Here is a 144,179-nt window from a genome sequence, read left to right on the forward strand (position 1 = left end):
CCAAAAAGCCAAGAGCCAACTTCTATTGTTTACAGATTAAGTCAGTAGACAATGGTAGAGGGTCAAGCCAATGCTGCTCTCTGATTGGTCAATTTCCCGATGATGCCATTGGAGTGGATGTAGTTTCTTTTGCAACCTAACTAAAATGGCTGTAGCACCTTTTGAAACCGAACTGAATGTAATTTTTAAACACTTTCTGGTTGGAAATTCAGCTTTTCGTTTAGTATAGGTGTAAAAAGGTCCTAAAATGAGTACATCAAGACACAAAAAGTGGATTTTGATGGAAAATGGATGTAGTACCTTTTGCAACTGAGCTCTTCATTTATTAGGAATTCATTCATTTAAGTTTTCTTCAGCACCAATGTGTGCTATTTATCAGATTCTTTATTGCTAAACCCCGTGAATAACGTAGATAGATATAAATTTAGCGAAACAGAAAGCTGGTGAAAACTGCCTTACTAATAGCGGCGAGCAAGTGGAGAAAAAAAAGAGTGAAAAAAGCTGGCTGAGTTGTCTATCATAGCAGAATCTTCATCAAAACATTATAATACTGAAAAGTTAGTTTGTATATTTCCTTCCAGTGACCAGTATCACAACATTATCAAACTTTGATGATGCTACAAAACCATTACATACCTCATTATTTGTAGAGAGAGATGAAGAAACAAATGTCTTGCAGTTGCATGTTCATGAATGACTTTTGTTTTCTGCTGCAGGAAATTCAAAATGAGAAGACAGCAAAGGGCTACGTTGAGGCACGTGATGGCTATGGTGAACAGTTCTATGTCAGGTGGCGAGAGGGTGATGTCAACATTACCCAGTTTGTAAACAAGGAGAGAGCGGATGATGCAGTGAGTGTTTTATGCTTCAAATAAATGATTGGCTGCTTTCTACTTTATGTTTGTTTATACTTATTTATTGAAACATTTGAGGAAGATAGATTTTCAGTAACACCATGTGTACGTAGTTTTTAAGAGGACTGTTGAGTGGCGAAAGAAGACTCTAGAAAAAGAATAGTTGAGGAGGAAAACAACATAGGGAGAGTGTACGGAAGGCTGATAATGACATTCAAGGGCAGCGGTAAGCTGGAAGTTGAGGTTGCACGAATGTAATGGAGACGGGAGAATAGGAGACAGGGACACTACGTTGTATCTGCAAGAATAAAGGGAGAATCAGGTAAAGAATTTGGAGGTCAGTGGGAGGATAAAAGGTGAACCAGAGAAGATGTAGGACAGAGGGAAGAAGAAGGCTAGAAAGTCATGAAACAAGAAAAAGAAGAGAAAATAATGTAAAATTCGAAAAAGGAGCACGCGAGCACTTCGGTTGGATTTTCTTCCGATAAACATCAGTTTATTGAGGGACTACATACAAATGATTTATATCATTGCAAACCCCTCTTCATCATTTTTATTATAGCGCATACTTTTAAACAAGGAAAATAACATTAGTGTGACATTTACTCTCAATTGAGGCATCACACAGAATACTCCAGCTTTTATATCGTTGAGTAGGATCCTCCGAGGTTTCAGGATATGTGCTTGAAATAGCTTTGCAATAGGTTTGAGTGTGTAATTTCGTATAATACAACTTGTAAGGTTTTCACAAATTACTCGTTCTTGTGTCAAATTACAAAAGCATGAATAGTGCAAGGATATGTATAAATATTTTGTTGCAAGTGGAAACTGGAGAAAACACCGTCGAGCACTTTAATACGGACAGTCACAAAGATGACATTACTCTTCCCTTGAATCTTTTCAAACATACTTAAAGTAACTACAAGAAAGCACTGAATAAAGAATTCCTACTTTACTCAATCATCATACAAACCCCAAATAGTATTCTGAATAAAACAGTTGAGCTGGGGTTACCTGCTGGTTACTCACTTCACACAACTGAAATGAAATAACACATTCTTATCGTAACTTGTATCTCCAGAAGAAATTGTGTTTATTAAATACATGTCTCTTTACTGATTATTATTTAAATGTAAGACATCAAATTAGTATCTTCCTAAGTTAATCCGCACGAAAACACCCACTTTTAATGCAGTTGGATGAGATGGCATATGGGATATTGTGATCATGCCAATCTTATTATATCATTCTCTCATCTTTCCTACTGTCATGAAAACTTAAAATGCGATTAAAGTGTTTATGGACACCATTCTTTTTTATTCCCTCGGAAAGTGGCTGACCTGCAGAATCAGAACGTTAGTATATTGTTAATCTATAACAGCAACATTAATAGGGTGAAATTAAATGCTTTCCTGTGCTGTCTGCTGTACACACACTTTAATAAAAAAAAATCCGGGTCAGAACTGACCCGCAACTGGGTCCGTTAGGGTCACACACCGTTTCGGGTCAAAAATGACTTGGAATTTGGTCATGAAGACCCCAAATGGGATCACCCTGACCCAATTCATGACTCTGAATGACCACATTCCTAGTCAGTTCTAACATCTGACGATGTGTGACCCCAACAAACCTAGTTCCGGGTCATTCTGGCCCGGATATTTAAAGAATGCAAAATATTAATAAAGATACTCTCTGTGACATACGGAATAGGGCTGAACCTATGTAATATATCTTTATTTGTATCGCAGGCAAACATGGAAGAACTTGTTGTTATACACCCTGCTACTTACTTCGTTCAAAATTTCATGGCGTGTATTATAGTGAATCTAGATCTTAAAGGAACTGTGCAATGCCAATGCATATTTTCTTATATTGATCCAAGATACCGTAATTTTCACTTGTGTTGCTAAATTGATATCGAGATTCATGTCTCACGTTCCTCCGAAACCAAGATTCTGGCAATGACATCATTTTTTTGCCGTCATTGCTGAAGTGCGAATACGATTAACAAAACATTCTGATGCGCCTTTGCCTATACTGCATATAACTTGCACGTGTTACTGATAACATCATGAAAACACACACACACACACACACACACACACACATCGGAGGGAAACGTGTTATGCTAAGTCCAAGAGATGGTGCGTTTAAATATCTTTTATCAATCATATTGTTACATGTCCTGTCATTGACAGTTGATGGCAGTGGAAGGTTCTTTGTTGTTGTTGGCGTAAATGACACATAATATGAAAAAATAAAATGCACATAAGTATTTAGATACACTTGATGATTACCTGATGATCAGGATTTTTTCAATTCAAGTCATCAAAATTTCTATGCATTTTTATTATAATCGCTACTCATAGACTTTTTTGCATGGATGTGTCCAACCTGTGTGTGGTCTGTAGAATAGTTCATGTATGTTTGCTGCTACTGTAAAATCTAACTGCTTACACGTTTCTGTTTTGTTTGAACACGCAGACAATGAGCATTCGCTCATTCTACTGGCTGAACAGACATGAAATCACTTTCTTCACTGAACCTCAGGAAGTGTCCGTAAAGAACATAGCAGTTGCATTTGATGTGAAACAATGCATTCAAAAAACAATCCGATTCCTGGTGAAGTTTACTGGTAAGTCATTGCTTGTACTCCTGGTATGAGAATTAAGTTTGCATAGGTAATGTGAAATTAAACATGTTTATTCAACAGAGATCTAAGGAACATTTTGCAAGCAGAAGGCTCTGTAATGACTTTATTCACTCTTCTTGCTTGATGTAAATATGTGATAAATGAAAAATTATAAACCTTCTTTCCGAGTCTAGAGATTATTCTCACAAATGATCTCATGAAGAATCTGTTGTTGTGTGTAATGCAGGGTTCCTTCCTAATTAAGATTCTTAATAAAAATCATTAAATCAATGTCTCCCAAATGTCATTCAAGCAATTGGAGACCTGAATAGAAGAACACCCCAAGTCCAATTTTTGGCCAAATTCAGTTTGACATGGGAAATTGTAGCTAATGCATGGACTCATCTTGTGTATAAATGATAAATCCTAATTCCCCCCGGAAGTGCCTGAAATGAATGAGTTAAATCTTATATGAATGTAAGAATGAAGGACTTGGGTCATTCTTTCATTCATGTTATAGCACCCTTTCTCATCCTTCTGTCATCTCTATAGCAGAATATCATGTACGTTTATGATTCAAAGAACGACCCAAGTCCATATGATTCGAGGAATGACCAAGTCCATCAGACAGAATGGCCTCTTCACAAAATGTAAATGTTAATTGGCATTATAATGCATTTTCTAATTTGTGTATGCAATGCTGCCTTCCCATCACAGTTAAACAGAATATTCTTGGACAAATAAAAAAGATATGAAGTTTATTTTCAAGTTTACTCGAAACGGTCTTTCATGGACTTGGGTAGTTATTATATTTAGATACTAAATTTCATGCTATCATGCCTTTGGTCCTATATCTGTATCAAAATAATAAAACATCACTATCATATCTTCCGAATATACATCGGCACCAGATACAACGTCAGATATCAGCACACATTACTGATTTGCACACACGCCCAGGTTCTGTATAGCAAGCCAAATCATTGCCACTACGTTATTACAAAGAATGAAAGGGTTTCACTGTAATTATTTTAATACATCAGTTCAGTCGTGATCATACTTAAAACACAGAAAAGGTGTATACTCAATGTAGCCCACATGCACAAATGAAATTTGCTTCATGTAAAGTCAAACAGTACAAGATACAAATACAAATGTCCACATATTCCACTCGTCTTTTCTTTCTTTCAGGTCTATGCAGGAACTTTTTTGCTGAGCATTGAACACTTTCTTATATGGATTTTGTGCAATGGCCATTTTCATTGTTATTACCATCACTCACTGCTAAGTTTATTACATAATGCTCATATGTGATTGAAATTCCCTACTTGGTGCTCATCAGAAGCCGTATGGACACTCCGGATCGGGAGGGGGATGGGTTGGGTTGGGTTATATTGTATTGAACTTTTACAGTTTGCAATCAGTGAGATCAGTGCGTTGAAAGCAAAAGTATTGATTTCAGACAAACTGTAGTGTTTTCTATATTTATTTCATCAGAGGGAAATGCAGAGCATACAGAAGCAAACAGTGCCAGAAGTAGCAGTGGAAGAAGGTAAATAAATATAATTATATCTAGGATTTCTGTCTTTAACTTCGGTTTTCATTCAATTGACAATAAGGCAAAGCCTGATTTTGTTTAATATCAAGAGCATTGTAAATCGCAGGGGTGATAAAATAGACAGAATTTCTTTTCTTATATTTATATTTCTATATTCAATTCAGGAATTGACAAATTTATGAGACAAATCCAAGAACTGAATATCATTTTCAATTTTCTTAATTTAAAATAACGTTTCACATTTCTACCAATTTTGTTGAAATTGCCTCTTAAAGTCCCATTTGAATTTGGATTTGACGTAAGATTCTTCAATTTCTCTATTATTATTTTTTTTTTGCCTTTATCTTTGGGAAATACAAAATCAATATAGAGATCCTAGGTTTACTCTCGAAGTTAATTCAGCTTTCAAATTGTGTAAAGTTGTTTTTGTTCTCATCGTTATATAGAAATGTACTTACGCATGAATGACAACTTGTCAATTTTGGCAATATTTCCTTTCATACATTGAAAAATAAGAACAAATGTGTTCACTCATTGTAAAGTTTCCCTTTGTATTGACCTACCAGGTCGATAGCCAATTAAATTAACTTTAACATAGTTTTTTTTTTAATTCAACCACATATCTTATGAGAGATATGCACTACAAAAGTGTGTTTGGTAGGGTTTTTTTGCTCAGTGTATATATGTATGACTTTCATTAAAAAAAAACCAAATAAAATCAAGTGGAGCTGAACTGAAAAGGGTACTGGAGGCATTATGGTTTGGGGTTTGCGTCTTGCTATCATGAAACTTGTCAATATATGATGATTGGAAATGAAGTGGAAATGTGCTCATTTGACTTTGGACCTGTAAGATAATGTCATTGAACAGGTTCGAACATTTGTAATTATCGGCATGAACATGATAATGGTACAGTCAAACCTGTCTTAGCGGTGACCTGTCTACATGGGACACCTGCCTTGGTACGACCACTAAGAACAAATCTGTCTAAAGAAAAAAAAAACATGTTAAAGAACCTGTCTATAACCGCCTGTCTATGACGGACCATGTTTTCTGTCTCCCTTGGGTGGCTGCTGTATACATATGCTTATCTAAATAGGTAAAAAATGAAGTTCAAAGTTCACTGTACTTTGCGTAAAATCTAGGAAATTTATTTCCTCCAGTAAATGGTGAAATGTGATCTGAGACCATTGTTAATGTTATTCGGTGCATTTTTCGAGGTAATTTATGTTCATGCTTGATGCCAAAAACTGATTTCAGGTGTCACAAGGCATCAAATAGCGAACTTCAGCAGCTGTCGTCCTTGATACCAACAGACCAGTACTATAATTTTTCCGGCCGACTAAACATTGATTTTGATATGGCTGACAAGGCTCTTCACAAGAGGAATGGGGACTTTAACGTGGCTATGCGACAATGTCTACAGTACTGGAAGAATGACACCGGTGGTAACTTTGATGACCTTAGGGTGGCCCTAGAGGACTGCGGGCTTGGAGGATTGGAGGAAAGATTGAACTGAAATCATGCAAAGGTGTGATCCAAATGTTTCTGCACAATTCGATCAGGTTGTTAGCCATTTTTCAGAGCTTGGACAGTTTGTAAGTCATCGTCATAATCCTATTGCTCTCAATGTGTAAGCTCAGCAGATTCCCTTTTGTATAAATCTCCACAAAGATGTTTGATCTAATTCCTGCAATCAGTTTGTGTTACTCAGGTTTGTAAAAAGAGCATCAGAGCAGATTTGAACTCCTCAGCAGGACGTGTACTACAATAACTGCATATTTTTATTCTTCCACAACATGAAGTAGCCTGGTACGCATAAACATTTCCCTCTTTATTTTTATCTCGGAGCTGTCACCTTCAGTCCACTCAGAACACCTTTTGATCCCCTGTTAAAAAAAAACAAAAAAACGGGGGTTGTGGATATATTTGAATTACTTAAGCATTCCATCAGTATATTCATGTAAGTTGAATATGCTACGTGATCTGGAAGAGTATTGTCAAAATACAAAACACATTCAATCTGTAAAGCCAAGGTATTACAAATCGATAACGTTTTGAAAGCATTTGGAAACATCTTATTTATGTTGGAACACGTGTTAAATGAACAACACCTGCTAGATATTATGCTATCTCTCGGTTCTTTTAGCAATCTCATTGTGAACATTATTATCATCAATTGTAAGTTCAGTAAAGACCTTTTTTTAAAGGGGTTCTACTTGATTTAATCATATATGAATTATGTATTTAATGTGCTTCATAGATTGTTTGGACATCTACGTGTGCTACGTATCAATGTTGATGTTAACACAGAAGTGTACTGTTAAATCACCATTATACATTTAAATCTTCTTGTACATAATTTGTTATGTTGTAATAAGTAAAAAAAAAAACTCAGGCTCAAACTCAGATTGTGAGGCATCAAAGAGAAACCTACCAGTTATTTGGAATTTATAATTATATTGCTTCCACGTTTCTGTCGTAGAACTTATATTCATGTTAGAATGAACATGCCGAAATGCGAACGCAACATATTACTTACCTGCATTAACAGTCATGTTATGTACACTGTCTTCACATACCTTTCAGATGCTTCTGATGTGCGCATAATGTAGTTCTTTTGAAATAAATCCATCGTTTCTGAATGATTATTTACACTGTATATAATGAGATATATCTCCTAAACATATTTTCACTTTGAAGGTGTTCGTACTTTGTTTATTAAAGATGATGACTTCAAGTTCGCCTTTCAGCAGGTCTCCATGATGTGTCTGGCCTATGTAAATCTTTGAATGCTTATACATGGATGTTTATACGTGCATATTTGTACATTCCCTATGCTATTGATGCTGCTGAAATTGCATGTAAAATATTGACTCATTAATCTTTTTGCGACATAATGTATGTAATATACAGGGCTTTAAGTTTTGCAGTTAGAATATAAGTACATGCTGTTTTATGTTCAAAGGGAAATATATGCTCTAACATATTACTATCATTTTCCATTGATATCAGTTTACAGAAAATGATGAGTTTAAGTTGTCATATCTATGCTATTAAGTCGTTATTGAATACAATTGTTTTCGACTCTCGTGTATTGTTTTCGAATATATGGTATGCGTAAGGATTTGTATTTTCTATGAATTACACGAAGTGGTGAAATGATATTTTTTGCAGTTTGTTATTAATGTTATATATTTCTTCAACTCACCAACGGTACATTTTGTTAAATGATGACTTTTATATACTTACAATACAAGATTCTTTCAATTTGCTGTCAATACAGTACTGCTAAAATCTCCATTGCCATCTTATAATTTTTACTGCTATTATTGTGTGTACATGTTTGAATTTTAATCTACATGTAAATACATTGTTAAATCTATGAAACTTTCCAGCATTATGACTTGTATATCTATCAAGTTCTTTCAGTTTGTTGCAAATACAGCTGTTTCTGAAAAAAAAAAAATAAATCTAACGCTGTGAGAACATTATTTCTGTTGCAAAGTTGCTGTCATTAACTTTTTGCATTCACTTCACAAATTGAGATTGTGATCTCTCCTTTCTGATGCTAGATGGATAGTCTTCCTTAACCATTTCTTGTCCATTCATTCATCAGTCCACCATAATATATCTTTTTTTCCAAAATTTCTGCTTGTCAAATACCTCAGAGAGTCGGAAAGAATTAGCCAGATTTTGGTAAATACATAAAATATGGCAGGGTAGTTATTTTTCATTACATGTATTACATTTTGCATATGGAAAATACTCTATGGAGGTGTTGGAGGCCAGGGATCGGAATCAGACTTCTTTGCTAATCGTCACTTCTTTGTATAATTCCGAGAATATTTTGTTAGATCGGATGCTGTTTATTAGACTTACTATCGTGGTCACATTCACGCCGTATAGTTTTATAAGATTTGCAGTCAAATCCTTCGATTGTTCGCAAAGTGTTATCAGCCAAACAATTTGTCTTTTTTCACCTGAAACACATTTTTTTCTTTTCAACTTCTTTTCGTACCTCGCAAAAGCACGTAGGTCGTAAATCAGACTGGAATGATAAGAAAATATGGATGTAAAGTTTTGTTGCGTGTCTTCCTGTTGAATGCAACTATGAAGATCTGAATTAACCCTCTGTGCGCCACCTTCATTTTCTCTCCGTAGGGTTCTAAATGAAATTTAAGCATATTTGACCCATTGTCAAAGAAAGAGTTAAACGAGGAGCACCTGAAGATAATATGATCTTTTAACGTCACAAATTACAGATACACTGACCAACATGAACAGTTTTGTGTTTGTGTGTGTGTGTGTTTGATAAAGGATCTGCATGATTATGTATTTTTGCGAGAATATGTGTTAAAAAAGTGGATTTCGTTTCCTTGGTTTCAAGAGTTACAATGAAAGTTTGACATTAGTTTGCACAATGTTGGTGTTACTGCATTTTGTCCTTACATAGTGAAAGATTGACATTATGTTGAACAATGTTTATGTTTGTGTATAATGCAGGTTGTCTTTGTATGATGCTTTGTTTTTGTTTCTGTAAACGTTTCTGTTGCTCTGACATGAAATTAAACGAAATTCGAATTAAGAATAATCAAACAAAAGAAAAATGTATACAGCCGCTTGTATAAACCACATTTATATTGCATGTCCAAGTGATTTCAGTTAATCAATACTCCTAGTTTTAAAATAACACACAGTTTCCAAAATATAATTTTGGTATTGAATGTTTATTCTATTTATTTCAAAATTATGACAGTATTTTACCTCAAAGAAAGTAATGCAGAAAATAAAAACACACAAAAATTGAAATTGATATGGATACTTTAAAGAATAAACTGCAGCCATATGCAAAACATCAACAAACATTAAAGTGAAAGCTGACGACATTCTAAGCAAGTTAAACTTTAGGCTTCTTTAGCTGCATGCATGATTCCAGAAAGCTGAATCCTTACAAAGTGTTTGGAGTTAAAATCCAATAGATAACTTACCGCTGACTTAGATGTGCCGATTCAATGGATGGAAACAAACAAAATCGTTCGATGTATATAGTCATATGTGAGAAAACTTCCTCTCCATGCGCTTACAATAGATTGCACTACGATGTAAGGAAACTCAATTTGTTGTTATACTGGTAGTTGAATTACACAATCCAGGTACCAAACTAAAAGTGGCTATTGTAAGAGAATACGAATACCACTTTTCTTTTTGGTTCCTGTAGTGAAAAACGTTCTAATGTTCATCTTTCTCAGTTATTGTTACAATGACTTGCACAAGAAAATATCCACTGCATTGACGATACCAGTTGTTATGATAATAATAATAATAATAATAATGATGATAATATAAAATATTTATTTAGCGCTTAATACAACATGTTTCTAAGCGCTTTACAATGCTAAGCAACCAAACATACAAATCAGCTTAGAATAACATAATTTACTACAAATGCATACAGGGGCTACATAATCATTAATTCTGCTGTTGTTATGTGGTTGCCATCAAGAAGATCATAACTTATAAACAAAAGTTATCATACCCGCAGCTTGTATACCCCACTTCGTAATTCTGTCGGGAATGGAGTAGCCTCTTACCAGGGGTTATACCTTACCTGTAACAGTGTTTATACAAATTCATTTGGGGTTTGGCATAAAACTGTTGCTGTAATAAATGCTGAATTTCTGTTCAAGCTCAATGCTCGAAATTGCAGTGAATGTTTGCACGAAGCGCTCGAAAGTCAATCGAAATTCCGGGCAAAACTTAGACGTGATTTCGTGGAATTAAGGTTATGCTTTATTAGAATTCAAAAATATTTCACTATAACAACAAACGAAGTATTTTAAAGTCAAAACTGATTAAGTCTGAAATTGGCTAGGTCAAAAAGAGAAATTCTATCCAGATATAAACATGCTATAATCATACTTTTGAAAGTTAAAATTCAAAGCAATATTTCTCCTTTTTTGTGAGTTTTTTCAGTGTCATGATTATCTTCTCCGTTTTTTCTTTACTCATAAAGCATGTATAGGCCTATGTCAAACTTTTGCATTGAAACCCAACAGAAACATTAAAATCAAGCATCCGGAACTTGCTACTTTGGCATACTCAGAACATGTTGTTATTAAGTGCAGCGAATTATGGTTGTATCAACGATTAACCCTAGTTGGTGTTATCATGGTGCTTAGAATATCCCATTTCACACACAAAGAAGGGAGGTCAATGCACTGAACAGACCCACACATCAGAACCCGTTTTATCAAAATGACATTCCTACATTTCCATCTTTACTGCTGGTCTTGAGATTTTAACATTTTACAGTCTAGTCTTGATGAGGTAACACAAATTAATTTTCCTATAACGGTCTTTACCATTACCGTGAAAAACATCAACAGATTGAAACAGCAACTTTCTAGTTAAAATGACTGCTGAGCAACAGTATGAAACTACTTGGTCAGTGGGCTGTCGATTTTAGTTTATCAAAGCAGACAGCGAGAAAACATGAACATTGCACGATATGAAAGTGTAAATGGCAAACAATGTGGTACGAGTTGTTTATTACATGCTCCAATCATGAAAGGAGTTTTGCTTTCTAACGATGAATAGATAAGATGACAAACACATCATATCACATCAAAGCTAATAATAGATGTCTTGTAATAGAGACTTCAACTGCTATGTCAAAGTGATGTGCGTGCTATTGATAACGATTGACAGATCAAGAGGGTTAAGTATTGAAGCAGGAGTGAAGTACTTTAACTTGTTTTTCAAGGCATCAAACGACGTCTGTGTGTAAAAGCTACAAATATAGACTTAGGGGCATGAGCGTGAGCTGGTCTATATAGGCACAACTTTGACAACGTTACAGTTTGAATTACAATGGGATTCTTTAAGAAGCATGTCAATATGCTACTTTAAGAACAGTGCCTTTGGCTATGGGTGACAAAGCTGATTTTTATCTCGCATTGAATTCCGTCATGGTTTTGATCTTTACAAGTACTCCTGTTGAACATTGCATATTTGACCACTATCTATTATTACTCCAAGAAACTTGATATCCTCGTTCAGCAGAGCGATTGAAATTCCTACAATGTGAGAAATAATCATGGTAAGACATAGTGTGCTGGACAAGCATACAATGTACTATAGAAATTTGAGAGTTCACTTTACCGCAGGTATCGGTTTCGAAGTATGTGGGAAAGAACAGAGTCTTTCTATAGAACAAGGACACTACTAAGGCTGACTGTAACTGACTGGCATTTTCTGCAGGTTTGGTTTAGGTATATTATGCCTCCTCTTCTCACGCTATCGTCTAGGAAGTATAATGACCCTTCACTTGCATTTTGAGATATTTATTGATCTTGACCACGACTGACGGACAAAAGATTGATCTTTCCCCTTTTGTGCACACAAAACATGCATCCTAATTCGTTTCTATCCATTAGAACACACACACATACACACACACACAAACAAACAAACAAACGATCCTAACACAGGCACAGAAATTTCCATGCAAACCATATAGCAAGTAGACAGCACACAAAGTAGGTTCACATAAAGCAGACAAATTAGCTCAAACACAATTATGAATCCATACTAACACACATAATCTAGTATTGTTTCAAAAGCTTTTGAATTCCCTATTATATTATTCTTACATTTTCAGGGAGGTTATTGAATATCCACTGGAATAAATACACCCAAATTTCATAAAACTTGTTCTAGGTTTTTAAAGTGTGATGACACTACGTGAATTGCTTAGATATTATCTTTGTCTTTTATTAACTATTTTTGACAAATAATGGAGGCAATAACTGATGGAGTATTTAAAAAATGAATATTGGGCATTTCGCAACGGTTACTAATCGCTTCAATCCCAGATAATTCATATCACGCTCGACTTCCGAAACAATTATCTACTGGCAAAATGGTGCGTAGAGTCTTTTTCTACAAAACACTTAATTGACTAATTAGATTTTTACAGGCAGTCCTCCACACAATTGAACGATAATCCAAATGGGGCTTAATTAAACCCTTTGTATAAAATAAGGACGGCGTCTTGCGGCATACATGGCCTTATTCTCTTGAAGCAGTACACCGCAGAAGAGAATTTGGCTTTTACATTGGCAATGTGATTGTTCTATGTGAGAGTGTCGTTTAGGATCACACCTAAATACTTGCAGGAGTTTCTTTGTTGTACGCAAAAATCATTAACCATAACATTAATGTTATCAAAGAGCTGTGTGTTTTGTTTTTGGGGTTTTTTTGCGCATAGGTGTGACAATAATGTATCCACACTTTTCCCGCTTAGCAGAGGTCGATTGTACCTGAGCCAGTTCGTAATCGCCGTTAAATCCTGATTTAAACTCTTTTCTAAAAGTCATAAGGATTGTTTGATGCATAGTAAAGGCAAGTGTCGTCAGCGTATAGGAATAGAGCGTAATGTTGTACAACGTCCAAAATGTCATCCTGTTACCACAAACAGAAGAGGCCCGAGGATACTTCCCTGGAGAACGCCACACGTAACGTGACGTTGTTCAGACGTAGGAAGAGTGAAAATCTTCACTCTTGAAGGAGTGAATAACAGAAAAGAGTGAATTTCGAGTGAAATTGGAGTGAATTTTGAGTGAAAATTTTCACCTTCACTAATTTTGGAGTGCCCTAAGGGATCACTCGAAGATTTTGGAGTGATCCCTAACACTCTCAGCCCTAGACCAGACCACAAGACAAGGGGAGGGCAGAAGTATGCTATATAAAAATTATCACATATTATGCAGAAATATGTCGCATTACAACATATCTAACAAACGTCAGTGATATTTAATTCAGGTACATGTGCTTCATCGATTATGGAAACATGAAGAGTTTGTTTGCAAAAACCGACAAGTCCATTTTTGAAGATTTTGAAAAACCGTCTCTGTCATAAAGTACAAAATAATACCTTTTAAATGATATATTGGTCACTACATATGAAGGTACATTTTTGAAGTTATGGTCAAAAAAAGCAAAAATGTTCTTATTATTCTCTTTATTTTTCTTGACCTTTAATCGCAAATATCTCCATTTGGCAAATATGGACTTATCGGTTTTTGCAAAGTCTTCACATCTTCCCCTGATAATTAACATGTTCCAAAGGGGCTGGCTATAGAACTTGACTTTCAGGTGCCGCACCCAATACTTGCCCGAATATCAAAAGCAAACACATGTTGAAAGAAAGAAAAAACCTCAACTAAGCATATTTTTGTTGTTTTTCATCAACTGAATTTCACTGGGTAATAAAACGGGGTCGTCCCATTAGACCGACACCCACGAGTAATGGCCTACGAGTTCGACATTGAAAATTGGCCCATAGGACATACAGCCCACGAGTTCGATGTTGGATAGATGGACACAGAATTATTCGGACATTCAGCCAATGTTATAAAGTTATTGGATCTCATCTGATAATCTACCTTTGTGATTTGTGGGTTTGATGCCTACAACCCTAAAAAGGTAAATATAAAGATAATTTCACGAAATTATACTTTTTCAAAAAGTGAATATTTCCTCGACTCGTCACTGATGTATGATAAGGGTAATATTATTCCTCCTTGCCTTATGGAAGAGGGAAGTCAAGTATTCTTTTATCATCCAAGAAAAGTGAAAATACCTTTGATTTTTTTATATTTTCTTCATATCGTTGTACACATATGACATCACAAGCTGTAGTAGTTTTCCCATCCAGCAGTGACTAAGCAGGAAAAAAATAACTTTTAAACGGATTGTCAGACTTTCCGCAACTCTTGCTGATGTGTTCTATTCTCTCTTAACAATTGAAAAAAAAGAAGAAAAAAAGTATTTTGAAGAAACAGAAACAAATACAATTTGAATTGAACAGTAATTTCATTGACAAAGACTGGAAGCAGCCAAAAACAGGAGTAGTCTTTTCATGGTTTCCCAACATGATAATATTTTGAGAAAGTTGTTTATGTGGACGACAAAAAGGCTTTGGAATTTGGTTTGTTGCACTACTATTTTGTTTATTTTTCTTTCAGTCCGAAGATTGTACACCTTGTAGTGCTTGCTGCAGGTCACATAATATGATGGTACCCACATTTGTAACACTGCCCTCGTGACGTCAGTATTCTAAGATAATTTGCAATTTTTGTGTATGTTTGTACCAGTTGCCTTGTTCATATCATTTATAGCCATGGTGAATATAACATGGTATAATACACAAACAATTGGGTTCCATCGCTCTTTCAGCATATCGATACCGCATTTGTTAAAATCAAGTAAGAATTAATATGTACATTATCTCAAAAAGGAACTTACGCCAAAAAAGTAAAGAAAAAGCAGCAAACTGCCTTTCATGTTGTCAAAAAGTTAAAAGTACTATATCAATTCAATTGAATACAATCAGATGTCATTTTCATGATCAAGATAACATAATACAAAATGTGCACAGTTTTAAGGAAAGTTTCAATATGCTAAAACAAACAATCTATGAAAAAGAAATATTGGTAAATTTTTAAGTTTGAAATCTGATAATTACTACTTTGTCGTAACAATTCATACACCCCGAAATGATATTAAGTCGTTATACTACTTACGTACAAAGCATCTAGATATCTATTAAATCAAATATAAAATTCACCTTATAATCAAGTTATGCACAACATCAAGTGCATATGGCAGATGGAATTTCCCTCTGCAGTCGGTAATATTGGGGTCTGCACCGTGATGAAGAAAGTAGAGGATAAGGGCTTTCTCAGGTGGAACATTGCCATCAAAGGAATCATGAATGATCTGCGTTTGATAAAGAGAAATACATTGTATATGCATAAGGGATTCGTCATGAGAAGTTACAAGGTATAGTGGGTCCATAGTTTTGGTTTAGGTGAGGATTCAGCTTTTTACTGTTACCAAAATACTTGTAGTTTATGAAATGATTAAAATCATACAATTCTAGAGGAATTCAAAGTCTACTTGATGAAAATCATTTTTGAAATGGCTCATGTATCCTAAAGCAAATTAAAACAACGAGGGTTCAAAAGTTAATTAGCAAGACATTGATTTTTTAAAGCGAGCTATCTAAAGCCAGAGAAGAACTCTGAGAGGGCAGACCTCTGCCAAGTAATAAATTCCCACCAAATGGCCTTGCTCTTCCATAGAGAACAGTAAATTCCATCATACGTATATGGATGCTCTAATCCACAATATACATTACAAGCCTCTTGTTATTTCATCAATCCTCAACTTTCCAGGGTCATGTTATATATAGATATACATAATTCATAATGTATGAACTGGTTTTATCTGTCACAATGTTTTCTTCGAATTTTCTTCAGTGCCCATACTTTGGATGACATAAGATAAATTAAAGCAAATGTCAATGTGTATGTCGTTGAGCTCATATACCTGCCAAAATATTGAAATTTTTTTATTAAATCCACGAAAGTTTCTGGGTCACTACCAAAGGTTCATCATCTGTTCCTTGAATCTGTCATTCTCAACCTTTCCTGCAAGTTTCCTCCAAATCTGTTTACGGCTTATTTTGAACACGGACAACAACCAAAAAAAAAACAAACAAACAAAAAAACAAGCGGTAATGAAAAGATAACCTCCTCCCTTGGAGGAGGTAGCAAAAAAACCCTGAAATGTTGTTTGATAAATTTGTCATCAAATTATGATTATTTTGTCATTGAATGGGTAACTATGGAAATAGGACTAAAGAATCGTGCTCTTCGAGCAGTCATGGGAGTGAATTTGGTATTTTTCGTCTGCGACATTACATAATAAGTTGATTGATAAACATGAAATTCGAAGGTTTTCTGTACACAATGGTTAAAAAAGATGTACCTTATGTTATAGGGCCTATTTTTTTTCTTTCAATGCAGGAACAATATATAATGTTGTTCAGATATCAAATCTCAATTCCCAGAATTCCACACAAGGTTATATATAACTAGGGGCAGGAATTGAGAATTGGTCAATAAATGAGGTAAAAGGGTTTGGGTGGGAAAAAAACTTAGATAATAGTTTGATTTAGATAGCTATTAATGATTGATTATATAAATGCATGGAACAGGGGTGATTATTCTCCACTAACTGATTTCAGTCTACATCCTGTAATTTCGTTTGTTAGATTTGTTTGCGTTATTTTTTCTTCTTATTCTTTCTTCTCTTTTGTAACAAGCTAACATATGAAATATATAATATAGGAATTAAGCTTCATGCATGTACCACAGATCTACTATGTTTCACTTTTTTGTTTTGTTATGTAACTAATTTGTGTTATAAGCTTGTGATTTTTAGAATTTCCGGACAGACCGAAATACAGCCATCTGGTTGAGCCCAGTACCGTGACGAAATAGAATGAAATCGAAGGAAATAAAAATAAACGATGAAATATCAGCAAAACACATCAATAAGTTCTGAAGATAATCTGGCCATCCATTTACAAGTAAAAATGTCTTTCATTGAGTTTTTGCGCTGCCATCGTTGAGAAGACTACAGCAGTTCGTGACGTCACCACTGGACAATGATGTAAATCACTGCTCAATGATCAATAATCAAATCACCAAAATGTTCTACTTTTGCTTTAAAAAAGAAATGATTTTTTTTCGGAATTCTTGCAAATCAATCTGAAAAATCTTAAACTTTGCTTAACAAGGGGACCCATTGGGTCAAGTGATCGTCATCACCTGCCTAATATTAGTCTTGAGATAGTTTTGTTTGAAAAAAAAAAAATCAGATTAATTGTAGAAAGTCAACTGTACATTGTACACAAAAAATAGGATATACTTGTATACATTATGTATATACGAATAGACTGACTACACTTAACTGTGACTATACTGCTTTAAAATGTACAGCGGATACCTTTGTTATCGAAAGTGAGCATTCAACTTGTCATTTGTCATCTTTACAGAGTCTGACATCTGTGTGAAGACACGTCGGTCAACACCGTGATCCACAAGAGCCTCTATCACAGATGAGTGGCCATGCCATGTGACAAGGTGCAATGGCGCGAAACCTGTCCAATTAGTGCTGTTAATCAGTTCAACAGCATAGAAAAATTGGGGAAAAATAGTCAACTCTATACCAAAGACAAAGCATCACACTAATACCTGCATACATTCATTACATCCCTGAAGAAATGAGTATTGCATTGATAATACATTGAATACCACATACCATTACTTCGAAGAAATGGCTCGAGGTTCTGGAACAGCATTGACAACACTCTAAATGGTGCTTAATAATGATAATTGTGAATTTATATTGCGCAGTTTCTATGAAGCATGATTATATACTCAACTGCGCATAACAATAAGGTATAATCAAAGAAAGAAAGTCAGCTTCATAAAGAAGTAACACAATCTGATTCTTAACTGGAAGTCATTAAATATAAAGAGAAGTACAATTAAGGGACTGATAACTGCATTATTACATTCCATAAAAGGTATCTGATATCTGGAGACCATGTAGGTGACGTACTAATCTGTGACTATGGAAAACTTTCATAAAATATATGTTTTAAGGAGATTTTTTAAACTGTTGATTGATGATGTATGTTTGAATTTGACTTTTCCTTCCTTTAAATCAAAGAAATAAATCTTTCAGTAATCCCCACAAAAACGAACGAATTATCTTTTTTGTGATCTCATATAAATGAATTAACGAATGAATAAATGTTTTTTTTTTAATAAGAGTAAGGCTTTCACTATTTGGCAATTCTTTAAATTGAACTTCAAGTTTCTACCCATGCCTTGGCGATCTCTCCTGAAAACTGAATTGAAGACCACTCGCTTTAGTTTCTTAATATGCCTATCTTTAGTTTGTTTTCCTGCCTGCTCCATCCCTTCTGCCGTTTTTTGTCCTTGTCATAGTCGTTCCTTTCTGCTTATTTCGCCTGGCGTCATGATACTTAAATTTTTATACATGGAGTTCTTGACGGATCTTGAGATCCCTCTTTTCCTAGAGCAATCAAAAACTGCATACAGCGCTGTAGGAGATTTGTGATACCTACCCTCGCACCGTTAGTGACCGGAAAGATGACAACACCTAGATGTCCATGCTCAGCTGCCCTATTAGGGGTGTCGTGCCTTCTATTGAGTCAGTGACATCAGCATCTTTGCTGAGGAGATGTCTCACAATGCGAACTTGGCCTTCTGCAGTTGCAACACCTAAGGCTGTATCTATGGAAATGTCAAGACGAACACTTGACTCCATGAGAATTGAAACAACCGGAAGATTTCCTCCTTGGATTGCAATATGTAAAGGCCTTTGACCTTTCCGATTGGTTGCATTCACATTTGCATCTTTGTTCACAACAGCTGTGACTATTTGGAGGTTCCCTGCTCTCACCGCTATGTACAAAGGTGTTCCTTCATTCATCACTGGAACATAAGCATCCGCACCATTGTCGAGAAGACATTTGAACAACTCCAAATCACCTCTCCGAATAGCAATATGTAGCGGTGTCACGCCACTTTCATTAGCTTCATTTATATTTGCTCCTCTTTGTATCAAATAGCATGACGCCTGTAAGTGGTCTTCTTGAAACGCCATATGTAGAGGATTGAATCCCTCTTCAGTCCTTTTATTTACACTGGAGTCATTCTCAGTGAGACACCTGAGTACCTCTAAATTCTATTTCCGTGAAATAATGCATATTGAACAGGATAGATACTATCGTCATCACTCGTGCTGCAGTCAGCACTATTGTCAGCAAGACAGGAAACGATTTCAACATCATCATTTCTACAAGCTAAGTGCATGGGTGCGATACCAGCAGAATTGACACAATTAACATCAGCTCTCTCTTTGATAAGTTAATCAATAACATCGTAATTCCTATTGTGGATAGCCAACTCAAGACACGTAACGCCATCTTTTTTTGTCAGTGCTGACATTTGAACTGTTGAGGACCAAATATTTCACCATTTCAAGATGCCCATTAATTGCTGTAATGTGTGAAGGGGTTAATCCCTTTTCCTCTTGGACATTTACTTTTGCTTTTGCATCTAGAAGAAGATATATACATATTTCATGGTAGTTCCAAAAGCATAGCAACATGTAGAGGTGTGCGACTTTTAGTATCAGCTGTATGCACATCAGCTCCTTGCTCAACAAGATACGTTGCCTCTTCCAGATGTCCATTTTCACATGCATAGTGTAAAGGAGCCTTCCCAAAATTATCAGCAGAATTCACATTACCTCCATGTTCAAAAAGATACTTTGCAACCTCAAGTTGTCCATTTTGAGATGCAAATTGTAAAGGAATGTTTCAATCTTTTGTAACAGAATTCACTTCAGTTCCTTGTTTAACTAGATATCCCGGTGTCCATTTTCACATGAGTATAGTAAAGGAGACTTCCCACATTTTTCCTCAGACTTCATAATAGCTCCTTGTTCAACAAGATACTTTGCCACTCTAAAGTGTTCATTTAGACATGAATGATGTAAAGGAGTTTTCTCAAGGTTGGCGGCAAAATTTACATCACCTCCTAGTTCAACAAGATACGTTGAATGTATACTTCAAGGTGTCCATTGTCACTGTAAGATACATGCCAAGATGAGAAGACCGTAACTTTCTTAAGGAATAGCATTTATGTCAGCTCCTTGTCCAGTTAGATACATTGCAATTTCAAAATGTCCATTCTGCCATGCACAGTGTAAAGGACTGGTGCCATTTTTGACAGAATTCACATTAGTCCCATGGTGGACCAAATACTTAGCAACTTCAAGGTGTCCATTAATACATGCACTTGCTAAAGGAGTGATACCATATTTGTCCGCGGAATTAACATCAGCTCCTTGTTCAATAAGATACTTCGTCACGTCTAGGTGTCCATATTCACATGCGTAATGAAAAGGAGTTTTCTCCAATTTGTCGGTAAAATTCACTTCGGCTCCTTGTTCTACAAGGTACTTTGCCACTTCAAGGTGTTCATTCCTACATGCATTTGCTAAAGGGGTGATCTCCAATTTGTCGGAAGAATTCACCTCAGCTCCTTGTTCAAGTAGATACTTCGTCACTTCAAGGTGTCCATTCTCACATGCATTTGCCAGTGGAGTTCTCTCCAATTTGTCGGAAGAATTCACCTCAGCTCCTTGTTCAATTAGATACTTCGTCACTTCAAGGTATCCATTCTCACATGCATTTGCTAAAGGAGTGATCTCCAATTTGTCGGAAGAATTCACCTCAGCTCCTTGTTCAATTAGATACTTCGTCACTTCAAGGTATCCATTGTCACAAGCAAATTGTAATGGAGTGTTTCCATTTTTCGAGGCAGAATTAACTTCTGTTCCTTGTTCAACGAAATATTTTGCCACTTCAAGGTGTCCATTCCTACATGCATAATGAAAAGGAGTTCTCTTCAATTTGTCGGCAAAATTCACTTCAGCTCCTTGTTCTACTAGGTACTTTGCTACTTCAAGGTGTCCACCCCAACATGCATTTGCTAAAGGAGTGAACTCGAATATGTCGGAAGAATTCACCTCAGCTCCTTGTTCAACTAGATACCTCGTCACTTCAAGGTGTCCATTCTCACATGCATTTGCTAAAGGAGTGATCTCAAATTTGTTGGAAGAATTCACCTCAGCTCCTTGTTCAACGAGATACTTCGTCACTTCAAGGTGTCCATTCTCACATGCATTTGCTAAAGCAGTGATCTCAAATTTGTTGGAAGAATTCACCTCAGCTCCTTGTTCAACGAGATACTTCGTCACTTCAAGGTGTCCATTCCCACATGCATTTGCTAAAGGAGTGATTCCAGATATGTTGGAAGAATTCACCTCAGCTCCGTGTTCAATTAGATACTTCGTCACTTCAAGGTGTCCATTCTCACATGCATAATAAAAAGGAGTGTTCCAAAATATGTCGGAAGAATTCACCTCAGCTCCTTGATCAATTAGATACTTCGTCACTTCAAGGTGTCCATTCTTACATGCATTTGCTAAAGAAGTGATCTCAAATATGTCGGAAGAATTCACCTCAGATCCGTGTTCAAGTAGATACTTTGTCACTTCAAGGTGTCCATTTCCACATGCATTTGCTAAAGGAGTGATCTCCAATTTGTTGGAAGAATTCACCTCAGCTCCTTGTTCAACTAGATACTTCGTCATGTCAAGGTGTCCATTCCTACATGCATTTGCTAAAGGAGTGATCTCAGATATGTCGGCAGAATTCACTTCAGCTCCTTGTTCAACCAGATACTTTGCCACTTCAAGGTGTCCATTCTTAGATGCAAATTGCAAAGGATTGTCTCCTTCTTTTGTGGCACAGTTCAGATCACCTCCTTGTTCAACAAGATACTTTGCCACCTCAGGGTGTCCATAGTAGCATGCAATTTGTAGGGGAGTGTGTCCTTCCTTGTCGACAGAATTCATGTCTGCCCCGTGGTCATGAAGTATTTTGACAACACAGAGGTGCCCAAACTGACAAGCAATGTGCAATGCCTCTGAGTCATTGCTGTTTTCATGATTGATAGCAGATCCATGATCAACGAAGAAGGAAACAACATCCGGGTGTCCTTTCCAAGATGCCAAATGGAGGGCAGTATGATTGTATCTATCAACAGCATTTACATCAGCTCCTTGTTCAGTAAGATACTTTGCCATTTTAACATATCCATTTTGACACGCAAAATGCAAAGGAGTGTTACCATTTATGTCGGCATAATTCACTTCAGCTCCTTGTTCAACTAGATACTTTGCCACTTCGAGGTGTCCATTTTCACATGCGTATTGTAAAGGAGATTCCCCGAATTTACACTGAGCATTCACATCAACTCCTTGTTCAACAAGATACTTTGCCACTTCCAGGTGTCCCTCCTGACATGCAATTAGTAGGGGAGTATGTCCTTCCTTGTCGACAGAATTCATGTCTGCTTTGTGGTCATGAAATATTTTGACAACACCGAGGTGCCCATACTTACAAGCAATGTGCAGAGGTTGTGAGACATTGCTTTTATCATGACTGATAACAGATCCATGATCAACGAGGAAGGAAACAACATTTGGGTGTCCTTTCCAAGATGCCAAATGGAGGGCAGTGCGATTGTATTTATCAACAGCATTTACATCAGCTCCTTGTTCAGTAAGATACTTTGCCAATTCCAAATGGCCGTTTTGACATGCAATATGGACCGGAGTGTCTCCAAAATTGTCGACACAATTCATGCCTGATCCATGATTTAGAAGTATTTTAGCAACTTCGAGATGTCCGTTGTAACTTGCAAAAAGCAGAGGATCCACAGTATTGATGTTTGAATCCTTTACATCAACTCCGTTATCCAAAAGAAAGGACACAACATCTGTGTGTCCTTTGAAGGATGCCAGGATGAGGGGACTCCTACACTTTTCATCAGTAGCACTGACATCAGCTTCTTGTTCAATAAGATACTTTGCCATTTTAACATATCCATTTTCACAAGCAACATGTAAAGGAGTGTAACCATCTTTGTCGGCAGAATTTACTTCAGCTCCTTGTTCAACTAGATACTTTGCCACTTCGAGGTGTCCATTTTCACATGCGTATTGTAAAGGAGATTCCCCGAATTTACACTGAGCATTCACATCAACTCCTTGTTCAACAAGATACTTTGCCACTTCCAGGTGTCCCTCCTGACATGCAATTAGTAGGGGAGTATGTCCTTCCTTGTCGACAGAATTCATGTCTGCTTTGTGGTCATGAAATATTTTGACAACACCGAGGTGCCCATACTTACAAGCAATGTGCAGAGGTTGTGAGACATTGCTTTTATCATGACTGATAACAGATCCATGATCAACGAGGAAGGAAACAACATTTGGGTGTCCTTTCCAAGATGCCAAATGGAGGGCAGTGCGATTGTATTTATCAACAGCATTTACATCAGCTCCTTGTTCAGTAAGATACTTTGCCAATTCCAAATGGCCGTTTTGACATGCAATATGGACCGGAGTGTCTCCAAAATTGTCGACACAATTCATGCCTGATCCATGATTTAGAAGTATTTTAGCAACTTCGAGATGTCCGTTGTAACTTGCAAAAAGCAGAGGATCCACGGTATTGATGTTTGAATCCTTTACATCAACTCCGTGATCCAAAAGAAAGGACACAACATCTGTGTGTCCTTTAAAGGATGCCAGGATGAGGGGACTCCTACACTTTTCATCAGTAGCACTGACATCAGCTTCTTGTTCAATAAGATACTTTTCCATTTTAACATATCCATTTTCACAAGCAACATGTAAAGGAGTGTTACCATCTTTGTCGGCAGAATTTACTTCAGCTCCTTGTTCAACTAGATACTTTGCCACTTCGAGGTGTCCATTTTCACATGCGTATTGCAAAGGTGATTCTCCTAATTCAGTCTCAGCATACACATTAGCTCCTTGTTGAACAAGATATTTTGTCACTTCCAGGTGTCCAAAGCGACTCGCACAGTGAATTGGAGTGTAACTATATTTGTCGACAGAATTTACCCCCGCTCCTTGTTCAACGAGTTTTTTCACGACAACGATATTTCCTTCTTGACAGGCAGCATGTAGGGGTTTTAAGACGTTAATATCAACTGGACTGATATCAGCTCCATTATGCAAAAGGAATGACACAATATCTTCACTTCCTTTCAAACATGCTTGGATTAAGGGACTGAAAGTGTTTTCATCAGCAGCATTTACGTCAGCTCCTTGTTCAACAAGATATTTTACCACTTCGAGGTGTCCATTCTTAGATGCAAATTGCAAAGGAGTGTTTCCTTCTTTTGTGGCAGAATTCACATCAGCTCCTCGTTCAACAAGATATTTTACCACTTCGCGGTGTCCATTCTTAGATGCAAATTGCAAAGGAGTGTTTCCTTCTTTTGTGGCAGAATTCACATCAGCTCCTCGTTCAACAAGATATTTTGCCACTTCCAGGTGTCCAAAGCGACACGCACAGTGAATTGGAGTGTCGCTATATTTGTCAACAGAATTTACCCCTGCTCCTTGTTTAACGAGTATTTTCACAACAACGATATTTCCTTCTTGACAGGCAGCATGTAGGGGTTTTAAGACGTTGATATTAACTGGACTGATATCAGCTCTGTTATGCAAAAGGAATGACACAATATCGTTACTTCCTTTCAAACATGCTTGGATTAGGGGACTGGAAGTGTTTTCATCAGCAGCATTTACGTCAGCTCCTTGTTCAACAAGATAATTTGTCATTTCAAGATATCCAAATGCAGATGCAAATTGCAAAGGAGTGTTTCCTTCTTTAGTGGCAGAATTCACATCAGATCCTCGTTCAACAAGATATTTTGCCACTTCGAGGTGTCCATTATTAGATGCAAAATGCAAGGGAGTCTTTCCTTCTTTTGTGGCAGAATTCACATCAGCTCCTCGTTCAACAAGATATTTTACCACTTCGAGGAGTCCATTCTTAGATGCAAAGTGCAAAGGAGTGTTTCCTTCTTTTGTGGCAGAATTCACATCAGCTCCTCGTTCAACAAGATATTTTGCCACTTCGAGGTGTCCATTCTTAGATGCAAAGTGCAAAGGAGTGTTTCCTTCTTTTGTGGCAGAATTTACATCAGCTCCTTGTTCAACAAGATATTTTACCACTTCGAGGTGTCCATTCTTTGATGCAAATTGCAAAGGAGTTTCTCCTTCTTTTGTGGCACAGGTCAGATCACCTCCTTGTTCAACAAGATACTTTGCCACCTCAGGGTGTCCATAGTAGCATGCAATTTGTAGGGGAGTGTGTCCTTCCTTGTCGACAGAATTCATGTCTGCTCCGTGGTCATGAAGTATTTTGACAACACCGAGGTGGCCATACTGACAAGCAATGTGCAGAGGTTGTGAGACATTGCTTTTTTCATGATTGATAACAGATCCATGATCAACGAGAAAAGAAACAACATCCGGATGTCCTTTCCAAGATGCCAAATGGAGGGCAGTGCGATTGTATCTATCAACAGCATTTACATCGGCTCCTTGTTCAGTAAGATACTTTGCCATTTCCAGATGTCCGTGTTGACATGCGTATTGTAAAGGAGTGTTTCCATCTTTCGTGGCAAAATTCACTTCTGCTCCATGTTCTACCAGATGTATTGCCACGCCAGTCTGTTTACTTTCACATGCACATCGTAAAGGAGTGGTTCCAATGTTGTCGATTGAATTCACATTAGCTCCTTGTTCAAGGAGAAACTTTGTCACTTTAAGATGTCCATTTTTGCAGGCATAATGTAACGGAGTCTTACCATCTTTGGTGGCGGAATTGACATCAGCCCCACGGTCAACGAGGTCCTTTGCTATTTCAGTTTGTCCATATTGACCTGAATAATGTAAAGAAGTATTCCCAAATTCGTCGCAAGAATTGACATCTGCTTTATGGTCAACCAGAAACTTCCAGAATTCCGGATATTCGTTTTGGCATGGACTATGTAATACCGTCATACCTTGTCTGTAAGACATCACATTTGCTCCATGGTGAACGAGTATATTGGTTGCACTGAGATGTTCATCACAACATGTAGCGTGTGATTGATTGCAGTCATTGTTGCCCCCAGCACAGAGATCGTCTCCATAATCTTCAAGATAAGAAACATCTGATGATCTTTGTTCAACAGGGTCGTGCGTATCGTCACGACAACGCCGACGGCATATCTTTGAGGAACAGTTGTTTTCCATAATTGTATTCGAGCCTATTAAGACAGAATCACGCAAAGTTGATCAACCTATGTGCGGATGAACTGATCAATTTTGCTAAGTAGAGCCGATTTAATCGAGTGCCTTGACAGCGAAATCACAGTGGACGTTGAAATGCGGCAGTTTTAAGGTGATGACATTCAGATTCAATGGAGTAGGTAGCCTACGGACAGTACTAATTAAGGCGTTGTTGTACGTACACTCGCAGTACGACATATTGAAAACTTTCGCCCTAATTCACGCAGAAAATCCGAGGTAGCAGACGCTGGCGAAAGTGAGTGCGTGTGGGGCGCGTGGCTAGTCGACACGTTAATGGGGGTGGCCTGCAGCACCGTGCGTGGAGGGACATCATGTTCACATAATTTCACGCGTAGTGTGTTGTGTGTGTAGGCGACAGAAATTGGGTTAAATCTACAGTTGATAAAAATGATATAGTCTATAGCCTTATCATTCCTTTACAACATTATTTCAGTTGATTACATCTGTACAATACGTGTATATAAGCGCCCGATTGCAGACAGCTGGTGGCAAGCGACCGTTGCAACTACTTACATTATTACCACCTCCGACGGAAATGCACCAGTCCGACTAGAGCCATCATCGAAAAATGAGACGGAATATGGAATAAATTTGGTTGTTTTTTGCTCCCAAACTTAACATTTATGTTGTTAATGAGGCTGCTATGTATGTAGATAATGTCTCACATACAACTGTATCTGGATATTGCGTTGAAAATGATATTTGGCGAGAAATAAAAGCTTGAAATCATAGGAATTCACACTGCTGACGACGGCAGACAGTGAAGGTCAACGTCTCACATTTTCCTTGGTAGTCTCGTTACGTGGTAGTGTCGTATGGATTGTACACGTTCCCTATGACAGCAATTGTGACTGGGTAGTCTAGCTTTACTGCAAATTTGCGTCAGGACTGCTCAACCAATGAACAAGATTCTTATATCACAAAAATGGGCAGAATCTCTACTTTCTGAAACCGTGCGCCCCAAGTTTGTGCGACCTTTCGTTCTCGAGATATCCCGTCTGGAAGAATTGCAAGACGGCAAAATATGTTCAAATTCGTCAAATTTGCACTGTTCGCCATAGACAATTCTACTCATAAGGTACTTTTCTGATCAAATTTGCGTCACTGCTACAAATGTTACAATAATGATATATACACATAGATAATCCCTAAAGTGTCTACTTTCAGAATCCGGGCGCCCCAAGTTTGCTTCTTAAATAGTTTAAAAGTTATGGCAGATTTTGTGGGAAAATGCGTCGATTTTTGACCCGTTTTACGTGTTGTAGCGTTCGCGCGGAAGCGCGGCTTCGCAGATGACCGAAAGTTTTCAATATGTGTTACTTGTCAAATGCAGGCAGAATTTTATAAACAAAACGCCAACGCTGCTGAACATGGAAACTGCTCGAGGATCTTGTCTGTCTCTTGCGGCCTTTACTTCAGTGCACTGCCAAAGTATGCAGCACAGGCCAGAAAATAGATACCACAACCCTGAAACAGAACGGAACAATAATCCTTGCCATGCCATTGGTTGACTGCTCATGACATGACATTTGAACAGCAAATTACCAATGCATGAGCATGTAATTGTGTTGCGAAGTTTTGGACGGTCGCCAAAAAGATTATACTTACACAATTCTGTAAGCTCGTCATTTACCGTGTAGTTTGGCATTCACAATGCCGCAAGATTTGTGTGTGTGTGTGTGTGTGTGTGTGTGTGTTTGCTTTTATCTTTTGATACTGAGGCATTTAGGGACCTCCTAATGGCGTTAAAATTTTGTGAGTTTTTAACCTACTGTTAGTGACGTATTAATGACGTAAAATTTTCAATGTATTTTGACGTCATATTAATGACGTATTAATGACTTAAGATCTAAGTTGCTTCGCGACGTGTTCAGCAAGTTATGAAAACGACATATTAATTACGTTGAATTTATTTTGTTTTGCAACGAATTCCTGACGTTATATGAACGATGTATATGTTTTAGGTGAAATTTTACTTTTGCGACGTATCTATGACGTCATATAAAAGACATAAAATTTAAGTCAGTTTTACTAGCATTCTTCACGTCATATTAACGACGTATAACTGACAAGTAGAAAATTTCGTTGCTTTGCAAAGTATAATCTGTGACGATATATTAGCGATCAATTGATAACGTAAAGTTTACGTCGATTTGCCACATACTTGTGACGTAAAAAGCGTGTAAACAACATGTTTGTGACGTTCTGATGTGATATTTTGTCTTTTAAACTAATATTCTAAACGTCATAAAACTGTCCTTGTATGACCACACAGACGTCAGACAGACGTCACAAATATGACGTCTTTTTGACGCCTTCCATTTGAGCAAAGATACATTTTAAGATAAAGTCTAAGACGTCTAAATGACGTCCATTATCTTTGCTTACTTACGACGTAAAGACGACATATTACGTCGCCTTTCTAATGTCTAAATATGACGTCATTTTACGTCTTCCATTTGAGCTAAGCCACGTATTTTTTGCCGACAGCTTACGACAGAGCTGACGTGAAATAGACGTCATTCTGACGTGTCTCTGCTATCAGGGATCACAAGTCATCATGTATACACAATTCAGACAATCACTCAACATGAAAACGACGAAAGAACCAACGCGTATACAACCTTCAATGTATTCAGACTTCAAAATGATCATGGCTGCGTGACAGACGACGATTTCTTCAAACAGTGTCTTTCGTTTCTGCGAGACTTGTTCTTTACGTAGGCCTACTAAAGCCACTAGAAGGAGACTGGTTCAAATCCTGGCAAAATCATGGACCACGTCGATCCCCGTTTACCATATTTTCCACCACAACAGTACTTTTAAACCGTTTTCAGAAGTGTCTCGTACCACATGCCGCAAGCAACTTCCCATTAAGGGAAGACACTGGAAAAGATAGAGAGTCGGGAGGGGGAGCTGCTGTAAATGGCTCAAGGCGTGTAGAATAAAACTGAATTAAGTAGGCGCCTGAAATTTTGATTCTAGCAGAATCTTTGCTACAGGCCAAACTTTAGCCTAACAAACATGAAAAGCAATCGAGAGCCTATACAGATCAGACATTAATAAACGAACATGCACAGTCCGGGGACGGCCAAGGAGAGCAAAAGAGGTGAGGGCATGTGCTATCAAGAGCAGAGAGCCAATCATGTATATGGCTGGCAGTGGCGTACAGTGGGTCAAGACATAAGTGGGGGGGGGGGGGGGACACCTTGTGGAAAAGTAATTTTGAGGGTGTGTATGCTTCTGCGTGCGTGTGTATATGTGTGTGCGTGTGTATGCGTTCGCTGTCAGTCTGCAAACTTAATTGGGACCACAATACATACGGTATGTGATACATTCCACAGCGCAGTCATTGAGCAACATTGTACGTAAAGTTAGGGGCGGAGCCAGGAATTCCGTAAAGGGGCGCAAAGCAAGGGAGTGGTAGCGACCGAACCCGTGCGAGCGGAGCGAGCCGGGTGGGGGAGGGGGGGGGGGGGGGAGTGGTGAAGGGAGATTATTTATATCTATGTTGGTCATCGTGCGAATTTATTCATACTTTTGGTATATTTTTTAAATGATTTTGTAACTCTGAATAATTCCTGAAGTTGAATGGAAATATTGTTTTACTTTAGGAATGTGAAAAATGAATGCAGTACAATTCTATAAACATTGTTTTTGCACTCATTAGATAAGTGACTGATTGATTGATTGATTGATCGGTTGGTTGATTGATTGATTAATGATGATAATGATGATGATTATAGAAATGTACCTACATAATCCTAATATTAAATGTGGTCACCTTGTGACCACCCACAAATGTGGTTGTGAGGATGCAACGTCAAAATAAAGTCAGAGTGAAGAACAACACAGTGAACACGGGTATTAACAGGGGACAAAGAATGACAGTAGGTAGCGAGTAGGAGGTTGAAAACACATTTTTTTTCTTAAGAAAACAATATGCACCCTATTACAGCATCCCCCCCCCCCTCCCCCGCCAGTTCCGCAGCCTCCGTAAATCAAGGTACTTTGTGGGGCCAGGGAGGTAGAAGAGCACTCTAACCTAGTAGTTAAACAAAACTGACGCAATGTACCATCATAATGTTTCGAATAGTATCGACTTCCTGGAGTAGAAAGACAGTAAAACCCAAGTTGCTTACCTCTAATTCATATTTCATATCTGTAATTCCTTAGACCGATCGCAGAACTTTTGTATCATCTGTAAAAAGCAGAAACGACTCTGAACGAAACGTGAAAAGAATGACATCAATTTTACTCGACAGCATGTATCAACGCATGGATGTAATAACATTCAAACTAGCACAAAAACTCATTACATGAATTTACCTAATCTCGTCATTGATGAAGTTGTGATAAGTCACGTTCCCCCCAGTAATGTGTTTTACTGTATCACATCATGTCAAAGAAAAGCCACTTCGCATACATACAGTAGTTCCTCGGTCAACACAATTTATATCGATTATAGAAACTAATGCCACTTTAATCATTTCATCCCCCTTTAACTTTCATATCAATTTTTCTTGATATTTTGCAGTATAAGCGTCTTTTATTCTGCTCCATTTCTATCGGTATCTTATAACTACAAGCTCTAAACAACTGTAAACAATAAGCAACTCACGCTGATATCCAGTTAAAATTATCAGAAGACAATATCGCGGATCTTGTAACCTCAACATCCTGACCCTTGGTCACATCCTAATATGATGAGGTCATCAAACCTTGTCGTCGGTTGAGAATGATAAGGGCGTTAAGTGACCACAAAACCCATAGTGTTCGAGAAGACTTAAAGCCCTTCTCATTCTCAACAGACGTTGTGACCCTTTTCGGCTGAATAAATCTTCTGGGACCCCGGTCTATGAGTAGGGTTACTCAGACCCTGACTCTTCCATAAAACCTGAAGAGAGGATAGGAATATTGAACTATCTGTACTTCTATCAAAAAAAAAATACAGAAGAATAGTCGGAGAGGTAAAAAAAAAAAAAAAAGATGTGCATGATACAAGAAAGACAGTACAGTGACTTTACAGAACAACAAAGTAAAGGAAGACAGAAGAAAAGAAAAGAAACAATTGAGCTTGTGGCGTTTTCTTTTCCTTAGTGTAGAACTCGTGAGCCTTATCTACCAAGTGTAAAATCTTTGGGCCTATTTTTACTTAGTGTCAAACTCGTTGGCTGTAGGATATTTTATGGAATGTGTCTCTCGTATGAGCCATTTTGCCTATCTGTAGCCAAAAGCGACGACTCCTTTTAGAAGAGATGATCAAAAGACTAGATCGAAGATATCGTCATGTCTGCATGCTGTAGATTATATTAGAACATGACAAGATCTTGGATCTTGCAATGTTTACATCGTGTAGAATAGATGATTATAGACGACAAGATCTAAGAGCTATGCTCGTCATGTCTACATTCTTTGTGTAAAATAGATGACTACCATATATATATATTATGGCAGCGCTGATTTTATACATATCTACTAGTATTCTATACAGTGTTTACTATTTTATCGAACGTACTGTACATCCGTACGGTACGGAGCACGTACACGTTTGCATGTACGTGTGCTACTTACAAGTATGTAGGGTCTATTTACGTTACTTCTGACCAATCCATATTGCCAGCCCAAGAGCGAGCCTTAGCCTCATTTAATAAAAAAGAAATGGAGGGGCAAGCATATCATTTTGCCCACCCCTTCCCCTCCATAATTCCAGAGACAAGAAGATTTTCTTACCTTTTTTTTTTTGGACAGAAAAAAAAAGTTGCCCCCATAAAAATATCGGAGGGGCAAGCATATTATGATTTTGCCCCCCCCCCCCCACACACAATTAATAATTCCCGAAATGAGAAGATTTTCTTGCTTTTCAAAGAAAAAAAAATTGTTGCCCCCATGCATAAAAAAATATTGGAAGGTAAGCGCACCATTTGCCCCACCCCACATAATCATAATTCCCGCGATGAAGAGATTTTCTTGCTTTTTTGTTAGAAATCTGTACAACGGAGGGGGGGGGGGGGGCGCACGGGGGGCGGGGGTACCCCCTCCCCCATCCTCTGGTAAAAAAAAAAAAAAAAACTTACCAAAATAGTAATTCAAGGGTTAGTAAACTGCTTTTGAATGAAAGGGTGATCAAGAAATAAGATATTTTTCTATGATTTCTTTTAACCATAATTGAATAGGTATATGTATTGTGAAACATTGTTCAAAAAGCCCGGAGCCGACAAAAGATTGTGATTCAGCGTGATTCCTGGTTGGCATTCTGCATAATTATAAGCAGGATGTGCACAGTGTGTACTCAGATCAGAACATCCGAACGGCAAAAAGAGTCGCTACAATGTTGCGCAATGTGATGTAGAATTTACACCTTTGTACCTTACGCTTCGCTTCGTGATTTTGCAGTGTTGCTTTACATACTAGTCTATATAAAAATGTCTTGCATTGTCAATGAAAAGACTTGACCTTGGCTAATTCCTAACTTTTCCATGTATATAATACACACACACAATCAAACACGCACATTTATTAGGAGATGCTCTAAAGTGCAGATTTTGGACATCCTTCCCCCGCTTGGTCACTTCGACGCCACCTCGCTGGTCATACCTCCCCCAGTCATGAACATAAACCGACACCCTTGGCTACGAGTGGCGGATCCAGGGGGAGGGGCGCACCGGGCGTTCCTTCCCCCCCCCCCCCCCCCTTAATTTCCAAAGCGAAAAAACATAGCTTCAAACGGCAGTTTTTGGACTGTAAAATATCAAAATTTTCAAGCTCGCTCGTTCCGCTCGCTCGCATTAAAATTCTCCTGATATTGCTGCCAGTAATTGCCAGCAGTTCCGCCCGGTGCGCCCCCTCCCCTTAATTTCGAGAGCATAAAAAGATATAGCTTCAAACGGCAGTTTTTGGACTGTAAAATTTAGTCGTAATGCCATTCTCCTGAAGTTGCTGCCAGTAATTGCCGGCAGTTGCGCCCGGTGCGCCCCCCCCCCCCTTAATTTCCAAAGCGAAAAAAATATAGATACAAACGGCAGTTTGGGGAATGTAAAATGTCACAATTTTCTAGCGCGCTCGCTCCGCTCGCTCGCATTTAAACTCTCCTGATATAATTGCTGCCAGTAATTGCCAGCAGTTGCGCCCGGTGCGCCCCCTTAATTTCGAAAGCAAAAAAGATATAGCTTCAAACGGCAGTTTTTGGACTGTAAAATGTCAAAATTTTCAAGCTCGCTCGCATTTAATCTTTATGCAGTTCTTCTGATGTTACTGCCAGGCAGCAGTTGCGCCCGGTGCGCCCCCCCCCCCCCCCCCCCTTGATTTCCAAAGCGAAAAAAAAAAAATACCTACAAACGGCAGTTTTTTTAACTTTAAAATGTCAAAATTTTCAAGCTCGCTCGCTTCGCTCGCTCGCATTGAATCGTTCTGCAATTCACCTGATGCTGCTGCCAGTAATTGCCAGCAGTTCCGCCCGGTGCACCCCCCCCCCTTAATTTCCAAAGCGAAAAAAAAAAATGGCTAAGAACGGCAGTTCTTGGACTGTAAAATGTAAAATTTTCAAGTTCGCTCGCTCCGCACGCTCACATGTAATTGTTATGCTCACCTGATGTTGCTGCCAGTAATTGCCAGCAGTTGCGCCCGGTGCGCCCCCCCCCCCCCTTAATTTCCAAAGCGAAAAAAAAAATATGGCTACAAACGGCAGTTTTTGGACTGTAAAATGTCAAAATTTTCAAGCTCGCTCGCATGTAATCGTTATGTCATTCTCCTGATATAGTCCAGGCTAGGCTCCATAGAAAGTGCACCTAACCTTGTTTTTTGATATATACAATGTTTTTTGATGGTTTCTTGTCAATTCGATGGTGCTGATTCCAAATCCGATTGATGCCACTCGCGTAACCTTGAGCATTTTCGGCAAAATGCACAAATCCAAAATGGCCGCCAGATATGCTAATTTGGCCATGATAATCCCAGTTATGTCAATTTTATGACCAATTATTCCATCAAAGTTTTTTTTAATTTTTGTTCCTTGAGTACTTCTACTTGCACTTGCAAGAAATTTTTCATTTGAAGAGGTTCATTTAGTATATTAAGCTTATTTTCAATCCAAAATGGCCGCCACTCGTATACTCATGTACTACATGAATGGCAAAAAATACGCATAGAAATAGAAGGCGAATTTTCAGTCACATACCTACGCTTTTATCAAATTTTGCATGTGCCATGCAAATCTGATGAGTGCCACTAGCAAAACAAGCAAACAAACAAGCAAACAAACAGAAAATGTATTGTTTTCAGGCTATTCTTCTTAATACAAATCTTCAAAATGGATGCCACTCATATACCCCTGCACAATATGAACGGCAAAGTGTACATGGAAAAAAACAAAATTTATTTTTTTTTCTGTCACCCGGGTACACTGTTTATCAATTTGTGTGCTGATTATGAATCAGAGGATTGTTACTAAAAAAATAAGCTGTTTTATTCTTTGATGCAAACATCCAGATTTGCTACCTCAATCTGAATTCTTTCCAAGAAATTTGGAAAAACCCACCAAAGCTTGAATTGACGCCAAGATCAAGATCGTCTATCAGGAATTATTAGACATGAACAATTTGATACTTACTTGCCTTGAGATGTTCAACATCGTAATATTCACGCTGATTTACTGAATTAAAAGGCTGAATCCTAGATGATGACACAATGAAATTTCCAATTACCTGTCCTGTTCTACATTATCCAAAAGCGATATTGTACAAACTTTTCAGTCCCCTCATCCGAGAAAGAACATGAGGCAGGGGAAAGTGGGAAAAAAGGGACCACCTCACCTCCTGTTGTCAAATCTCTGAAATGAAAACAATGCCCAAAAGTTTTTCATGTTAACCCAGATATATGGTAGATGAATTCTACCTCCATTTTTTTCTTTCTGAGTGAATGTGTTAGCGTATATGATGTCAAGGGAGACTCTGAGATCTGTACAGTGCTGCCTCATTCTGAAAGTAGTGTTATAACAACTTCACACTGCTTGTCTTTAATCTTCAGCACTCAGAGACCCCAACTCTCCAGCTTTCGACGGGAGATCTCCCGCCCCCGTTTTGCAAAATTTCCCGTTCTCCCGCTTGAGATTTAATTTCTCCTGCCCTGGATCTGTGTCTCCCACTTGAAATGATTTCTTACTTTGTGTGTTCGTATGTTGAAAAATAAGCCTTAGATAGCACAAGAGAACATTAAGAACCCTGGAGCTTCCAAAGCTCAAGCGGGCCCTGGACCCCGGCCGCAGGAAACTTCGCGCTCATGATATGCGCTTCGCGCACATCAAGGTGGAGTCTCCCGTTTGCTAGGGGTTTCAGGCGGGAGAATCTCCAGATCAGAAGGTACTTGGGGTTGGAGTCTCTGAGCACTTGCAGATTCAGGATTGCTCTAGGTAACCAGACCAGCAGTGTTAGGACTCTGAATGATGGCCTCCTTAATGGTGGCTGTAAACTAACTCCACTAGAGCTCTTTTTACTATATACATGGTGACATAACATTCCCTTCACGTAGGCCTACATTGTAGGAAGTTTTCAGATGATCTTGCCCCCGGCGTCTCATAGAAAGTCCTTGGATGGCATGAGCCGAGTACTGACCCATCTCAAGACAATAGGGGAGTTCTTCAATTCTGGAGACTTTGCCCCTACCTTTATAAGATTATAATCCGACCCATGCCTTCCATCTTATAGTAACCACCTTGCCAATGCTATGTTCAAGGTAGTCCTCTATGGCAAGCCTTCCAAGCATAGGCTAAGGAAGTCTATCCTCCTTCACTGGCACTCGATCACTCTCCCTCACGCTGGAAGGAAGGATGGCAAGTGTCACCAGTGCTGTCAACGCATACCCTGACCTTCCAAATGCGATAGAATGGGGGCATTTCATGAAGCGTTTTGTCTGACAAATTTGTCTGACAAATTTGCTCTCAGCCAATCAGATGCAAAGATTTTAGTAGCTTACAACAGTTAGTCAAAAAGAAAAGATCTGACAAAACGCTTCGTGAAATGCCCCCTTGAACAATCGGCCATCAATGCGTCTGAAATCCCACAAGCCTATGGATTTCCCTCCCGTAACTAGAAAGCTTTGACCCCAAAACCGGTTGCTGAAGATGCTGGTCTGATGTCATCTCTGACTCCACCTAAGTTACCTACAACACTGTCTCTGGCCTGGCAACAAAGCCATAGGGCTTCAACTGGTGGTGATCAAGCAAGTCTTCATGTCTTCATTCTGTTTCTATGGCAAATAATCGCCCTCTGACCCCTGAGGAAGTGCTGAACATCACCAGATGTGGTTGCAATTAAAGGAATTGCAGGACTAATATGCATCTTTAGCCTGAGAATTCTGCAAATTTGGGGCTGATGTCACCTGCTGCCAAACATCCAATTAAAGGGTTCTTTTAAGACAATAAAAATGACAGTTTTAGTTTCAAGGCAAGACTGAATGAGATCATGATGTCAAAGTGTATTATTATCAACACCTGGGAACTGTGACAGAACTGAAAGAGGTATCTCACATTGCTCCTTGGTTGATGTTTGATGAATAGTTTGTACGGTATTGCGTTTAGACAATTTCGTTTATGCCTTCACCAGTTTTTGTCGTTGTTTTAATTCAAGAAGAAAATCAAGTTTGCTCTATAATATCAAGGCGGTACTTCTAAATTATATCATACCAAAGTGCTGGAGGTTATGATCCATTTCAAACTCGCCCCCCCCCCCCCCCAACTCCTTGCTGGAAAGAAAAATCTACAATGTAAAGGGTTTTTAGTTGTGTCATTAATATCCGGTATGTTTTTGTCTGCAACTATGTATCTCTGCACTTCCTGTATAGGAATTATCTGTACTTTGTTAACATGGTTTTAGGGGAATGTATATTAGAAGCTTTGCTTTCTAGCTTCCCCTCCATTTTCAACATTATTTGATAAATACCATGCATCTAGGCTATTTAATTTATGTCGTTAGTATTACATTTTTACATTCATCCTGCGTGTAGAATAATGATGGTATATTTATTTCTTGCGAGACGTTTGGTGAACTTATATTCGTTGTTGAGACAAAATGAAATAGACAAGAAATTGTGTTAAACATAGTAAGGTTTATGAATATTAAATGCTCAAATATACATGTAGGCCCTCTATATTGTAAGTGACACCCAACATATTTGTATTACACATGCAACACTCTATGACAGCGTAGGTACGGGACTGGAATACAGTAAATTTGTTCTATATTCCATGCATTATGTTTTGCCATTCCTAATTATTATGGTACATAAGCATAGGAATGGCGGCCATTTTGAATAAAAAATGAGCTTTAAACACTAAATGAAGCTATATGAAATGAAAATTCTCTTGCAAATGCAGATGGAGTAACTCTAGGAACAGAAATGTACAAAGTTTGGTGGAATAATTTGTCATATAATGCACATTATTATGTTTATCACGGCCGAATTAGCATATCTGGCGGCCATTTTGGATTTTTGCATTTTGCCGAAAATGCTCAAGGTTACGCGAGTGGCATCAATCGGATTTGGAATCAGCACTCTCGAATTGACAAGAAACCATCAAAAAACATTGTATATATCAAAAAACAAGGTTGGGTGCCTTCTAGCCTGGACTAATATTGCTGCCCGTAATTTGTCGTTTCACACCGTCATTCCATAATCCATTTATAGGGGGAACAACCCCCTCCCACAACCTCCCCCTTGCTCGGGCTCGGTCGCGTTCATGACATCAGTGTAAGAATTATTACTAGAAATTTATTTGAATTATACCATTTATAGGCAAAGTGTTGTATAACAATTTACTTCAAAATGTACTGATACCTTAAACAAGTGGGACTGATTCAAGTCGATAAAATAAGCAAAATATGCATCAAAATGCAATTTTAGTTCTAACCGTGGGAGGAGGGGGGGGGGGACAACAGGCACTTCCACCACCCCCCCCCCCTTGCTCGCTCCCTCGCATACTACCCCCCCCCCCCCCCCAAAAAAAAAAAAAAAAAATGAAATCCTAGCTGCGCCGGTGCCCTTTCCCCGCTTGGTTTCCCTCAAAAAACAGTTAAAAGTCTAGTGATTGAGAGCTTCCTATATTCCAAATGTCTGTCCAAAAAATCTCGTTACATTTAGTGTCAAAACGCACTCCTCTTGAAAAAAAGCTGGTGACGCCCCTGCCTCTACATTACCTAGATGTGCAAAAAATCTTTTGTCAGTGTTGAAAATGTGTTGCCATGGTAACAGTATATTTTGAATGAAAATGATACACTAATATCATGAATTCAACTAAGGCCCTCGGCCTTTTATCATTTGGCTTGAAATTTGGCACATGTGATGGCTATTGTGCAAACTTCATTTTTTCTTAATGTGCAACACTGTGTTGCCATGATAACACAGTTTTTGATGAAAACCATACAAATTATCAGTCTATATCTTGCTCACTCAGTTTTTGAGCACTTAACTTGAGATGTGGGACATGTGACTAACAGTGAGCAATACATTTATTCACTTTTAAACAGTGCATTGCCATTGTAACATTTTTTCCATTAAAAAGTAAAAAAAGAAATTAGTCCTTGTTGAGCTAATTCTCTCAGTTGTGGGTGGGGGTATATCAATCACAATGAGTGATAGTTCTAGTTATCTTTTTTTGTATAATAATGGAAACAGTAATGTAAACTATGCATGTCACGTCAGCAGAGAAGAACTTTACAAGTATAACATGACTACTAACGCATGCTGAATCATATCAAACACCATTCCGACAAGATTTACGTCTTTGTATGTTTTATTCGCATGTTTTCTCTTTTTATGCAAAATCCACACACATATTTTAAAAAAAGGAGAAAATGGGGCATGAAAATGGCACCATAGTTTGTCACACTTTTTTTATCTACATAAACACGTGATACAAAACTATATACAGAAAATAGTGCTCGGCGGTACAACTTAAAAAACATACAACAAATTCGGTAATTCTGTAATGCTAAAAGATGGAGGGATGAAATCATGCTGTCGTAGTAACAATCGAGATTCATAATTATGTACAAGAGAATATTGACAGATACACCCTTCCTACAAAGCAAGTCAAGCCTTAGTCAGAGCAATATTAATGAAAATACAAAACAATAAAAACCAAGACAGACAAGAAGGAAATTAGGGTGATGTTATCCTTATCAGTTGGCAAAAATGTACCAAATATATTACATCTGTTGAGAAAAACACAGGAATACACATGGAATATATTACTATGTGGTTAGAAAAAATGTAATTTCCAGCCATTTTCATACTAAACCTAAAACATAAATACAAAACAATTGACAGCTAAAATCAAAATAATGATATGAAACAAAATAAAAACTCATTTTGCAATGCCTGTTTTTAGTTGACAAATACCATTAGTTTACTATACAAGTGACATTGGCAAAATCTTGCATTAAAAGCAGTACTAGAATCTGTAGTCTGTTTCTTATATTTCCTTGACTTATGGAGGAAGGGACACCAATGATCAAATTATATTCAATCATTCCCTTTTTGGGGGTAGATTTTAAGTCTGATAGACTGACTGCTACACCTGAAAGCTTGAACAGTCCTTCTAGACTCGAGTTATTATAGAGTTGTCATGAGAAGTGCGCATCTACACTGAGCTACAGTATGCCTCTTTTTCATGGGTACTGAATACTTCTTTGCTTCTTATTATTCTTACCAATTTTCTGTATCATAGCGATGAATCTGTTATGAAAAGGAGCAAGATTGAAATAAAAGGAGGTGGGATGATGTACTAAATTAGAAAACAAATTCCAATTAAAGAGGAATAAAATGTATTCTTCAGTGTCACTGCATAGAATGGAACCTCCTTAAGAACTGCATCCATACTCTGCGTTTGCAAACAGTTGTTAAAAAGAACATAGTTACATTATTGTACTGTATGTACGACAGCATTCTCCACATAAACATTTAGCTTATGTCTCTGGGACATCGTGTGTGATGTGTCACAATGTCTAATCATAAAATGACAAAAATCTCCAAAAACATTTCTCTCTACATTAAAGAGAAATAAAATGAACTAACTAGATCGAGTTTGTGGCAGAGAGCCACAGAATCAACATATTGTCACAGATGAGAACTGGAAGGGCGTCATCGCATTCTACGATTTGAGCATGAATTAAAACGAAATAATCGATCTTCATGTAGTGAACAGTTTATCTAATGAAAAAATCAGTAGATTTATAAGCATTGTTCTAAATATCGAGTAAAATACTGCCCTTGTGATTTTAATTCAAAACATTTTTTGTCTGACAAAGTGATATCATAATGTACAGGAGACCAAGCTCTACAACATGATACCAATAACTCAATACCCCCCAAAATTGTGATAAAGCCCTTCTGGTGGTTTTCAGCCAACAATATAAAGAAGATAGAAGATAAAATAAAACACGATGTAAAACACTGTCATTTTGGGCAAAACACTCGTCCCTACTGGGGAACAAGACAGATGAAATATCAGAGAGAATACTTTTGGCAAGACATGACAAATACTCAACTTAGTAGGAAACTTTGAAATAAAAAATACACACACTTATAAACGAAAGTTCCCGCAGCAAAATGAATTTTGTATTAAATGGGCTGATCAATACTTAGTTTTCTCATTTCATGCAGGATATTATAATGTATCTGATGCACTGCGTGGACATTTCAAAATGCATAGCTTGATCTCGTATGAACTTGATTTTCACATGTGGTTCGACAGTCGGTTTAGATACCTGCAGTTACCATAGCAACAGCCAAAATGCTCAGACTTGATTGGCTGTTGGACAGCCGCTGCCTTGAACACTAACTGTCATAATGTGACAAGAAATGTTGCAGAGAATGTCAAAATGCGGTTACGAAAAATGTTATGTTTAAGCCTGCAGCTTCACTGACGTGAAACTCAAAGAAGAAAAAAAAACAAAACAACAGTACTTGTTGATAAAGGAGGATCGCAGAAAATGAAGCCAAAAAAGATATCATTACATTCACAACTTGGTTCAGTACATTCACATCAAAGTCTTTACCCCTCTTTGGTGAGTCCTAAATTTGCCCCAAACTTGACCAGCGAGGGCTGAATTTGGCATCAGAATTTTAGAGAGTCTCACATAGATTTTATTGATCAATGTACATGGTGGTTTACATGAAACTTGGCACGTGTCTGAGGTGTATACCTCGTTCGACAATAGTCGAAAAGTTTGTTGTAGTAACAGTCAGTGAAAATATCAGTTTAACAGAACCAAGAAAATAATATGAATGATGCCGACTCCTTGCGGCTCGCCCCCTGGTGAATGGCTAATAGTTGGCAAACAGTATCAACCAAGGTACCATATAAAGAAAAAGATTCTCTAGGTACATAGCAGTCCGTCTACAGTACATGCATGAACAGAGAGATACCCTGAGAGGAAATTATTTCGTCTTTGAGAAATTTGCTGAAACATCAGTTTTGGATGGAGGGTGTTTGATCATTGTACACAATGGTACACATATTTATGATTTCTATTGATCTGCATGACAGCAAACAAAACAAAACAAAACATAATACAGTAACAAACAACTAATCCCAAAAACCAAGTTTCCACATTTTACATGAATCTGGTAAGATGGATTACAACAATTATTGTCAATTTATGAGCAAAAAAATCACAAAAAAGTTCAAGAAATACAGTAATATTCTGCATCTTTGCAAGATAAATAAGTGTTTCCCAGTGCGGCTATGTCAAGATATTCTGCATATATTTTGTCACGATTTCATAACAGCTGAGAGAAATGTTTCACAACTTTTCCCATTTTTTCTTGCAATTAAAAAAAAAAGAGAAAAATCAAGGACTAGAGAGTTCAGAGAATAATGAAAATACTTATCAGATTTCTGTGGACTCTGTGGCTGCAACTTTCAGCTTAAACACATGTTAAAAAAAATCAAAAAGTCACAAAATATTGTACAAAGATCATGATTATTGCCGGTAATATTTACATGAAATATGAAAGACAGAGGCTGAATGGAGGAGCCAAGTAAAGTTCATGAACATCACGAGTGGTAGAAGACAGTTGCTGAAATACAAGTCTCAGGAAGGATTTACAGTGGAACAGAAATTCTGTTATCTCGCCAAGGCTACAAAACCACATTCTTGTGGTTTGATGGCATAGTTTTTGATTACAAATAATTGCATCATTCATTGTTACTATTTCATATTTCAGAATAGAAGCTTTTCTTTTCAATTGAACACTATACATGTATTTGGTCAGTGCAAGAGATACCAGGCTAGTATCTCCTTGGTCAGAGAACATCGTTGAGCCCAGTTGCCGAATGATCGACGCCTATGAATAACAAAATCCATCAACAGATCGTTAAATTGGAAATGCATCAGAGGTGATCAAAGTTCATATTTCTCTCTCAATTTCGTTTTTCCCCATGCAAAATTAACAAATTTACTAAGCTTGATATCTAATCTTTTTTTAACTGAATGGTAACCTGCACAATATCTCCTTTAATAGGCAACAAATTTTCAATTATACCAAATTTTTAAGCGTGATCTTGACAACCAATGAAAAAATGGAGGACACAATCCAATTATAGCCTGAAGTGTCATCTAAAAAGACATGAACATCTGGGGGAAATTGACTGAATGAATGCCAATGCTCAATGAAGACAGTCATGTCAACTGGCATTTCCAGAAAAAAAAAAGGCAGAAATAAGCGAAAACCAAACATGAAGAAAACATGTTATACACATTCATCTACGACAAGAACACCATGTTATCAGGAAAGCAGAGGACATGGCTCTCTAGTGAGAAAAGACTCTCTTGATGGCACAACTTCAATTATTGTGAACCGTGGGCACTGCGGAATCGAGAATTGACCACATCTAAAGTTCATTTCATGAGTGCTCCAACCCAGTGACAATCGAAACATACATGATACTCGAAGGCAAACAACTTACAGCTCTATCATCAAGAAAATAAAAAGCTTGAATACACACAAGATACACACAGTACAACACTTGCATAATCTCAAATAAAACCAAATTTCAATTCCCAACAGTTGCATCATCACCGTTTCCATTTTTTTCTACATGTCATCTAGATATCAACAAACAACCAAATCAATCTTAATGATATGTGATCCCTATAAAAAATTGGGAATATATAACATTGCTAAACATTCAGTTTACTTCTTTCATCTCTTGTTTCAACACTTCCCACATATTATCATCTTGATAGAAAAGAAAAATCACCCAAAAGTCGTACATGATCAGTATTGAAAAAAAAAAAAGAATTAGAGTGTATTGCTAAACATTCATCCCGTCCTATTCTACACAATGCAGCTGTGTGTATCATAGAAATGTCATTCTTTTGCATGCAAAGTTGAAAGACTGCATAATTATTATATACAATGTATATAGTAGAATACATATGAAAGAGAGAGAAAGAGATGGACAGACTGACGGACAGACTGACAGATAATGGAAGAATTCATTTGAGAGTACAGTGCACTCCCGTTATAACGAACACGGTTATAACAAAATTCCGGTTATAACGAAGTAAAAATTTGGGCCGTAACGTTATCCACTCTATGTATTTTTATTGTTTATTTGTTCGGTTATAACAAAATTTCGATATAACGAAAGAAAACTGCCGGTCCCGAGGACTTCGCTATAAAGGGAGTCCACTGTATTGTATTTTTTCAGAGTAGAAAGTACATAGAAGGTGGAAAATCTCCATTTACTTTTACAGTGCTTTGCACAGAGATTAGCAGAGATGGCTTCAAACTAACAGTCAATGGCTAGAGATTACCTAATCCCCTTAATCCATATGACAGGGCTTGGCATTACTGGTGGTCAGATGGCAATGTGCCAAAAAAAAAAAATGATGTCGAAAGAAGGGCCACTGAATTTATAAAAGGCCTATATTTTGGTGGACCCAATCAGGCACATGAAATTCAAACTGAATTATCATATTTCCTTTTCTATATTTTCCTATTTCAAATTCACAGATTTTAATGAGAATGGAGAAGAGGTTAGGAGGCGGGCCCTGCTTAATGCGTCACATTGCCTTCCCTGTTGGACTGAGGCACACTGCTCAACCAGACGAGTTGGTTTGGTAACTTTACAACCGGGTCGAGACTCGATGGACTCGTGAATGCTGATGGAAAAATCTCAGCAAGTTCAGCTACGTGTCTTTTAGCACACTGAAGGATTACACACACACACTGACAAGAGAGGACTGCACGCATCAAGGTCTATGAAATTCTTACAAGTCCACCAGGCATGAAGAGAATTAAGTGGTGCTAAAATGAATAGTATTCCCTTGCATCCTTTGACAACAGATGCATAGAGAGAAACATGGCCGGCAGAACCAGGGGGGGGGGGGGGGCTGAAGAAACCAGGTAGTGGCACCAGACGTTGCACTGAAGGCTTTTTTTTGGCTTGGCTTGGCTTGCCCCCCCCCCCCCCCCCCCCCCCCCCAACTTTTGAAAACATTCCGCCAGCGGTGAGAAAGACTCATTTTTTCAATTTGGCAATGCACAGCGAACATCACAGGCTTGCTAAATGCTCTTACAAAACCACACACATTTTGAATACACTAAGAGGACTCCTAGTTTGGCCAAAAAAAATGTGAAAAGATATTCTTCTGCATACTTGGAATAAAATTTGTAGCACTTTGTGCTTGTTGTGGCCAGAGATCTAAATGTTTAAAAGCCCATCAACTGGCTTTTAACTCTACGACACTGAATCAGTGGATTCTACATGCATCATGTGGTGTGTAAACGAGGGGGACATCACATTTTGCTCCTGCTACAATTGCTCCGGTCTTTTTTTCTCCATGGACTGAGGGATGGGGTTAGGGTTGTGATAGGGCTTTAGGTTTAGTTTGGTGTGAGGATTACGATGAGGTCCAGGGTTATGTTTGTGGGTAGAATTTATGTTTGGCTTAGCATGCAGATATTTCATGGGAGCAATTGTTGCAGGAGTATAATGTTTTGGAACTGTAAACAAGATATCTTTTGTCATATTGTCCTTTGTCGCTAAGCAGCAGTGGTCAGCTGAAAGACCTCTGAAACTCGTTGTTTTAGTAGACTTATTGCTTATAATTGTAGAATGATATGAAACAAAATATCCACTCGGTAGGATTGTGACAAGACAATGACATTCATATTGGAAATGCAGTACATTGGAATTCTGTGATAAGTCCCATGAATAAGGCAACAGGCAGATTTCATATAACTACAGTGAAAATATGGAATGTCTATATCCATATCAAATCAAGGAATTAGATTTCATCGCTAAATTTGACATGAACTTTGCATGGCAAAGGGGTATTGTCACAATATCTGGATAAAAGACACCTGACTAGCACACAGGGGTTTCTAAGCTTGACATTTCTGGAACTACTTTCTACCAATCCTCAATTCAGTCCAATTCTAAACATTTAGATGAAATGTTTCAGACTGAATCACTGTACAGTAGTATTACCCTACTCACAACTCAAACTAAATTGAAAACTTTTGACTGAAACATTTACATGTATGACCAGATGCATCACAGAAGGCTGTAAGTCAAAGGTGCATATTTGGAAAATGTGGACAGATTACCTTCATTTGCATAAATCAGCTAGAAAGACATTCGAACATTTCAGGCTTCAGAACAGACTGACAAAATGATCGTCAGATTTCACGGAACTCTCGCCTCGGTCACCTTCTCATCAGTAAGCTCCGATTGTGTAGACCACATATCTTCTAGAAATGTAGAAAAACTCTAGAAGTTGTGCAAACATACAATGCCATGATGCAGGCACATGAGAAAGGCAGGATATGAAAGGCATCTTGGCTGCCAGTAATTTAGAGACTTCATCAAGATGGACGGAGTGAAAATTAAGAGGAATACTTAAAAAAAGAAACAAAATTCCCTCTTTTTCTGCGAGAGGCTTAATCTCAAAGTGTAACGCAGCAGTTTAATGTTGCATTTGTTGAATAACAATAATTATCAACATCATATCTATGTCTTTCTCCACATATACAACATGTGAAGTTCCTAACAGTCCTATGATATTGCGACAAAGACATACCTGATCTATCTGCTAACAAATCCTCTATCAGTGATTTTGCTACGTTTGGTTAATGTGTTGTACCCGCCCTGGGCTCGGGATAATACTGAATTCATTAAATTGGCAATTCTGTGTCACACATGATATGTGACATAACTCACTGAGCCCAGTTCTCATAGAAATTCACTCTGAATCTCCTCACTCCTGAATACCCAAATTGGCAACATAAAAACAAACTTCTAAAAACACAAAACTTTGTGTTAATTGAAGACTGAGAATTTCACCGTAATGTCCAGTTACACGGTATGTTCGGAGAAATTGTAACATGATTTATTTCATGCAATTGTACAATTTTGACTTGTCTTGGTGAAATATATCATTAACGATGATCATATCATAGTATAAATCATAATGATATGATGACAAATAATATAATCATTTCTACATTACACTCGTTCTGTCACCGAAACGATGCAGTCAGCTATCCAGCCTGATATGTGAGACGGCAGATTCTCTTTAGCTCATCCATAAACACTGGCTGTTTTCCAACAGGGTAATGTGTCTCCGCAAACCTCAAAAGGCAATCAAAGAAGAACATAAATGTATGGCAGCAGCTGCAAAGTACGTCAGCAGTTTCTGTCAAACGTTTGGCCGCTATCACCTGAACTCCTCGGGGGCGTAGTTCCGCCTCCCGCGGCCGCGGGCGTCCGACGAGTCGCGCGAGATGGGCTGCTCGCGGAACACGATGGGGCCGTCCTCGATGGCGGAGGAGGAGAGGCGCGTCTTGTAGCTGGCGCGACTCCGCTCCTTCCGACGCCCGATGAAGTCGTGCTTCAGGAGATCGAAAGCTGTGGGCCGCTGGCTCTGATCACTGCAGTAACAAATATTGCACAGACAGAAGAGATAAAACCGTAACACATATAGGCAACTACCATTATAACAAAGTCCTTGTGGGTACCACTCTCCTTTACAAAAGAAATCCATCCCAACAATAAACGAAAAAAAAAAAGAAAGAGAGAAAAAAAATTCCTACAGAATATTTCAAAAAATGACCAAAATCAGATAAGAAATAAGGAAGATATGACACTTTGGCATTTTTCTTGGAAAACATTTCGCAACCAGTCCTTATGAATATTCAAATGAGCGGGTTGATCATGTCATCACATTTTTTAATGAAATATTGAAAAATTCTTATTTTTTAGCTAAGAATAGAGGTAAAAACATCAATTCTTAAACCAAAATATATCAGAGTTAACGTATGTTCTCTTTTTCATTTTGGGTGGTTTCAAGGCTAGTTTTATATCTATACAGCAGAAATATGAGATTTTTGTCATTTCCATATATGGAATGAATAAGACATTCTAAGAGCATGGAATCATCAACTTTCTGATTCGAATATTCATAACAACTGGTCAAGAAGTGTTTTCAAAAAAAGAATTGACTACTACATGATGTGAAATTGTGAAAATCAATCCGAATGTTTTTTTTTTTTTAATGCCTTGCCAATTTACACAGATGTCTGGTAAATGATTGTCAGTTGAAGAGAGATCAACAAATCCCTATAAGCCACTTGCAGTTTCAGTTTGCACACGAGTAGAAAAAAGGTAATTCATACAAACAGGCACGTTGATTTTTAAATTCACAGGGATAAGCATCTGTGATGTAATGATTATTCCCGTAATCCTTATAAACGCTGCTTGCCAACACATCCACCTCACAGCAAAAGTGGTATTTGGCAGAATCAATAGACAGAGACTTTTAATGCAATAACGCAAAATAATGAAATGGATGCTTTCCCCTAGTGTTAATTGATGGATCATTCTGGTCATCTGGTCTACGCAAGTACATTCTTTGTTTGAGCAGGATTGATGAATCCCATATATTGTTTTGTAAAGCTTACGCATTATGACATTCTGAGTGAAGTGAAACGAGTGAAGTGCCCCTGACCGACTGAGAGAGAGAGAGAGAGATAGAGAGAGAGAAAAGAAAGAAAGGTCATTCGTACCAATGTGCCCATGAGCTTAATCCAACTGGCTCATTGTGTTACCATGGCCTTTCTGTTTAAATTAATCACATTGCTATGCCTGAGTGGAGTAGCTAGCTCTACATCTACAAGTAGATAAAGTTTGGACGGACTACTGGCTGCAAAGGCTTGAATGGGAGTCCTTACATTTGATTACTTTTCATTTTATTCGGTCACAAACATATCTCACCGTGACAGGCAAGCGTTGACAAATGCCCTCGCCTCCTCCGAGAACTTCTCCGGAAGCTGGGGGACGGGATCGCCAGAGCCGATGGCAAAGATGGCCGCCATGGGGGGCATCTCAGCCCAGGGGGGCTTACGGGTGGCCATCTCAAAAACTGTACAGCCGATGGACCTAGAGGGCAGTATTACATACAGATGATATGAGATAACAACAATGAAGATATTTGAATACAAGTCTAATGTATTGTAGAAGACTCATGCCATTTTGTATGTGCAACGTCCGACTTTATCGACGGCGTGCAAAGTTCGTGTATACTGCTCAAACCCACAAATCCACCCAAACTGATAGATAAATTGCCAAATGCCACATTACAATGGAAGCATTTCCTTTCCTGCCACATGTAGCTTGCATTTTATGGTGTAATTAATTATCAAGTGGTGCTCGCTACCAGATTTTCCGGGAAATTTTAAGTTTCTGTAACTGATATTTGTGCAAAAGTCATGCTTCTACAATAATGTAGCTACCAATCATTTGAAAGAAAAACATTCTGTAGATTTGTCATGCAATCTACAGCATGGCAAAGCTTGACATTTTCTCTACAACTTTTCTCGTTGCAAACAACAAAATGTTTTCCCTAAGCATGACTATGTTGCTGTCTCAGAATAATTTGGCACATAAAGACATATAGAACTGATGTTATATTCAAGTTACAGCCAAGGATGTATGCAGAAAATAATAATATTTCAAATTCAAATATAACATCGCTGGGGTGACAAGACTTTTGTATCTGAAATTTTAAGGAAAATGACTTTTTTGAATTAATGGTCAAGTAATTGGTTAATTGGTGTCCTATCCAAATCTCAACTGGAAATAAAGCAACCATGGCAGGTCAAAGGAAAGGCTATCCCATTTGTTACAGTGTTTTGGCCGCCATGTTTTTTGGCTCTCCTGAACATTTGACATTTTGTAGATACGAGGTCTTGCCGCCCCAGCGACGAGAAATCTCTGAATACTTAATTGTGATTGGTTGATACCCAACTTATGTTTGATATTCTGACTAAACGTTTATTTGATCCAAACTTTTCATGAAGTAGTAAAAATCTCACCAGATGTCGGACTTCTTGCCATGGCCGGTCTCCATGATTACCTCTGGGGCCATCCAGTAGGGGGTTCCCCTCATCGATCTCAGCACGTTCTGGCTCTGACTCAGCTGGATGCACAGACGCTTGGCGCAGCCAAAGTCGATCAACTTGATGATGCCGTTCGACATCAGCATAATGTTTGCCCCCTTGATGTCCCTGTGGCATGCAAACATAAAGGTATACGGGATCGGTTCGAGTGCGAGAGCCAATGGTAAAGGAGACATCAGCATATTGCTCGCCCCTTTTTTTTTACAGACTACCATGTAAGAAAAATAGACAAGTACATTTGAGGGGGTCGGTGCAATATAGTGCTAACCCACACTTTTGTGAAAATTGAGTTATATGCATTTTCATAATCCTTATCCTTCACTCTAACCTCCGTGAAAATATATTTGAATTCAACCAATAAGATGGTAAAAAATGTATGCATTCATGTTTTATTAATGTACAATGTATGGACTTTCCAAACATTCAACAGCGATTATCTCAAAATGACTATTGAGTGGGTTAGCACTATATTGCACTGACCCCCTCAATTGTATCAAGATCACACCGTGTCTTGTTTGCGATGATAACGTCATGAAATCGTTTGAGGTGATCAAATTTTTCGACACTGAGCAGAGTCTCACCTGTGAATGACGTCGTTTTCGTGGAGATACTGCGTGCCTTCCAAGATCTGTTTGGTGTAGCGGCAGAAGACGGTCTCCTCGAGGGCGCCGAACCGTGCCAGGAGGGACGCGATGGAGCCGCCGGGGACGTACTGCATGAAAATGTTGACGATGTTCTCCGCCAGCGATACGCCAAGGAAACTGCGACAAAGATGACAAACATAATTAGTAATCTATTCGTTTCCTCTCCTTGTGGCACCTTTTTCTACTTTTCGCTGGTGCTACAAATATTTCACAACATAACATCACCTAGTCATAGGAATCAGTGCCATTTTCACACTGCAGAGTCTTCTAGTTTTGCTTGAGATGGGGATTCAGGTGTTAACTTTTTGAGAGGTAACAGTAATCAGAAACTACTTATATATGATATATTAATAAGGGCGTACTGTCGCTGGGGTGACAAGACCTTGTATCAGAAGTTTTGATGAAAATGACTTCTTTGGATGAATGATCAAGCAATGGGTTAAGTGATGTCCTGTCCCAATCCAAACTGTCTTACCCAAAAAATAAAGCCACCATGGCATGTCAAAGAAAAGGCTATCCCATTCGCTATAGTGCTCTTGCCATGTTCTTAAGCTCTCCTGAACATTTGACATTTTGTAGATAAGAGGACTTCTCGCTCTAGCAACGATACAATTCTAAGAGGAATTAAAAATCTATATGATGAAAATCAAGTTGAAATGGCTGATCTGATATCCAAAATCAAAGTAAACCAAATTGGACTTAGTAGAATATAGGGCCCACCTTAGAATTGTATGTGAGTGTCTTAAGGAGTTGCCACACACCAACACAGAAATGAAAGAGTTGGACTGAGCGACTCACCTGACAATGTTCTTGTGTGCGAGTGTCTTAAGGAGCTGCACACACTAACACAGAAATGAAAGGGTTGGACTGAGCGACTCACCTGACAATGTTCTTGTGTGCGAGTGTCTTAAGTAGCTGCACCTCCTCCTGTAGTTTCTGGTATTGGTGTTTGGCCTTCTCCTGGTCTCTCTCACTCAGCTCTACCTGCTTGACTGCTAGGAGCTGACCGGTGTTGGTCAGTCCGAGATAGACCTGGAGGCGAAAAGGGGAGGGGACAGCCATGATCTATGACCTTTAAACTCTCACCCATTGAGGACAGGAGCCGCTGATTTTGATACAACACACATTTCTCGTTCACCTGCCCGAGTATACTCAGGACTCATCGTCAACAGGTTAACTGTCAGTATGGTTATAAACTTGGAGTAATTTGTAAGCTTCTGTAATACCACTCGGGTACCATGGGTATGTACAATGATTGTTTCAGAGGAAATGAATGAAGAACTCTACTTGGGTTGAATGGTTCATGTCTCCAAGGCATTGTATACTGTACAGAAATACCACAGAATCTAATAACAATGATATCAAAAATGTCAATAATGATGCTCACGATGATAATGATAAGAATTGAAGAATCACCGGAAGGACAGGGTCATTTGGGCATGAAGGTGGGATTTTTCATCATAACACCAACTGAAATACCAATATGATGGCGACCGTTAGCTAGATATTATAAAATGGGTTCAAGAATGAGTAGCCAATTGGAAGCGCTGAAATGAGTCACGTGTGCGTGCATTAATTTCTCACTAACATGCACGGCCTGACAATCAGTGACATCACAATGTTTACACTAGCAGTGCGCACTCAATCAGTTGTTACAAGTGCGTCGCGCGCTACTATATGCGCTGTCAATCCTGTAAACATCTTCTAGTTCGGGCTGCCGGCCGGCCTTTCTTGTGCATAACATGTGTGCCGTACGTATACTCTTATACGTACAGTACTTATTATGTGCGGGATTTCTGAGTGCAACATGCGTAAATGTTTGGGACGAACATCTTCGGACATCTTGACTCTTGAGCGAGTGCTACATGTAGCTGACTGGTATTGACCCATAAAGGTACGTGAAAAATGCTGTTAGTTTTCGACCCATTTTATAAAACAAATGATGCACAGGATTATTTCGTGGCGTTAGTGGAAATGCAGCTCCACTAACGCACACTATCCTGTGCATCATTTGTATAATAATGACTTTCAATTGAAATAAACAATGTCACAGGATTTGAATATATATATATTCCCAAATGTAATGCAAATTTTTATTAAAACAACAATGGAAGAAATGAAAGTGTATATCAAAGCTCTTATTTGCAACATCAGGGTTTATGATGTTATTATCATTATCATTGGCAGTACCATTATCATGCCCATCTTCACAGTCATAATGATAATATGTTAACGACACAATAGATTAGAATGATAAGAACAACAATAAAAATTAATATCAATCAAACTAGTTGTTCAGCATATTCTGTAAGTGTATTGGGAAGGTTATAAATGCAAATTATTCATTTTTATTTCTGCTCAGTAACAATTCAGAAAAAAATTAATTGAAGGTGAAAACTACTTGGCATTCTCTCATTTGGCTAGAATGGCAAATTCAACTCCTTTACCTTTGCAGAAAAAAAAAAAAAAAAAACTGCTATGAGCTTCTCCTGACACATCAGTCTCTTTTGCAAGGACAGAAAACAAAAACACAAAAGTGTATATCTACATATGGGACCCATGTACTGTAAAAGTGGAAATCTTCGTGCATTTCGCACAACCAGACGCTAGCGTAAAAAAATAAATGCACACAAATATTACTTACATGCCGTGTGTTCCAGTAGTTAATGTCCTGATTCCGCAGAATTTAATAAATGTGAAATCCATCTTACCCACCGAGCACAAAATATTACTCGCCAAAAAATATTCACTTTTACAGTACCAGTATACTCACAGAAGTAAATATATTGGGAATGAGGCATTCCCCATGCCAAAGACCCATACACACAAAGAAGTATATACATGGGACTAAGAGGTACTCACCATGCCAAATGCTCCTTTACCGAGGAGATTGCCTTTCTTCCAGTGCAGCAGCTCCGTCCCTTCCGACTCCGAGTGGTTTGTGTTTGAGCTCAGGCTGCGATCCGTGCTGCTGACGATGCTAGAGACTGTAGCTGACCCACCCTGGCTCATAATTTCCTAGACGGAGACAAACAATTATTAGACACAGGGTTCAGCTTCAATCCTCATTATTCTCTCTGCAAAGTCTCGTCACCCCAGCAAAGCCACGTACGTTTCATAAGAGTTCATGCAATTTTCCTTTTTATTAAGCTCTATTTTCATCATACACCTATGTTTATTTTTGTTATGAAGTAACAAAAGTCTCCCAATTGCTAAATCTCAAATTGATTCTTCAGTTGGATTCTTTCCACATACACTGTACCAAGGTATTCCTCTCGGATTTTGTGCAGATTTAAGGAATTTAGCCTGCTCTGATTGTAATCTTTCTTCAATACGGAATATTTCAGAGGGGTCATGTTAATGATGACGAGATGAAATGTTTCATGGAAAACCTCTCCTGGATGTGATGGATTTACATATGCACAGAACTCCAGAATAAGTTTACACTTTGTGCACGAATGGCTTCAGACAATGTGTACAACTGTATGGAGTTTTTCTGACCCACTCGGCTCTCGAAGCACACAAAGAGTTAACCACACAAAAAAAGAATGTGAGTCCACAAACTATGCTCACCTCTCCTGTCTCCATGAGATCTCTGAAGACTTCACTGCTGGCCTCGGACAGCGCCAAGCTCTGATCCAGGAACTCCGCCTCGTCCAAGTCTCTCTCCTGGTGGTCCAAGACTTCCCTGGGGGCCGGAGACAGGCTCCTGTGGGAGCGGGCCGTGGCTATCGACTGCGGATGGGTGTGGATAACCGACCGGTTGATGTCCTCTTGCGAACTGGCGATGGCACTCGACAGTTCTTGGAGGGTCTGCTCTGTCAGGGTTTGGACATGCTTTGTCAAGGGGTCCTCGCCTTCTGCGTCATCCTGGCCCTCATCAATCACGCCGGGTTCCTCAATACTTTTATTCCTTTGATTGTCTGGCTGGAGAGTTTCCTCACCTTGTTGATTGGGTAAAGGATCACCCATCGACTGGTCATGGTGCTTGTCAATCATTGAAGAAGATGGACTTGTCGTTGCTGAGGAAACCTTAGTCTGGGTGTCCTCCTGCCTTCCCTCTGACTTGTTGTCGAGGTCCGGTGGTGGTAGCACCACGCTATTTGCATGCGAATCTTGTTTGGCTGACTGGGAAGCAGAGTCTTTGTGGCTGGACTGCCTTGGACTGTGTTTCTTGGAGGGTTGGATCTGATGTGCATGGAGCTGCTTTGGCAAGGGTGGCTTCTTCCTGAGAGGCTTTCCCATCTCCCTTCCTTCTGCGGATTGCTGCTCTTCCTTCCCTTCCGTGCCCTCACTACTACTGTCCTGGCGGGTCGTCAAGATGAGATTCAGCCGTTCCCTGATCTGCTCCTCATCAGAGTTGAGGGAGCTCTTTCGAGAATCTCGAGGGGAGGGGGTCTCAAAGTGGTCCTTTATCCTGAAGACTTTCAGGAGCTCAGGATTGGTTTCATAGTCAGACAGATCTGCAGTAATGCCCTCCTTTTCTCCGTCGGTTCTGGACCTTCCTGAACGTGGCGTGATGGGTGGCTGCAAACTGGCTTTTCCCAATTGATGCTCAAGTTGACTCTCATTGACTGATCTGTCTTTCAACACTATCTCATCATTCTCATTCTTACTCCCTTTCTTTCTGGAGATTCCACCTCCATCTCCCCTTGCTTGCCCACTCATTTCTGAGGAGGAGGTGCTCTTGAGCGAATCTGCAAACTCCTTGATGGTGCCCATGGTGTCTGGGATGAACATCGGAGCATTGAGCTCCAGCGGGCTGAGGATGTTGACAATGTTCTTCTTCTCCTCAACGGAGATCTCCCTCATAACGGTGAGTTCATCCAGCTTGAGGGAGTGGTGCGGACTCAACTGCACATCGAGCTCAGCGTCCTCTTCAGATGAGTCATCTTTTTGCAGTGTTTCCCTGACGATGACATCGCCGTCATCCTCATTTCGGGTGGTCTTGATATGCCATCCCTGTCCTGTGATGAATGCTGTTGTATTGGTCTCGACTTCTGGCACCAGCTTTAAGTCCGTGTCTTTCACTTTTCTCTTCCCTTTCCCCTTTCCTGCAGATCTCTTAGACTTTTTCATTCCTGTCTTTGACTCATCACTTCCTTTCCTTCCTCCGCTCCCTCCTCTTCCTCTACTCTTCCCTCCACTTCCGACCCTCTCCTTACTTTTTCCTTTTCCACCTTTCCCTGGAGAACTCTGAGCAGAACCTGACACTTTCTTCGGTCCTGTTTTCACAAGTCTTCGCACAGGTTCCTTGACGGAGGCAGCACTGCTCTTGATCTTTCCCAGCACCTCAATCCGCAGGTCGTTGGGCGAGGAGCATGTCCCAGCAGACTTGAAGAGTTCCACAATGTCCATGATGACGGGAGACTGTTTGGCTGCCATCGGGTTCTTTATCGGTCTCTTATCCTTGGGACTGGCCGTTGCGTTCTTGCCTGCCTCCCGCGGGGATGTTTCTGGTGACTTGTACTTGCTGACTCTGATAAAGGTACTTTCAGGCTTTGGTTCCTTGGGGCTGGTTGGGCTTAGCACCATATTTTTGCCAGTCTTAGCCTTTGCAAACTCAGACGTAGTGACTTTGACAGCAGGGTCTATGTGATTCTGGCTGGAAGGACCACTCTCTTCTCTTCGTGTTTGCTCACTCTTTTCCTTTTTGTCAATCGTACCATCACCACTGCGTGGACTATTAACCACTCTTGTAGTTGTAGCTTCTCCCACTTCTCTCATACTCTCGACTGTTTCAACAGGCACATCGGAAGTCTTTCCTATACTGGTCCCATCAGGTAATGACGGATTTGGCTTGCTGTCAGTTGATACTTGTCCCTTCCCCTCACCAGATTTCTGTAAAGTATTTTCCTTTAGATTACCCTGAGATGTCAAGCTCACAGTCTGTTCACCTTTTGCTGCAGCAGCATGACCTTTCCTTGGAGTCGCATTACCTCTTTTCTGTTCTTCCTTTTTCTTCTGCTCTAACCTCGGGGATGAAACCTTTTGCAATGCCAACTTTTCTACGCTACCTCTTGTATCCTTGATTCGTTTCGTCGAGGCAGGTGGCAGCTCCAATTTTGGTTTGCTTGTACTGCCATGTTGCTCCACATTTGTGTCTTGCTCCACATTTGTGTCTTTTTTCACAGCTGCATTTACTGCAGATGGAACAGGTTGGACTCTCCTCACGGCCATCTTCCCTTTTTTGACTTCCTTCTCTTTCCGCACCTTCTGCTGGACTATTACCAAGCCTTCTTTGCTGCCTGTCGGTGCTGTGCTGCTTCCAGCCTTCTTGGTGACTCCTTTCTCCTTGTAACCAGCTATCGACGATTCTTTCTTGATCCGGTGGTTGGGTTTGGGTCCTCCTCTCTTGAACCCGTTATGTCTCTCAGCTTCATCATCATCTTCTCCACTGAAGATGACTTCCTCAAGGACTTCCTCAGCCTCACTGCTCTCGAGGAGATCCTCCGTCTGATCTGTCTTGGTGGCTTTAGGCAAGGTGCCCACTCTGCTTCCGGCAACAATGCTTCTGTTTCCCTTCTGTTCCTTAGACTGCTTTGTGGCGGGACCCTTCCTGGGAGTGGTCCCTGCAAATCTTGGCGTTCCACTCTCAAAGTCTGATTCAGAGGAACTGTCATCATTGCACGATATCCTCCATGTCATCTCCATCTTCTCTTCCTCCCCTCCAATGCCCTTCTCGCTAGACTTACCCTGGTTTTTCCTGACTTTTGGTGTATTCTTACCAGCCGCTGGTGTCCTCTCCTTCTTGACAGTAATTGCACTCTTCCCACTAGGTTTCATCAAAGTCTCTTTTTTACTCTTGTCCCCCGCTTTCTCTCTTCCAGAGCTTTTAGCTTTCTGCCCGAGCTTTGAGGTTGTCTTGTCAGAGTTTGACGATATTCCACTCAAAGTTTTCACACCTGGAACCTTTTGTATCATTGCAGCAACTTTTGACTGTCCAGCCGATGCTTTGCACTTAGTGTCCTTTTGCTCTGCCACCTTCTCACTTGCACCTTGTGACTGTACTCCAGGGTGAAGCCCAGTTGTCGCTGCCTGACCCTCATCAATTTTCCCTCTATTTTCAGCTCCTCTTGACACACCCTTATCCAGATTTTCATCCAGATTTTTAAGATTGCTGTTGCTGTCAGCCACAGCGTGTTCTTTTGACTGTTGTTTACCAGTCCTTTCGCTGTTTAAATCAGAAACTTTTGCCACGGGCAAGACTTCAAGAGTTCCGGGAGATCGCTTTGAGGACCTTGGAAGAGAGGAACTGCTTCCACTTTGAACACAGGATGAGGCCGGCCCTCGTGTCCCTTGTGACAAGAGTTGCTTTTGGTTTTGCGAAGTGCACTTGCCCGTGGCTTGAGAACCACCAACTGTTGAAGGAGTCCTGTTTGAAGCTGGACTCTCCACATGAATTGTTCTCTGCTCAGACGATGACCGGCTGTTACAGGATAACGGAGCGACTTTGGCCGAAGCAGCACAGAGCGGTGCGACCTTTGCTGACTGTTCCTCTTCAAGAGAAAGTCTCTGACTTGACACTGAGTCCACCTGACCAGACATTTCAAGGTTGGAATGTACAACAGATTTGGAGGTAGAGACGGTGCTCACCTTGGAGTCGACAGCTGGAGGAGCTCTTGACAAGCTTCTATGATCTGTGGCCACCGATGGCTGTCTTTTCCTATCTACAAGGGCAGAGTTATTTTCCAGGGAGATTCGGCGCTTACTAGATGTTCTACCATCATTCACTCTCATCTGCACAGGCTTTGTTTCGATCTCCGTTATGAATGTTGGGGCTTCAGCAAATTCTTGCTTCTCACTTGGGCTTCCCATCTCCGACATGTGTCCGTGCACAGACGACATGGAAAGCACAGAAATACAGTCCTCACTGGTCTTACGCTTGGACCCCTGACCCGAAGTCTGCCGCCGCATGGGGGACGACCGCCCGAGACTCGGTAACCTGGTCTGGGCACGCTGGAAGAGGGGGCCCTTCTCTTCAGGCAGCTTCGTAGCCGAGGGCGTCATCTTGATCCCCAGGCGATTCTTCGCCGCCTCTTTGCGGTCCACCTCCAGCTGTGGACTGGGGCTTGAGGTGAGGATGCTTGCAGAGGATGAGGTGTGGCTAACCGTTGACCTCGACGACCCTTGACCTGAATCCGAACTCTCCTTCAGAGCATTCACACGGCTAGCCTCGATGTTAAACATCGCGCGGTGGGGCAGCACGGGCTGCACCTCGTGGTTCATGGCACTCAAATCAATCCTCAAGTTGTTTTCACTGTCCGCAGCCGCATCTCTCTCAGCAGCATCGCCATCATTTTCCTCCTCGTCCTCAAATTCGAAGATGGTTTCCTGGTGCGGGCGTCCGTCGGCAGCCAAAGATGGTGTCAGCGGCAGCACCAGCTTTGAGTTGGGGAAAAGACTGGCAGATTCCGGATTGGGACTTGGACTGTTAAGTACGAGGTGCATTTGTTCTGTGGGAAAGAATGGACAAACATCATATCACCCGTCAATTTTCTTCCAGACTTTCTTTTCCCCAATTTCATCCCCCAATATGTAAAAGCAAACACATACACACAATACGCATTGCCTTGAAAACAAGCCAAGCTATCTATTTTGGACAATTACTCCAAATTACAGACACTGTACAGAATTGGTCACAAATTGTCAAATTCTGCTGACAAAGCAGGATGAGAATTTCTGAATTCATTAAAACAAACACAAACACACACATTTCAGCATATAAAATCTGCTCATCATCAATAGGATAAGATTACTGTTTATGCCATATATTTTGCATGGCACTTATTTTTACAAATTTGGCAAACTGGGTGACATATGTGAATTCAACAACGCATAAGAATTCGAACTTTGATCTTGACATGAATGTAGCATGCAAGCATACATTTATCTGTCCATTACTCATAATCCAAGACATTGAATTCAACCGCTCAAGAGATTGTCAGGAGGTCCTAACTTGGATTAAGGCCTCAACAGTAGATGGAGAAATCTTATTCTTCCAATCCCACATGGGGTATATCACTGAACAGCGAATGTCTACAAACACACTGAAAGTCGCAAACGGATTTCAGTGTCCCAAACAGATTTGATTTCTGCAGAGTCATTGACAGCTGGTTCAAGAAAAACTGTTTGCGAATTTTGATAGCAACTCTTGTGAAGTAAATATTTATAAACTTTGACAAAGGTAAGATCTACTCTAGTTTCGCAAACATTCGCCACTTAGTGAGATACCCTCTAGGGATCAGGGCCCCATTTCATTAAAGATGTTAGGATGGCAACTCTCGCTGGAATGGCAACCTCCAATAGCAACAGCCAATCAGGCAGCTGGATTCTTGTCGTTACTATGACAATTGCCATTCCAGCAAGAGATGTTTTCATATCATCTTTTTTACGAAATGGGGCCCTGGACAACTTGGCTATGTTTTATGCCACACACCCACCTAGGTTCAACAAATGAGAAGTGCGTAGAGGAGTGATTGAGGCCAACGGGGGGTTAGCGTTTGAATCTCGCTGGGGGAAGAGACCACCTCCGGACGAAGCGCCGAGGTCCGATGTCACGGAGCTGTCTGATCCGCGGTGCTGCACCAGGCGTCCTCTGTGTCTCGCTGCGGGGAAATCGCCCTGGCCGGTGGACTGCCGGTCAATGGGTCGTGAGGCCATGATGCGCTGAAATCTGCGGAATGCAAGAAGAGTTCTTCAACATGTAGCCCATAATGTCCCCCAGACATGTTACTCTTCATGAGTATAGTTAGGCCTACGCTCTATTGGTAATGATAACCATTCACACAATTTATGTGGCACTTAGAACAATAAAATGTCTTTTAAGCATTTAAAAGATAGAGGAACAAAAAAAGTACAGTTTCAGAATGTTCAGACATATAAACAACTACCAGCTGCACATGCTTATCCATGAGACTATTGATTAAACTGATAAGTTTTTAATACAGCCTTGAATTGTTCTATTGAGTCAGTTTGTTTTACACATTCTGGAATCTGTTTTATGAAGAGTTAAAATTGATTATATAGTTGATTTCAACTGTAGGTCTATGGCAGCCTGTGTTGTAAGGAAATTTGAAATTGAAATTATATTATCTTTTGATAAAACGGGGCCCATGTAGATTATTCCACAGCTGAGAGGATGCTAAATGCTGAATGCCAATGTATGATGAATGCCAAGTGAAAAAGAAGAAATTAGCCACACAAAAAAAGAATAGAAGAAACAGAAAACCTCTGTAACTATACTCTCTCTCTCTACAAAACATTTCTTTCACTCTCTCTCTCAACAAAACATTTCTTTCACTCTCTCTCTCAACAAAACATTTCTTTCACTCTCTCTCTCAACAAAACATTTCTTTCACTCTCATTGGTCAAGCCTGGCTGGATTACTGAATGCTGATGAAAAGGCCCAGCAAGTTAAAGGTCCTGATTACCTTTGGGAGCAGTGTTCACAAAAATGTTCAAGATGCATATGCGTAGGTCTGTTGAACCACAAAACGTAGGTTGAAAATGAGAAGGGCATAGTTTTTTAGACAACTTAGCACCCTTCCAATTCTCAACAGATGAAAACATCCTACTGTTAAATTTTCACAATAAAGCCTAAAATAAAAGGAGATAGCAGTATTTTTCTCAATAAACATAACTGTATAGACGGTTCAGTATGGAAACATTTTTATTATAATTGTTGTTCACATTTTGTATATTTAGCAATACTGAACATCAATTCTATTGATTCATATTTTTACAGTGGTTGTTTCCATCCCTAACTCATATTCTAGAACTTAAAGCACTAATGCTGGGTTTTTGTTTCATCTCCAAATGGTAAATAATACCGTTAAGCTAAATGTCTACACACATAAATAGTTCTCGATACCAATAGGCCTCAAATTTGGAGCATCACCACTTGAAAAATGAGATTCTACTTAACGACGTCTCTTTTAAATCTTAAATAAGATTGAGAGAGAAAAAAAAAGCATGTTATTTCGCAATCATTTGAAACGTACTTAACATCCCGTAGGCTGTCATCGAGGTCCAGGCCGACCACGGTGACGGGAATTTGTGAGCTCTCTCCCAGCAGACGATGTCCAGTCGGGTCAGCTGTGGGAAAACGAGAACAAAATGGCATAATTACTTTAAAATCCATGGCCCTAGCAAATTACTTTTTGGGGTATTAAAGTAATACAGCCATAATGGCAAGCTTGGTCATTGCAGCCAGAGGCACATTCAGGAAAAAATGAAAAATTACACATTTATCATGAATGAAGCTCCCAAATTAGTTCAGCTTCTAAAACGTTTCATGTTCACAATGCACAATCCCAAAAATGATAATCACATGCTAGTTTTACTTCTTCTTTTTTTAAATAAAATATCTCCTTTTGCAGGGTCATACAATCACTATTATCTGCAATTCATGGAAAAAAAAAATGAGGAAAGAACATGAATTTCATAAGGATGGAATTGCATTTTCTTTGCTCATTTTCATATATATTACATATTTTTCTTTCTTCCTGGACAATTTCCCAATTTGTTTGAATTCATTATCATTCAAGATTTAACTAAATATCATTCATCACTATGCTGGTAATTAATTCTTTCGTCAAAGAAAAGAAGAAAAAGACAATCCGACATCTCCCGGCTTAGAAATGTGTAACTTCGAATTTCTTAAGTCAATTTCTCGCATGATTGGAATCGGAGATATGCAGTTCTGCCAGATTATGGCCATACTGATGTTTACTTACATCTTGTCTTTTCCAGCTTGTCGTGACCCCTTGACCTTTGACCCTTGGCATGGGTGCTACTCCTACCGGAGAAGGTCAGTGACCTTTTGGCCTTCCTGCATGATGATGATGATGGTGATGCAGCGGAGGTGGTAGTGGTATCCAGCTTGCTGGGGGTAGTGGAGAGCGGATCCAGCACTCGGGGAGTCTTGGGCGGGGCAGGGGGCCAGTTGGGGGACGGGGAGGGGGAATTGCGGGATTGACTGCGGAGCAGGCCCAGCTTACGCGCTTGCAACCTGCAGGAAGTTGGCATGAGGAAAGAGGAAAAAAGAGCTGGACAATTAAGCAAAAGCGCATAATGTACAATGTATTAAAGGGACTGTACAGTATTCATGTTTTGAACATTCTTAAGTGAGATAATGAGAAACCTCTTATGAAATATGAAAGAGCATGTAATCTTAAGAAGGATTCAACGTTTATTTGATGGAAATTGGTTTTCAAATGGCTGAGATATCCAAAAAAGTGATAATAACAAGAGGCGACAGGCCACAACTTTATTAGGATCACTTTGTTTCACTTTGTTTTTGGATATCTCAGCCATTTCAAAACTGATTTTCATCAAATAAACTTTTGATACCCCTTAGAATTGCATGCTCTTTGACATCTCATAGAGTGGTTTCTGAATATATCACCCTTTAAACATTTGTGCACCATTAATGTTGCATGTTTTTATACAGTTTGCTCTTTTAGAAGGCAATGTTTTCTCGATCTGCATTTGCTGAATGACTGCATCAAGTGAACTAAAGCGTCTAAGTGCAAAAGAAAAAAATAATAAATTCCATCTAAATAAGGCTCTCCCCTGATGAACGATTAAATGTTTGGAGTATGGGATAGCTCATTTCGACAAAAAACAAGAGGGGAAAACAGACACGGGAAAGAAATGCTTTACTCAAAAAAAGGTGTGAAAAGGATTTACTTTCTAGATGCTAGAGTTTTTTGGAAACATTTCTTACAAATACTCTTATCTGTATTTTGGAAATTGCTGGAGTCAAAAACTCTACAACAACACACAAGTGCATATGTTTGACACTCAACTAATCATGAATCAAAGTTTGTTCCATTTGCTGCCCTTTTGCAGTAACTCATCAAATTTCATAACCTCTTTATGGTCTCTACAAAAACATATCATACACTTACAATACAAACAATACAAGTTGTCTGTTCCACTGCATAGAGAAATATACTTACATATATACTGTAAATGTCAAAAGTTTTGAGTTGAGCAGCTCAAAAATATTGACGTTTACCATAAATATATTTCTCTATCCGGGATAGGATAGGACTTTGCATGAGATACTAGCTTACTGATAGCTAGCTGATCATGCTATCTAAAGATGATGAGCAGGCATTTCTATCTTTGGTTTCAACATTGTGCATCTGAATTAGGCCTCTACTGGCACTGAAAAATCAATATTCAATTCAGGTGGAGTAAGAAAAAGAAAGGGGAAAGGGAGAGGGGTGGGGGGGGGGGGTGCAAAAGATCAGTAATCCAAAAGAAGAGTACACTTACCCTGGAGTAAATCTTCCTGACTCAATATCTTTCAGCATCTGTTCCTCAGCCAAGACTGCTTTGTGGGCATCCGTCAACTTCTGGAGCATTTTCTCTACAAACACAAGAAGACAACCCAATGTTTTTTTTTTTTTTTTAGGGGGTAATCAAAAACTTACCATCCAAACAGTGACGGTGAGACCAACTTCGGTGCAAATAGTCTCCACTCCGTACTCTGATGTAAGCTATCTTATTCAGAACATAAATAAACATGATTATACTTTATCCAGAGGTCATTCATAAAGAATTCATCATCAATAAAAGTGTTTCTGAGCTCAGTTGCTATTCAATATAGATAAACATTGCCTGGTATCCATTCACAGCAAATCAAAACAAACAATTTGCGAGACGGCCAGAGAATGAAAATGTTTATTCAGTCCATAAGCTGCAACAAACAAAAAGGATTTGTTTGTGAGCATATGAAAGTGAGCATTGTGATACCTAATTTCTCCTTCATTGGATGAACACTCAGAATAAAGAGGCTGTGAGGAGAGAAAAAACAAATAATTGCATGCTTGAACAGAGACTAGGAAAGCTGAAGAAATACATTCATAAGACTATCATGCCTTTCACTTACTTCCCAGTTCAGATGGTGGGGAGGTGGAAGAGAGGCTCAGGAGATGTGTCTGTCGAGGGCTGTCCTCCTCCACCAATCCCATGCGAGAAGGAGGCTTGACTGGGCTAAGCTCCGCCTCCTGTTTGTTGTGTGTAGCCTCCGTCCAAGCCTCTACAGGACGGCAGAAAATACAATAAATCAGCAATACAGGGGGAAACATTAAGTGTTTAAACTTTATCCATACAATACCAAATGTTGCAATACCAGAAAAAAAAATATATATATTTGGCTTTTGGACAAAAGAGTATATAACCACTTTTCTTTTAACAAAACTTTTCATTTCAGGATGAAAGAGGGAAAACAAATAATGCCTTCCATTTTTTGGATCATCTTAAGAGTATTGTCATGGCAGCCATTATGCAAAAAGGAAGTTTAAATGTTAGCTGTTTGCACATCGCACACCACATGCCACCTCTGGGGCACTCTGAGCATTGATGACCATTTATACAGAGTTTGATTGCTTCAGGAGAGCCTAGTATTAAGTACAGTTGAACCTCAGTCTGTTATCCGGCCTCCCTTTATCCGGATCTCTCTATTATACGGACGCAATCTCGCCGTGATTTTTTTTTTAAATAATTACGGGAGGAAAGGGGGATTCCCATCTCCTTGACAACTCCTACCCAAACACACACGAATTACATATTACTTCCAACATGATTAACATACATTACATCAAATTTCCTTCCAAATTGCTTACCTTCAGACATTTCAACATCCCCAAACATCCCCAAATGTAACAACGAAAAGGTTGCAGTATCATGTGGTACTACAATGGGCTACATCAGTACATTTGTATGTTATGTACATGTATAAGCATTGAGTCTCCCGTATCCGGCCAAATCCCTTATCCGGGTGAGCCCCGGTCCCGACTTGTCCGGATACGAGAGGTTCAACTGTAGTAACCTAGCCTTGAGTGGGCGTAACCTCCGAGCAGTTCTAGGCCTGATATTCTGTTTGAACATAGTTTAGAGTGCAACAGGAGTGCCCCTAGGGTTCTCCCTATGCCCTGTATGAGGTGCATGATTGTCTCCTAATACACTTGTACTTGCAGAGACTCCAACCCCAAGCACCTTCTGATCTGGAGATTCTCCCGCCTGAAACCCCTAGCAAACGGGAGACTCCAACTTGATGTGCATGAAGCGCAAAGTTCCTTGTGGCCGGGGTCCAGCTCTAGGGTTCTAGATGTTATCTCATGCTATCTAAGGCTTATTTTTCAACATACGATGACACTAAGTTAGAAATCATTTCAAGCGGGAGAACAGGAGATTTTGCAAAAATGGGCTTTCGGCGGGAGATCTCCCGTCGAAAGCGGGAGAGTTGGAATCTCTGTACTTGATTGCTAACAACTGTTGAACTACTCGCAGAAAGTGTGCACATAAAATCACAAACCTTTAAGGACTGACTTCATGCGCTTGGTCTTCGCGACATCGACGGCCGTCTTCCCCCTGTCGTCGACCAGGGTGACGTCGGCTCCGTGATGGAGTAATGTGTTCGCTACTTGGGTCTGGCCCGCTGAGGCCTGGAGAGGCAGAACAAAAAAAATAAGTCATCAACATTTGGAAAAAAAAAAAATTAAATATTTCCTTAATATATATCCCTTTGCTTTTCAGTTCTGGTATGCTCGTGATAAATCTTCAAAATACTGGCAATAACAGACTCTCAATGTTCTCTAAAAGAGAAGATTACGAGCATCATAAGCACACATATGATATTCAGTTTGTGTGGGTTTTGGTTTTGTTTACTGTCTCCTACTTAGTTTTGGCGTGCTTCTGCAGAATAATAAAAGATAATAATAGTGGCTACTGTAAACACTAATGAATAAGGTACACTCATATACATGCATAAGGTGCCCTCTGATTTTGGACATCACGTGGGGAAAAAAAAATACACAGACACAGGTACCTGCATTTCTGTAAAAGGCGCACCCCCAACTTTTGATATTTTTCAGGACAAAAAAAAGGTGTGCCTTATACATGAATGCTCTTATGGTCCTCATACAGCACAGAGGTCCACCTTAAGTGCTCACGATGCTTCATGAATAATACATGCGGAAAACATGAGATTGGAGACTAAAAAAACAAACTAACAAACTAACAAGTAAGCACACAAAGAATGCAATATTCAGTATAAACAGTATCTGGCCACCTTTCCTGGAACAAATATAGATAGATATACAATCTGGGACATGCCATTGTTTTTCATAAAATCTGAAATATTTTTGGTAATTAAAAAAATAGTAAGTTCAACAAATTTCCCCACAAAATAAACAGTTGGCATTGCTGCAAATGATGCTACAGATAATATTAATCCAGCAATTGGATAAATAAAACAGAGATGGTTAACTCACCGATATATGGAGGGGTGTGGCTCCGGCGTGTCCTCGTTCGTTGACGTCCACGCCCTGGCCAAGAAGAGCCACGACGACGTCGACACTGCCGCTCTGCGAGGCCGCGTGGATCGGAGCGGCAGAGCGGTCGTCGCGGGCCTCGGCCGTCAGGGGAATCTGCAGGAGACGGAGCGCCATCTCGTCGGACAGCGCGGAGTTCGCCGCCGACGCGGCAAGATGGAGTGGGGAGTGGCCGTCCTTGTCCGTCGCCACGGGGTCGGCACGGTAACGAAGCAGCTCCTCCACAACGGCCACAGGATCATATGACTCGAGCGCAGAGCCAACTGATAAATGCGCAAGGGAGGGAAGGATTATACAAGTGCTAATATAATGAAACTCATCTTTTTCCAAATGTAGTAATTCACAGTTTGGATTGTGTGTGTTACACAAATTTGATATACCTAGCAGGATAGGTGTGGTTCACAGGTACAACTATAAATCAAGGATTTGTTGATTGCATCTGTAGCTTTTCAGCATCTTATGGCAATAATAATTACGATGTTTATGATGATGATGATTGTCATAATCAATCAAATATAATAATCGTAATCATAATCAGCAAATTTAACAGACTGAATAAATATCAACTGTGATAACGATGTGAATGTGACATCCACTAAAAAATGTACTGCTGTTCAGCACGTAACGTGAACAAGACGCTTTTTATAATGCATGAAATTGTTTGGAATTCCTGATTCATAACAAATCAGACTCACTAAATGTACAGAGTATACCATAGTCTGATGCTGGATTCAAACTGTCGTTCAATCCACAATACAAGTTAGGATTGACGATTAGTAGCTGATCTTGGTAATCTATTTATATCGTTCACAATTTGTGCCAATTTATAAATTGTGGTCTTAATCATGGAAGTATAGCTGTGATGATGTTATCAGATCTAATCAGATCTTGAGACCAATCGTGGCAATCGCATTGATCACTATTTTTGAACCTTCCCAAACTTTTCTACGATCAACGTGACTGAAACGAAGGACCTCAAGATCTGGGGGGCATTTCATGAAGCATTTTGTCCGACAAAGTTGTCGTACAAATTTGCTCTCAGCCAATCAGAAGCAAGGATTTCAGTAGCTTGTAACAGTTTGAAAGAAAAAATATCCAACCAAAATGCTTCATGAAATGCTCCCCTGATGACACCTGAAGAGATCACCATGACAACTCCGCGATTAGGACAATGATTTCAATCGTGGCACAAATTGTCATAGACATAAGCAAAAATTCAACAATCAGCTACTAACGGCTAATCGTGGTGTGCATAGTGGATCTCATGACAGTAGGAATCCAGCATTAGGACAGGTGAATCCATAGTCTAGGTTCAAATGACATCATCAAGCCATGGCTCAACTTGCTGAGGGGCAAGAACTGTGTATGGGTGGCAAGCGCATACTCGTTACATCCCACGTCCCATCATCATGTGCGATTTTACCAGGCCAAAAAGGCAGGCGGGTATATTCTACGCCTTGCGCACGCTAGAGGCCATGCGCTTTTCATGCACTCGTGTTGGGTCTTTGCCCCTCAGACAGCACATTTTTTGATGTCACAGAACCTCATCTATTAAATCCTGGGTGCGTTCGAGCGCTCTCCTAAAGCGAACTGTACCATACCATACCCGCGCCAGAGGAGCGCTCAAACGCTCGTAAAGTGTACCATACCGTACTGAACCGAGCCAAATTTGAGCACTTCCCGATGTGTTCTAAAAGTGTATCAAAAGGATACCAAAAGTTCGCTGTAAAGTATGCGCGTATCATGCCCATACGTCACAATGCAAAGACATCATTCTCTTTGTTCGGGACAGCTGTAAGTAGTTCAAGCGCCAGGTGAATGACATTCTTGCTACAAAATGCACGACCTTTTCTATAAATAACTCATGGGGTACGCTTTCTCAACAGAACACTGGAATGCTCCAAATCTGGCACAGTTCGGTACGGTTCACTTTGGTTTGGTACGCTTTGGTTCGCTTTAGAGCGCTCGAACGCACCCCTTGACAATCTTGAATGACAAAAAGGTCTTACTGCTCTCAAACAGCTGCACATCCCTGGTGACCAGAAGCAGTGGGGTGTAGCCATCGGCATTTCGACAGTTGATGTCCAGTACCTTGCTCTCTCCCTACAAACAAAGAAGAAACAAAATTTCAAGTCACTGATAATAATGTTCTGCTCATTTATCCAGTCAAAGTAGATCAGGATGTTTACTTAACTTAAAAACAAAATCTGGAAATAAACTCGATGGAAACAATGTTTACCCAATTATCAACTGGCTCCAGTGGGCGAAAGAAGATCCTGTAAAAGGAACAGCCCATATATTGTTCGAGATTGTGAAGAGTCCGAGCACACTGGACATTGTTCAGGGCACAAAAGATGCAATTTCCATCAATTCTTTTATCTTACCAAGTTTCACATTATTTTTATCATTGTTATAAATTTAAATAGCTGAACTGGCCATGAATATAATGATATGAATTAAGATAGAACAGAAAATGGGATTTCATTTGAGATTTGTCCCTGACCAGTCTAGATTAAAACAAAAATTTATAGGGTTCTTGGGATGGACACCATACCATGGCATATTCCATCAATCAGCCTGTATAAGATCACTGGTCTAGAAATCTGTAAGTTTCTTTTGCCACATACCTTCTTCGGGGGGAGGGGGGTATCATTAATCATTTTTAAAATTTTGTTCAATTCCTAATATACAACATCTTGACAACTTCTCGCATTCCAAAATTTGCCTATTTTTGCACGGAGAAGTGCATAGTTGTTGTAGAATTACTTCCATCTGAACAAGTAGAGGTCATTTACAAATAAAGATTATCTTGTAATCTCTCATCCTTACTGTGCATCCAGCCCATACAAGTGTAGGAAAATGTTAGAAAGAGAAAGGTCATGAAAGATAAATGTCAATGCAAAACACTTGCAAATTTTGATTTGTAATGTCCCCAGAGTACTTTCATTATTTACAACACAATTTGTCTAGTGACAGTTAAATGTGGCACTTCTTTTTTCCTCATATTAAATACAGGGGAATCCTGGTATAACGAAGTCCTCAGGACCGGCAGGTTTCCTACGCTATATTGAATTTCATAATACTGAATTCAAACAAATAAACAATACAAAAACAGGGGGAGGATAATGTTGCAGCCTGAATTTGAATTTCATTGTAGCTGGAATTTCATTGTAACCATGTTCCTTATGCACTCTATTTGTTTATTTCAAGAATTCTTTCACTCTTTCTCATAATCTTTCTTTCTTTCTTTCATGCATTTATTCTTCTGTGCGTTAAATTTCGTCGCGTGAGAATGATAAGGGTGTTAACTCTTATCGTGCCATGGTCGCCGAATGGCGACCTTAGTCCTGACGTGCCATGGTCGCCAATCGGCGACTAAGAACAGCGAGAAAAGCATTGATCATTTAAGTTCTTGTGATACCGTAATGTGTTACACCAAGCAACTGCCAATGATATGTACTGGTCGCTGATTAGCATAGCCATCGTTTCCACTAAAAATATGAGCATGCTTACATTTAAGAAAATTTTGAGTAAATACATGATTTTTCAGTTAGATGTATTTTTTTCACATCGGGAAAATCCGCAGCGGGCGCACCCTCTGCGATATGTGTATGGATCAAAAGTCTCATAGGTAAACCACGCGTGTGTATGCTATTGACTCAGCGTGTATTGTCTATGCGGTTCCACTCGCATTGTTCCGCTTGGACGCTGTCCTGCGGGAAGCTGCTTTGATTTTGTCCCTCAAAGAGGGTCAGCTTTCGTTCGTCGGTCAAGTCTTTTATCCTTTTGTTTTGATGAACGTCACTAATCGTTCCCACACTAGCATAGGGATTGCGCGCGGACAAAGGCCTGCCGATTTCAATAGAGTACACCCGCCTGCGGTCCGCTTAGACAAAAGGAGGATTAGCAGGTTCTTCCTTCTCAGGTGGACAAAAGACATTATTCCAGGGCCCCGGACAATTACTTAAGTTTCAAATACAGGATCTGGGAATAAAGGACTCAGATTTGGGAATGAATTACTGAGGCAGGAAGAGAAATTGCTAAGACAAAATAAACTGCTAGTACTGGTATCTTTGGAATCATACAATTCTAGAAGGCAATTTTGTTATCATTTGAAAGAGGAGATGTTGCTCTAAAACTTTCTCACAGAGTCAAGGGAGTGTTCCATTGAAGAAAAAAACACAACTGACTCTTTTCTTCCATACCACATAAAAATTTCTAATAATTTTTTTGATGTATCAAATATTTCTGCAATATTTCAGATTCAGATAGATATTGTGGCAAACTGACTGCATGACAGGAAAGAGCAAACATTCCTTGATATATGTTGTGTAGAACTCAATTCAAAACAGTCAATAGTTTCAGAGAAATGGCGGTTTTAAATTTCATTGTCAGTCCAGTTTCAAAACGTTCTGGCATTAGGTAAAAACCTCTGGCACGTTAGGGGTTTTGGGCCTGGCACATTAAGAGTTAAAGTCCCATTAGACCCATAGCCTTTAGGCAACTTAATGCCCTTCTCATTTCAACTGACAATTCATTCTTTCATGATTTCTTAATTTTTTCATTTTCTTTCTACCAAGTATTCTGTCTTTCTTTCAAGCAGTCTTCTCTTCTTTCCTCACACACGTTCCGTCACTCTCCACCTACCAGGAGCCGTCGGACCACCTTGGCGTCGCCCTGCCAGGCGGCCTGCAGTAGATGGCGGGGGGACACGCCCGTCCGCATCACCGACTCCAGGAGGACCTTCCGCATCTCGGCTTCGCCGGCCAGGTCAATGGCCGTCTCGTTCCTGCCGTTGCGCAGCGTGACGTCCGCGCCGTACTTGAGGAGCAGCCGCACGATCTTGACGCTGCCGATCCCAACAGCCCACATGAGGGCGGTGGTACCGGTCTCCTTGTCGCGTGCGTCAATGTTGACCACCTGACATGGACAGACAAAAAAATCCACTTTAACAACGTAAGATATTTGAGATAAATCTGCAGAAAACCAAAGACAGTAATTACAATGCATGTCATGATTGATGAGATTTTATAATCATACCCTCAAAAATATTTCTTGTTATGTTAAAAGTACAGCATCATTGAAAAGTTTTCATTTCTTCTCAATTTAATGACTGACCTTATTTGAAAAAAATAAATATACTGCCATTCTAATATCTTTCATGGTTTCAAACTCTTCAAAAATTCAAGCAATCAGTGGTAATATCTACCTACATCAAAATCACTGCTCACAAATTATTTTCACGGCCACTTTAAAAACGAGTAAGAAGAAAAGAGAAAGAGGAGAGTCACCGGACCTCGTGATTGCGGCGATGCAGCATGTTCTCCACTCTTTCGTAGTCCCCGCTGCGGACGGCGGCCACGAAGAGCGCATCGCCCTCCCCGTACAGCTGGCTGGAGCTAAACAGCTGCATGGTGAAGTCGTGGTAGGACTTCAGCAGCTGCTTGTTGCGGTGCGAGCCGCTGGACCCCGCACTGGACAGGGGACTGGTCGGCTCGGATCCTCGCGGAGCCCGGCGTGCTGAGTTTGGCCCTGGCTGGGTTCCTGGAAGCATGGATTCAATGACCCACAGTCCATTAGACATTGTTTCTTCTGGGTACACTGTACCATATGTCTCCAAAATGAAATACAATCAAGACTTTCTGCAGTGATACCTTTAAAAATAGTGAATCAATCAAAATACAATTTCAAGGTAGGAAACTATAACTTATACCTGACATCTTTACTACAGAAAACCCCATCCTATTTGCTTCAGTGGTCAAAGAGAAATGGGGATCCTTGTCGAGCATGTCAGAAATCCCTTCCCTCCAAGTTTAGTCCACTGCTACATGGTAAATGTACATTTTATCCCAAGAGCATCCAAGTGTTAAACTTGAAAGAGATGGATCCGTGACATGCTTTACAACGATCTATATTTCTCTGTGACCACTTAACCACAATGAATGGGGTTTTTTGCAAGGTGTAGGTAAGACATCATATTTTCATCCCCTGAAATTGCATTAAGAGTGCTCTATCATTTTGAAAGTTATCAATGTGAAATCCGATTGTAATTTTTTTTTTACATACTGTATATCACATGTCAGCATACTACAGTCACTCTATATCAAAATCTTGCAGACTTCTAGCATGATCGAAGCACTTACAGCGCAATGTACAAGAAAACACTGTGGAAGTTAAGAATTCTACAAATTACCCATTTCAAGTCAGATGTTGATAAATCTCTACCATAGAATATACTGGATTTTCTTTTCTGATTTTGTCAAAGATGAAATACTCTTAAGTCAATTGTGAAATTTGCTCAAAAATTTGACAGCTGATATTGCTTGTAAATGGTTACTGAAAAACACACACAAACTAAGCAAACAAACAGCTTCATTCCCTGATTTCATAAACTTTTCATTCCATGAAAACTGATTGCTTCTTCTTTTTTTTTATTTATGCTCAAATTGTAGAAAGGGATCTAGGGGTTGGGTCCTTCTGGTTCTCAGCTGAATATATGTTTACACACATTTCATGTGCGGAGAAGATTTTAATAGACATTAGAATATGTGCAGGGAGAAAAAGGAGCAAGAATTCCTAAAGAGCTATATAAAGGGAGCGCTGTAAGCACAGCCCTCACAACGTAAAAAAAAACACACAAAAAAAAAATGGGACCAAAAAAAAAGTTTCCAAACAATATATCTTTCCCACGGTTTACTGCATCAGGAAAATTTACTACTTTGTATGACTGAATTAGAATCGACCCCTACAACAATGAGAAATAAAGAGATTAAAAAAACTCATGACTGGATGGTACAAAGTACAAATGTGCATGACTGATCATGGAGTGGAGGGGGGGGGGGGGGCTGTTACAAGAAAGCAATATATGAAAGAGAGAAGGGAGAAAAACAAGACCGTTGCTAATAAACAGTAATCAACTTCACCAAAATAAGGCGTCCTGTGTCCACAATAATGTCTGAGTTTAAACAACACTTTAGGAATGGCATAGGTATTGGTTGAGGTGAGCATTCAGCTTTCCAACATTTTGCAAGTTATTTAGAAACCACTCTCTGAAATGTTAAAGAGCATACGGGAATGGTAAGTTTATTCGATGAAAATCGGTTTAGAAATGACTGAGATATCTTTAAAAACAAGGTAAAAGAGATCAATCCTAATAAAAGTTGTGGCCTGTTGCATTTCACAAAGATCATTTTGTGTGGATATCTCAGCTATTTCAAGACTATCTTTATCAAATTAACTTTGTATGTCACCAAGAATTCATGTTCGCTCATATTTCATTTTATAAGAGGTTTCTCATTATCTCAAAAACTCTATCAGGGCAATTACCCCCCCCCCCCCCCCCACCCCCACTAAAAAAATTAGAAAATTAAACAAAATACTGGTCAGTGATGAGGTTTGAGTAAAGATTAGGGTTAGGGTTAGGTTTAGGTTTAGAGTTTGGGTTAGGGTTAGGATTAGATTCAGGATTAGGATTAGGGTTAGGGTCAGGGGTGGGGTCGAGGGTATTTGCCCAGGGGTAATTGCCCTCTAGAGACCCTTACAAACACACACAAACACAAGAGGGAACCTGCAGCCCCATCAAAACCAAAAGAGTACCATTCCTTTAATAGCCATAAAACCCATTATCTGGAGCAGTAGACTCTGAGTCTACTTGCATAACACTCATATTTGCTCAACATTGATAGACGTCGCCCATAAACTGGACACCTGCACAAAGATTCGCCATAATTTCTTTGCAATTAAGGCTTTTCACATTCATTTCTCCTTCTTCGAAGGTTAATGGTTATTTCCTTGGCAACAGTGTGTTTGGGTTTGCAGCAAAACATTATGCAATCTTCTCTTATTTTTTCAGGAAACTTTCATACAGTTTGTAGAAGTTTGCTTATATATCCTCTTCTTTTTTTTCTATTTTACTATACTTCCACAGTAGCATCTGTATTTCCACGGTGATATAATACAAGATGTTTTAATGGAAGTCATTTGATGTACCTACTTGTTTTCCCTCACAAAATTGTGTGAGGAGAATACATTATGAAATGTACAAAATGAAAGGTTTGGAGTGCAAGTTTAATAACAATCCAATCAAAAGGAAAGTTCATTGACACTTATTGCTGTTGTCATCAGTTTTATTTGCTTGCATGTTTGCTTTTAATTAATGTTTGTGGAATTACCAAGTTTGTTCGACATTTCTAATTGTTTGTTTGTTTGTTTGTTTGTTGTTTGTTCGTTCGTTTGTTAGTTTGTTTGTTTGCATGTTTTTTGGTTTGTATCTGGTTATCTTACCTGATGAAGACCGGATAACATCAGTGGCCATGGCAGGACCAAGCTTGCCGGAGGAATACATTGAGGGTGGCTGGGATAAGACTAGTCCGCTCTCTCACCGTTTCCATGGCGACGGGCAGTCTAATGGGAGGCTGTAAACCTGAGTGTGTGAATGAAAATAAAAAAAGATATATAAATTAGAAAAATACCTTATACCTGTGTTGGGAGCTTGTACTTTGTATAAAAGTTTAAGAGACAGAAAGATAAATAGAAGAAGGAGAGAGAAAGAGAGATATTGATAGATAGAAAGTATAGCAAAGAGGAATAGATAGAACTGGAAAAAGTATAACCCCTCACTCCCCCCCCCCCCATCAGACTTGCAAACTTTCTGAGCCACAACCTGACTACAGAAGGTGGAAGGAAATCAGTCAGTATTCAAGCATATACATGTATTGTGTTTGCATTCAGAAGAAACATTAGAGTTGACACCAAATGATAGAGTACAATGTAACTTTCACTGGAGTCATTTTTGCTGTACATATTTTAATTCCTATTTAGATCATGATGATGTGAATGCTTTAGAGGGCATTAAAGCCTGAAGGGTTCCCTCCTGTGAAAAACAGAAATCTTTGCTTCGAACAATTTGTCACTGCACGAGTCCAGGGTGAAAGTTTTATCTGGCATGCCTTCCCAGGACCAGGGTAGGTAATGGGATACAGCCAGAAATATGCCAGGAATTTGGAGAATTTTGTAATACACATGTACCCAGCACACATTTGTACATTGCTGATGGCAACAGATATACAATACTCTCGAAGAAATGGGAGTCATACACACCATTCTGCAAAAGGAACTTTCACAACATATCTACCCCTTTAAGAGTTAAAATATGATTTGTTTTTTTTTTTTGTTTTTTTTTTTTTGTTTTTTGGGGGGGTGGTATTTTTACTGGACATTTTTGAGGTGCATTAAATGGGAGCAATTAATGAAATAGGTGATTTCAGTATTGGTTCAACGTCCAGTCTACAGTTAGACAGCAGAACATGTCAATCACCTGCAGATTTAATCTTTTCAGGATCCTTTAATACGTTCTTTGAAATACCACCCTGTTTTGACTAAAAAGCAGTGAATGCTAACATAAGTAGTTCATAATCATACCATTGTGTGAGAGATTAATTTAACAAGCTGGCAAGAAACTATATTGGTATTATGGTACAGTATTGCTTATTATTCATTGTCACATGTTTTGTAATTTCTGAGGGAAAAAAAGTATTTTCATGAACCCTGTCCTATTTAACATACATGTACATATAAATACGATTTATAGGTAACATTGCTAATTATATGTAACATTGTAAATTTTGTCAGTAGATCTATCAAGAGTTACTTAGTCACGGTGTATATGTAGGGGTTCCATGATTTATATCACTCAGAGGGGCAGATTGGGGTGAAAAGGGATGATTAGGATAGAACTTTGTAGATGAAACTTCGTAGACAGACAGATGCACTAAACAGTCTTTACAGTTAAGGGACTTGGAAAGTATGCCATAACCAAGAAGGCAAAATATGAAATTGATATAATCAATTAAGAAATGATAAAGAGAAATTCATCGCAATGAATGATAAAGACAAATTCATCGCAAGAAATAATCATAAGTTGCAAGTGTTTCAGAAAAAATGGTGTCTCTTTAGACACCTTTTTTCTTGATGTATATTGTATTGAATTCGAAAAAAAGTATGATGTTATTTGAAATATGTTGTAATACGTGTACAGATGAAAGACAATAATAAATATCCCAGTGAGGGGAAAAAAATAATTAAAAAAAAATTAAGAAATGTTACAAATGTCAACTAAATAGTTTAAAAATCATACCAAACTCGGGAGAAGAGAACTTTTCGTACAGTGTATCAGAGGAAATACACACATACACACACAAAATCTATCAATCTGAACAAAATACAGACAATTCATAATTATATAGTAGTAAGTGTGAACCTGTTCAAATGTAGACGGTCCCTATTATAATAAGCTAGCTATACATGTAGAACTTTGCATGTACTCTACTGGTAGGCCGATGTATACAATGCATTAATTTTAACTACCACTATCTATATGGGTCCTATCTGTCTAACAATCTGCCAATTACTATGTCAATTACATGTACAAACATACATATTAACATGCAAACATTTTTGTCTAGATCTGCAATACAAATTTCAGATGAGTTTATCTACATTGTGTATAACAATGAGTCATATACATGGTAGTGATACAGAGACAAGGTACTTATCTCAATATTTATCACCAGCTATATAGTTAGATCTACACCTCACATACTCACTCCATTCAGGAATCTGGTCAAAGTACAGATAGGGGTGAGTGAGTCTGCACCAGATTCAAACTGGGACTACAATAAGTAAATTGATTTGTATAACAATTAACATGCCATAAGGTCTGTGTTTGGGAATAAACATGCGTGGATTGTATGGAAAGAGCAGAATCTTTTGTTATTCAGGGACGCCTTAATATGACTGTGCACATGTGTGCACGTGTGTTGAAAGGGCTCTTGTGTGTATGTGTGTGTGTGTGTGTGTGTGTGTGTGTGTGATGGAGCATGCAAGAGTGTGTGTATATTGATTCTGAATGAATGGAACTGTTGGAGATAGGTTTACAATTCAAAGGGAAAGGGGATGGGCTATTTTGATGTGTGTAGGGTGTACAATCTGTACACAAACATGTACAATGTACTGCAAGTTTCAAAACAAAAGGTTTGAATAGACCAGCGGGACACACAGTGTCTTGTAAATAAATTGATAATATCACTGCTGAAGTGTGTTTACAGAGAGATGGTAATTAGGCACATTTGCTCCTTCATGTGAAAACAGAGGACAATTTAAATGTTATTCAATGCAAAATATGAAGAGTTTGTTCGCAAAAACCGATAAGTCCATATTTTCCAAATGAAGATATTTGCGATTAAAGGTCAAGAAAAATAAAGAGAATAATAAGGAAATTTTGCTTCTTTTGACCATAACTTCAAAAATATACCTTTATTTGTAGTGAGCAACATATCATTTAAAAGGTATTATTTTGTACTTTATGACAGAGACAGTACTTCAAAATCTTTAAAAATGGACATATCGGTTTTTGCGAACAAACTCTAGCTTCACAATAGTGCAAAGAATAATTTTCAAACTCAAATTTGATAAGCAATCTCAGCTGATAAACAGTATTTCAAATGGTATCCTGTACATGTCTACGGAAGAAATCTGCTATCACAAAAGCTGGTTTGCATAGCAGTGGTGTAAAAATGCATTATTAGCAAATTGCGATGCGACACCAGGAAAATTATTTCCTGATGATGTACTGTAAACTTACTATCTCCCAATGAATTCTCTCTTTCCATTACACAACAGTTACGTTCAGACGACAAGCCGTAACCTCGAGGTTAGGAAACCTCGAGGGTAAGCTTGTAAATGATAGGGAACATGTAAGGGCTTTTTACACTTGTAAATTTTTGCTTAGCCCCGGACCAACGGTGGGGCTAAGGGGGGGCCTTAGCCCCACCGTTGGCACGGGACTATCCTTAGCCCACTTTCTGTTTACACTTGTTTTTGCCAAAGTGGGCTAGCCCCACCGATAGTACGGTACTATCTGGCCCTGCAAAATAGCAGGGGTTAGCACCGCAATTGCGGTGCCAAGCAAGTGAGTGTAAACAGAACGAAAAAATGATCCTGGGCTAAGCGACGGAGACGAAGTCCGACCCTCACTGACCAATCAGAAACGAGGTAATCAAGTGCTGCCGGTGCGTGCGTGTACGTGTACAGTACACAGCGTAATTATGAATATTCATGTGGTTTGGAAAGTCCGGGGCTAAGAAATACGAGTGTAAAAAGGTCAGTTTTCTCCTTAGCCCCGGACAAGAGATAGTACGGGACTAATTGGCGAGTGTAAAAAGCTGAAAAAATTGGTACGGGACTAACGATAGTCCTGGGTCAGAGAAAGTCCGGGGTTAAGAAACACAAGTGTAAAAAGCCCTTTAGGCGCACTCGTAGTTAGCTAACCTCCAGGTTAGCTCGATGTTTAGAGCTACGAGATATCTTATGGTTAGCGCCTGAACCAGCTCTAACCACGAGCCGCGGGGGGTCCCCACTCGTGGTTAAGCACCGTGTGGACACAAAAATCAACGCACTCAAAGGGGCAGGAGTTTAACCTCGAGGTTTCCTAAGCTCATCCTGTGGACGTACATCGAAGTTGGGGGGCAAGAGCTTAACCTCGAGGTTTCCAGACCTTGAGGTTAGGGCTTGCTGTCTGAACGTAACTAATGCTACGAATGTACAATACACTCTACATGTACACAAACCTTCTTTTTTCTCCTCTTTTTATTCTTCTCCCTATCATGTAGGCCTGTAATCTTTCTAACATCTTTTCCTCTTTTTGTCTCCTTATCCTTCTTGTCACTTTGCAATACTTCAGATCTGGTCAAAAGTCAGTTTATAGGGTGGAATTCATACTGATATTAATTCCCAGGCAAGATGCAAATCTGGGGCCCGTTTCATAAAACTTGTCATCAGTGACAATTGCAACATAATTTCTATGACAACTTTGCTCTCAGCCAATCGGATCGATGCACGGATTTCAGTAGCTTGTCACATCTACGACAGCTTGTCACTGATGACAAGTTTTATGAAATGCCCCCCACCCCCCCCCCCCCCCCCCCCCCCCGATTTGGATCGCGATGAAAGTCCTGAGAATTTGGCCAACATCTAGACATATAAAAATCCAATTAACACAGAGCAATCTTTTTCTTCCTCTTTTCCACTATATATATTTTTTCCTTCTCTCTCTCTCCTCTCTCTCCCTCTCTCTCTCTTTCTTTGCACAAAGTATTTCTGAAATGTAGACACTTTTCAAGGACATTATTTGGGGGGAATTTCCTGGTAAGTCCCTGCATGAAGAAGTTATCAGAAAGCATTTGATAAGCTACAATGTACTTACGTAAGTGGATAAATCTGTGTCCATGGTCACATCAACATACTACGGCCAATCAATGTCCAGCCAATGTAGACAAAAGGTAAATATGTGTGTCTTCTCCAGGTCTGGCTATCGGTAATTGACCTGATATTTGCCATAGATCAAGCTGTAGTGATTATTGTTCAAAGGTAATGTGTTCCTTTTAGTCTTACTTCCAGAACATAGGGAATATTGCAATCATCACACAGCCGTCTAACAGATACAGGACCAAAATACAACACTGTACATTGTACGAAGGGGACTGGCCCACTCAACACAATTTCTCCTGGTATATTTTCTATTCAAAAATGAAAACAGAATGAAGCAAAACATAGTGGGTGCTGTGACAGTCTACATGTAAAAATCAGTCAAAAATCAAGGATTAGTTAGCACCAGTACCGGTTTAAAGGGATTGTATAGTTTTGGTCGAGACCTAATGTCAGGATTATAAAATTTTTGTGTGTGTATGAGATAATGAGAAACCTCTTGAATATGAAATATGAAAGAGCACCTAATTTCAAGAAGGATTCAATGTTTATTTGATCATGAAAATTGGGTCTTGACATGGCTGAGATATAAAAACAAGATGATCCCAATAAAAATAACAGGCCAAGACTTTTAGTATCTCTTTGTTTTACCTTGTTTTTAAATTTTTCAGTCATTTCAAAACTGATTTTCATCAAATACACTTTTGATTCTCCTTAGAATTGTATGCTCTTAACATTTCATAGAGAGGTTTCTAAATATCTCGGTAAACATTACAAGCTGAATCCTCAACTCAACCAGGACTGTACAGTCCCTTTAACTTTGAAATATTTCTCTCTGAATATCATGTCACTCTGAACGACTACAATTTTGCAAGTGCCCACTGTAGATCTACTTTAGCCTCTAGGATACATCATATTTGTATTATACTGTATAGTCTATTTTTCCTCTGTGGCCTACTATTTTCTTTTTTCATTAATTTTCCCCTGAAAACACACAAATCCCTCATGAGATTGCAATGTGTATCTGTTCAACTTTCAAAGAGTTATCATGAATGTGCAGCAAAATTAATTTCTAGGACGTAATTCAGGATTTCAACCATCTTGAGGCACCTGAAAGTTCTCTGTTGCAAAGTTTGTGTACATGTAACTGTACATTTATCAGTATGGTAATAAGGTAATGAGTTTAATAATCTGATTTAATTCAAAATGCCTATCTAGGTACATCATTGTGAAGTGACTTGATTTGGTAGACAATAGAGTAATAATTCTCAAAGTTTGTATTTAAACTGCTTTTTACATTGACAAAAAGGACAACGACTCCATGGAGTTTATTACACACACTAACATACACACACACATTGTATGCATACAATTAATGTATAATGTGTATGTCCCCACATTGATATTTTGCTCACATTAGAAATAAGATTTAGATTCGTATGCACAAATACAAGATATATCGATGATGAATACAAATTAAAGGGATTGTATAGTTGTGGTCGAGACCTAATGTCAAAATAATACCATTTTTTTGTGTATGATATGAGATAATGACAAACCTCTTATTAATATGAAATATGAAAGAGCATCTAATTTCAAGAAAGATTCAATGTTTATTTGATCATGAAAATTGGATCTAGACATGGCTGAGATATAAAAAAAAAGAAGATCCCAATGAAAATAACAGGCAAAGACTTTTAGTATCTCTTTGTTTTACCTTGTTTTTAGATATTTCAGTCATTTTCAAAACTGATTTTCATCAATATACTTTTGATTCTCCTTAGAATTGTATGCTCTTTAACGTTTCATAGAGAGGTTTCTAAATATCTCGGTAAACATTACAAGCTGAATCCTCAACTCAACCAGGACTGTACAGTCCCTTTAACTTTGAAATATTTCTCTCTGAATATCATGTCACTCTGAACGACTACAATTTTGCAAGTGCACACTGTAGATCTACTTTAGCCTAGGATACATCATATTTGTATTATACTGTAGTCTATTTTTCCTCTGTGGCCTACTATTTTCTTTTTTCATTCATTTTCCCCTAAAAACACACAAATCCCTACTGAGATTACAATGTGTACATCTGTTCAACTTTCAAAGAGTTATCATGAATGCACAGCAAAATCAATTTCTAGGACTTAATTCAGGATTTCAACCATCTTGAGGCACCTGAAAGTTCTCTGTCGCAAAGTACATATCGTGTACATTATCAGTATGGTAACAAAGTAATCTGATTTACATTGTAATTCAAATGTTAATCTAGGTACATCATTGTAAAGTGACTTGATTTGGTAGACAATAGAGCACTAAATCTCAAATTTTGTATTTAATTGCTTTTGACATTCAAAGAAGACGACTTCATGGAATTTATTACACACACTAACACACACACACACACACACACACACACACACACACATTGTATGCATACAATTAATGTACATGTATGTGTACACATGTCCCCACATTGATATCTTGCTCACATTGGAAATAAGATTTAGATCCGTATGCATAATATAAAATATATCGATGATGAATACCAGTATTTTCACAGGATCTTTTTCTTGAGTTGCACACTGTATCTGGTTGATAACTTTCTGCAGCTAACAGATAAATAAAGAGAGCTAGTACACGTATACTATTAAATGTGTATTACCCATTCAACCAAGTTTACAGTACCTTGTATACGTAACAGATGAAATTATACAAGGAAGAAAATCTATCAGTCACACACGATTCAATTCCACCCTTACCAAATTACCAGCAACATCTCTTGCTTCAACAAGGGCCCAAGTTACATCGTACAGTACTTGTATCCAAGGGATAATACTTTCAGTCATGCATATTAAACAGTGTACGCAGGCAGCCCAGCATACAATAATAACTCACCATGCAGCCAATATTTTTGTCCAAATGAGCAATCCACGTTGATCAATACACGTCCGAATCACTGCACCGTGATAAACACTGCAATTGTGAACACGCAACCTCTCCAAAAATGAATGCTCCAATAGTCAAGATATCATTCTCACTGCAGCTGCTATACAGCTCCGCTTTCTTTGCACACAAAAGCATACATATATTGCAGTCCCTGTAATATTTCTATCTCCACTTCATATACACACATGTGCATGTAGTATATTCCGCAGAGGGAAGATGGCATCTTCAGTATATTCACAGCTACCAATAAATTCAACTGTGGTCTATTAACGAAAGCTCTAGCAGATGATTCTGCAGCTTACATTTGTAAGTTGCCGCTTCTCCATTTAATATGCGCACGCTCTCCAACGCGCATACACACAGACACACACACGTACGGACAGACAAAGAGATTGCACGGCACATACATAGAGTGCATGATTGACGGCTCGTTACTGATGCATGCCAGGATGATGCCAGTGTCCCCAGCAAGAGCAGCTGGGGTTGGGATGGGGGATGGGGAGAAGTGGGGGGAAGGGGGGGGGGGGAGCAGAGAACGCTATGGGGAATATGATATGAATATTGAATGAGCTGACCAGCTGGGCTAGTCTTGTTTTTCAGACCCAAAGATGGATTGACTGTCAAATGGTTGTGTTGTTTTTGTTATAGTATACATTGTAAGTACCAGTACATTGTACTAAATATCGAGAGCATTCAGCACATCCTACACTGTACGTGTACATCACACAGCATTTTGGTTTTTTATATTGTTATAGTGAAGAAATCACACCTCACAAAGAAGCAGGATGTACAATAACTTTATATTTGTAATCGTAGCTCTGGACAAACCTTTCTCAAAATACATGTAGGCCTATGGATCTATCATTTAATTACAGAACAAGGGTAGGCATATTTCATTCCAGCACATCAGGTTCTTTGTTATTGAATCATTAGCGGGCATAAATATAGTAAAGTATGCTTTATGCTGCTACAGGCTCCACAATACTGGAGACGTGTACTGTAATTCATAATTCCCTCATTACCTGAGACTCGAACATCCACACATTAAATCTACAATGTAGTTCTGTACTTATAAGTGAATGTATATCTAGGCCTACACATACTCAATGGTCTAAATGTACAGTGATGCACAGTATGATACAAAGTTTCATAAAGAAAATATTCAGTATGGTCCATTGATTGGTTTTAATCCTACAGAATGCTTTAAAATATTCCTTGATACAGATTTCATTGAAATTTTTTTAAATGTAAAAAAAAAAAAATGCACATTCTAGCACTAATAGCAACTCATTTACAAGCCTAGATGCACATGCCAAGCAAAAACAGAAAGAAAAAAAAAAGAAGTCAGAGAAAAAGCCACTCAATGATGTACACTTTAAAAACTAAATGATGCACAAAGTTCTGCTAATCAATTCATACACCGAGAAGGCACAACTTTTCAACCAAAAAAGAGGGAAAAAATATAAAATTATGAAACAAAAAGAAAAATATTCATAATGACATTTCCACTTTTACACTGTTCATTTAAAGGAACATACATTGTACATGTCACCTAATTATTCTCTTGAGAAAAATCTGCACTACCTACAACTGTAGAATCCACACAATGACTGCTTTTGTACACTCAGCCCTACACTGTACTCAGTACAGATCAAAGAGAAAGGTTTCTTCTAACAGAAAGATACAGTATATTCAGTTACTAATAATTAATCCCTGCAAGAGTCAGGGATAATCAAAAGTGACAGTTGAATGTAAATGTTGATCTCAATATCGTTCAGCTCTTAATTTTTTAATCATCACGAATGCATGTGCACTTAGCACAGTCAACCCACAAAAAGCTTCATTACCGCAACGTAGTACCACCGAAGGTCTCCGATTATTTCTAGTACACAGTGTACTGTATCTGTTCTCTCATCATCACCATCAAACGCTGGTGGCTTAATCAATACAGTTGCATGTAAATTGCCTCATTAACATTCATACATTCACACGCACCCAATCAATTACTCAGTACTGAAAAACTGTAGCCTTCCCCTATTGGAATACCATGTACTTTTTCTTGAATGTTTTCCATTGCTACTAACCCATGCATTTATATGTAATTTGTGTGAACTCACAATCTCTGTGTGCGTGTGTCTGTATGTCTGAATATAGACAACATGAGCAATGTATATATACGATGCAAAGCATTAAAAGACTGATGCAGATTTAACAATGAACTATAGAGAAACATGTTCAACAATTTAAGTCCCAGACTACAAAATGAAAACCACACCCATTTAAATAATACAGAGATCAAGGATGAAATAAACTGGTACATTGTAGCTTATCCCCCCCCCCCCCTTCCCCTTTCCTTTTTCACAATGAATGGGTATGCATTAAATATTTGACATATTGAGGTTGCAGAAATAAAATAAAACCAATGACATTAGATGAAGTAAGATGGGGACTGATACAGACAAAAAGGATTTGTGTGTGTGTGTGTATGTGTGTGTGACCAAGTGCAGCTCCGTACTCATAAATTTAGCCATGAAATTCACTTAATATTGAGACTAAGAAAACAAAATTCCCAGGGAAAAAAACAACAACAACAACAAAATCCTTTCGAAAAGTCCCTCATGTGGATACACAATTTCTCCACAAAGGATCTCCCATAGTGTATGTGGGAACACACAGATTCCAGACCAACAATCTTGACCTTGATATCTCTCACACTAAGGCAGTAACATACTTCCCAAACTTAAAGATTAGAAAACAGTCAACCTTGCCGAAGTCAAATCAATCTGGATTGAAGAAACAGCTTCGGCTTTGAGAAAATTTTACACTAGGACTGATTAAAATCAATAGGATATTGAGAAGAGGACATGAAAAGATCTTCAACTTCGGCTTTCATTCAACTTAGCTGTCAAGTCGACTTAAGCAAGGTTTTGACTGTATCATCCCCATACAATGTAGTGCACAAATTATGAAAGACAGCTTGTCATTATTTAAAGCAAAGCTATAATGGACAGGGGTATACTTGTAGTTACTAAACTTAACTTTTGAAAATAGCACTTGAGTCATACATGATCATTAAAATGCCCTACATTTGTAGGTATGCTCAAGGAGAATTCATTTGTCATGCTTGAAAAAAAAATAAATAAATAAAAGCTCTGCACTTTAGACTATAATTCTCCTGGCTCCATCAAAACTATTAATAACCCATTGGAGACTAGTATGTGAGCCCTTAATTTGAGCAGGTGTCCATGGAAAATGTGTGTTTAGGCAACATCAGTTCATCCTCAAGGGGTTAATCTAAATGGACAGGTACATGTACAATGTCATGTACATGTCTTTCTTTTGAATTGTTTTCTAGTTAAAACTAGAAATGTCGCTACAGCGACTGGTTATACCCCCGTCAAACAACATTTCATAAGCTTTGGTCAAAACAACATTTGATAAGCTTTGGTCAAAAAACTGAGGAAGTAGTTAAATCCGCAAGATCTTTCCTTGATCTTCTGCCATTAATATGCCGTTACCATGGCAACGTACTTTCGGGTACTGTCGAGAAATGCGTCTTGCACATCTACAACCAAAGGCACACGTCTGTACCAAGTTTCATGGAAATTGGGCAAAAACTGAGGAAGTAGTTTGCAACACAAAATTTTCCATCATTTTGGCTCATAATATGTGAGCTGTTACCATGGCAACATACTTTTTGTCACTGTCAAGAAATGTGTCATGCTGACCTATATCCTAAGACATACATTCAATATGAATTCCATGAGAATTGGAAGAACACTGATGAAGCAGTTTTGCCATGAAGCATTTTGCCCTATATTTTACCAATAACATGCCGTTACCATGGCAACGCACTTTTTGCCACTGCGGAAATATGTGTCTTGCACATTAACATATTCAGATGAACATCTGTACCTAATTTCATAAAAATTGATCAAAAACTGTGGGAGGAGTTCGCGACGCAAGATTTGTACCCATTTTTGCCCATAATATGCCGTTACCATGGCAACGTACTTTTGGGTACTGTCAAAAAATACATCTTGCACATCTACAACCCAAGGCACACATCTGTGCCAAGTTTTATGGGAATCGGTTGAAAACTGAGGAAGTAGTTCGCGACGCAAGATTTGTACCCATTTTTGCCCATAATATGCCGTTACCATGGCAACGTACTTTTGGGTACTGTCAAAAAATACGTCTTGCACATCTACAACCCAAGGCACACATCTGTGCCAAGTTTTATGGGAATCGGTTGAAAACTGAGGAAGTAGTTCGCGACGCAAGATTTGTACCCATTTTTGCCCATAATATGCCGTTACCATGGCAACGTACTTTTGGGTACTGTCAAAAAATACGTCTTGCACATCTACAACCCAAGGCACACATCTGTGCCAAGTTTTATGGGAATCGGTTGAAAACTGAGGAAGTAGTTCGCGACGCAAGATTTGCAACGGACCGACCGCCCGACCGACCGCCCGACCGCCCGACCGCCCGACCGCCCGACCGACCGTCCGCTGATTCCTATATACCCCCTTCAAACTTCGTTTGGCGGGGGTATAAAGAAATTCATTATTTCAATAGGTCAGAAAATGGATTTAAAGGACAAGTTCATTAGTTGACCTTCATAGACATGTGGGTTGAGTGAATGCAGCAATAATAGTAGAAGACATCAGTGAGAGTTTGAGGAAAATCGGACAATCCTTTCAAAAGTTATGAATTTTTGAAGTTTCTGCTCAGTCACTGCTGCATGAAAAGACTAATATAGCTTGTGATGTCACATGAGTACGACATAAAGAAAGATAAAGAAAAGGGCAAGTCCAAGCTATTTTGCACCAGTAACGCGTGGGACATCACAAGAAGATTTAGCCCTATATTGCACTGTTAAGTTTGAAACGTCATATGTTGGGTTGCTTTTGACAGCTAGTAGGTGTCTTTGTTCAAAACAATAGAAATAATGAGAATCACGCGTTCAGTATTTAATTTATGCAATTTTATTCTCCAGTAATGCGTGGGACCACAAAAATTGTACTAGTTCTTCTTTTACTTTTATCTCAATTATTGTGAAAATACTTGGTAAACTATAAAATCATTACAAACATCTTTTTCTACAACAATAACTGTACCTGAAACAAAACATTTCAGAAATAATCATGAAACTGTTTTCTCTCAAGGTCAATTATAGAAAGATAGGTATAGTAACACGTGGGACAAGTAACGCGTGGGACATTTTTGTCACTATGAATATTGTGATGTGAATTGCACATTTGCTCAGAGAAACTTTAATATGGGGTACTAATTATCTAAATAGATGTATTTCCAATAAATTCTTGCAAATTCAAATGATTTAGACCCACCAGAACAATAGATATAATAAAAACTATGAAATGTCTGTGTTATCCTTTATTTTTTGACATTTGACTTTGAATGTGACCTTGAAAATAGCATGTAATGATCTTCTGTGAATTATTTATCCAAAGTGGAACTTTTTACCAAATTTCAAGTCAGAATTTAGAAAATTACAAAAAATCCCTCAATAATGTACACATTTCCCATAGAAGACTAAGATTTAGTACACTTCCATTGACTTGTACACAAATCGTCCCACGCGTTACTAAAATGTCCCACGCGTTACTAAATTTAATTGAAAATTGCAAGTATGTGATTTATCAGACTAACTTTTTATCTCTTGGATATGATTAGGTCCATTGTGAATTTGGTCTTTTGAAAGTTTCAAGTCAATTAAATCATTAACTTTTATGCAAATGAGAAATAATGACCTAAAAAAGTAACGCGTGGGACATGCTAATTTTGGCCCATCCCTCATTTGCATATTCAATCAGTTGAGAAACTGAAAATCACAGTCATGATAACTTGTTAGTCAGACTTAAGGTTACCATACTTATTTTCATAAAAACTTGTAAAAATTAAAAGATATATTTTAAAATGCACAATTTTTGAATGTCCCACGCGTTACTCTAAATTTTAATTTATGCAGATTAATTAATTTATTGCTGGTTATGCAGAAGGATTTTTACTTTTTCTTTTTGAAATTCATGTATTTTAACTTTTTAGCTTTAAAATGATACCAAGTTTATGTAGATTGACCCATTTTGAATTTTCAGTCTTGTGTGATCAAATAGCTTGGACTTGCCCAAAAATCAACATATTTCCATTTTTCTCGCATGACAAAAGAACACTCGACTTCTCTCTTTCAGAAGGCAGGGGGAATAACATTACCCTTGATATAGATACATCAGTAATAAGTCAAAGAAATTTGCACTTTATTAAAAAAGTAAAGTTTTGTGAAATTCTCTTTATATTTTCCTTAGGCCTATATCGTTGCACGCATGTGACATCGTACACTGTAGTAGTCTTCTCATCCAGCAGTGTCTGCACAGACACTTAAAAAATTCAGAACTTTTGAACGGATTGTCCGGTTTTCCTCAAACTTTCACTGATGTGTTCTACTAATATTGCTGCATTCTCTCAATCCTTACGTGTATGTATATAAAGGTGGACTTGTCCTTTAAAAGCATGAACTTACCAAAGAGTTGAAAGGATTTGAGCTAGACACAGGGAGACGTCATACAAGCATTACCGAACGAAACACAGAGGACTCACAGGATGCTGGGAGAGGTTTTACACTGGAAGGTGATGGCAAACTTTGGTGATCAACATCGATTTCCTTGTTGGACACCCGAATGACAAAGACTCGGCAAAATCCTTCAGCCCGAACAGAAATTCTTGGTATGGATTGTGGGAGCACTTCAGGAGTTCAAAAATCCATTTCATCAATAACAATCTGAAACACTACAAAATCAAACTGCTGTTAAGTTCAGTCAACAGATAAACACAAAAATGTGTATTTCACTGCTTAATACAGAGAGAAGAAAATCTACAGTTGAATGCAAAGCTGTCCAAGGACTATATGGTGCGTGGCAGAGTTAGCTGCCTCAATTTGAGGGATTTCAGGGCACACACGATTTCCTGGTTACTGAAATGTGCACTATTTAAACAAAGAGCTGAGGAACCTGGGGAATTGAACAGGAAGTACACAATATTATGCATCTAACTGAAGTCCTGGTCTTATCAAATGACCACAGAAGATATTTAAGCAAATGGATTGTCCATCTATATTACTCAGGAATACACCATACAATAGTATTTAGCAGGTCTCACCATCCCAACAGATAAAGGTTTAAGTCTAAAAACAAAGAGTAAAATCTTACAAGAACAGTGTAAAGCTTGATCAACATTGGGAGAAAAATAAAAGAAGCTATGACAATTAGTGTTGTGTGAAGATACACTGATTTTCACAACAATTCTTGAATACTGAGTAGTCAATATTCACCTGTTGAGGACGGTTTGATTTTGCTACAATGACATTCATGCATTTCCGCTGGACACCTTGCACAAACTCTTTGTATACTCGGGACTACTGAATTGGCAATGTTACATACTATCTCCTCAAAATTTGTCATGCAGTATATAATGAAAAACAACAACAACAACATTAGATTTCATTCTTTTTATCAATATGCAATTAAACCCCACTCTGAAATAGAGTCTAGAGACATCTGACTGATCATTATTTTGAAGTCATTCAACCTGGAATAACATTAATGATTGAGACTTTTGATAATTTAGTTTTCACACTTGGTGATACAGGAAATACATTCTTCAATCCAGCTATATTCTGTAGCATAATGTGTACAAAGGCCTACATACAGAGCAATGGCAGAGTCACAAATTGCTTGAACTGTACATCAATCCAGTCTTTGTGACATACAAGTAGGCCCTACAACATGTACATTATTTAGTAACCACTTTTTTTCTTGAGAAACACTCTAATTTATGTACCACTACTTGGAGACACATGGAAATGTTATCAGTTAGAAATATGTACGCATACAATGTGTATATGTAAAATACATTGTACATAATGACTACATGTACTTACTGGACACTGCAAAAGTTGAATATCCCCGTAAGGTACGCTGCAGTTTGAATGACTACACGGAGAAAAGACCACCTTTGGGGGGTCGAGAGACAAGGCATCAATAAAGAACCATCTTGAACTCTGCTAGTGTGGTCTTGAACTCCACAAGTATACTAGGAGGATGAAAGATAAGCAACCAAAGATCTGCAAGGCTAGAGGACAATAAAATGTGTGTTTACTATGCAAATGAGGTAAACAGGGGACAAGTTTGTTGACTTCAAATGTATTCACAGATATTGTGTGCCAGTAGAGATGTAATTCACTGAACAAACAGTGATCACTGCTCTTGCCAATATTTTTCTCTTGTTCATTTTTAAGATGTTTACACTTGAATCCATTTCCCCACTCTGAACCCTACCCCCTACCACATACACACACACACACACACACACACACACACACACACACATTCTCTCTCTCTCTCTCTCTCTCTCTCCCTCTCTCTCTGTGGTTCTATCTATCTATCTATCTATCTATCTATCTACCTATGTGTCTAAGACTATCTATAAAATCTAACCACCCATCTATCTAGATCTATAAATCCATGAAGGTTCTATCTACTGACTCTACAATGTTTGGTCGTCTGGTGAAAAGCATCAGATTTCTCATTCTATCTATTGATCTGTCTTTCTATACTTGAACTACCATGTATCTAACTACCTTCCAGACATCTATCGATCGGATCTATCTATCTACATTGTGTTGATCAATCAATCTATAACTCTATTCGATCTGTGTATTATTATTGTGCATATCTATTTACAAGTATAATGAAGAATCTACAATACAATGTACAAATCTATACTTAGATATCTCATCATGTGCACTACAGTATACTTTAGATCTATGATGGGTCCTAGAAATTCTACATTTAATTAGCAGGTATCTCATTCTTGAATAAAATCTCCTCCTTGTTCTAGCTACCACCTAATTCATCACTTCACATAATTCCTGCCTGCTGGTACAATGTCACATCATGTGATTTACAGAAATCATTCAGAATCAATTACCACTAAATTTAAAATACTGTGTGACTGCTGACCTATTGATAAAAATCCACTTGTCTGCAAGTTTATCATCCCATGGGGGGGGGGGGGGGAGGATGTCAACCCCCCCCCCCCCCCCTCAAAAAAAAATCAAGGATAACATACAATACCTGCCAAATTTGGACAATTTTACAAAGCAGCTCAATAAGTTAAAAAAAATATATATATATATATTATATGAATCTATATAACCAAGTCTATATATAATATAAGGCCAATACCATGGCAATTACACAGACTGTATGAAACGAAAATGTAGTTGCAGAGCTGTGATTTCAAAACTTGTTTAAATGTTTCAGAATATCAGACAATTTTAATAAACTTTCCAAGATTGCTGAGCTCATGGCATTCACTCCGAAGTGAAACCAAAGTTCACTTTTAGCACATTCATCTAATACTTAGCACTTCTGTTGAATGTGTCTCTGTGTTTGGAATTGATTCAACATCATTTTTACAGTTATGCAAATATTTGCACACGTCCAAGAAATTAAATGCATTGGAATTTGGCTGACAATTTTTCAGAAATGAACTCAGTTTCACCTTCGAGTAGAGACTGCTGGGGGGGGGGGGGGGAATAAATTCATGAAATACTTACAAGAAAGCGACGTACACCATATAAACTAATATTCCAGCTTTTCCCCTTTCTGTGAGCCTTCAAGTGCCTTCCTTGAACAGGTTCAAATCACGTCAGAATCAAATCAGTTTCCAAAGATCGGTAGACCTCATTAAATGTCACAGTCTAAATTGACCAGAGCGATGCTTCAAAGTTGCATCCTTCTACAAGCTTTCTAGATCACAAAGGCCTTTCCGAATTAAGACACTGGTAGACACTTCACAATCTTTGAGCCATTGACAACCGCAGTTTTCCATGCAGCAGGTGTTCAGATGCAGAATGGGGGAGTGTGGACAGGGACACTGGCTCACCAACAGCTTTGAACTTGCCCCTAGCTCTTGGGGGCTATTCACACATTTGAACAAAACGCTCTCTTTTCTCACACCCCCTTCCTCCCCCCCCCCCCCCCCTCCATCTCTCTCTCTCTCTCTCTCTCTCTCTCTCTCTCTCTTTCTTTCAATAGCCATTTACTGCATGACCTCCTTTTGTCTCCCTCTATGGTAGCATCATGAGGACAGGAAGTAGATAGCTAGAAGGGGTTTGAACAAAGGAGGTTCAGCTAATGGGAGATAATACGGGGGATTAAATCCCTCAATTGCTAATCTCTCCTTGGCTATATACTGCACTATTGCATACAAGGGAGTAGATTTTGTAGCTACTTGTTATCATGGTCTTACCTAGTCTGTACACACTGAACATTGAGTCAAACTCCGTTGAAGAAGAAAGGTTTTATGTGGAAAAATTACAAAGACAGAAGGCTCTTTTTCCTTATCAAAAATAGACCTTGATTTACAATGATAACAGGTTCATTTAAGCACTGTTGTCTTCTAAGTTTAAGTCCTCAGAGACTTTATCATCCCTATCATCCATGAATCATTAACATGTTTGGGTGCATTAAACCATTAAAGTACTAGTTACTAGAAATCTTGGGTCTTGAAAGTCAAAACATTATCTCGAGGGAATTCCAATATTTAGGTGATCCGAGTATCCTCTCGGATCACCTTCTGTATCTGTACGGATTCTTTGTTCTTCTTCTTCTTCTTCTTCTTTCTTTATTTCTGGACAAAAGTTGTGTATCTCTACGTACTCAGAAAGTACTCAGAGTATCAACTTCAAACTCATACCATGTATGTATCATGTCCCAAAGACGACAAATCTAATGTATCATTGTGATTGGTCGAACGTGACGTCACTATGACGTCATTATATGAAAACACATTCTCAATCATATCTCATTAATGGAATAGAGTTTTTCAATGAAATTTACGTCACATATATTTCAACTGATGCGCATTCTACTCATGTTCTCAAAATTCACATTTTCTCTTGAAACGTGCGCGTACGTGCGCGTTGAAATATTTGTATGCTCAAATCGAGCTCAAATTTTTTTTACACACGTTTCAGACCATTTGGAGCATTTTTTGAAAAATTGAAAAAATTGGACGGACGCGTACGCGCGCGCGCATATACGCACGCACAGCTCATATGCAATAGAAATTTCCACTTTTTTTACACAGATCAGATGCCTGAAATGTCAAGGAATATTTCTACCAAGTTTCAAGTCAATCCGACTCAATATGACGTCATACGGGCCCGTCAAAGTTGAAATTCCGCGCGCGCGTCAATGGCGATATACAGTGCAACAATGCCAAAAAACCGCCAATTTTAAATCAGATATTACTCGTCAGGACAGACGGTGACCTCCCATTTTCTTTTTATATTCTGAAAGCTGATGAGTTGTACATGTCATTTCATGGGTTGGCGATGCTGAAAAAATGATTAAAAGATATCAAATTTCTTAATAAAATAAAAAAGGAAATTTTCAAAATGACGTCATCAAGTTTCAAGTTCACTCGAGCGTATCGCACTAATCCTTTGCCAATTTTCACCCAGATTTCAGTATGATGTAGCTTATTCTATACTCTTTCATTAATGTAATAACAACATTTTGATTGGATGACGGCATCACCTCATAAAAATGGATTGAAAGTAATCTTGTCAAATTTGACCAGTTTACGTGTTATCTCTATGGGAGTGCAGTTTTTCTGGAAATGAAAATTGACATGACGGTCTTTATCGAGCACTAGCTCCCTTATGCTTCGGTGAATTTCTCCCAGATTTTAATATGTTGTAGCTGAGACTTTGGGCTATTGTAATGTGCAATTCGTTTCTTCATACGACGTTGGCATCATGTCAAAAAACTTGGTTGAAATTAAAGCTTATCTTCGATGTTTTATGATATTTTTTTCTGAAACTTTCTTTGCAATAACTCAAGAAAAGCAGCCTTTATCACCCCCATATTTTGCACATGTTTAGTTCATGTCACGTACATTATTTCATAAAATAACAACTACTTGATCAGACCATCTTGGGTAGGTAAATTAGGGTCAAAGGTCACAAATTGTTCATCCTGTATCTTGGTGAATACATGTCCTGTCTTTCCCATATTTTGCACGGGCAAAGGGCATGTTACAATAATCACTTCACTAAATAACCACTTTTTGCTCAGATGCCATCTTGGGTGTGCAAAGTGGGGTCAAAGGTCAAATAAACTTCAGTCTGTATCTTCGTTAGTGGATACGGAATTCGGTACCAAAGATGGCAAGTCTGACTTCCTTTTCTAAATGAGAATCCAAACATCACACGGCCAATGTCTCCTCGACACAAATGAAACCGGTATGGTCATGCCTATTGGGATCAGGACTCAAATCATTGATTTTCGAAGAGATCGGATCACCTAATTTGTCAGTGTTGACAAATTCCGGTTCTAGTTTTTTTTTTTTTTTTTTTTGCTCAGACTTTTAAATAAAAGCATATTGAAGGGATCAACATTCTGCTTACGTACTTTAATGTGTTATTTCTAATGAAGCATAAAATCAAGATCAATCATAGGACTTGTTCAGTCTTAAAGGGATGGTACAGTATTGGTGGAGATGAGAATTCGGCTTTTAACTTTTTCCAAGATACCAAGAAAACACTTATGAAATAGTATAGAGCATACCATTTTAAGAGGAATTCAAAGTTTGTTTGATGAAAATCGGGTGTGGAATGACTGAAACATCCAAAAACAAAGTAAAACAAAGGGATCGTAAAAAAAAAGGTGGGTCCCACACTTTACTAGAATCGCTCTGTTTTGGATCTCAGCCATTTCAAAACCAATTTTCGTCAAATAAACGTTGAATTCCACATCTGGAATTACATGCTCTTTCATATTTCATTTAACAAAGAGGTTTCTCATTATCTCACCAGAAAATGTAAGAAACCTGAAATTAGGTCTCAACCCAAACTATATGAACCCTATAACAGGATTTATTAGATAGCTCGATCTTGTAAAATATGGTAATTGAGTGCATGTTCAATAGTCAATCAGGTAAGATGAAAAGTTATAATTTCCATTGTTTCAATAATAGTTGTGCTTTTCTTAAGCAGAAAAGAACTACAAGATAATTCCTTGTCACAAAATACAGTATTACACCTTGATTCAACACTAAAATACTCATGAGTTGTGAAATCAATTTCAAGAATCTAAGTATACACAGTGTATCAAAATAGGCCAAAACAGGATTAAAACAAAACAATTTATATTTCTCATTGTATAACTACCTAGAAGAAGCAAAGGGAAATATTTGGTGTATAACATTCTTTGTATCTTGAAGAGCCTGACACTAAATCAGATTGTATTGACTGAACTGAGATTACTAGGTATAAATACAGTTATAATGAACGTACAGAACTGCCTCTTCCAAACCTTCAATTGTGCAATCAATGGATCTATGGTGTCTCGGTATCAATATAATTGTAATGATTCAATCAAACGCTCTGCATTCCACGAGGCATGAGTGTTTGGTTTTCAAGTGCCTGCAGAGAAACACCTGCCATGCCTGCCCTGCACCACCATCATGGAGTCATAAATAGGTTTCCATGGTAACTGGATGCAAGTAGCTCATTCAAAATGGAATACGGCCCACCGTGCCTCTGATAATGGAGTGTGTTATAAATGTGTACTTGCAGCAAAAGAGAAGGAAAAAAAATCAAGAGTACTTTCACTTGTTGTGAGTTTCTTTGAAATGTAATACATGATATGCAAAAAGAATCCAGGTGATACCAAAATCATGAATGTACCTTTTTTTTCTTTTTTTGGAATTTTCCCTGATAGTTTTATCGAAAGTTGTGGTTTGCTAAGATATTACAGCACTGGGTCTGTATACATCCTCTGCACCAAGTGTATCTTCCTATCCCTGTTAACACCGCAGCGCACCAGTGCTCGCAGTGCGCTGCATAGTTGCATGCTGTTTCTGAGCGACAATCCACCGATTCCTCGAGAGGGAACGACAGACCTACTGGAAGGAGCTCATCAAGTTACAGTATGACTATTACTTTACACAGATGTACAAAGTCATAACCAAATGCATTATAGTATCAAATCGTTCAGTGTTAAAGGCATAATTTACCATTTGCAGTTGAAGCAAAAACCCAGCATTAGTGCTTCAAAATAGTTATAAAATGTGAGTTAGGGATAGAAACAACCAATGTAAAAATTTGAATTAGTATATTCAATGTCAAGTATTGTTGGATACACAAAATGTGAACAATAGATATAATAAAAATGTTTCCAGACTAAACCGTCTACAGTTACGATTTAATGAGAAAAGTAGTGATATCTCCTTCATAGTTAAGGTTTTATTGCAAAAATGTTATATGGTGGGATTTTTTTATACAACTGACCTACAAATATGCATCAAAAGTGATATCTTGAACATTTTTAAAATCACTGCTCCCAAAGGAAACAGGACCTTAAAGAGTACAAAACTACCTATAAAAAAAAAGCATGTTTTTTCTCGAGCAGTCATCACGTAGCAGTAGACGTCTGCTGCGTTGCTACTAAAGTTCTATACGTACTGTGTACCGGCACTAGCTATCTCGGCATCATATAAAACCAACATGTACTATACTAACTATACACAGCCCAGTCGCTGTCGCACGGCGTCTGGTCGGGATAGCAGTACTAGTAGTACGTACCCTAGGTGCTGTCTTGTGCATACTATGTACAAACGATAGCTAGGGTATAAGGTGTGTGTGTCAGTCCGGGAAACCCGCTCATGAGGACCGCCCCCGCGTACAAGGATGGTCCCTCCTCATGAGGACCTCCCCCTCCCCGCCGCCCGCTTACCGTTTGGGCGCTTTCTCTGGAATCATCCCGCGACGCGACGTACGTCGCATCACATCACGCATCCAGCACATACCAGACTGGTATGTGCTGGATGCGTGATGTGATGCGACGTACGTCGCGTCGCGGGATGATTCCAGAAAAAGCGCCCAAACGGCGGAATCGTGGGCGGAATTGACGAAGAAAGTGAACTCGTCATACCTACAAAGTGATTATTTTGCTAACAAACTGGAGTATGTCATCTACCCACCTACTCTATCAGTGTGGAATAGTAATTTGGAATATATGGACAAGATCAGGTTAGTACTGATTTAATTTTTCTCGTTACGAATTTGTGTAAAAAGATGTCAGACTTCAGCTTCACGAGGCTGATTCGTGCGCGGAGAGGTGAGAGCCGCAGAAAAAAGCATCGAAAATATTTAGTCGGATCAGGCCGCTAGGTGCGGCAGTCTTGCATTGTGCGAACGCGCTGGCGCCCGTGTTTTGATGGGCGCTCTGCATTGGTTGATTAAAACTCGATTTTTGAGAAAAAAAAAACAGACAGGATTTTTTCTTCTTTTCATCATGGATAGTGGACATGTGTGTGTAACAAAAAATCACCGTGCAAAGTTGCGACAATTTGTACGTCAGATGTGAGATGAATAAGAAGTGAATGGGGGGCCTCATGAGGCGTTCCCCGGGGGGCCTCATGAGGCGGGGGGGAGGTCCTCATGAGGAGGGACCATCCTCGTACGCGGGGGCGGTCCTCATGAGCGGGTTTCCCGGACTGGTGTAGAATATGGATGGATCGGAGAAAATGTATCATTTTGATCCGTGTGCGCACAAATGTGCTAGCCCTAGCTACAGCAAGTGTAATACTTTCTGCGCATTTTAGGGTAGAAGTAGAACTTTTATCGAGATGCTAGTCACAGCTCAGCAGGTAGCACAGTTTCTGTTTCCTTCGATCATCTTTTCTTCTTCCCATTTACTTCAGTCCTGAAGATTATTGCATACAGGACAAGGAGCTATGCCCATGATTCTAAATATCTCGGCTCCGTCATGATAATGATGATGCGTATGCCGGTGATGTCATTGTCAATATCAAAAATCTTAAATGCTATCTCATCAATATCATCACATCAGCGTATATTCACGATATTGATATTGCTGTCATTCAATTCTTTATCATGAACTCATTTCTTTTAGTGGGATACAGCCACACTCGTGGATGCGTGTGTACATGCCACACACACGGAGAAGCTCCATCGTGTTCCCCGCTACGCAATAAAGCCCCCCGTGAGTGCAACATGTACACACACGTCCACACACGTGTGGTTGTATACACTTCCTAAATAAATTGTCACAACAGAACTTGACTCCAGTGTACTGATGCATTGTCATTATTTGGCATACTCGTGAAATAGGCCCCACCACTGCGTGTCCATACAAATACTACGGGGCAAGTCCAAGATAATGTCCCCTCAGATGCTCAAAATTCATCTTGATCTAATCAAAAAGTTATTGATATCATGTTGTAGCCAAAGAGTTAAATCATATATTTCCAGCAAAGAAAATATTGAATTATGCAAATTTATGCAAGAAATATGGCCTTAATTTGCATAAATTAAAAACAAACCTTACGTATGGGACAAATTAAAAATATTCATCTAAAATCAGTTGAATTTGTCCTTGACCTAGTTCCTTTATGGACATGACCCCTGTATGAGCTAGTATAATTTCCAATTGGTAAGACAAGGTCAGCACATTAATTATGCAAATTATGCACTTTCCCAGAACGAAGTGTCCCATACGTAAGGATTTGAGTATGTTTTTTTAAGTTTTTTCTAAAGATTTCTAACATTGACCAATCAAACTTTAGGAAGTTCTAATTTATTAATTTTGACTCCAGATTAGCAAAACTAAATGTCAAAATTTAATTAGTCCTTCATCTTATAACTAATTAAAGTTTGCTTACGTATGGGACAAATGCCTTACGTATGGGACATTACATGCAAAGTGAATGGGAAAACCGCCTTTTGACATGGAAGCTATATGTCCTTACATTTGTTTGGTTAATGGTTATCTTTGCACCTAATCTGAAGGATATGTCTAAATATCTGCCTCTCCTACTCAGTTGACCTCAGGGAAAGTGTAAGAACAGCATTATTGAGTCATTCTATGATTAAGAAAGGAAAATAAAGAATATTCATTTATACATGTATTTTATTATTTTCATTGCAGGCTGTGCAGCTGGCCTTCAATTAACATTCCTCCTTTTAACATATTGATATTGGACATTTTCTTAATTCAGTTATCATTTTCAACTTTACCTCTCTACAAAATGACTTTGTCCAAGAGAATGGGATTCTCTGAGTGTCATTTTTATAGGTGCAGTACACTGTTCAGGTTGTACTACAGGCTGTACAGCCTCAAAAAGGAAATTAAAACAATTGTGCTTGTGGTGCTCATCAATGACAACATTACCGATCTTACTGAAAAGAAAAATTAATTGAGGTGACAGCAGGTAGCTTTGTCATTACTAGAGTTGATAGCAAAGGAAAAACCCTACGAGAATACTTTTTATTTTGATATGATGTTTAATATTTCAACTGCACACCCTCAGAATATGCCATGACTTATCAAGGTCATGAACATGATTTCTGAAAATCCTGTAAAATGAAGACTTTTGTAGTTTACATTGCCATGAACCACAATATCAATACTGGTTCTGTGGTTGGAGTGCTAAAAACACAAATTACACAAACAAATAGGGAATTCAATTTTCTTTTTTATTTTGTGTTTGAAGAGACAGATGTGCTCTGAGACACCTTCATCAACTCATACTTACTTTGTAGACGGTCCCCACATCTACACAATTATCAACATGCATTCCAATCTGGTAGTGTATGATCAAATGAGGTTACTAGAATTTATCAAAATGTAGGTTTCAGATCAGTGAGTTACTTAAGTGTTTCAAATCTAGAATTACATTTTGAATGGACAATTAATGATAATCTTTCCTGTATCACTACACAAGCATGTACAAAGTAAACACAAATTTTGTCATCTTTGCTTTCATAGACATGAAGCCAAGCAATTTGAAAAAAAAAAGCCAGCATTGGTACATACATTCTTCTATCTCTTTGTTCTACCACAGCTTTTAAAATCTAAAAGTTTCATTAAAATTTGATTGATTTTGCAGAAGCTAAAATTCACATGGCAAAACATGATGATTACAGAGCAAAATGAGTTTAATACTCTTGTTGTTGTGTTTTGTGCTGCATTTCAAACAATTATAAAGCTCTATAAAAACTTAGACAACTTGCAAGGTAAGCCTAGAACTACTGAAAGTACCCACTTCAAACTGTTTTTGCAAATTACACTGTACATGACATTTGATTTTACAGTTGAAATTATCAAGATTACAAATTAGTCATGGTACATGTGCACGTATGCTACATCAAGGTCGCAAGCTGGAATTCGCACATTTTTTTTTTCATTTGATAAAAAAAAAATAGTGACCAGAGTATTACAAATGGGCTAGAAATAGAGTGTCAGTATATACTGTAACTGTATACCAGACATCATGAGGACAGTGTTAATGCATGACGGAATCCATTTTGAACTAAAACATTTAATTGTAAATTGGTAATTACTTTTATTTGTCTTATTTTAGCTTTTGTTAGGCACCTGAACCGGGAAAGTACCCACTTAGAAGTCTATTTCATTTGTTACATGTTGTAGTATGATTTGTGGAACTGAATATGACACTATGGGGAAATTTAAAGTCATTCCCATGAATACACTTGTGCACTAAAGACAAATGTCCCATACGTAAGTTGAGCCATGTCCCATACGTAAGGTGTACTTTCGTTAATTAAACCAACTTCATGAAAATATGCTTTATTCTTTTGCAGTGAAACTTTACTGAAAGATACTTCACTATTGTACCTTTCTTCCCTTCTAAACAGAACTTAATCAGTAAGGTACTTTCAGAGAATTTTCAATTCAAACTTTATTTTGAAAAATCCAGTTTTTCTCTGGTCCCATACGTAAGTTGCCATATTTTTCTTAATAAAATAATTAACCCAAGGTCAAATGACATCAAACTTAAACACAATATTCTTCTCAGGGCTACCAGTCCTCCTGATGATAAACAGTAAAATCCAAGTGCTCCTTCATTATTTTTCAGAGGTTTGAAATCTCTGAATGTCCCATACGTAAGGTGCGCGATATCTTGGACTTGCCCTACGGCGGCTCGCCTGTTTATACTCGTGAATTCAGCCCCACCGTGTGGCGTTCATCGGTAGATAAGCACGGCGGTGGGGCTTTCTTCCACAGTATAATACTCGTGAATGCGGCCCCACCAAACGGCGTTTACGCGAGATGCATACGGCGGTGGGGCCGATTTCCACAGCATAGCATCTTTCGTCCTCCCTTTCTCCCGTTTTTTTCTTTGGTCTTCTCCTTTTTATTCTCGGAAGGACTCCCTAATGTCCCTTGACTAATTTAATGGCCAATTTAATCATAAATACAACCCTACCTAACCCTAAACCCTAACCCTAACCTAACCTTGCTTGCTAACGCACGGGTGCACGCGCACTGCGGTGGGGCCTATTTCACGATTTTGCCCATTATTTATATTTTTCTAGGCGCGGGCAGGTGTGATGCGTCAATGAAGTACCGTAAAATACGTGTGGCTGAATGAAGCTTTGTCAACATGAGGCTTGCTTGGGAGCTTTGAATAGTGTGATGTACATTTCGTATGTGATGTGTAAGCGCAAGCACCGAGAAACGATTCCCGTCCTGATCCTGGATACCACATCGAAACACGATTCCCGCGAAAGAATTCAGGATCACGACGCGCGTACATTGTTTCCACACAGATCATAATTGATAGAGTAAAAAGGAGATGAAAAGATTGTAACTCACCTCCTTGGCAGAATACATTTTGCGTTAGATTCCTCCTTGGTTACGGGAACGCTAAATCCTCTTTCGCCATTTTGGTTCTTCTTATGAATCATACCCATTCAATCCCACGTACACCACCACACTTGCACGGAATCCACCTGCTGCGGGCGAGAGGTACCTGGCAGAAATAAACAGTCGAGTCGATATTTCTTGTAGGGGTGCAAAATTCTTAATTAAGAGTTTTTCCATATTTAAGAATAAATCGTTTTATGTAATGGCTATATTTTACATCCTTAAGATATTAAAAAAGGTATTATTTATATGTTATTCGTATGTTTTGCTCTATTTTAGATAAACATTTTGAGTAAATGTTTTTCTATCCCCTCTATAATAATAGATTTATCCAAACAGATAGCAAGAATCAAGAAACAAAGTTTCCACTAGAGATGGCGCTAGTCCGCGATGAATCTACCGAAACGAAACTGAATACACACTTTGCCTATGACAATTTGTATCACACGAACGTACGTGAATAGAGAAGTTATGTTGAAGTCAACGCGAAACTGAGGTAGCTAGATGATAGAGGAGCTTGTTTTACACTGACGATGGTGCTACATGACTGAATGTGCGGCTACGATTATAGTCAGTGATACCAACTACATTCTCTTTTGTTCATCTGGGCAAAGTGTGGAGTTTTTGCACATGAAGGAAACGGATACACACAGCTAGACAAGATACGATCGTAGAATGATGGCGTGACCGGCGGGCTGCTGCAGCACTGCTTTTTTTCACAGTGACGGTCAGGTCGCTGTGGCACTGGCCGGACGCCCCGGGGAAGGAGTCGCTGAGGAACCGATCGGATAGATCCACAGCAGCGTTCAATGACATGTTCATGTCCAATAGGCAATACATCTACGACAGTTTTCTGTTGAACATTTTCGTAATAGTTTTCACTTGGGCCTACTTGGTTGTAATCCAACCATCGGTTGATGTTGCTGGCTGGCATGCTGAGCTGAGGTTGAGAATCCCATCAATCACATGGAATGGCGGAGAAAGAAAGGAGGAGGTTTAGCCTCAGAAACATCAGCTTCAGAAAAGGTTTGTTTGGTTGGAGTCACTGTCTTGATTTGAAATGTAAGCAAGATGTAACAACCATTTTTTTTTTTCATTGAGTTATGTAAGAAGAGCAGCATTCTGGCTACTCATGACAAATTTACCAAATTCATCAGTAAAAATGTAAAACCCATCTACTACAAATGTAGATGCAATTTCCACTGTTTGTGAATCTGGGGGATATTGGGTTCCAATTGCAATTTGAATTAAAATTTATTGCAGCATCAAGAAGAAAAGTAGTTGTGATTTTTGGCTTCCATCCCCAAAGTCTGCCCCTTTAGTAGTTTACTGTAGTTATGTATGTGTCTAGTATATATACCAGACTGATTAATACAAGTACAGTGCACTCCCATCGATACCAAATAGAGTTTTCTGCTGATGATACATGTGTAGTTCAGATGTTTGTTAAGAATGAATGTTATCTATTAATATTATTATTATTGTTCTTGCCGTCTTATGACTGCATTTTTTTTTCTAAAGCAGCAAAGAAGGTGAGCGTGAGGCCGCAGTCAATTTCCGATGCATCGCTCTCGCAGTCACGTTCTACCGGTGGCCGTTCCTCTTCCGAAACCAGAAGTGCCTCGACTACAAGCAGACCGAAATCACTTGTGAATACGGGTGAAAGGGCACCCTCAAGAATCAAGAAATCCCCCACTTCAGGTAATAGTAATAGCAATGGTTTAGTAAAAATTAATTTGCTGTTACCAGCTAATGAAAATAGATGTACAATTCTCAGTATCGGCAATGCACAGAAAACTCCCGAGCACGCACAAGAGCCCTGTCACAGGCGCACTGTGGGATTCCTCGGTGCCATTGTCGCTTTCGGTTGTCCTGCACGTGTGTCTTAGTTCCCTTGCGATTCAATACAATTTTTGTCTGCTTTTCCTTTGTTCCTGCTTTTTTTCTTCAGTTAGAATTCATCTAAAAAGGCGTTTATAATGTCTAAACTTTACTAATTTGCTGTCACTCGAGTAATGGTTCACTACTGCGAAGCTTCAATGTGCTGTGCACATAAGGGAAAGCAAAGAAATCTTCAACAAAAAAAAATACCCAGGCTGGATAAGGGCAAAAAATTTGTTCCTTGAGCTATCCCATGATGCATCTATAACGCTGCTCTGCACACAGCACCTCGAGATATTGGCGATACCGAGAATCGGGCCACTTGTCCTCTCTCCCCACACCACTAGGTCTCTATAACCCCGTTTACAGTGAGTGAAAGGGCCGGGCTCGGCCTCGGCCGAGCCCGGCCTTCATTTCACTGTAAACGCGCTAAAGGCCAAATGCACGGCCGATTTTGGTACTGCAAGCTCTGGAGGTAATCTCAGCAGCGGCTCAGCCCGGCCTTTTCTCACTGTAAAAGCAAACTGGGCCAAATGCGGTACCAAATTGCGACCGGCGTGCTGCCAGTAATGATAGTTTGTTTACAAGCAGAGCCCCACTACGACGAAATATTGAAAGGTTTGAATTAAAAGCCCGGGCCGAGAACCGCAATTGACGCCGGGCTTAGGCTGGGCTCAGCCCGGGCTCGGCCCAGCCCTGCACTGTAAACGGGGTCTAAGTCTCAGTTGCCAGGCTGCATTTCCAAGAATTTTCTGAAAGCTCTTGCTACAGTTTATGGCCTCATATTGGTAGAGGCATCTTAGGTTGTGTGGTTAAGGGCAGAGTTTAGATACTGCTTTGGTGATACACTGTACAATGTTTCACTTTGAAAGTGAAGCTTCTTCCAGGATGTCAATGAAGTTAATGGGATCATATAATTTTGGTTTAGATGGGGCTTCAGGTTTCCAACTTTTTGTGAGGTAAGTAGAAACCTCAATGAAAATAGGAAAGAATTTACATGATATATATTCGAAATATACGATTCTAGGACGAATTCAAAATTCTAAAGTTGGTTTTGAAATGGCTGAGATATCCAAAAACAAAAGGTCCTAATAAAAGGTTGGGCCCGCCAGTTATTAGGACCATTTTGGTTCACTCTTTTTTTGCGTCCATATTTCAGCAAATTAAAAAAAAAAAAAACAATTTTCATCAAATAAACTTTGAATTCCTCTTAGAATTGTATAATCTTTAATATTTCATAAATTGTTTATCATGCAAAACATTAAAATCTGAATCCCTCTTTTTCAACCAAAACTACGCCATCCCTTTGGATCAAACAACAACAAACTCAGTGAAAGAGCTCAGGGCATGTAACATCATCACCCCGTTAAATTTGCATGTACCTTGGTAAGTTACGCTTCAATGACAGATTACCAGTATAAATCTTTCTCCAGAATAAAATGTAAAGATCAAGTTTGCACTCGTAACCGTTTCTGTACCAGGGACTTCGGATAGTGTGTACAGTTCTATTTAATTTTGTGTTAAATGTTTGTTTGTTTTTTTGTTTTTTTGTTTTTGTTTGTTTGTTTGTTTGTTTGTTTGTTTGGTTTTTTTTTTAGCCAATCATCATTCCCAGCACGCAAAGTGTTTTAAAGGTATTATTTACCATTTGCAGATAAAACAAAAACCCATTTATAGTGCTTCAAAATAGTTCTTAAATGTGAGTTGGGGATAGAAACAAAATGTAAAATTTCAATCAGCTGGCATACTCAATGTTAACTAAATATTTTATTAAATATGTACAAAATGTGAACAATCGTTATAATAGAATTGCTTCTAGAATAAACTACTTTATATGTATCTGCAGTTATGGTTTTCTTGAGAAAAATAGTGATATCTCCTTATATTTGAGGCTTTACTGTTATGGTAGGATTTTTGTGACACAACTGACCTACACATATAATGTATGCATCAAATGTGATAACTCAAACATTTTTTAAATCTCTGCTCCCAATGGTAAATGATCACCTTTAATAGCTTTTCTCACAATATTATTTGAGTCTCTTCGGTGTTACTCCTTGCAAATATAAAAATGAAATTGAGTGCCAAGTTTCCCTATCATATGCAACTAAGCTGCATGTTGTTTACAAACAGGGCCAGAGCCACGTTTTTAAAAATGGGGGTGGGGCAGTTTATGTAACTTGTGTCACTGCCAGGTTTCATCAGCTGACAAAAAGAAACAAAACAAAAAACAAAACAAAAAAATCCTTTGGTGCCAATTTTTCTGGTACAACTTCCGGAGTTAATCAACTTCAAAGCAAACAAAAACAAAACCTTAATCACATTTTCCTGGTGCCATTTCCGAAAGGGGGAAAAAAAAAGTGGGGGCCCAAGTGGTTAGAGTTACTAGGTCTTGATTAATCAGAGCAGTTAGAAGGCATTGAACTTGCAAATTTCAAAACAAAGATCTGCATTTTAAAGGGATGGTAACGTGTTGGTCGAGGGGAGGATTAGGCTTTTAACTTTTTGTAATCAGTTCTGGAATGGCTGAGACATCCAAAAACAAAGTAAAATAAGGCGATCATAATAAAAAGAATGTAATAAATGGTGGGTCCCACCTTTAATTAGGATTGCTCTATTTTGCGTATCTCAGCCATTTCAAAACCAATTTTTATCATAAATAAACATTGAATTCCTCTTGGAATTACATGCTCTTTCTTATTTCATAAGTGGTTTCTCATTATCTCACCCCAAAATGTTAGAAACCTGAAGTTAGGTCTCAACCAAATCTGTATGATCCCGTTAAAGAGTTCATGTTAAGAAAGTTTCCACCAATGTGGATATGAGGATTTAGTATCATACGGAAAGATTTGTGGAATAGGCACTGAAATCTGGAAGAACTTTGGACAATTGACAAATAACATTTTCTCAGAACACCAGTTATGACAGAAATGTGGGGAATGATATTTGCCCTAGAGAGAATTTTTAAAAACAATAGTTTATATTGAAAGAGCAGGTTACTGTTCATACTGAGCATCAAAAAGATTTGTGACTTTTAGTTCAGTTATCTTTATTATAGTTGTATTGGGACAAAATGAATTGTTGACAAGTTCAAATCTATAGAGAACTTGTAAGTCTAGACATGTAGACATAACCAAAACTGAACAGTCATAGATTTTAACCTGATAGTCCAGTCTGAACACTTACACTGTATACAAACTACTATTGATGCCTTCACACATGTGAGGGTAGCAGTCATGCATTCTAACCATATGATAGATATTTAGTGCAGCATGTAACGGGGCTGTTGCTACAATAGTTACCACTTTCTTTTCCAATAATTTTCATTATAAAAGTCAATATGCTGGATGTTGAAACTGTGGAAAGTGACAGACATAAATTCTTGATCATACACAAGTCGTTAAAAAGCTATAAAAAACATTGGAAAATGCGCCTCTATGTAAGTGCATTAACAAGGCTTCAATTGTATTTGATGGAATAGAGCAATCGCATTGCTGTTCTCTCCAGTGGAAAATATTTTGATTGGCAAAACTCTGCTTTGAGAACAAACAAGGAATTGATCTGTATGGAGAGTTAAATGTCATCTTTGAGGGAGAGTGAAAGTTCTAAGTCAAGAAGGGTCAAATGAGCTTTTTGTTTTTCAGTCTTGCATGTTTTATATGCAGCTCAAATTTCCCAAAGACAGGAAATGAAAAAGAGGATGTTTAGACTGAGTCATACTTTCTGTTGATAGAGATATGAGCTGGATACTGTAAAAGTGTAAATTTTCGCGGTGTTGAAATTTTCGCGCATTTCGCGCAACCAGAAGCTAGCACGAAAATAAAAGCATGTGAATATTTTTGCATGCCATGTGTTCGGACTGTAGTCAATGTGTTGATTCCGCAGAATAAGAAACACGCGAAACTCTTCTTACCGGGCCAAGCGCGAAAAATTAGTAGCGCTAAAATATCCACTTTTACAGTAGTTTAATTAGATCTTTGTGAATTTGATCTGGTTGACTTGCTGTCTCTTATAGATTGCAACGATGTCGGTCTCTTCAGCATACACAGAAGTTCATCAAATCTATCTTGATGATATGAGGTTTTCTTTTTTGTCCCCGCCGAACGAGTTCGAGCAGGGGACTATGAAACGGGCTCCGTACGTGTGTGTGTCCGTGTGTCCGTCCGTCCGTGTGTCCGTCCTGTGTCCGTCCGTGTGTGATCAAAATGTTCAAAATGCTACTCCTTCGCCATTTCTAACCCGATTTTGATTCTGTTTGCTTTATATGATAGCACTACATGGGAGCTTTGAAACTTGTATACAGAATTTCAGTTGTGACCTTTGACCTATATTGTACATTTTGCTTCAAAATGCTACTCCTTCGCCATTTCTAACCCGATTTTGATTCCGTTTGCTTTATATGATGGCACTAGGTAAGGGCTTCAAAACTTCTACACAGAATTTTGACCTTTGACTTCTTTGACCTTTGACCTTGATTTTTGACCTATATCGTACATTTTGCTACAAAATGCTACTCCTTCGCCATTTGTAACCCGATTTCAATTCCGTTTGCTTTAAGTGATGGCACTAGGTGAGGGCTTCAAAACTTCTACACAAAATTTTGACCTTTGACTTCTTTGACCTTTGACCTTGATTTTTAACCTGTATTGTTCATTTTGCTACCAAATGCTACTCCTTCGCCATTTCTAACCCGGTTTTGATTCTGTTTGCTTTATGTGAGGGCACTAGGTGAGGGCTTCAAAACTTCTACACAGAATTTTGACCTTTGACTTCTTTGACCTTTGACCTTGATTTTTTTACCTTTATTGTACATTGGCTACAAAATGCTACTCCTTCGCCATTTCTAACCCGATTTCGATTCCGTTTGCTTTATGTGATGGCACTAGGTGAGGGCTTCAGAACTTCTACATAGAATTTTGACCTTTGACTTCTTTGACCTTTGACCTTCATCTTTTTACCTATATTGTACATTTTGCTACTAAATGCTACTTCCGGCGGGGACATATATTACACACCGCGTAATTTCTACTTTTCCTTGTTTTCTCTATCTCCCTCTCAATATCTGTATGTCTCAGTATTTTCTCTCTCCTTTTCTTTCTTTTCCATTTTATCTCTCACTTCACATCCTCATGTCATTCATTTTTCCCTTTTCTATCAATATCTTTCTGTCTCCTCATTCTTACATTCTTTGGTTTTAACTCTCTCTTTCTTCCCTTCCTCTCTCCTCTTCTCCTTTTTCTTTCTTTTCTCCCTTCTCTCCTCTTTATAGAATCTCTCTCCCTCTTTCCCTCTCTTTCTCTCTCTTTTTTTCGTTTTGTTTCTTTTGTTAGTTATAGGGCAAGTCCAAGCTATTTGATCACACAAGACTGAAAATTCAAAATAGGTCAATCTACATAAACTTGGTATCATTTTAAAGCTAAGATGTTAAAATACATGAATTTCAAAAAGAAAAAGTAAAAATCCTTCCGCATAACCAGCAATAAATTAATTAATCTGCATGAATTAAAATTTAGAGTAACGCATGGGACATTCAAAAATTCTGCGTTTTAAAATATATCTTTTAATTTTTACAAGTTTTTATGACAATAAGTATGGTGACCTTAAGTCTGAATAACAAGTTATCATGACTGTGATTTTCAGTTTCTCAACTGATTAAATATGCTAATGAGGGATGGGCCAAAGTTAGCATGTCCCACGCGTTACTTTTTTAGGTCATTATTTCTCATTTGCATAAAAGTCAATGATTTAATTGACTTGAAACTTTCAAAAGACCAAATTCACAATGGACTTAATCATATCCAAGAGATAAAAAGTTAGTCTGATAATTCTCATACTTGCAATTTTCAATTAAATTTAGTAACGCGTGGGACATTTTAGTAACGCGTGGGACGATTTGTGTACAAGTCTATGGAAGTGTACTAAATCTTAGTCTTCCATGGGAAATGTGTACATTATTGAGGGATTTTTTGTAATTTTCTGAATTCTGACTTGAAATTTGGTGAAAAGTTCCACTTTGGATAAATAATTCACAAAAGATCATTACATGCTATTTTCAAGGTCACATTCAAAGTCAAATGTCAAAAAATAAAGGATAACACAGGCATTTCATATTTTTTATTATATCTATTGTTCTGATGGGTCTAAATCATTTGAATTTGCAAGAATTTATTAGAAATACATCTATTTAGATAATTAGTACCCCATATTAAAGTTTCTCTGAGCAAATGTGCCATTCACATCACAATATTCATAGTGACAAAAATGTCCCACGCGTTACTTGTCCCACGCATTACTATACCTATCTTTCTATAACTGACCTTGAGAGAAAACAGTTTCATGATTTTTTCTGAAATGTTTTGTTTCAGGTACAGTTATTATTGTAGAAAAAGATGTTTGCAATGATTTTATAGTTTACCGAGTATTTTCACAATAATTGAGATAAAAGTAAAAGAAGAAAAAAAGGCCAATTTTTGTGGTCCCACGCGTTACTGGAGAATAAATTTGCATAAATTAAATACTGAATGCGTGATTCTCATTATTTCTATTGTTTTGAACAAAGATACCTACTAGCTATCAAAAGCAACCCAACATATGAAGTTTCAATCTTAACATTGCAATATAGGGCTAAATCTTCTTGTGATGTCCCACGCGTTACTGGTGCAAAATAGCTTGGACTTGCCCTATAGCTAATATTGAAGTTTTATGTAGGAGATCTATGAAAAGCAATGTTCAAGTTCATTTTACTTACATGCGATCAAGATGAAATTTTTAGATATCTTGAAATGCATGCCTTTGTATATCATCATGTCATACATGTATTCGCATCCATGACATTTGTTGCTGTTGAAATTTACCACTGATATCCCTTTGCAGAAAGTTCTTGTATCATATTATTAACTTATGAAATAATCAAGTTTGTTAGTGGTAAACTGGGGGATGTTTTATCACAAGATCCTGAAGCTGAATTAAAGAAAATGTTACTCATATAGAAGTAGAAAATTGAGCAAAGAAAATGGCATTCCATCGGGATTCGAACCCGAGACCTCCGGATGCTAGCCCAGTGCTCAACCAACTGAGCTATAGAAAGCCCTAGTTCAGTGTTCGTCCCAGAAACCCTAAATTCTCAATGCCCGATGGAATCCCATTTTCTTTGCTCAATTTTCCACTAATAGATATTCATTTCTGGTTAGTTTTTCTGTTTGCGTTTGTTACATACTCAAAAAGCTGCATCACTTTGGTGATCCCTCGCATAAATTTATCTCCAAGTTGAATTATCCTTCAGGTTCATGCCAGGTTCAAGTGTGTATGTGTGTCCCACACACAAACACACTGCTATTGCTTCTGACCACTCGAGCATTGAGAATTAAGGGTTTCTGGGACGAACACTGCACTAGGGCTTTCTATAGCTCAGTCGCTAGAGCACCGGGCTAGCATCCGGAGGTCTCAGGTTCGAATCCCGATGGAATCCCATTTTTTTTGCTCAATTTTCCACTGATAGATATTTATATTACATTTCTGGTCAGTTTTTCTGTTTGCACTTGTTAAATAATAGAAGTAGTGAAAAAATGACTCTTTCTCTGTCTTTCCCTTTAAAGGCTCATGGAATCCAAACAGTGCATGGAACAAGCCCCTGATTGGTCAGGCCGTCCAGCCATTCACGGCCATCCTGCGCTGCGACCTGACCTTCGAGGTCGGCGACAAGATCGTCATTCTGACGAGGACCGAAAAGCAGTTTGACTGGTGGGAAGGCACTGTGAGGGGACAGACTGGTATATTTCCTGCCAACTACATACTGGTATTAGAGTGAAGAGTCTCTGCGGGCCACACCCTTCACTATTAAGTATCTGTAGACTATCAAGTGTCAAGCAATGTGTATTTTTACATTGTGTAGCTCAAAAAATATTTGGAGCTCTTGAATCTGTGCTGCAAAGTTTGCTGGCAAAACTGGTGTTTTCATCCACTTCACAGAAAGTGTGTGAATATAATGGACTTCTGTTATAACGAAGTACTCGGTACCGGCAGTTTCCTTTCGTTATATCGAAATTTTGTTACATTTATTTAACTGAAGAGATAGACAATAAGAATACAATGGACCGAATAATGTTGCGGCCTGAATTTTTACTTCGTGTAACTGGAATTTTGTTATAACGGGAGTGCACTGTATCGATATGTCCTGCCCGATCCATTTGAATGTATAGCCCTCACACAAACTACTGCATACACACATGCACTCAATTGAATACTACTGATAGTACTAGGGCACATGTACACATACACCTATTGTACACACACACACACACACACACTCGTATTAGGGAGGCATCGCGGACGAAGCACATTACCGGTATGTGCAGAGAAATTTGCAAAGACATTTTTGTGGGTTAAAATAATTCACGCTCAAGAGCATAAAGTAGCATGAAGTCTGCAAAAAAAATAATTTACCATGCATATTTCCATCTTTACAGTTGCCGTGATCTGGCTGCTTTCCTCGGTATCTGATGACCAACAGCGTATCAGGATTAGGATTAGGATTAGGGCCGGGGGAAGGGTCTGGGGTAATTGCCCAGGAGGTACAAGCTTGTACTTGCCCTAGATTAGACCACCAGTAACTAACCTATACCCTTCCAGTGGAAATTTGCTGCAGTTCAATTTACCATTGTGTCATCTCAATGGATAACTCTAAATTTTTGCTTCATATCCTTTCTATATGAAGAAAGATTAGATATATGACTCGTTAAATTTGTCAAATCTGCACAAATTCAGGGTAAAAATTCCCATTGTGAGAGCAAAAAAAAAAATAGTAATCCTCAAATATGGTGCCAAATTATGGAGCTGTTGTAATAGATTGAGCAGTTATTAGAAGGAAGATTGATAATCCTCATCTGAAATAAACATTATTCCACTTTACCTGATGTATGTATATACATCCAAAAAGAGTAAAAACTATATATCCAAGGTTTTGTCACTAACTTTTTCTTTTGGGTCACCAGAACATACCTTTCCTTAAAAAGTGGTGACCCAACATGTATTTCTGGTGACCCTGGGCCACCAATAATATCAAACTTTGTTATAGGTGTATCTACAGTCAAACCTGCCTAAGCGGCCACTGAAAAATCTCCCCGAGAGAAAAGCCCTGTTAAAGACCCTGTGTAGAGCGGCCACCTGTCTAACGCAGCCAGCGGCCACAAATTTTGTTTCCTGCAGTAGATTTTAAGGGCTGTGTACAGTTCTGGTTGAGGTGAGGATTTAGCTTTTAATGTTTTGCAAGATATTCAGAAACCACTCTATGAGATGTCAAAGAGCTTGCAATTCCATGGGGTATCAAAAGTTTATTTGATGAAAATCGGTTTTGAAATGGCTGAGATATATCCAAAAACAAAGTGAAACAAAGAGATCCTAATAAAGTTGTGGCCTGTCGCCTTTTATTATTATCACTTTTTTGGATATCTCAGCCATTTGAAAACCAATTTTCATCAAATAAATGTTGAACCCTTCTAAAAGTTACATGCTCTTTCATATTTCATAAGAGGTTTCTCATTATCTCACTTTATAGGAATGTGCAAAACATGAATCCCCACCTCAACCAGTACTGTACAGTTCCTTTAACCTATCCATAGCGGCCACAGGCCTGATGGAGTCGTAGCCGAGCTGATAATTCACTGTGTTTTTCTGTTTTGTAGCCGTGCCAGTCATTCATGGGCAACATTCAGTGATCGCCACCGTTGCATTCATAACTCATTCAGTCATGATAATGCACTAGTGTTAATCTTTCTTCACGCTGCACACATGCTACTGTGCAACTGGTGATAAGCACCGGCATTGTCCAATGCATGAAACACACGTGTGCATACGTATACACATACACGTAATACCAGTACTTACAGATGTATACAACGATGATATGTACATAGTAGGCAATGCACACAAAGTTGGATAACCTGCCTATAGCGGCCACCTGTCTACATTGGCCACTCTTTTCATTTCTCAGTGGCCATTCTAGACAGGTTTGACTGTATAAAAAAGATACAGTGCAACCAAACTACAGAAGTGGAGTTTTGGGGATTGATGAGTTAAACACTTTGTTCATCATTTGAGAGAAAATTTTAGGTAGTACCTTGAATACATAATATTTTCCTAATAACTCAGGGTGATAGAGAAATGCTGGACCACCGTTGTCAAGACTAAAATGTTTGTTTATTTATTAAAGACATTGTTGATTGTTATGGCAAGATACACAGCTTTTTCACACTAAAATCATACTGAAATCTTGTGAGAGTATGACATGCTGTTATCACAACTAAACATTCCTTTTCTCGCCATATTTTTCAAGTGGGCGTAGATTTTTGTGTTTTTCATTTCTCTAGGTGTTGATACAGGTACTGATAGGTTTGTTTTCCATTTCTGTAGCTATTGATACTATAATGCATATTGTTGAAAAGTGATAACTGGCCATCATTTATTGTCACAGGGTGATAGAACAGTGAGTTTTGAGGAACAATAGAATGTGCAGATTGATGCGCATTGATATTCAAATATTTTATCATGTGTACTTTGTTTGTTTGTTTTTTTTTTTGCTTTTCATAAGGCATCAAATGTCAACAATGCTGCTTCATAGTTTTTCATATTCTATGCTCATTTTGCGAAATACATTTCCTTTATGGACGTCATATAATGTCTATAGTTTTTTACCTTACACATTTGTGTTGTAATTTGTATTCATTTTTTATTCCTCTACATTTGTTTTTCTTCAGCAAAGAGGGAAAAGTCTGTAATGACATACAATCATTGTGTTCTTAATATTGATATAATATTATTTCTTTTTTTTAATGTCAAAATGAAAAATATGTTCAAAATTTGTTTTGTCTTATTAGTTCTATGTACTTTTTTGTACATATATTTGTATTGTTATAATTAAGTTGGCTGGGTTTTCACAGGATATATCTGAGATTTGCTCGGGTCAACATGCCAAAATTATAATGACAGGAAAGTCTTATTTACGCCCCATTACAATCCTGTGATCAGTACACCATTTCCAAACTGTATTTCGAAAAAAAAAAAAGGATTTCAAAACTTCCCGTGTTTGATGTTGCCATGGCATCAGCCCAGTGATATAAAAAAAAAAATGTGAAATAATAACCTATGAGAGGTCATTGGGCAAATCAAATTCCTATGTAACCTTCATTTGCACATTCCAACTTGACCATTCCATATGAATGATTTTTGACCATTGATTAATTGCCTAAAGTTGGGTTTGAATAAAAAAAAACAATAATATTAGAAAATAATGATAAAAACCAAAGCATCACCAGCCAGGAGGCAAGTATGTGAAGGGAACATTTGGCCTGAGAATGTCCACACAGATGTGAACCAATGCTAACCAGTCAAATGTAGACTAGAGGTTGTTTGAAGCGTGATTGTGTTGTAATGCACATCATATATTTTCCCCAACCGACAAAAAAAAAAAATTGCCAATGAAAAATTTACATGTATTTGCGAAAATGGTACTCTGATCACCAAGTGTATAGCTATGCATCCATAGTACTGATGCAGTTCTGAGAGAGTCAGCATTGTGTACAGTCTTCTACAACCTTGTATATAGATACAAATTGTATAATGTTTTGAGTTATTACCTTTTGCCTCCCGCCTCCAGTACTTCCTGTATGTATTCAATGTGTATAGCTTGAGATGCAAAATATTGTAAGTGCATTTATGACCCATTGGGTACCAGCTTGTCTTGTGTATTTTCAACTAATTGTCTTTCATACCAATATCATTTCTGCATTCCATTTCTATCATCAGAACATTGTGCATGAATTAAGCGAAAGACCACTGAAATCAACTACTAAACATGTTTCGTATGTACATGCATGTTTTTTTGAATACATGTACATGTATTATTTCCCTATGCAAAAGAATGTCATTCTCAGTCTAACTGTATTTTTTTGTTACAACTTGCTTATAACTTCTACTTAAGTAAATAACTAGCAGATATCTTACCTGTTGCAGTGTATAATACATCAACATTCCACTATTATCAATGGATCTGCAGTCAATGAATATTTTGTTAGTTTATATGTGCATGTCCATTAGCATGAGGATACCATGATAATTATGCAAGAGCCTGCCCAACTCGAATATATCTTCGGAAGTCCTCATGACAAATCATGTATAAAGCTCTTTCACTAATCTCTGTGTGAGTGCACAGTCATGAAGCCAAAGAATCTTGACTCGAGTTGAACATTACTGAATGAGCATACACTTTGATGCACATTTCCACTGAAGGGTAATTCTATTCTATTTTGCAGACCTGCACTTTTTGTGGTTTTTCAAATGTACTCCAGTGGAGAGCAAATGATCACCAAAACAATCTTGGCTTTTGAAAATGTTCACGTGCACCTTCTCAGCAAAATTGAAAATTTGATATTCATAGTAAATTGCCATCTTACGTCAGTTAAAGGTCCTGTTTACCTTTGGGAGGAGTGATTTACAAAAATTTCAAGATATCACATTTCATGCATATGTGTTGGTCAGTTGTGTCACAAAACATCCTACCATATAAATATTTTGCAATAAAGCTGAAATATAAGGAGATATCACTGTTTTTCTCAATAAACCGTTACTGTAGATTTAGCCCCGAAACATTTTTATTATAACTGTTTTTTTTTTCACATTTTACATATTAAACAATAGTTAACATCGATTATACTGATTCAAATTTTTACATGGGTTGTTTCTATCCCTAACTTACGTTTTAGAACTATTTTGAAGCGCTAATGCTGGGTTTTTGTTTCAGCTGCAAATGGTAGTGTGACACTGCCCAAAGCAGGATGAAAGCCTCACCAGTACATCACTGTGTATCTAAATAATTCTGTCAATTCAGCTAGTTGTCTCTTTATAGTTTTACCCAATTGTCGTCGGTTTAAAAGTATAAGCGTTTTCCAACAGAAACCTATGGATCTGTTGTGATATTTGCTACCTTGTGGTAATAAGCCAGTTTGGGATTCCAGTCTTCGCATGAGCAGAAAAAGGTCATTATGTAGTAACAGACCTGTTGGCGTTAGTGGATTCACTTGGAGATGTAAGCGTCTGTGATTTAATAGTTTGTTATTCTCTGTGATTTAATAGTTTCTTATTCATATAATCTGGATGTCGCTTTGAAATGAGTGACGTGCCAAACAAATAACGAACTGAGAAAAAAAAAAAGATGATCATTTGTACCAATGTGCACATGAGATACGTCTGGACTGCCTTATTGTTTGAGAGCGTTTGTGTAAGCTGTAAGGAAGTAATTTCTTCAAAGTGAAAGTAGAACTTGATAAAATATATGACAGAGACAATTAGTAGATGATAATATCCTATATTTCATTTTCATTCATCTCTCTGATGTCGATAAAGAAATACATTATAGTACACTTCAGTGCTGGATATCAGGTCCTTCAAGAATCTTGTCGTACTTTCTTTTTGTACCAACTTGGCAGGCTGGTCTGATTGATTGAAGGATCCAGTTTTATAGGAGAAGTTGCCACTTGCACACAGTGACCCTCTTGCTGCCTGGTGTAGGGTTCGCTTGATGGTTTTAATGCCATTTCAGAACTGAAACCCAACCAAATTTTAATGTGATACCAAAAGCGTGTGGAGACCGCGGTCTACTTCGCGTGACATTGATGAATTTACCATCATTACATAAAGAGAGTCATTTATGCTGCTACTGTCACTAGAGTAGAGATAAAATATCTGGGGCCTTTTTTCATAAAGATTGATCTAAAGATTGACCTCAGATTGATGATATACAACAAAGTTGCACTCAATCTGCCAAACAACTTGTGCTTTAAATCGAACATGTATCTTTATGAAAGAGACTCATGATCAATATTGATCTTGAGCTCGATTTCCTGAGATAGTCTTGATAAATCAAGCATAAGATCAGTCATAACTCTTTATGCAACAAACCCCTATAGATTCCTTTGTCATTATGCCTTGTGTGTCATTAGATATTCTTATTGTGGGTGGTGGGCTTGAAACATGACTCAAGCAAAGATTGTGCTTGTGTTTTTTTTTTGTGAAAACTATTAATAGAATTCCACAAATAAGACATTCAGTAGTCTCATGAGATATTCTAATAGTACTTGAGGTGATGGGTATGAACATCTAATGGTTCAATCAAAGATTATGGTTGTGTTCAGTGGAAACTACTTACTCTTACTTGTACTCCATGGGAATCAAGTTTTTGTTTTGTCTCAGCTGGTGACCTGGTATTTGGTGATGGTTGTTAATATAATAATATTATTGCTGTATGTAAAGGTCAAAGATACACCACTATATATATGACAATAGTTCAAGTTTGACAATCACCATGAAGACATATTTTGTAGAAACCATGTAGCTGTTGCTATAGATATGATTGATGTTTTTCATATCACTTTTGACGATTGTTTTATACATGACACCACTAAAAATTCTGATTCTGATGAGAATCCAGATATTTTGTATAGAGATCACTGGTTTATACTGCAGGAATTCTGTATTCATGACTTGTTTGAGTTTGGCATATACATTTTTTTTTTTAATGTCATTGAATGCATTATGGAAATGCCCGGGGGGAAAAATGCTGATAATATTGAAATATGACTATTTGACCATCCCTCCCCCAAGAAAAAGAAAAAGATTAAAGAAATTTCTCCTTTACCTAGGACAGCAAAAATGATCTGTTTTGCAGTCCTCCCAACCATTCTGTACTTTGGAAGAAAGAATCTGAATTTTGACCATTCCTAACTCTTGTTTCAATAGGAGTTTCCTATTTTTCTTGATGATTTTGCTATACACTCCAATGGAAACTGCTCTTTCTTTCCTATTTTTGTTTTCTTATTTTGAGCAAAATCATCTCTATTTATCATTCAGAAAGGTTGGGAGGTCTGTTTGTGTTTATTGCCATTGTTATTATGTTTACAAATGCCAATACAGTGAATTCCCGTTATAACAAAGTCCTCGGGACCAGCAGTTCTCTTTCTTTATATCAAAATTTCGTTACAATGGAACAAAGAAACAATAAAAGAACATAGTCATAGAGATGATAATGTTGAGGCCTGAATTTTTACCTGGTAACCGGAGTTTCATAATAACCGCGTTCGTTATAAACGGGAGTGCACTGTACTGTTGTTGATTTTCATTATTATTGTTATCATATCCAGAGTTCCGTAATGTGACATGGAACTTGTTTTCATACTAACCCCAATGGTATTATAAAATGATGGTGGGGAGAGTGTTACTTGGTGATACATTGTGTTTTTAACAGCGATGCAGTTTACGGGGTCATCCCACAAGACAGACACGCATGAGTCATATAGCCCATGAGTCTTACAGCCCACGAGTTCGACACTAAGCAAATAAAGCCCATGAGACCGACACTAGGTAAAAACAGCCCATGAGTTCGACAGCTACAACACAGGGTTTAAAATGTCGGTCTCGTGGGCCTTGTTTGCTTAGTGTCGAACTTGTGAGCTGTATAACTCATGGGCTGTTATGACTCGTGGGTGTTGGTCTCGTGACGTGCACCCGTGTAATGGTGCCATCTACAGGGTTCACTGTTGTGTCCAGGAGTTTTCTGTTGTGTACGAGGATTTGCTGTTGTGTACAGGGGAAACTCTTAGTAAAGATGACCTAAAACCCGTAACATTTACCTTGGGTCACTGTACTAGCACACTTGTATACTGTATTATATTTCTTACTTTATCAGGGTACAAGACAAGGAAATATGAAGAATTAGGATTATTTGCAAATTCACCTTGCTGTAAGAGGGTTTTGTAAAGTATCTGATCTCCTTATACATGTAATGAGGTTCTACTGCTATACGATTGTGTGGGATTGTGTATTGCATTTTCGCAATAGCTTACTAGTCGTTTTTCAATTTCTCACACCAAATGGTTTGTATTTTGTACGTTTTCTTTTATTTTTGCAATAAAATGAGCCTTTTGCAAAATAGCTTGCTTTGTCCATTATCTGGTATTATATTCATATAGTGTAGCTGTGTGCCGCATTTACTGTTTAGAATTGAGGGAGATAGATGTATGGTCAAACAGGCCTTAGCGGCCACCTGTTGTACACGGTCACTACCCCCCTCCCCCCTCCCCCCATCCCCAGAAAAGCCATGAGGAACTGTACATTATTGCTTGAGGTGAGGGTTCAGCTTGTAACGTCTTGCGAGATATTTCCGAACCACTCTATGAAATGTTAAAGAGCAAAAGTTTATTTGATGAAAATCAGTTTTGAAATGACTGAAGTATCTTAAAAAAAAAGAAAAATAAAGAGATTCTAATGAAAGACGTGGACTGTCAAATTTTATTAGGATCGCTTTTTTGGATATCGGCCATTTCAAGGCTAATTTTCATCAAATAAATGTTGAATCCTTCTTGAAATTACATGCTCTTTCATATTTCATAAAAAGTTTGTCGTTATCTCACACACACACTCACACACACAAAATGTTACATACCTGAATCCTCACCTCAACCAGTACTGTACAGTCCCTTTAAGGGAAAGTGAAACTCTAATGTCGATTGAATGAATGCCGCAGTATATAAGTAGTGCAACACAGGGCTCCCCTAATAGCAGTTGTGAAACTGAGGGGACTACCCTGTTTAAATATGACGGAATAAATAAATAAATGAACACGAAGGAACACATGAATGAAAGTTCGAGGAAATCAGACAGTCAATTAAATCCACTGATATTTTACTACAGTTTGAGATTCACATTTGAAGAAACAGTACAACGGGTACAAAGAAAATTAACCATATTTTCACTTTTCCAGCATAACGTAATGAAAGAGCAACTGACTTACCTCCTTCAGAAAGCGGAGGGAATGATATAAGTTTTCCCGTCCAAGTTTGTAATATTTGTATTCGATGAGCGCATTCAAATCACACGATTATTAACATGCTCTGCTCTCACGGTTCATTTTCGTTCTTTTTGATCAATCAAATTAATTCTATGTCATTCTGTTTAGATTCTATTGCATTCAGTTTAGAGAGAGATTCATTTAATTTAACGACGCAAATTTGGCACTCAATTTCGCGCCAGCTGGATAGACGTGCAATTTTGTCCCAAGTAACCCATTTCAGTTTCATTTATAGGCACACAATCTCGAACTTTAAACATTTAAATTCAATCAATATAAAACAATTCTGTTTTGAGTAATTTCTATGATTCATATCGCATTCATCCATGCACGTCGACCCCCATTTCATAATTGATTCATTTCATCTTTTCACCAGTTTCCCCTTTTTCGTTGTCAACAATATGGATGTAAAACACTTAGATAACGACCATCTCGCCCAACTTGTTTACACGTCGAGATCCATGTTTACCTTATGCACCCTCCCCTCTGCCGATTTTCCTCCCATAAATTTTACATTATACGTTGCTCGACGCGCCATAGATTTTTTTTTCCAGGAGTATATCGACAGTTTCTAATGATCTTGCTGATTGTCAAAATCAATGCTTCCGCTACTACTGTTCTGTCCATATTCAAAATATTTAACGTAATTTGACCCTCGAGCAGCCGCCAAAGTCGTGCATGCATACACGCGTATGGAAGGTGTTGCTTCGATCGGGATGACGATTTGTTGGATGAATGAGAAATTTCAGTTGGCCTTAAGTCAAAGATCTCATTCCAAAGTACATTAAGCTTACATCATTTGTTAAAACAGATAAACTACTGCAAAAAAAAGCAAAAACAAACAAACAAACAAACAAACAAACAAACAGCTAAAACACAACAACAACAACAACAAAATCATAAGCAGTAACGAAAAACACTGCCCGGAATGTCATTATGCATTATCCTTCCCTTTCCCTGAATTCTTATTTCTCTACATTCGTCACGGCGATGCAAATGCGAATTTGAATGCGTTTCGTGTGCAATTTTAATTTGAACGCGCCTTTTACACTTTAATGTGAGAAAATTATAAAAAAAAGATGCTGATAAAGTTAAACTGATTGAGCTATACTTAGCTTTTTGAAAGTTGATATCGGTGATCATTGAAATTAACTCGAACTTGAATGATCGCAGCATTAAATCGAATGCAAATCTAATGAAATTTTGCGGGAGAACCAATATTACCATTAACATAATTATAATGTCAGTATGCAAGTCAAGGGAATTTTGTTGTTCACAGTTTCTTTATATCGTTCTTCGTAAGTGGCATTTCATTGTACAGCAGTACGCTGTCGTTTACAAAAGCACCAGTGTCCGCTAGAGGGCGTTTTAGTGTCTTATTGCATTGAGGACTACTAAAATGATTTGTGCAAAATACGGTCAAACCTGTCTTATCGGCCATACCTCTCTATAGCGGCCTCCTGCCTTATAGCGGCCACTGAAAAATCCCCCGCACGAAATTGCTGTATTATGAACCCTTTCAGCCACCTGCCTAACGCGGTCAGTGGCCACTCACTTCGTATCCCGTCGTGAATATCTACCTGTTTACAGCGGCCACAAAATTTTAGCTGAACCATTAAATCAGCCATGAGAATACGATGTCTTTGTACGTTCATTGCCTCAATTCTACCGAGTCCTATAGCTCAGACACAATCACACGTACAGAGACGATTGGCAAAATTAATGCAACTCTTTGCCACAAAAAGCCGTCTTACCAACTTGACTAGATTAGATCTATAGGCTTTAGTAATGCCGCCCTAAATAGATGCTACCAAGGCAAAGACACGTGCTTCCCAATAACATTTTAGAATTTACTAAAATGCCGAATAATTAGCGTTAAGTCCCTTTGAATAAAAACAATATGGTACATGTACTTAATTGTCTAGGTATTGTTCGTTGTTTACGTAAGTTTCACACATTATCAATCTCCACAGAACTCGGCGCTCGTGAACCCCGTTTATGCAAACCGGTACGAACCAGAGCAGTTCCTTAGGCCCGAAATGTTGTTTTTAAAATTGAAAGAACAGAAACAGGCAAAATGAATAAATAAATCAATAAATAAATAGATGAATGAATAAAATGAAGTGAATTAATTGTACAATAAAAATCCCCATGAAAGCTGCACATGCAAAGTTATTTGCTGGTTGTTGTCGTTGTTTTGTTTGTTTGTTGGTTGTTGTTGTTTTTTAAGAATAACATGCAGCATTTTTTGCAGGGCATGATAAAATGCAAGTAACGAAATTCAAAATGGCCACCAACCTGTCTATAGACGGGTATGGCTGCCGTCAGTCATGCAAACTCTTCACAGTGACATCGAACCGCAGATGATTCGTGATTCCTTTCCCTCTCTTTCTCTTCTGCTTCTCCCATCATGACCATTTTTATGAAATATTATGTGCATTGAACTCTTCATTTTGTAAACTCATATCGACATATCCGTACATTCACACAATCATGTGCACACTCAGACTCGTACAACCCCTAATGCATGTATTATATATATATATATATATATATATATATATATATATATATATATACAAGTATATACGCGTAATTTCTTGCAAGTATATTATCTTCGCTATAAGTAGTGCACACACACAAATTGTCGAGGGATTGAGCCAATCGGCAATTCACCTCGGGGATTCCCCTTCTGTGACGTCATTGTATGAAGGTTACTTTGGCAATGACGATACAGTTGTCCACGTCCGCACACCGCCCGCTATTTCTTTTGCTGTTCTCCCCCCCCCCCCCCCCCCCCCCCCCCCCCCCCCCCCCCCCCCAAACACACACACTTGTTACTTTTTTCTCTCACTGCAAGTAAACTTTGTCCTCGACAGGTTAGAAGTTCGCACTTCGGATTTAACGGTTCGGTAAATGTTTGCCAAACTGAGTTTCACGGAATGCGCCCTTATCTTCTTATTACCATGGAGCTTCGTTTGTAGCTCCATGTTATTACATACCATTGTGGCTCCACATCACACCCCACCTGTCGACTATGCAATTCACCCATCCCTTTCATAGCACTATACTCTCGCGCATTTCGGAACTTGAAAGCTTGTGGGACGAGTGAACATCGTAGCTAGGAACGCACTTTTAAAGAATCTTCAAAACAGCCGTGTGAACAACCAGAGGCTGGTTCCATTCCGTCCCGTTCTGCGTTCTGAGTTTACAGGTCGACGCGTCTAGCACAAAATATGTGACGTGTCAAAAACCAAGAGTGAGGCAGTTTCGTTCCTTGGTCCTCTCCAGATCCCGCGGAAACCTGCCGTAACAGTGGCCCGTATGTCCGCAGCAGAGTAACGTAAAGAGGTAAGGACAGGTTTCACAGGCTCTGGTCGATTACAGTATTCTTATTGATTAATCAGTATCCGGAAAACTATCCCTGGACATTTCATTTACACTGTACAACGATACCACCAGACAACTACTATAGTACGTATAGATTATGTACATGTAAGTGTCCTGATAGTAGTCCGGGAGATAGTTGTCCCAGGATAGTGTCTGGGGGGTAGCTATCTTATCCCGAGGATATGGGTAGTAAGTTGCCCAGGGGGTACTTTTTTACTTAGGGATATTTATCCGGATAATATTTCTCGTTTTCTCGATGGCGGCCGTATAAAGTGAGAACAGGTAATGAGCTGCCCGAGTGTTGCTTTTAAACCTTTTTTTTCAAGTCCTAGAGAAGATAAGCACCATTTCTATAGGACCATCCATAGTAATTTTTCTCTCATTGGAATGTTTACGTTGTTTTTGTCTTTGCATTTGCAGTGTTGCTTTCTTTAGATTGTTTGTTTCTTAAGTTTATCGTCAGCTAAAACAAGACATCGTGCACTAATTTGCTCTAGGATGAGGTAAGAACTTGTGAATAATCCACGCAGATAGTCCACGTGATATGGTGCATACCCTTATAGGTTTAAAGTCGTGCAAAAAGTAATCTGCACTGAATACCAAGTGAATATACTGCGCTATAAGTGACATCTATACCGCTTAATTGCTATGGGTTCCTGCAATAGGTATCAACACAATCAACAGACTTCATAGTTTCAACCATAGTATAGGTTTTCCCGGCCAATTTTTAGTGTCATTCATTTTCATTCTATATTGTGCATTCCAATTCGTATGTTTGAAGCGCTGCAGTGATTGTTGGTCACAATAAGCTTTCACGTTTAATGCTTTTAGTTTCATTATTAGGCGGCGAAATCAATGGTCACATGTTTAAATTTGCATGTAAGCATTCAATTTTGTGTTTGGGCATGCATTTCCAACTTCGTGAATTTAAATTAGTGCGATGGACTAGATAAGCACTTAACCCTAATCAGGTCGAGCTTTTTTGGCTATTATGCTAAATCCGGAGGGGTGAATCCGCCCCCCTCTAATTGTGGACGTGACTTTTATCTTCTATCTTTAATTCATCTTCATGATCACTGTTTTGTTTCTTTGCACAATCATTTTCTTTTCTTTTGGTAAGCATGTTAGGTAAGTTTTAATATAAAATATCTAATTAGTCATAATATCACACAGCTTCAATTCTTTATTTCTAATTTACATCATTATTTTCATGAAGATCATCACAATTCTTACTGTGTTTATCTTTATTCTAATTATATCCATCATTCTGCACGTTTTAAATATTCAATGTATTAGTAAAACGCACCAGGAGTAATGTACTTTTTTTATGAACCTGTTTGCCCATATGCCAATTTGAAAACTCGAAAAGAGCTGGCGACAGGTGGAGACGAAGTTGGATAACCTTTGTGGAAAATGTAGTTTCCTATATATATGTGCTTTCGATGAATTAGAATGGGTAAATGCAAAATCGGCTGCCAAACTAGTCAATATGAACGAGAAAAGAAATGAATAACGATAGTTCGATGCCAGACCAAATTTGACGAAAATGATGCTTCTATGAAAAGGCATTAGAAAGCAATGATATCTGCGGGGGGAATCTAAATCATAATAGGTCCTAACAAACTCGGTGGCCATATGTTTTTCCTTTTCAAACAATATGGTACAGTGCACTCCCGTTATAACGAACACGGTCATAACGAAATTCCGGTTACAAGGAAATAAACATTCAAGCCGCAATATTTTCCCCTTTATGTTTCTTACTGTTTATTTCTTCGGATGTAATGAAATTTTGATATAACAAAATAAAACTGCACTGCAAAAAGTCCGGTGTTAAATAGTGAACACCGAGCTGGTGTTAAATTTTCGGTGCTCATTTATGGTGTTAAATTAACACCTCCGGGTGTCATTTCCAAATATAAAACTGTTTTTTGAAGAGTTTCTTAGTAACTGCACTTCTTGTTGATTTTTAATTTAAACAAGACGATCAAGAATTTTACATTAAAATACTAGATTTTTGAAAAAATGTGAATATAAATTTACACCACAGTAACACCAGCTGGTGTGGTCTCTTATTGAAGCTGGACGGGTGTTAAACCATTGATATTAACACCAACAAATATCAAATCAACACCATGTGGTGTCATTTTTGAATTAACACCAGTACAGTGTCAAAATAACACCAGGTACAGTGTCAGATTAACACCACGAAGTGTCAGGTGAACACTTTTCAACACCATCACAGTGCATTTTTAACACCTGTGGGTGTGGTCCTTTATTGAAGTTTGATCGGTGTTAGATTTAACACCCGTGGTGTTAATTCTAACACCGATGGTTTTACAGTGACACATGCTGACCTTTCTACTTCCACGTATGTCATCACGAACTTCTGTGTCACAGAGCAGTGTAATACCCCGTAGGTCTAGATTTTACGCCATGTGAACTAAGCCTGACTGTTGTTGAAAATCGACCGAACTCTTTGTTATATAGGACGAGGAGGTGAGAGGGGGACTTACTAAAACTCGCTAGAACACCAGGGAGTTTTTGCTTCTTAAACAAGGTGGTGGATCGGAAGAATTGTGAGAAGTTAGCTCTTAGAACAAGTAACCTTTTTCAACTTGACCAAAGCGCATATCTAATAGGCGAGTTTCAGCCAAATTTGTTTTCTCACCTTTAACAAGATACCTTGTTGAGTTTCTGGATGTCTCCTCCTCGTATATTCAATGTTTATTTAGGAGCTTAACATTTCAGTTTTTGTACTTTACTTATGTCATTTTTATGAAAAATTGATAAATTTTATTTATTTGGTCTCTTCTTGAAATTTGCGGCCAACTCGATCCCATTATCAAAATGAGATTTACGGAAGAAAACGCAAAATTGATACGATTCGGGTTGCATTTGGAGAGTTTGAGTGCAAAATCAGATAAACTATATTTTCAATTTGTGCAAAGAAAGGTCATCATCATCAACTGCACTCGTTACACAGACATTTAAATCATCACAAATGTCATTTGTTTTTCAGCATCAAATGACTAATTTCTCAAATTAATTTACAAAGTAATATGGATAGACCTTTCTTTTTTGCATGTAAAATCTTCCTTTGTTGATGTTATTTTTGTTCTTTGTTTGTTTCAGCTGTTCCTACATTTTGACGGTATGATTTTTTTGCTTGTCTAAATCTTCATTCATACCCAAATGACTTGCTTTTACCCAGTGCAGGCTCGGCTTCTGCGATAGCCCAATGGCCTGGGGCAACTTTAAGTTGAAATTGTTATCATTTGGTCGTCCGATAGGGCAACTAAAATACAAACTGATTTTCATATATATTTCCTATTATTTCGGACCATTACATTAATTTTTTCGGGACACCAAAATTCTGATTTCAAAGATTTTTGTGTACCGAAGATTCTACCAGTGAAAAAAAAAGGGTATAGTGTCGAAACCGGCACCCACTGACACTTGTCTTGTGGATTTAATAGCATTATCAATAAGGTTTACAAATACAACGCGCAGTGTTCGCATTAATAATCTGAAAATTAATAGTTCCATAACTTGCAAATCATTTCTGCACTTTTTTAAACCATTTTATCTAATTAGGCATGGGACTGAAACATGCATGATACTCTTAGACATGTTGACCGAGGCTGTCTATATGAAGAGTTTGTTTGCAAAAACCGATAAGTCCATATTTGCAAATTGGAGATATTTGCGATTAAAGGTCAAGAAAAATAAGGAGAATAATAAGAAAATTTTTGCTTCTTTTGACCATAACTTAAAAAATGTACCTTTATATGTAGTGACCAATATATCATTTAAAAGTTATTATTTTGTACTTTATTACAGAGACCGTACTTCAAAATCTTCAAAAATGGACTTATCGGTTTTTGCAAACAAACTCTTCATATAATCCTCATGCAACAATAGTTAGAAACAAAGTGATGGATTTTCACACACACACACACACACACACACACACATAAAACAAATGGATAAATGAACAGTTTGAAGGAATATATATGATAATGGGTGAAGGATACAAGAAACAGATATCATAGTCACTTCAGTTATTTGCTATATGATTATTTGTCAGTTGATGTTATTTCTTCTAACTTCACTTGCTAGGTAGATGACTCGAAGCTATGGCAGGTGCATTCGAAGTAGAAGAAAATGCCGCAGCTAATCGTGGAGCAGAGGATTCGCATTTCTTCACAAAGCCACAGAGGGCGCCCTGTATATTCTGTGAGGAACACTCGTCAGTCATTCTTTACTACTGTGAGTTACATAACAGGGGGCTGTGTCCATCTTGTCTTTCCCTACGCTGTGGCTCTTGCAAACGGACAGACGTCTGTGACGTCATCGCAAAACGGCGGGAACTTATAAATAACCTTTCCGCGCATGCGTCTGACAGACTAGCGGTATGGAAAGAGCGCGCAGAGGAGATTAAGCGAGCAGACCACTTGACCAGGGAGCACCTCCAGATCTTACGGGATGGAGTGAATAACATGACAAATGCCTCCCTGCAGAGAGAAGAAGAGAAGGGGACCTCTGCAGAGGCGCGTATAAATCTCGAGATTGACGAGAAGATCCGGATGTTGAATGACGAACGAGAGACGCTATTGCAGGAGTGTCGAGAGGGGGCTGTAAAGCGGCAAGAGCTGGTCAACAAGAAATCTTGCGACTTGCTGCAATTGTTGGATGACATACAAAGTAAGTATGAGGAAGAGATAGAAAAATACAGGAGTGTAGCAAAGTGGTCTACGAAACGATTAGATGACGCAGTGGCAGAAGGTGAGGACATCTTGCTCGACGACAAGGCATGCTTGACTTTCGGACATGAGCTTATCGCGTCTTTACGAGAAGTCCTAAATGATGAAGGTGCAGCAATTGAGGCAATGGGTCTCAGTCGGTCTGTTGGAAAGATTCATCTTGTCAAGCGTGGCTGGACAGACATCCTCAGTAGCAGGCTCGAGTTCCCTGAAAATGGATGGGAACTGTTGAAGACTTTACCGATTCCGAAGGACCTCAAGTTTCCCTTCATTGCAGGAAACATATCGGATGAAGAAGTGGTTCTCTCCGATCGCATCCTCTGTAAGACGCACTCCGTGTTCGTAGCAAACCTTGACAACGGCAGAATAGAGAAAGCAATGGAGAGCGGGAAAGACGAGTTCGTCGTCTCGTGCACGCAGCTGGACGAACAGACGATCATGTGCAGCAAATATCGAGAGGAATGTGCTACCGATAGCTTGAACTTGGAAGCCTGCATCAGCCTATATGACAGGCATTCTTGGGAGCTCATAAGGGACTTGAGCATACCAAAGAATACACCAGATACTGACCCGAGAACAAGGGTCGAAGCTGTGGGTCACGGCGGATCGATAGTAGCTGCCGAGAGAGGGCAGAGCAACATTCATATCATTGATCCTGTCGATAGCAGGATTGTGAAAACGATAACGTGTAATGACAATGTCAAGATTCGCGGTGTTCTTCCATCGGGCGATACTATCGCCCAACGTGTACCAATCGATAACAACTTACTGGTGATCGACAGGAATGGCGCTCAGAGGGAGATCGCTCACGAAGAAACGATCCGAAATATAGCGATCGATCCGCTGACGAGTGCCCTCTACGTCTCGAGTTACGACGCAGAGCGGGAGCTGTACGTGATTCGGCCGCTGGGCGAAAATAGAGAGAAATTAAGCAATGTTCTGTCGTTCCCGCTCTCTCAACAGCTGGCTAAGAAACTATGGCCTGGTCACGTGTCACGTTCGGGCATCATCGTTACAACGTCCGGAAAGCTAATCGTCTGCGACGGCAGAAACTTACTGGTCTACAGAAAGTTCCATTGCTTTTAAAGGACACCTCCAGAGGGGTTTTAGACTTTGAACAGCTTTAAATTGATTAAATAGCCTATTATACAGAGTTATATGATTCATAGTGAGGGATGAGAATAAGAACGTTTTCAAAATTCAAGACAAATTACAATGAACGAGCATAGGCTAGGCTCTTCAAATAAGAATGCATGATTGGGTGCTCAAGGAAGCAGAACAAACGAATGGAGAACGCATAAATTTAACACAGGTGAACTGTTAAGAAAGCGATAGTGTAATGGAGATACATAATACACTAACTACTAGAATGTGTTAACTTCATCGTATATCATCCTCGTTCAGTGTAATATGTCTTGGGATTTTTTTTTTGTTCAGCAGAGTATACTGCTTTATTTGCATAATCGAGGACCACACGAAATTCCACAAATCTGTACCTGGCACAATCGATTAATGTACTACATGTACTGGGTATGAAATTACATAATTACATTGTATAATTGTCTGGAATAACCCTTTAAGTGACTGACCTAAGATAATCTTACACATCCTGAGGGACGAAAAGCCTATGTAGAGGTGGTACGTGCACTGTGTATTCACTGATCTATATCCATAGGAACTTTCTTTACATCTCATTGGCCCATTCGCGTTGTACAAATAAGTGAAGCCGCTGCATTACCAGACACACTCTATACCTATGACGTGATGTCGTTAGCTGCAACATTCATAGATGGGCAATGTGCGTGTTAAGATGGCGGCGATTGGCTTCAAAGCGATTGGCCTGTGCGATATCCATGTATTACTTCATAATAGAGATCAGTGCAGGAGATAGGGGAAGTATATGGAATTCATAAATTCAGTCATTAATTGCATGGTATAAAAATCTCTATACTATCTAAGTGCATTTTGTCATGTCAAATAAGTCGATTGCATAAAATGTTAGTGATTAAATTAAAAGTTATATTATTTTTGTAAGCAAAAGTAATTTTTCCTTCAGGGTGAAAGTTCATAACAGACTTCGTAGAGTATCCCTGCACTCAAATCGGTAGATTTCTCTTAGCGAATGTGTATAAATACATATCATATGATAGTTTGGGGCTATTTTGCAAAAGGTACGTGAAACAAACAAAAAGATAAAATGCAAGAACTCGGCGATTCATATTAAGGCATTAGTTGCATTTATTCAGACAATTTGGTGTAGTACAGTAGATGCAAACGTAGCAACAACAAAAAATATTTCAAGGAAATTACCCTTTATACGATACAGGCCATGATATTTTCTGTTGATTGTGTTTTGTCAAATGGATGGTATAGTATTGGTGGAGATGAGGATTGAGCTTTTAACTGTTTGCGAGATACCAAGAAATCACTTATGAAATAGTAGAGAGCATAACTCCAAGTTTAGATGATTTTTTTTTTAAATCCTGAAACCTCCTTAACAATGAAAAGCGAAGCGATATAGTCGTAACGAAAGGAAGGTCCCATGCACCTTTTATTATAGTAAAGGATCGCTTTGTTTTGGATATCTCAGCCATTTCGTAACCAATTTTCATCAAATAAACGTTGAATTCCTCTTGGAACCATATGGCCTTTCATACTTGTATTTCATAAGATGTTTCTCATTATCTCACCAAAGACAAACAAAGAAATGTTAGAAATCTGATGTTAGTACACAACCAAAACTATACGATCCCTCTAATCGATTCTCTGTTGATCGTGTTTTCATTAAACGAATATATTTTAATTATTGTTTTGACGGTAAATGCAACAGCTTCTTAACGTCTTTGATTGTTCATAATATAACATAGAAAGAATCATAATCAAAATTAAACGATTGCTGAAAGGTACAAAATCATGACTTAATAGTCGTCCAGTTGGTCATTTTCTTTACTCGATTTTCGCATTTCATATTTTATTCTGCACTGTGTAAGAGAGTGTTTCTTTCTGCGTATCTGTCTGTGTACCTCAAATGAATGTTAAACTCACAAGGATGTGGCAACCATACAAAACGTTCTTTTGCATCTATCCCTTTATTTGACAGAAGGAGACTTATAAAGAGACGCATCATAATACCATCTTTTATTTTCGAAGAGTGTAAATAATAATGACCAATCGCTATTCTTTGTGGGGGTGGGTAGTACACATTCATTTTTTTTTCATGTATGTATTCAATGAAATTTCGTCCATTTGTTAATTCGTTTTTACGATCCATGGAACTCGATGATATAGTTATTGGTGTTTTACTTTCTACTCATTAGTTTAGTGAATTATGCACGAGGGATAAGGTGAATGCCCATGGCAAACGCGTTGCTCTTTGCAGTTTTTCCTCTGGTTGTTAACCAGCTGGGGTTCTCTTGACAAATGCACCTGCCGAATGCAGAGGCTGCGATGGCATAGATGGGAGATGGACGAGTCATCAAACGGGTCGAAGTGGCCGAAGTTGTGGACAAAGAAGGACAGTCGGTGGACGCGAATTTTAATGGATCTTCCTCGCGGAAGTTTGATCTTCATGAAGCCGTAGAAGAGGGTGCCATCACTTGCCCGGCTCCGGTCGGCCCGAGCCCCGGTCCAGAGTAAGCAGTCTCCGGCTCGCTCTGCCTTAATCTCCAGTCGCCTCTTCCACTGTTTGGCCAATGTTTGCCAAGACATGCGCAGTTCAGACATACATTCCATGTGTTTGATAATTCCCCAACTGTCACTATTAACTATCCCACCGGCAGAACTGATGGTTCAGGGCATACGGTTTATGTATGTTTTCCATGCAGTATATCCAACGATGAAAAATGTGCTTTGGAAATCTCGTCTTTTGGGGGTTTGTATTGATGGGGATGTCTGTAGAGACAAAGAAGCAATATAACTGATATGGAGACTTGTAATGATGAAATGCGATATTATAATCTGTGTTTCTGTGCATTCAGTTCAGTCATTCAGTTCAGTGCTCTAATATCATTTTGATGCATTTTTGGTTGTCAAATTGTCACAATATTTCACAACGTTTAGGTTACGACACAAAAACAATCTTGCTCATCAAAACTCTGCGGAATTGCATTGTTCAGTAGTAATTTAACAAACATATAAACATAACCTTTTTTTTTTTGGTAGTACATGTATCAAACATATACCCTTCTACACCACCTTATTCCTCCTTATTTTCACTTATCACTCTAAACATTATCATATACCAAACATCCACGATATCACAACGTTGAAAAATACATGCGCATGCACGAACAAATGAAATACAGTCAAACCTGCTTTAGCGGCCACTTGTCTTTACTGCGCCCACAATCCGTATACGGCAACTAATCCACCCACCCCCCCCCCCCCCCCACACACACACAAGGTCATGTAAAGACCCAGTCTGTAGCGGTAACAATTTCCATTAGATGGCCGCTATAGACAGGTTTGTGTGAACTTATTGCAAATAAGGGAAAAAGAATTGGTTTTCAACGCGTTCCTAAAAAAAAAAATTGTGTCCTGAACAGAACGTATGTAGTCTTCTTTCAGAAATATATTCGACATGAAGGGATATTGCTAACAACAATGCGTTCTTCCCAAGGCTCAATGTGTCCATCAAAACTAAAAGAACAGAAGAAACTATCCACTAAAACATGAAAATCAAAAATTTACAGGAACGGAGTTCCTATGTCAACGACGACTAAACAACTTGGTCATTGTATATGAACTCATAGAGCATAGTAACTATTTTCATTCATTCAATTTTTATTCATTCATTTTTTTACTTACAACAGAAGCATATAAATATACTTCAGAAATTTAATTTATAGATTTCATTATAATAATACAAAATAAAGGCTACGGAAATGTTGGAAATGGGGAGGAATGCTAAAAAGCAGTGCTTGTAGGCTGCATTCCCCAGCTCACATGCACACGTAATACTCGAGTACAAGAAATTGCATGATCGATTGACTGATATACATAAAAAGTGGAAGAAACAAGAAACTAAGACAAAAAGACCTACAACTAACCTAATAAAGTAATCCGAAACAAAAACCCTGAACAAATCCCTTCACTAGTCGCTGTCATACAGGAAGATAGAGGATAGAAAGACAGAGAGAGAGAGAAGGAGTGTGTGTGTGTGTGTGTGTGTGTGTGTTTGTGTGAAAGAGAAAGAGAGAGCTTTATTAGTACTGCAAATACAATCATTATTTGAGTTTGTATCGTCCTTTTTTTTTCATGTCACATGATTCCTTTAGAAGAAACTAACAATATGACAGTACAAGCGTAGTTTCTTTCTAAAAGGTCATGAAGCCACTTTTGATGTTCCGGACGAAAAGAATAAATTCTAGATTATGTTATCATAAGCATTAAGCACAATATGCTCCATAATATTGCCCCAATTTTAGTGGGATAAAGAAAATGTGGCTCGGAACAAAACATCTTCGTGCCTATACATTTATCATGAATGGATCGCATAGTTTTGTTTGAGACCTAACTTCGGGTTTCCAACATTTTGGTGAGATAATGAGAACCATCTTATGAAATATGAAAGAGCATGTAATTCCAGGAGGAATTCAACGCTTATGATGGAAATTGGTTTTGAAATGGCGGAGATATCCAAAATAAAGTTATTTTGATAAAAATTGGGACCCATCTTTTGTTAAAATTGCTTTGTCTTACTTTGTTTTTGGATGTCTCAGTCATTCCCAAACCGATTTTCATCAAAGGAACTTTATATTCCTCTTAGAATAGTGATGCTGTGAGTTATTTCATAGGTGTGTTGGACAGTGGATCTCACAAAAAGTAAAAAATCCCAATCTTCATATCCACCAATACCAATCATCCCTTTAAAGAAAAAATATTTCATTTGGATTTCTAGATTGAACACCTTTTGGATTAAAAGAGAGAGAGAGGGAGAGAGATGCAGGGTATATGGAATGTACAACACGTGATTTAGTAAGTAGTTTGTGCGACTCTGTGTAGTCTTCTGCAATGACTTGTTAAAGGGAACCCAAACCCAAAGAGCAATGAGGATTGAGTGAAAGCAGCAACATTATTTTGCAGAACACATCCGTGAAAGTTTAATAAAATTGTCATATCGATGCAAAAGTTATGATTTTTTAAAGTTTTGGTGTTGGAACCGTTGGATGGGGAGACTACTAGATGTTACGACTCTTGTGTGGATAACAATATAAGGAAAATATAAAGGGTTTTGATTAAAACAAAATATAATTTTTCATGAAAATTACACATTTCATCCACTTGATACTGACATATTTTAAGAATAGCAATAATCCCCTTGCATTCATGAAAGCAGTTATAGTCAAATGCGCTTTCATTACTAGTATGCTAGAAAAACGAATTTTTGTGGGATTCCCTTTATGTTTTCTTTGAGATAATACTTTCCAGACATACGTATGGTCTCCTCATCCAGCGGTTCCTACTCCAAAACTTTAAAAATTCATACATTTTACATCGACTACCAGACTTTCCTCAAACTTGTACTCTACTACTAATGTTGATGCTTTCACTTAATCCACATTCTCTTTGGGTTTAAATTTCCTTTGACACTACACTTTCTCCTCCTGTTTCCTTCATCTTTCCAAATGAAACGTTTATTAACCAATAATCAAGCAATCATCTGGCAAGTTATACTTCTACAAGCAGGAAAGCTAAGCAGCCGGTCCTTACCGTGGGGTTAAGCATGCGGACGTGTTACTGATTGTATGCTCCTGCACTTAGCACCTTTTGGAACAAAACAGAAATATGTTAAGAACATTAGGGAAAAAATATTGCTTGGTCCCCCCCCCCCTCATTTACTCACAAGGAACTCACCAATTAGAACAGTTAAATGTATTCGATTACTAAAATTCATCACATAAATATGCCGACAAAGTTCAATTTGATTAACAAATGGATTTATTCATTGTGTTTTTGAAAGGAACTCGTCTTAAAAAGGGGCCGGGTTAAAAGGCTCACGGCTTGAACTTTATGTAATCCATGGGAGCACATATTTGGATTTTAAAGCATTTGCCATTTCATAGGCCTATACGCAAAATGACATGTGCTTTGATGTCTTGACGCCATATTCAGCGTCGCTCTACAATCTGTAGCTCCGAGACGAAAATTGGAGACGTACAAAAAGAACGCAGCTAATTTCAGAAACTGCGTTTGTGAAAGCCTAGCTGAAAACCTGCTGGAAGTCATATTAAGAGTAATAAGACTCTTTTTTGAATGGACCAGAATATGTTACTTTTTGGTTAGACCGACTCAAATTCTTTTGTCTGTCTTACCCTGAAGACACTTTTCTCCAAATTACGCGGGTTTAAACAAAACGTATATGAAGATATTCAGCAGTTTTTCTTGGCCATATTTTAGGGAAACTTGTAAGCGCTGCTTCTTCGTTCATACTACAGTAGGTCTACATAACACGTCGGAGGGACCCTAACTTCACATCCTTTTTTTTTTTGTCCCTTTATATGAAACTTCAGAGTAAACTTAACGAGATACGTTTCGGTACGAATCTGCTTTTCTTACACTTTAGTACAGTAGGCCTTTTAGTACTGAGTATACCCCTAGTACAATATGGACCGTGATGTATCAAACATTTTGTCACATGGGTTCATGTTCGACTGTAGAACTGTTGTTGTTTTACTGATACCTATTATCAGATAGGTCCAACGTTAGTATGCCTACTAATTTCGATAGGCCTCACCTAAGCCCTATGCTATAAGTATTAGTAACTTTATGTACGGGTAGTCATTTAAGTAGTGTTCTAGATCTAGGTCAATATAGACCTACACAATTTACATGGTTAGCACATTTTCTTAGCAGCAAATTGCCTTAATTGGTATATAATCATGCCGCCGATGCAAAGATCTGGTCCTACAATGTTCTAATCCTCAGTCAGTCTAGGATCAGATGGTCATTGATCTTCTTCTTCAGTAAATGTGCCTATGAGACCCCCTGTATGTCTAATGTTACCTGTTAAATGGTTTCGAACAACTTAAACAAAAAGTGGAAGAACAATAGATACATCTCTATGAACCACCTATGTAACAGTCATTTACATTGGCATGACTACACAAACAGGTGAAATATGACACCCGTATCATCCATAACTTATGTTATAAAAGAAACAATCAACATACACTGACTTTTTCCACGAACTGGCATACCTTTACATTCACGACGTGAACGACTTATCAAGTACTTTAGTAGACGTCTCCGTATAAATATCGGACCGGGCCGCCGCCGCCGCCGCGCGCAGCCGGCGATCCAAACGCGAAGTCTCTGAATGTAGCCTAGCCTCGGCATACATACTCAGCAAGCTGCTGCAGCTAGCAGCCCGTTGCAGTCGCAGTGTACTGGGTGTGTGTCAACATTTACCTGTATAAACTCAGTATCCGGCGTACATAGAGAAACTACAATTATACTGCCGCATTGTGTGTGTCTGTGTGTGTGTGTGTGTAAAGTGTGTGTGGTATCAAAGTGGTTGGTGACTTGGCTGTGTATGTATACGTAATAGATGATGAATATGGATAACCAGTGTGGTGAGACTAGGTCATTAAGAGATGGGTGATATGCGCATATTTCCTACGCGTAATGAGGTTGCCCCACACGTCAAGTCCCATTTAAAGTTATAGATTTCAGTATCATTCTCGTATGAAAACTGTTTAATTTGATTGAGGAAATGCATCTTTTCATTTTCTCTAACCAACCTTGATAATTTGAAAAAGAAATTAAAGATATTTGATGATATCATGTCAGCGGAGGATTATTTTAAGATGCCAATGACCAAGACAACTTGGCATTCTATTCGCGCTCGTGCAGCAGTACTCAGTTAAACTCTCAGGCTGTGAACACGGTGAGCACGCTGTATTACACGATACAGTTTCGGCTTAGTGAACGCGTTCCCGTAGATGGCGCCGTTGAGATACCAGCTCGCGAATTCAATGATTATTGCGACCACTATAATATACTGAAGACATCATTCCGAACGATTTTTTCTGTACGCAGCAGGCTGCTGTAACATTGATATTATTACTATACGTGCATGATGGTATTTGGAATAGATTCATATAGCAACACCTCGTTAAGAAGATGATTCTATAAAGCGGTGTGGTAATTTAGACTCTTTGTATTCTCTCTTCTAGCCGAAGAGGAAGAGCAGGCAGATTGGAAGTTACTGTATATTGTGCGGGTCTTAAGCATTAATCTGTAATATGTATGCATGATTTTTTCGATCAGGTAGTGCTTTCATTCAACTAATTAATGAGTACATTATGTTAACACGAGAAGCTAATATGAATAAGCAGACAATCTGAAATCACTAAGCAAGCAATGATTTGTATTTCTAGTCTGGTGTGTAAAGTACTAGCTTTTTGATTCGTTATAATTAGGATATAATTATGATTTCATACAACAGTTGGATATTCTTTCTTGGTTATGTGGTGGCCCTGATAAGGGCCGTTTGGATTAGAGGCGACTGTGGACATCTACTTGGATGTAGTGTACTTGGTGACAGCTTTGGTGCCCTCGCTGACGGCGTGCTTTGCCAGTTCTCCGGGGAGAAGGAGGCGCACTGCGGTCTGCACTTCACGGCTGCTGATGGTCGACTTCTTGTTGTACTGACCGAGACGGGCAGCTTCGGCGGCGATGCGTTCGAAAATGTCGTTGACGAAGCTGTTCATGATGGACATGGCGCGACTCGAAATTCCAGTATCTGGGTGGACTTGCTTCAGAACCTTGTAGATGTAGATGCCGTAGCTCTCCTTCCTCTTCCTACGCCTCTTCTTGTCGGCATTGGGCCGGGGAGCCTTGGCAGCTTTCTTGGAACCCTTCTTGGCAACTTGTCCGGATGGAGGAGCCATTGTGAGCGTTGATTAGACTAAGCGGGTGCGAATTCGACGTTGCTCTGAAAGAGAAATGTTATGGTCACCTGCCCCCTCTCCTCTTTTATACGCGTTCGGAGGATCCGCTCGCACGGTTCATGCAAATTAGATGAGGATTAGCAGAAGCATCAATTCAGGCGGGCGTGACGGCTCTGCCTGCCGGCCGTGGTGGAATAATGGTTTTTGGCCACCAGATGGCGGTAGACAGATTTCTGTCCAATATCACCCTGATTTTGTCCTTGAACTGCGTGTAAAAATGAAACACATTAATAATTCTCTGTAAATATTTTATTGATAACTTTTCTTTTCTTTTTGTAATCAAACCAGATCCAGAAAAGCTCCTGTAACTATACATATTCTGTTGCGTGTCTCACGAAATAGCTGCTAACTTCCCTTATTTCTTTTCAGTGCCTGTTAAACTTTTACACGTATTATCTACCTTCGTCGCCGTTTCCTAACGCGCTGCAGCTGAAATTCATTTGTAAAGATTTATTATGCGTTAGAGAAACCATACCTTCTTGCTTGCATACAACTGAAGCATGACTTTGTGTCATTTCTTCTTTCTTTTTCTTTTCTTTTTTTTTTTGCCAGTATGCGCTCTTATGTTTATGGATATCATTTATCTATTGCAAAGGCAAATTTTTTGTTTATGATGTAATACCTGATTTATCTTGTGTTACGTTGAAAATGAAAATAAATGAATTGAATTGTCGATACTATTCTTTCTTTCTTTCTTTCTTTCTTTATTTGATTGATTGATTGATTGCTTTTTTGTTTCTCACTTCCCAATACTAAACCCAATGTCAAACAGCAAGATATTATCCAGACTTAATACTCCAACATGTGTACTGCGGGTGCTTAATCTGCGCAAAATTGGCTATATGCTGGTCATGCCAAATAGTGCATAGAATCTTTCCTACACCAAACTTCACCAAAGAAATGTGTAACGTTGTTGCTTTCTACAACCCACCCACTATGGGAACAACAACTTTACCAAAAAGACAACAACTTTACACACGAAGCAACAACTTCACACAGAAAGCAACAAGTTTACAATCGTATGACAACAACATTACAGAAGCCAAAACAACAACTTTACTTGAGAGAAATTCCTCTCTCTCTCCATCTCTCTCTCTCTCTCTCTCTTTCCCTATTTGCAACTGGGGGCTGTGATGAGCAAAAACATGCCATAGTCGTTATGCCATCGTCATTTACAACCAGTAAACTCTATACAGCGTGCAGTGGAGGCGTTTTTTATGAGCATGATTGCCACAGAACAGAAAAAAAAAAAAAAAAATCTGAACTAGAAATATGTAAGATGTTATATAAAGATGGGGAAATTATTTCAGTACAATATAATGACGAGGTTTGAGCATTGATTCAAACGTGCTTTTAATAATGACGTTCGGTCCATAGAATATGACCTGACGTGTCGTAATAACAAATGAAAGAGATGTGGAAATTTGTTACATAAAGTGTATTCTTTCTTGATAATGTGGTGGCTCTGAAAAGAGCCGTTGTTTTGTGGTGCAGGAGGCCGTTGAATTCTAGCCGCCAAATCCGTAGAGTGTGCGTCCCTGCCTCTTCAATGCGTAAACGACGTCCATGGCAGTAACCGTCTTGCGTTTGGCATGCTCGCAGTATGTCACTGCATCGCGGATCACGTTCTCAAGGAAGACTTTCAGGACTCCGCGGGTTTCTTCGTAGATGAGGCCCGAGATTCTCTTCACTCCGCCCCTTCTTGCCAGACGACGGATTGCTGGCTTGGTGATGCCCTGGATGTTATCACGAAGAACTTTGCGGTGCCGCTTTGCTCCTCCCTTTCCTAGTCCTTTGCCTCCTTTACCGCGTCCAGACATGATGGTGCGAGTTGATTGTGATATAGCTGATGAGAAATCCAAAAGCCGAATGATGACACTGCACCTGACCGAACAGGTTTTAAGTAACCGCTTTGCGGACATGGAGGGCGACGCCCCATTCTCCTACTGTCCGCCGCGGCCAGCCCACGATCCGCCTGCACGACATCCGGCTGGATCGAGTGCGCCACCTCACGGCCGTCCGTTGCGTTGACCAGACCAGCTGCACCGCGAGTCGGACGGGCACTGTGTCACATCACATACATTACTCTGTCGCACATTACCTAAAGAAATGAACAAATGAAATACACGTATGATAATATTGATAGCATAAAGCTACATAGATATGGAGTGGCAGATATGCATATATACACATACACTCACACTCACATGATTTCGAGTTTGAAACGATTTTTCAGAGTAAAACTTCTCTCCTAAACGAAAACCATCACCCTCCCCCGCTCACATTCCATTTAGCCTATTTTCGTTAGCTCTCACACAATTGTTTGCTATTGAGTAACACATAAAACTCCTCAATTGTGCCTTCATCTACCATTTCTCTCCTTTTCGACATAAATTCACCAATATAGAATGATTTCTGTTTTTGTAAACTATTCCTTTCTATTTTCCCCGTTTTGTGTTTCTGTGCATGCGTGTATTTCTTTCTTCTTCTTCTTCTTCTTCTTCTTCTTCTTCTTTTCTCAGTGCATCGACTACTTAATACAATTATTCTTTCTTGGGTTTGTGGTGGCTCTTAAAAGAGCCGTTTGATTTTTGATGTGAGGTGCAAATAAAACTTATTTGGCACCCTTCTTGGCAGCAGGCTTCTTTGGTTTTGCCGCCTTGGACTTGGTGGTCGTCTTCTTCGCCACTTTCTTCGGGGTTGTCTTCTTGGATGGCTTCTTTGCTGCGGTCTTCTTCTTGGGCGTCTTCGTTTTCTCCGACTTGGTCGCTGTCTTCTTTGCCGGCTTCTTCTTTGTCGCCTTCTTCTGCTTCTTCTCCTTCTTTTCTGCTGCAGCTTTGGCCTTCTTGGCGACCGCCTTCTCTTTCTTTGCGGCTGCCTTTGCCTTGGTCTTCTCGCGGTCAGCCTTGGCCTTTGCCTTCTGCTTCTCTTTTCGTGCCTTCTCCGCCGCCTCTGCCTTTGCTGCCTTGACGTTCAGCTTGAAAGAGCCAGATGCCCCGACACCTTTCGTCTGAACCAGTGTCTCGTTGGCAACCCCTTTCCGCAGAGCTCGCTTGATGAAGATGGTCTGTCGGTCCATATCTCCTACTTTGTAGTTGGCTGCGATGTACTTCTTAATGGCCTGAAGCGAAGATCCATTCCGCTCCTTCAGTGCGCCGATAGCAGCATTGACCATCACCTGAGTCGGTGGATGCTCGGGCGCTTTCTTCTTGGTCGTCTTCTTTGCTGCTTCCGAAGCCGCCATCACGATAACAATCGATGCGATACGTAGTGATTCAGAGAGTAGTGGAACAAAACTAATGACTCGCAACCTTCGCACTGTCGCTTTATCAGCTCATTGCGTACCTCGAAGGAATCACCGGACATCTCGGGCATGGCGTCGTGGAGAACGCTCTGCCTAATGTGCTTCCACGTCTGTTCCCTGTTTCATATTACTTGATTTACATTTCTGCTCCATTTGTTTTATCCACGTGTTTCCCTAAGGCAGCTGTTTTATATTACAACATGCCGGAAACTGCAACAATTTTAGACAGGAAACGCACAAACACTAGAGCATTAACGCAATCAAACACACAAATTTCCTACATACATGTGGCTGTGCTGTTCTCTATATGCTGTCGATGAATTACTCTTTTATCTTAATCCCTTCTTTTTAACCTCAAAACGGCCTCGCCTGACGATTTATCATCTGTGCATTTTTTATAAATTCATAAATTCTTCCGAAATTCTTGTTACTTAATTCTTGCTTATTTTCATACTCTATTATATGCCTATTCATTCTCCATCTTCTCTCCTCATCTAATGGTATGTATTGCCACCTTATATATTTTAGTGTTTATTTTATGCTTATCCCTTATCTATTTTGTCTCCTTATATGATATTGTGCATTGTCACCTTATATGTCTATCATTATATTTCTTCCTTTATTTTCATCACTGTATTTCTTCCTTTCTCTACATTTTCTATTTATGTGTGATTCAAGTAAGGATAATTAGAGAGAGAGAGAGAGAGAGAGAGAGAGAGAAAGACAAAAAAAAAAAACCACGGAAATTTCAACACAACACAAAATAGCATGATGAATTGAATGTATTCTTTCTGGA

General features: G+C 38.6%; 3 protein-coding genes and 1 long non-coding RNA gene across 4 annotated transcripts; 1 reads left to right on the plus strand and 3 right to left on the minus strand.

Annotated features, from left to right (window-relative positions):
- Positions 1-761: 761 nt before the first annotated feature.
- On the plus strand, positions 762-5,037 carry LOC139728725 (uncharacterized). The gene is made up of 3 exons (XR_011710827.1): positions 762-851; positions 3,339-3,489; positions 4,984-5,037. It is a non-coding gene; the product is annotated as an uncharacterized lncRNA (long non-coding RNA).
- A 14,570-nt stretch (positions 5,038-19,607) lies between these two features.
- Positions 19,608-23,272, minus strand: LOC139728748 (uncharacterized). Its single transcript, XM_071639690.1, has one exon. It carries the CDS (start codon positions 23,210-23,212, stop codon positions 20,624-20,626), a length of 2,589 nt encoding a protein of 862 aa, XP_071495791.1. The 5' UTR covers positions 23,213-23,272; the 3' UTR covers positions 19,608-20,623.
- Positions 23,273-23,795: 523 nt separating this feature from the next.
- LOC139728744 (uncharacterized) lies at positions 23,796-26,914 on the minus strand. The gene is made up of 2 exons (XM_071639683.1): positions 24,104-26,914; positions 23,796-23,801 (listed from the first exon to the last, which is right to left on the minus strand). Exons 1-2 carry the CDS (start codon positions 26,687-26,689, stop codon positions 23,796-23,798), a joined length of 2,592 nt encoding a protein of 863 aa, XP_071495784.1. The 5' UTR covers positions 26,690-26,914.
- A 20,555-nt stretch (positions 26,915-47,469) lies between these two features.
- On the minus strand, positions 47,470-103,215 carry LOC139728745 (uncharacterized). The gene is made up of 19 exons (XM_071639685.1): positions 103,148-103,215; positions 75,486-75,624; positions 72,499-72,746; positions 71,850-72,122; positions 69,212-69,305; positions 67,143-67,465; positions 66,185-66,314; positions 64,757-64,906; positions 64,141-64,234; positions 62,592-62,866; positions 61,857-61,950; positions 60,297-60,529; positions 54,418-59,309; positions 53,716-53,856; positions 51,734-51,885; positions 50,791-50,970; positions 50,126-50,317; positions 49,026-49,190; positions 47,470-47,683 (listed from the first exon to the last, which is right to left on the minus strand). The coding sequence occupies exons 2-19, from the start codon at positions 75,544-75,546 to the stop codon at positions 47,470-47,472; spliced, it is 7,911 nt and encodes a 2,636-aa protein (XP_071495786.1). The 5' UTR covers positions 75,547-75,624; positions 103,148-103,215.
- Between the last annotated feature and the right edge of the window lie 40,964 nt (positions 103,216-144,179).

This window comes from Diadema antillarum, unplaced genomic scaffold, assembly GCF_040938485.1.
Source record: "Diadema antillarum isolate AM-2024a unplaced genomic scaffold, OU_Dant_1.0 seq00000195_RagTag, whole genome shotgun sequence".
NCBI lineage: Eukaryota > Metazoa > Echinodermata > Echinoidea > Diadematoida > Diadematidae > Diadema > Diadema antillarum.

Bases quoted from the DNA above. Each gene is read 5' to 3' on its own strand.
- LOC139728744 (XM_071639683.1), bottom strand. From the start codon at position 26,689: ATGGAAAACAACTGTTCCTCAAAGATATGCCGTCGGCGTTGTCGTGAC.
- LOC139728745 (XM_071639685.1), bottom strand. From the start codon at position 75,546: ATGTATTCCTCCGGCAAGCTTGGTCCTGCCATGGCCACTGATGTTATC. The intron at 61,951-62,591 runs GTAAGTAAACAT...GTTTTCCCACAG, and splicing joins CAAGCTGGAAAAGACAAGAT to CTGACCCGACTGGACATCGT. The intron at 53,857-54,417 runs GTTTGTGGACTC...ATTATGAGCCAG, and splicing joins AGACAGGAGAGGTGAGCATA to GGTGGGTCAGCTACAGTCTC.
- LOC139728748 (XM_071639690.1), bottom strand. From the start codon at position 23,212: ATGAATTGTGTCGACAATTTTGGAGACACTCCGGTCCATATTGCATGT.